Below are 144179 nucleotides of genomic sequence, written 5' to 3'. Positions count from 1 at the left end.
TTCATGGGGGAGATTGAAGGCAGAATATGGGGCAGAGGCTTAAAACCCCACTGACGGTAACAGATGCTGTGTAGTCAGCTATTTCCTCCTCTGCTGCTGAGCAAAGGAGTTCCTGGAGCTTGGCCCAGCTTTTGAGAAATTCGGAGAAACTGGAAACTTAAAAAAAAAAAGTTGGCTCCAGACATCTGTGGAAAAAAGTAGTATGAGACCTGAACGCCTGAGCAAACGCTGCCTTCATCAGTTCCTACCTACCAAAAGTATCGAACTGTAGCCTAGGGAATGGGCCCAAAGGAGACTCTGGGTCCGATTCACTGCCGTGTTACTCCGCTTCTACCCCCGTCACTCCACCGATTTCCGTGGAATCACACTGGAGTCAAATGCACTGCAGGATTTGGCCCTTGGGTTATACGGAAGCAGTGATAGAACTGTGCTCTAAGCTACCTAGATCCAGTTCACATTGATATCCATCCCTGGGACGTACACGTATAATTCTGCCCTAACCGAGCCTTTAAATTATATCACCTCCAGCCCTGCACAATAGTGTGAAAGGGAGGCTATGGGGCAGGTTCTGGACTTATTTACACTGAGACAAATCCAGAGTAACCTCACTGACGTCAGCAGGTTGCACTTGGGTAACTGAAAAACAATATATTGCCCTGGTCATCCAGCTGCTAAAGAAAGGTTTTTTGTATTTCCTTAGAACAAACTCCAAGGGGAATGTATTACGTTTTGAGTTAGCAGGCACCATGCCGGATTCTTCTCTGAGCTACAGTGGCATGAATCCAGAGTAACTCTACTGACTCCAACAGAACCTCTCTGAATTCATGCCTTTGCCAACCAGTAAAGGACTGTCTGTTGTTCATTGTAATAAATATACCCAAAAACTGGGTTTTCATAATCTGGAGTGCACCAAAAAGTTTTCTTGTTTTTTGTATAAACTAGGATAAAAGAAAGAATTAATAGAAAAAGTTATGAGTAAGGATTTATTTTGGGGAGAAAAAGGGGAATTGCTGTAGTGCCAAGCAGCCCCTAAAGTCATAAATGAGACCCTAAAAAATCAAAGAATTATCTTAAAACCAAGGGATTAAAAATAGTGACATTCTTTCTAATTGCCTTCTGATTTTTGAGCGTCTAGGGTTTGCCCTTTCAAGGTTTTCTCCATGATAAGGAGAGCTAGACACCTACTTTAAAGTGATCAAGGAATTGGAGCTTTAAGAAAACCACTAAGTATTACAAGACTTTTGATAACGTTGTGAGAGCTGGCAGTGATAGAAATACGTGTGTATATGTTGGCAAGTTTATAGGTTTTTCATTTGTTGCAGGCCCCTTCCTGAAGCCTAACTGTTAATGATTAAAATGTGATTGTATGGATCTAATCTCTGAAAGGCAATGGATTTAGAAATAACATAGCCATACAGCAAACATAATATTGTCCAACCCAAACACTCTTACTCTCAAACCAATAACCTGTTAAGATCCACATAAAGGGTACGTCTAGACTACCGGGTTTTGTCAACGGAAGTTTTGTCGACAGTATCTGTCGACAAAACTTCCGTCGACAAAGAGCGTCCAGACACATTGAGTTCTGTCGACAAAGCAAGCTGCTTTGTCGACAGAACCCCGTAGTCTGGACGCAACCCTACAGGCAATAACACCTTCTGTCGACAGAACCCTGTCGACAGAAGGCGTTATGCCTCGTAAAATGAGGTTTACCAGCGTCGACAAAACTGCTGAGTTCTGGTATAGTTTTGTCGACAAAAGTCCACTTTTGTCGACAAAACTCGGTAGTCTAGACACACCCAAAAAGTGGAATGCTAAGAGCTGGAAACACATGGATCACAAATGATCAATGCATGAGCTGAAAGATCAATAAATGAACTCTTAAAGGAAACAGTTTAAGACCAGCTTCTCCTTGACAGATCTGGCCAGAGATGAGCCTTCTGTTTCTGCCCTGGTAGTTCAAATATCACAGTTCCTGCAGCCACTTTTTGTGGCTTAGATATCTGGGAATGGGCTAGATCTGAATAAGTCAAAGGCTAAAGGGTGCATCATGGCCTCTCATCCCAGGTTCACCTGCAGCTGACATTAACCAGAGTTGCATGCTCAAAAAGTGGGTGATCTTATCCATGACATCATGGTGGTCCAAGTTACTCAGATCAGATGTGAGTGGGTTAGGAAACTGCCATGCATAGCAAAATAGTGTAATGTGCACCAACAGGAGTGCAATTTACACCAGATCGATATTTGGTGGGGAACTATATTAGGTCTTGGCATAAACCCTGAACTCAGGAGCTGCATATGCTTCAGACAGCAGAGCTCAGTTTGGCTCTGGAAGTAGGTGATAGTGTATGGCAGTGTATATTTAGATCAGGGAGGGACTGCTCTCCTTTGGTGAATAACATGCTCAGCTGTAACAATCTGTTTGTGTTCTGCTTCTGTTTACACAGGTTAACTCCAGAATGACTCCATTGAAGCAAACAGTGCAACACCCCTCAATAAGTGTAATGACTGAGATTAGTTTAGAATCATAGAACTGGAAGAGACCTCAGAAGGTCATCAAGTCCAGCCCCCTGCTCTAGGCAGGACCAAGTTTCAAGCCCCTAGTGTTCAGATTGTTTTTAGAACACTGATCCAGTATACTCATTCCAGTAGTTTCAATGGAGTTACTCTGCATTTACACCACTACCATTGACACGAGAGCCTGCCGCACTGAAATTCACACTGGCACACGTTGGCATTATTCATCAGTTTGTGTGTGGAACCAGTGTGCGCCCATGGCTCTTTGCAAACACAACTGCAGCATGGCTTCCCACCGCACATGGCTGTAACTTTGTTCGAAATCTGCTCCATGGATTTGGTGGCAGAGCCGGCCTTAGGGATAATGGTGCCCTCGGTGAACTTGTATTTTGGCATCTCTTTGGGCAGTCTAGACGTGCCGCGTTTGACAAGGGTGTCGACCGCTCCGGTATGCCTCGTGAAACAAAGTTTACCGGAGCGGTCGACAAAGGCTTCCCTTGTCAAACGCGGCACGTCTAGACTGCCCCACTGTGCCGATCAGCTGATCATCGGCACAGCGCGGTGGCCATTTTGATGTAAATGAAGCGGCAATTATTTAAATCACCGCTTCATTTTGCTATGTCTAGTAAACTCATCTACATGGTGCCGTCGACGAAGCCATGTAGTCTAGACATATCCTTCATGTGCTGCTGCTGCTGAGATGCCACTTGTTGGAACGTTTTGCTGAGGTCTCAGGTTCCTCCAGGGGGAGCAGCTATAAGAGACCCACAAGGTCTCTGTGCTTCTGACACCCAGGTTCTTCTGAGGATGGGTGCTCCTAGGTCTCTTTGTCTGCTTTGGCCCAGAGGCAGAGCTGGATTCCTGGTGGCTGCCTTGGCTGGCAGGCTAGTGAGCCTTCCTCACATGTGAGGGCCTCTTGCTCCCATCTCTTTCCCAGTCAGCCCCCAACTGAGTCCAGCTCTCTCCTTGCCTGGCGTTGGCAGCAGGGATAATGGAGCAAAGGCAGTTGTATGCTGTCAATCATTAGCCTGGCCAGACATGCATATTGTTCGGACCAATTTACCATGCTACAGAGGATGTATTCGAAGGCTGGTGTTTATATAAGAGATACATTCATTACTATTCCATCTTGTGCCGTGTTTTCTGTCAGGCCTGTGAGCTACGCAGAGTCACACTGAGTCATTTCTTACATGGGCGACCTTCATAAAACACCTAGGTGATGTGGTGGCCGTCCTCCCAACACATCCGTTCTGAACTAGTGTGCCAGCATACTGTTCGGAGGCTGAAAGATGCTGCCTTTTGAGTTAAATGTACAACTGGGTAAGAAAGATGGTACTGCAATCTTTAATCAGAGTAAACCCAGTGCCTTGACCTGATTACAATGTGAGTAATTACAGTCTGCAACTGAAGTCCCCCTGGGGGTTCAGTTGGATGCAGCAAGCTTCTTTCCTTCTTGCTCTACCAGTTGTGCTGTGTTATCAGCTGCGGCCCAGAGGTGATTGGATCTCACTGGTAAGAGAAGCAAGTTGCATATAGTTTGGAACGGGTCCCATATGAGGAGAGGCTAAAGAGACTGGGACTTTTCAGTTTAGAAAAGAGGAGACTGAGGGGGGATATGATTGGGTCTATAAAATCATGAGTGGTGTGGAGAGGGCTGATAAAGAAAAGTTATTTATTAGTTCCCATAATAGAAGAACTAGAGGACACCAAATGAAATTAATGGGTAGCAGGTTTAAAACTAATAAAAGGAAGTTCTTCTTCACACAGCGTGTTGTCAACCTGTGGAACTCCTTGCCAGAGGAGGCGGTGAAGGCTAGGACTATAATAGAGTTTAAAGAGAAGCTGGATAAATTTATGGAGGTTAGGTCCATAAAAGGCTATTAGCCAGGGGATAAAATGGTGTCCTTGGCCTCTGTTTGTCAGAGGCTGGAGAGGGATGGCAGGAGACAAATCGCTTGATCATTGTCTTCGGTCAACCCTCTCTGGGGTACCTGTTGCTGGCCACTGTCGGTAGACAGGATACTGGGCTAGATGGACCTTTGGTCTGACCCAGTACGGCCGTTCTTATGTTCTCATGTGTATCCATTTAAGCTTGTAAATTATTTGGGATGAACAATAAGCATTTAATTGTAAGGCTCTTCCATGATGCACTGAACTTTCAAGATGAGCTTTTCTCTCACATCTTGTCTCTGGTAGGAAACTGCAGCCTTATAATGACTTATCTGTGGAAGGGATTAATTCAAGGGTAAAGCCCTTTATATTTTCTACTCAGTTATTTATATATAAATACCACTAGAGAAAGCATTATGTGATTCTAGCACAGAAAATTTTAACAATAGTCAGGGAATACATCTCATATTTGACTGAAAAATAAAGTAAACATTTAAATGATAAACAGTTGAATTGTGCTAGAAAATGCATTCTATAAACTGGGCTTGTTTTTCCCCTTTGATCCACATTGTTCTTGTTTCTAAACTATATGAGACACATTTTGCAGAAGATACTGATCCTCAAAATGGATAGTTGGCAATTGCTACAGAATATGAAGAGCACAGTCTGTTTCCTGTTAAATGTTGAGGGTCACATTGATTTACATTGTTTGTCTCGTGTTTTACTGCTTCCACGTTGATGTTGCATTAAGTTGGCTGGAGTCAAAGCCAGCAATCAAGTACAGACACTGGCAAAGATTCTTTTACGCTAAAAAGGGTTGTTCATATAGTCATTTTTTAATACATCGAAACACAGACACTGCAACTGTCTCTAACTTCTTTAATGAGTGCTGTGTTCATACAATGCTGGAGAATGTACAGGATTGAAAACCCCTGGAGAGTCATGTCTCAGTACAACACAGGCATCAGCAGTGCAAACTTCTCCTACTGTTGGACTTCACTCCCCTCTGGGTTGATTTTTGGCCATCTGCTGTGACTGTTGACAGTGGACCTAGTAAGTGCCAGTTGTGTTGATATTGGGTTTTGTGCCTGTCGTGTGTTTGTTTTGTGCCTGGGCAACTGAACTTTGACCTGAATTTCTCCCACGGCGCTAACAAATAGTGAATGGAACTTACAATTGCTAGCTCCTTTCTGGATTTGAACCGTACAAGGCATGTACATGGTCTCATTAACAGTCCTCTGAGCCTGCTGGTCCCCCATAAACAGTCTGAAGGGAATTATTTCATCAGCCACACACTCCTGTGTAACCACCATTATGTGCTCTCTCCAAATGGAATTGCTCCCTCTGTTTATTTAAAGGGAATTGAGTCTGGGTGGAACCTGCCGGTTTGACAGTCCTGGAGACTAGCAAGAGCAGGTCCGTCTGCTGAGCAGCTGAATGTTCATACTCAACAGTGAACAGATACTATATGCTGCATCAAAAAACGTGTCCGATAAAACACTGCCCCATTTCGAGTGAAACCGACGGGATCAAGTTGCTTTTTCTTCACTGTCTGCTTCTTTAGATTGCAGCACTGCCTCTGACCCTCTCGCTGCAAATCGCTGCATCTCCAGGTTCTTAAGACAAAGGCAAGCTCAATTAACTACATCGGAGCAAATCTTGGTCCCAGTGAAGTCAGTGGGACTTTGCTAGTGACCCCTTTAAAAATGTGTGATCATCATATTTTGAAATATGTCTTTGTGCAAAATCAACCACCCCTTATGTGCCTGCTTGAGCTTGTGTGCAAGACTCCAGATTTGTCTGGGTGACTTGTACACCCCTGCAATCAACTCTGGTGCAAACTCTGTCCACAAATCTACAAGTGACATCATCACAGGACCTAACCACATAAGCCACCACATCAGAAGCTTGTATAACTGCACATCTACCAATGTGATCTAGGCCATCAGGGGCCAGCAGTGCCCCTCACCCATGTACATTGGCCAAACCGGACAGTCTCTGTGCCCAAGGATTGATGGACACAGATCAGATATTCGACATGCTAACACAGAGAAACATGTTGGGGAACATTTCAACTTGCCCAGGTACTCATTAATCGATCTAAACGTGACAAAAACCTGCTGGAGAGTGAAGTTGTAGAACCTGGTTTCATTTACAAGTTTGACACCTTGAATAGGGTTTAAACAAAGACCTGAACTGGATGGGCCCTGCATTCCACACCCTAATGACAGCAAAAGCCGAGCATCGGGTTCAGAGAATACTTAGAGCCCACTCTGTTAGCCTCATTTAGCAGGGACACTCTAACTGACCATTTACCCCCTTCCCTTTCCCTCCCCGTTCCCTCTCTTTCTCTGCTATTTATTTGTACCCTGGACTCCTTAACTCCAGTCATCTGAAGAAGTGGGCTGTGCCCACGAAAGCTCACGATCCCATTGACATTTGTTGTTCGTCTCTAAGGGTGTGTCTAGACTACAGGGTTTTGTCGACAAAAGTGGACTTTTGTCGACAAAACTATACCTGCGTTCACACGGCCTTTGAGTTATGTCGACATAACGTCAACAAAACTCAGCAGTTTTGTCGATGTATGTAAACCTCATTCTACGAGGAATAACGCCTTTTGTTGACAGAGTTCTGTCGATAGAAGGCATTATTGCATCTACACTGTCCTTTGCGTCCACACTGTTATGTCGACAAAGTGGCTTGCTTTGTCGACAGAACTGGATGCAGTCTAGACGCTCTTTGTCGACAGAAGCTTTGTTGACAGTATCTGTCAACAAAACTTCTGTCGACAAAACCCTGTAGTCTAGACTTACCCTAAGGCACTAGCTACAGGACTATTTTCTGGTTTTTAAGTTTTTTCAGTAAATCTACAGGTTAAACGTCTGCAGACACCTCCACGCGTTAATCTTACACCTGCGGGCACCCACGGCACTTCTTTGCCTTCAGAAGAGTGTTGGGGCCTTGGCTGGTGCGGGTGGGGTCTGAGACAGATTATGCAAGCAGGCCCTTGAATGGCCTAATGATGCCCTCCATACGTCCCCCATAGACTACATAACAATCACGGATGCTCTCCTTTGGTCCTCTTCCCTCTGCCTCTTTCCTTGGCTCCCCCCATCTTCCCAGACACTCTTCAGTTACTCCTGGATTCTCTTTTTCCCTTGGCTTTTCATTCGAATTCCTTTCCTGACAATACTCTCTCTTCTCCTATAGCTCCCCTCTTGGTCAATTAGTCTTCTCCTTTGGCTCCACCTCCATCTCCCTTTTCATTCCTTCTGCTTCTCCCACACTCTCCTCTGGATCCCTGTCTTGTGTCTCATTTCCCCTGCTCTCTTTCCTGTCCCGTTCACAGGGGCGGGGAGAGGGGGAGAGCGGGAGCACGTGTGTGTGTGTGTGTGTGTGTGTGTGCGCATGCACTGGCATACTAATGGTTACGTGTAAGGGGAAATGGTTAACAAATGCCAAAGGAAAAAGTAATCACCACTTGTCAAGTCGCAGTGTACTGTGGGCATGGTTCCATATTCTCCCGTGCATTCTTTCCCTTGATGGTTTGACTGACTCACCAGCAGTTAATATAATGGAAGGCACATGGAATATTTAATTTAGTTCACATCCATCTCAAGCCACACGTATGCTGCTGCTGCTAACCACTGCCTGCTTTAGCTACAGAGAACTGAACTTCCACAAAGAATCAATTGCTTTCTACTAGTCTCAGGTTACTTGAAGATTGTCTGCACTCTGCAGCAACACTAGAGAAGGTGGCAAAGCAAAGCAGTGAGTGAGGTTGGCCTAAACTGATCTGAACGGTTTGGAATAAAAAGGCCTGAAATAAGGACAAAAACTTCTCACAAACCATATTAGTAAAAGCTTCAGAGGGGTAGCCGAGTTAGAGAGAGAGCGAGAGAGAGAGTCAGGACTCCTGGGCTCTATCTCAGCTCTGGAAGGAGAGTGGGGTCTAGTGGGTTACAGCAGAAGGCTGGTACATTTGGGCTCTATATATGATCAGAATGGCCATACTGGATCAGACCAATGGTCATCTAGTTCAGTATCCTCTCTGCTGACAGTGGCCAATGTCAGGTGCTTCGGAAAGCATCAACAGAAGAGGCATTCATCATTCAGATCACAGGCCCTGGTTCTCAAGGGGGACTTTAATCACTCTGACATCTGTTGGGAGACCAATACAGCAGTGCACAGACAATACAGCAGTGCACAGACATTCTGGAGAATGTTGGGGACAACTTCCTGGTACAAGCGCTGAAGGAACCGACCAGGGACCATGCGCAGCTTGATCTGCTGCTCACAAACAGGGAGGAACTAGTAGGGGAAGTAGATGTGGGTGGCAACCTGGGAAGCAGTGATCATGAGATGGTAGATTTCAGGATCCTGACCAAATGAAGAAAGGAGAGCAGCAAAATACACACCTTGGACTTCAGAAAAGCAGATTTTGACTCCCTCAGGGTATGTCTACACTACAGCACTATTTCGAATGAACTTAATTTGAAATAGTTAATTCAGATTAAGCTAATTCGAATTAACGCATCTACACACAAAAACTATTTCAAAACAGTGTTTTGCTATTTCGAAATAGCATGTCCACACTGAGTGAACCCTGAACTGAAGTTAAGGCTGACCGGAACCAGTGCCGGCAGGGCATCAGGTTAGGACTTAGTGAGTGGGGCTGCTGCCTGAGGCTAACTGAGCTCTGTGCTTAAAGGGATCCTACCTCCACCCCGGACAGACAGTTCTCAGGGTTCTCCGCTTGCTTGTCTACCTCGATGAGGGACAGCGAAGCAGTCCTGTCTTGGAATGCCCTGAGTGCCCGAACTCGGGACACCACAGCACTCAGCCACATGGAGCCTGAGCTGCCCTTGGGCACACCAGTGTGTCTCATGGGGTCATTGCCATCAGCCTGGCCGCACATGCTGCAGGCTGTCATCCAGGGGGTCCATCAGAGGGCTATCAGGATCCAGGAGTCCCTGCGGGAAAGCGAACACCCCAAGAAGCCCTCATAGACACCCAGGTCCTCCCCACTGGGGGCTCATGCCCCATTGCTCCCTCACATTCTTCTACTAATCCCTCTCTAGCCCCCCTTCCTGATGTCAAATAAAAGACATGTATGCTCAAAAATAGAAACTGGGTTTATTGAACAAAACTGGGGGGGGGCGGGGGTGAACCTCCGGGAAAAGGAGGTGGGAGAGGGGAAGAGAGAGCGTGGGAGAGGGGAGGGGAAAACCTGGGAGGAGGGAGCTGGAAGGGGGAAGCAAGGGGAAGAAGGGGGAGTGGGAGCTCAGGGCTCAGGGTTGGGGGGGTCTCTCCGGACCAACTTGATTTTCATGCAAACCTGCTCCTGGGTTCCCATATGGCCTTTGGTGGCCAGGCTGGCAGCTATCCTGCCATAGACGGCCGCATTCCTCCATCTAGTGCAGAGATTATGGATGTTGGGGTATCCCTCCCCAAACCTGAATAAGGTCCATGATCTCAACCCTGGACCAGGAAGGCGCCCACCTTCTCCGGGCCCTGGCAGGCTCCTGGGAGCTGGCAGACTGTTCCTGGGGAGTGGTGGAGGGCTGGCTGCCAGTGGCTTGCTGGCTCATGTTTTGGGGCCACTGGGGTGGGGGCCTCGGTGGTCACTGCTGGCTCTGGGCTGGCAGGCTTGGAGCTGGCACAGGCACTGTGGCCAGGGTCTACCCCTTTAATGGCTCCGGGGCTGGGGAAGAGGAGAGTAAGTTTTCCTGGTTGTGCCCAGAGTGGCCACTAGGGCTGGAGGCCCCCTATTTCAAATTAAGTGTCTACACAGCACTTCATTCGAAATAGCTATTTCTAATTTGGCGTTACTGCTCGTAGAATGAGGTTTACCAAACTTGAATTAAGCGCTCCACTATTTCGAATTAATTTCGAAATAGCGGTTTGCATGTATAGACGCTATTAAAGTTAATTCGAAATAACAGCTGTTATTTTGAATTAACTTTGCAGTGTAGACATACCCTCAGAGAGCTGATGGGCAGGATCCCCTCGGATGCTAACATGATTGGGAAAAGAGTCCAGGAGAGCTGGCAGTATTTTAAAGAAGCCTTATTGAAGGCACAGGAACAAAACATCCTGATGTGCAGTAAGAAAAGCAAATATGGTAGGCGACCAGATTGGCTAACCAGGGAAATTCTTAGTGAGCTTAAATACAAAAAGGAAGCTTATAAAAAGTGGAAATGTGGACAGATGACCAGGGAGGAGTATAAATATATTGCTCGAGAATGCAGGGGAACTATCAGGAAGGTAAAAGTGCAATTGGAATTGCAGCTGGCAAGGAATGTGAAGGGTAACAAGAAAGGTTTCTCCAGGCATGTTAGCAATAAGAGGATGATCAGAGAGGGTGTGGGACGATTACTAGATGAAGGAGATAACCTAGTGACAGATGATGTGGGGAAAGCTGAAGTACTCAATGCTTTCTTTGCCTCTGTCTTCATAGACAAGGTCAGCTCCCGGACTAGTGCACTAGGCAACACAGTATGGGAAGGAGATGGGAAGCCCTTGGTGGAGAAAGAAGAGGTTAAGAACTATTTAGAAAAGCTAGACATACACAAATCCATGGGTCCGGATTTAATGCTTCCGAGGGTACTGAGGGAATTGGCAAATTTCAGTGCAGAGCCTTTGTCCATTAACTTTGAATACCTGTGGAGATCGGGAGAGATCCCGGATGACTGGAAAAGGGCAAATGTAGGGCCCATCTTTAAAAAAGGGAAGAAGGACAATCCAGGGAAGTACAAACCAGTCAGCTTTACCTCAGTCCCCGGAAAAATCATGGAAGGGATTCTCAAGGAATCCATTTTGAAGTACTTACAAGAGGGGAAAGTGATCAGGAATAGTCAACAAGGATTCACCAAAGGCAAGTCCTGCCTGACCAAACTTATTGCCTTCTATGATGAGGTAACTGGCTCTGTGGACATGGGGAAGTCAGTGGATGTGATATACTTTGACTTTAGCAAAGCTTTTCATATGGTGTCCCACAATATTCTTGCCAGGAAGTTAAGGAAATACTGATTGGATAAATAGACTGTAAGGTGGATAGAAAGCTGGGTAGATTGTTGCACCCAACGGGTAGTGATCAGTGGCTCAATGTCTGGTTGGCAGTCGGTTTCAAGTGGAGTGCCCCAAGGATCGGTTCTAGGGCCGGTTTTGTTCAACATCTTCATTAATGACCTGGATGAGGGGATATATTGCACCCTCAGCAAGTTTGCAGATAACACTAAGCTAGGGGTAGATATGCTGGAGGGCAGGGATAGGGTCCAGAGTGACCTAAACAGATTAAAGGATTGTGCCAAGAGAAATCTGATGAGGTTCAACAAGGACAAGTGCAGAGTCCTGCACTTGGGATGGAAGAATCCCAAGCATTGCTACAGGCTGGGGACCGACTGACTAGGCAGCAGTTCAGCAGAAAAGGACCTGGGGATTACAGTGGATGAGAAGCTGGATATGAGTCAACAGTGTGCCCTTGTAGCCAAGAAGGCAAATGGAATATTGGAATGCATTAGGAGGCACATTGCCAGCAGATCTAGAAAAGTGATTATTCCCCTTTATTCGGCATTAGTGAGGCCACATCTGGAATATTGCGTCCAATTCTGGCCCCCTCCACTACAGAAAGGATGTGGACGCATTGAAGAGGCTCCAGCAGAGGGAAACCAAAATGATTAGGGGGCTGGAGCACTTGACCTACGACGAGAGGCTGAGGGATTACGGCTTATTTAGTCTTCAGAAGAGAAGAGTGACGGGGGATTTGATAGCAGCCTTCAACTTCCTGAAGGGAGGTTCCAAAGAGGATGGAGAGAGGCTGTTCTCAGTAGTGGTGGGTGGCAGAACAAGGAGCAATGGTCTTAAGTTACAGTAGGGAAGGTGTAGGTTGGTGTGACGGGGCACTCCCGCCCCGCACTCAGAGCGCTCGGGGGGACGCCGGGCGGGCACACCGGGGGGTGGGGAGCTCGGTCAGGCCCGACACGTCGGGCTGCGCGGACGCACCGGAAGTCGGCGCGGGGAGCGCCGGGAGGCAAAGGGCGCCGACCGGCAGGGCCCAGGAGGGAGGGGCCTGTGAGGCGCGGACTGATGAGGTCACGGGGAAAGGGGGGCTGGAGGGCGTCGCAGGGGAAGCAACGGAGAGGGGGAGCGGAGCCGGCGGGGGATTTAAACCCGGGGTCGGCACGGTGAAAGGGGACGAGGTGAACGGGGCAGTAGGAAGGAAGAAGGAGGGAGAGGTGAGAGGGGATATCACAGGAGGGGCAGGCCAGGAGGCCTGGTGGAGTAGGAAGCGGCCCAGGGCGGGGTCGTGGAGCCCGTGAGTGGGTGTGTTTTGGGGCATTTCCCCCATCCGCTAGGGAGGGACCGTGGGTCCCTGCCTTTAGGGCCCTGGGCCGGGGTTCAGAGAGGGGGCGGGCCCGAACCCCCCTACTCCGCTGACCGACAGATCCGGCTCGGGTGGAGGCACGAGCGCGCGCAATAAAGGGCCATCAGCCATGGTGGTGGCTCATTATGGTTGACTCTCTGTGACAGACTAGTTTATAATTGACTCTCGGTAACGAACTGGTTTACAGTTGGATATTAGGAAAAGCTATTTCGGGGGGGGGGGGTGAAGTACTGGAATGGGTTATCTAGGGAGGAGGTGAAATCTCCATCTCTAGAGGTTTTTACGTCTCGGCTCGACAAAGCCCTGGCTGGGATTGTTTAGTTGGGGTTGGTCCTGCTTTGGGCAGGGGGCTGGACTCGATGACTCCTGAGGTCTCTTCCAGCCCTGGGATTCTATGATTATATGAAACGCTCCATCCCCTGTCACTCATTCCCAGATTCTGGCAAACAGAAGCTAGGGACATTATTCCTGCCCATTCTGGCTAGTAGCCATATATGGATCTATTCTCCTTGAACTTATTTTGTTCTTATTGGAACCCTGTTACAGTCTGGTCTTCCACCATCTCCTGGCAAAGATTTCTTTAGGTTGACTATGGAGAAATAAATTGGTGTAAATCTGCTGTCTATAAATGTAATTTAATTCTCATGTCATGTTAGTGAAGGAGTAAATAACATTTCCTTATTCTATTTTCTCACACCATTCATGATTTTCTAGACCTCTAACATATCCCCCCATCCTTTAGTAATTTCTTTTCCAATCTAAAAAGCCCCAGTCTTCAAGATGTGGGCATACCATGACTTTATATAGCGGCAATATGATATTTTCTGTCTTATTGTCTATTTCTTTCCTAATTATTCCAAATATTCCGTTAGATTTTTAGTTTTTAGACGACCACTGCACATTGAGAAGATGTTTTCAGGGAACTATCCGTGATGATTCTAAGATCTCTTTCTTAAGTGGTAACAGCTGTTTTAGATCTCATCATTTTTGTATATATAGTTGGGATTATATTTTTTCATGTCCATTACTTTGCATTTATCAACACTGAATTCTGTCTGTCCTAGTGTTGCCCAATCACCCAGTTTTGTGAGATCCTTTCGGAACTCTTTACAGTCAGCTTTGGACTTAACTATTTTGAGTAATTTTGTAGTATCTGCACAGTTTGCCACCTCACTATTTACCCCCCTTTCAAGAACATTTAAAAGTTTAAAGGCTTCAGGGGGTAGCCGAGTTAGTCTGTAACAGGAAAAACTTAAAAAACAAGAAATAGTCTAGTAGCACTTTAAAGACTAACAAAACATGTAGATGGTATCATGAGCTTTCGTGGGCACAACCCACTTCTTCAGATGACTGGAGTGTTGGGTTGTACCCATGAAAGCTCATGATACCAGCTACACATTGTGTTAGTCTTTAAAGTGCTACTAGACCATTTGTTGTTTTTTAAATTTAAAAGTTTAACAGTACTGGTCCAAATTCAAATCCCAGCAGCACAACACCCATTCTGCTCTACCCCCCCCCGCCCCCCATTTTTTAAGTACCTGGGAATATTTTCATGATGCTCTAACGATCCCTTAATTACTTGAATGGTCAGTCTTTTGTTGTTCTTACTAACCCCTCTCAATTTTTTTAATAATAAACTCCCTGCCCCAAAGGCAAAGCTGCAAGCAGCTCAAACTCTGTTGCAGTTAAGAGCTGCCTTTGGAGCCTGGGCAGCAGTTTTACGCAGACCTCGAGTATGAAATCCAGGGGTTCAAACTCAGGAGGGCAGCTACTGCCACTCTAGCCCCCATAGATGGTGCGCATGCTCATGACACCAGCAGGTGTTCTCACCGTGTGCATTAAGCCCTGATTTAAATAAAAAGGCACTAAACACTTCTGGTAACACATGAGAACTAGGGGAGCCAACACAACAGCCAGGCTGGGCCCCTGGGCAAAGAGAAGGGGCCCTGGTCCCAGCTCCTGGAAGGGGCAGGGCCTTGGGTAGGAGGGGTGGGGCCTCAGGCAGCTGGACTGAAACTGCCCCCCAGCACTGCCTGTAGCACTCCACCTCTCTGTGCAGCCCTAAGAGCCACCCCGAGCACACCCCGTAGTGATGTAAAGGGTTTGGGGCTCTGAGCGCTGCAGCAACGACAGCCAGAGCTCCGGGCCCCTTTGAATCACTGGGCCCTGGGCAGTTGCCCCACCCCACCCCATAAGTGGGCCTAGTGAGAACTCAGCTATTCACCCCAATTGCCTGGGCAAATCCCTCCCTCATGAGGGCTGATGCCCACCGCAGTGTCGCGTCTTCCTCGAACCCCTGTATTTTCTGGACCGCACCATGCGGCTATCCTCCCATTTCCCCAGTTACTGAAATGCCTGCACTTGCCGTTAGCTATTCCAGAAGCTGCAGAACAAGAACTGCAACTCTGAAAAGAGACGGAGTTTGCGTCTTTCATTTAACACTTGAGCTCATTTTAAAAAAACCAGTCTCCCCTATAAACACTGACTGTTGCATTATGGGAAGAAAGGAGACTTTGAATGCACTATGCTCTGCTCTTAAAGTGCTAATTATAATCCAGCCAGAAACCAAACCTATGTGTGTGATCACTAGAGTTGCTAAGAAAAACAATGTTGTTCTTTCAGAGCTTTAAAAAAAAAATGGTTCACACTTTTACTGTTCCTCGAAAACTAGCCAGCTAATAAAAAGGAGAGTGATTCACTGGGCATGCATTGTACAGTTGCTGCTTTCAAAGGAACGTCTGTGCCTCGCAAGCGCGTTACATGCCAACATATTTAGATAACAAGACACTTTTGTTTTCAAATCTGCCTGAGTGGCAACTGAAAAGTGATAGTCTCCTATTTTTACGCTGGAGATGCTGGCGCACCAGAGTAATTCATCATACAGCAAGCAACATGTAGCAATAGGAAAAGGTTTGCACAGATGGTTCACTGCCCTACATGTAAACAGAGCTTAGTCTGAATTGCTTTAAATTCATGCAAACAAAATTCCATTTGTTTGGTGCTGAGTTTTTGAAACACCACAGTTTAGCCTGGGCCCCACTGACTGATGCCCCCTCGTACCATTCCAAAGACTGAGATCATATCATTTCTGTATTCCTGGCTTTACAATTAAACTAATGGATACTTGGCTCATTAACTGGCCATTTCATGTCCTACAACTCTCTCTTCATCTTACATACTCAGGGCTTGTCCTGCGAGGCACCAAGAACCCTCAGTTTTTAAAGAACTCAGCACCTGCAAGATGGGGCCTTTAGACAGCATGTAACTCATCTCCAGCTGGGAAGTGCTGGGCTGTTTTCCCTGCGGTTAGCCCTCTGCACTAGTAGATGAAAGACCCACATCAGTCTCTTGCCAGGGGCCAGCTAGTGCTGACAGTTCTGCATAAGCAACCCTAGAAGCTCTGCAGTTTGCCTGCTTATTGATCAGCCCTGAAAGAGTTGCAGGTGGCAGGCTGGAAGGTCTCTGAGAGGTAGAGTTCCTGTTGAGAGAGCAGATAAAAAAAGGGGGAAAACTGGAATCTTCCTAGAAAATACGCTCCCCTAAACAGAATAGCATGCAATCTGTGCGCTTCATCAAGCTTTTGGCAAGTCACAAATAGGGAAAGATGCAAAAGAGGGGCGCATTCACTCATGCTTTGTGACTGGAAACACGGCTATTTATTGAATTGCTAGAGCTGCACAAAGACTGGGAAAAAAGCACAACTTTATCCCTCCTGAGGCACTGTACAGAGGGAAGGGGAGATCTTATGAAATATATTTGATGTTGAGTGTTCCAGGCCAACTAAAGGAGAGATGAAAGTTGCAGGAGGATATTCATAGCATAATTGTTTTCCCAGGTTGAAAATGCTAGCCAGCAAATGAAAAAAAACGATTCTTCGCTGCCGCATGTATAAAATGAGTGACATGAGACTGGGGATAGATGAAGGGATACAAAGCCTTCAATCTGTAGGCTACTGACTGTCTTGGGTGAGCAAGGCTCACTGTCATCTGAAGGGACAAAAAACAGGACTAGGTAGCACTTTAAAGACTAACGAGATGGTTTATTAGATGATGAGCTTTCGTGGGCCAGACCCACTTCCTCAGATCAAATAGTGGAAGAAAATTGGCACGACTGTTTATACCAAAGGATACAATTAAAAAAATGAACACATATGAAAAGGACAAATCAAATTACAGAATAGAGGGAGGACGAAGGGGGGAGTTAAATGATCATTAGCTTATAGACATTTACCGCCCCCCCCATGGCCCTTCAGTTATGTAATTTGATTTGTCCTTTTCATATCTGTTCATTTTTTTGATTGTATCCTTTGGTATATATGATTGTGCCAATTTTCTTCCACAATTTGATCTGAGGAAGTGGGTCTGGCCCACAAAAGCTCATCACCTAATAAACCATCTTGTTAGTCTTTAAAGTGCTACATAGTCCTGTCTTTTGTTCCAGCTAGACCAGACTAACACGGCTACATCTCTATCACTGTCATCTGAAGGGAGTTTGATGATCTATGTGGCATGACTTTGGTGGCCTCAATCCAGTTCCTATTGAGCTGGTATCCACATCAGAAAAACTACCATAACAGCTAGTACCCTTGTTGCCAGTGTGATCAGAGAGGCCCAGGATGGGATGCTGAACTGTCCTCTCCTTTCCAGAGCCGTCCTCAGCCAACAGGGAGTAGGCGCGCAGGTTGATTAGCGTGAGGGTGAGTGCACTACTGCTGCTCAGCGGATCTACGATCGATAAAGCCAACAGGCCTGATTCTCTGAGGCCCCACAGAGATGCCTTTTGTGTCCCCTCTGCCAGCAACAGAGAATTGTGCCCATGCTATGCCCATGCTTTGGGCCCCACCCTCTAACTGGGCCAAAAGAAATCTGATGAGGTTCAATAGAAGAATGCCAAGCACTGCTACAGGCTGGGGACTGACTGGCTACGTGGCAGTTCTGCAGAAAAGGGCCTGGGGATTCCAGTGGATGAGAATCATAGAATAATAGGACTGGAAGGGACCTCAAGAGGTCATCGAGTCCAGCCCCCCGCCCTCAAGGCAGGACCAAGCTTCGTCTACACCATCCCTGACAGATGTCTATCTAACCTGTTCTTAAATATCACCAGAGAGGGAGATTCCACCACCTCCCTGGGCAATTTATTCCAATATTTGACCACCCTGACAGTTAGGAATTTTTTCCTAATGTCCAATCTAAACCTCCCCTGCTGCACGTTAAGCCCATTACTCCTTGTCCTGTCCTCAGAAACCAAGAGGAACAAATTTTCTCCTTCCTCCTTGTGACACCCTTTTAGATATTTGAAAACCGCTATCATGTCCCCCCTTAATCTTCTTTTTTCCAAACTAAACAAGCCCAGTTCATGAATCCTGGCTTCATAGGTCATGTTCTCTAAACCTTTAATCATTCTTGTCGCTCTTCTCTGTACCCTTTCCAATTTCTCCACATCTTTCTTGAAATGTGGCGCCCAGAACTGGACACAGTACTCCAGCTGAGGCCTAACTAGTGCAGAGTAGAGCGGCAGAATGACTTCACGAGTTTTGCTTACAACACACCTGTTGATACAACCTAGAATCATATTTGCTTTTTTTGCAACAGCATCACACTGTTGACTCATATTCAACTTGTGGTCCACTATGACCCCTAGATCCCTTTCCGCCATGTTCCTTCCTAGACAGTCGCTTCCCATCTTGTATGTATGGAACTGATTGTTCCTTCCTAAGTGGAGCACTTTGCATTTCTCTTTATTAAACCTCATCCTGTTTACCTCTGACCATTTCTCTAACTTGCTAAGGTCATTTTGAATTATGTCCCTATCCTCCAAAGAAGTCGCAACCCCACCCAGTTTGGTATCATCTGCAAACTTAATAAGCGTACTCTCTATCCCAATATCTACATCATTCATGAAGATATTGAACAGTACGTGTCCCAAAACAGACCCTTGCGGAACTCCACTTGTTATCCCTTTCCAGCAGGATTTAGAACCATTAACAACAACTCTCTGACTACGGTTATCCAGCCAATTATGCACCCACCTTATCGTGGCCCTATCTAAGTTATATTTGCCTAGTTTATCAATAAGAATATCATGCGAGACCGTATCAAATGCCTTACTAAAGTCTAGGTATATGACATCCACCGCTTCTCCCTTATCCACAAGGCTCGTTATCTTATCAAAGAAAGCTATCAGATTAGTTTGGCATGACTTGTTCTTCACAAACCCATGCTGGCTATTCCCTATCACTTTATTACCTTCCAAGTGTTTGCATATGATTTCCTTAATTACCTGCTCCATTATCTTCCCTGGGACAGATGTTAAACTGACCGGTCTGTAGTTTCCTGGGTTGTTCTTATTCCCCTTTTTATAGATGGGCACAATATTTGCCCTTTTCCAGTCTTCTGGAATCTCCCCTGTGTGCCATGATTTTTCAAAGATCATAGCTAAAGGCTCAGATACCTCCTCTATCAGCTCCTTGAGTATCCTGGGATGCATTTCATCAGGACCTGGTGACTTGCTGACATCTAACTTTCCTAAGTGATTTTTAACTTGTTCTTTGTGTATCCTGTCTTCTAAACTTACCCTCTCTCTGCTTGTATTCACTACGTTAGGCACACCTCCAGACTTCTCGGTGAAGACCGAAACAAAGAAGTCATTGAGCATCTCCGCCATTTCCAAGTTTCCTGTTACTGCTTCTCCCTCCTCACTAAGCAGTGGGCCTACCCTGTCCTTGGTCTTCCTCTTGCTTTTAATGTATTTATAAAAGGTCTTCTTGTTTCCCTTTATGCCTGTAGCTAGTTTGATCTCATTTTGTGCCTTTGCCTTTCTAATCTTGCCCCTGCATTCCCGTGTTGCTTGCCTATATTCATCCTTTGTTAGTTGTCCTAGTTTCCATTTTTTATATGACTCCTTTTTTATTTTGAGATCGTGCAAGATCTCCTTGTTAAGCCAAGCTGGTCTTTTGCCATATTTTCTATCTTTCCTACACAGCGGAATTGTTTGCTTTTGGGCCCTTAACAATGTCCCTTTGAAATACTTCCAACTCTCCTCAGTTGTTTTTCCCTTCAGTCTTGCTTCCCATGGGACCTTACCTACAAGTTCTCTGAGCTTATCAAAATCTGCCTTCCTGAAATCCATTACCTCAATTGTGCTGGTCTCCCTTCTACCTTTCCTTAAGATCATGAACTCTATTATTTCGTGATCACTGTCCCCTATACTGTCTTCCACTTTCAAGTTCTCAACCAGTTCCTCCCTATTTGTTAAAACCAAATCCAGAACAGCTTCTCCTCTGGTAGCTTTTTCAACCTTCTGAAACAGAAAGTTGTCTCCAATGCAGTCCAGAAACTTATTGGATAGCCTGTGTCTCGCTGTGTTAGTTTCCCAACATATGTCTGGATAGTTGAAGTCCCCCATCACCACCAAATCTTGGGGTTTGGATAGTTATGTTAATCGTTTAAAAAAGGCCTCATCCATCTCTTCCACCTGGCTAGGTGGCCTGTAGTAGACTCCTAGCATGATATCACCCTCGTTTTTTACCCCTTTTAGCTTAACCCAGAGACTCTCTACACAGCTATCTCCTACGTTCATCTCCACTTCAGTCCAAGTGTGTACATTTTTAATATACAAGGCAACCCCTCCTCCCTTTTTTCCCTGTCTGTCCTTCCTGAGCAAGCCGTACCCTTCCATACCAACATTCCAATCATGCGTCCCATCCCACCAGGTTTCTGTAATACCAAGCTGGATATGAGTCAGCAGTGTGCCCTTGTAGCCAAGAAGGCTAACAGTATATTGGACTGCCTAAAGAGGAGCATTGTCAGCAGATCTAGGGAAGTGATTATTCCCCTCTGTGTCACTGGTGAGGCCACCTCTGGAGGATTATGTTCAGTTGACCCCCTGGCCCCCACTACAGGATGTGGACAAATTGGAGTCCAGTGGAGGGCAACAACAATTATTGCGGGGCTGGGGGCACATGACTTACAAGGAGAGGCTGAGGGATTTGGGCTCATTTAATTTGCAGAAGAGAAGAGTTGTGGGGCAGGGGGGGCGGATTTGATAGCAGCCTTCAAGTCCCTAAAGGAAGGTTCCAAAGAAGATGGAGCTAGGCTACCCTCTTTGGAGTGGTGGCAGATGACAGAACAAGGAGCAATGGTGGAGGAGGTCTGGGGTAAAGTTGCAGTGGGGGAGGTCTAGGCTGGATATTAGGAAAAACTCTTTCACTAGGAGGGTGGGGAAGCGCTGGGATGGGTTAGCAAGGGAGGTGGAGGAATCTCTATCCACTTGGGCTGGAAGCGTTAAAACAGGCTGGAGGAAGCCTGCACAGGGCCCCAGTCAATGAGGAGCCAATCAGGTGGCAGCTTACCAGGGCAGCCCTTACATAAAGGGCAGTTCCGCACCACAAAGGCCAGTCTCTTCCTGACCAGCAAGGGAAGAAGATTGGATCTTGGGGGAGAAAGCAGCACCCAGGACAGAGCAGTGCTAGACTGTGGCCTTGATAGAAGGCCTGAGTGGGTGTAGGGCTATGGGGAAGTGGGCCAGGGAAAGAAGGCAGTGAGGGGAGTGGAGATGGGCAGAAAGAGGCTGCCACTCGTGGGTTTCCGGGCCAGGGCCTCCTCTTTGCCCAACTAGCTGCTGCAGAGCAGCCAAGCAAGAGACTGCAGCTTGTCCTGGAGGGAGGGGGCTGGACTTAGGACTGCAGCTGGCTGCCGCGATGTGAGGCCAGACTATGCACAGCCAGTGTCGCTGGAAGTGGGGAGACAACGGAGCAGTGGACAACACAGTCCAGGGAGCAAGGCAGAACCAGAGACATATGGTGGAGACAGCAGAGTGGACAATGGGTGGGACACCAGCTGAAGGCAGGGCCCTTCAACTGCACAGAGCTGATCCCCAGACTGACTGGCAGGAGGCGCCGCAGAGGTGAGTCCATCCCATTACGCCATCGTTAGAGGCTTCTAAGGCCAGGCTTGACAAAGCCATGGCTGCGGTGATTTAGGGGTTGGCCCTGTTTGAGCAGGGGTTTGGACTAGACGACCTCCTGAGGTCTCTTCCAGCCCTAGGATTCTATGTTTCTATGACTCTAGCTTTGCAGGTTATGGGATTGCAGACATTTCAGCACTGCTGATACAGAATTAGCTGTCAAGGTGAACACTATTAGTTGTGCTGAAAGCATAATCAATACACGAGACAGACAGGCCAGAGAAATGAAATGGGTGGAAAGTCATAAAAAAAATCAATGTGCCCCTGGGAAACAGAAAAAAAGACATCAGCATTCTTCCAAGTTAAACAGCATTTCTCATGGTTTCAAATGGCTGGCGTGTTTATTTTGTCAGTCAGAGAGACTGCTTTGGGTATAAGGCATGATTTGAGGGCTAAAGATATAGTATTTAACAGACATTAAACTTCTTTAACTCTGTTGTGAATAGCTATGGTGAAATGTCCTCAAATTAACGCCTGTTGCACCAGTTATCCCTGAGTTTAGGAGATTGTAAACACAATTCTCCAACTTTGGATCTGATTTTTGGAACTTTAGTCTTTCCATTGATTTCAATGGACTGTGGACTAGGTTCTATGGGTGCAGCATCCTCTTCTTAAAGATGAATTTACCTATATCTTAAAGATGAACTTAGGAGTCTAATTTCTAAGCTGAGTCCCAGATACTACCACTGCTTGCTTCCCTGTGTTCTCTAAGAAGCAATGAGTCTTGGGGCACCCCAAATATCTGTGCTTTCCTGAGGCCTTGTCTATATTTACCTGCAGACTGATGCTCCGGAGATCAATCTTCTGGGGTTTGATTTAGTGGGTCTAGTAAAGACTCGCTAAATTAACCTCTAATGGGATCCCATTGACCCCACTACACCATGGGGCCATGAAGAATAAGGGAAATCTCCTGTCGACCTCCTGTAATGAGGATGCTGTGGAAATCTGGCTTAACGTATGTAGACTAGGGGTGTCAACATGTAGTTGATTACAAGATTAACCAATAAGCCTGGGCTTGTTAGTTAATTCTGTTGAATACACATACTCCCCTTCCTCCATCCTGGCTGCCTCCCCGAGAGCCAGTGCACATGGGAAGTGACTTTCAAGCCAGATTCCCACGGAGCTGCCTACCTCCTGCACTGCTGCCTCTTTATCAGAGGCAGCTGGGGGTGCGGTAGGTGGGAGCCAGTGCTTATGGGGCCAGCTTAAAAGCCAGACCACCTTGAGCACCGGCATCCAACCAGCCCCCTGCATGTAAACCTGTAACTGCTAAAATTTACAGTGGTTACATGTTTATACAAATACCCGAGAGTTAATGTCCCTAACGTGGACTTCAGCTACACTGTTCTTATAGAATCATAGAAGCATAGCGCTGGAAGAGACCTCAGAAGGTCGTCAAGTCCAGCCCCCTGCCGTAGGCAGGACCAATCCCAACTAAATCAACCCAGCCAGGGCTTTGTCAAGCCAAGACTTAAACACCTCTAGGGATGGAGACTCCACTACTTCCCTAGGTAACCCATTCCAGTGCTTCACCACTCTCCTAGTGAAACAGTTTTTCCTAATATCCAACTGTGACGTACCCGTGGGGGTCTGCACTGCCGAGGGGGCAGCCCTGCCCCCCAACCCCCTGTGGCAGGGAAGGCGAGCCGGCGCTGCGGCTGGTCAGGGCAGTCCTGGCCCCCAGCTCAATGAGACCGCGGCCAGGCGGAGTAACGGCGCGGCTCCGCCTCGGAGGAGGAGGGGCTGAGGCACGCCGACGCTCCCCAGCAGGACACAGGGGGAACATGCCAGCAGGCAGGAGCTGGGAGGCTCTGGGGGCGGGGCTCCCGATGCCCCGCCCAACGTCCCGGAACAGGACAGCGCGGGGGGGGGGGCGGGGCACCGACACCCGGAGTCCACCCCCGGGCCGTTTGAAAAGCGGCCTGGGCAGAGGCAGAGGGGAGAGGCCTGGAGGAGGCGGCCCCATCCAGACCGGAGAAGAGGAGACCTGCCCCTGCACTGGAGCATTGGAGCAGGACCCGCAGGGCCCTGGAGCACCCAGGAGGACTGGAGGTGGAGCAAGCAAGGGTAAGGCCCCATGGCGGTTTCCCAGGCTGGACAGGCTGGGAGGGGGAGGGGAAGCAGCCTGGGGTGGAGCGCTTCTTGCGCCCGTGAACGGATGAGTTGCGGGATTTTCCCCCGTCCATCGCGCAAGGGGAGCATCACCCCCTGCACTTAGGGCCCTGGGCTGGGACCCGGTGGAGAGGGTGGGCCTGGGTTCCCCCTCCCCTCCCCCCTGCTCCCATCCCAAGGGTTTACGGCTACGTCAGTAACCCAACCCAGCTACTACACACTCTTTCGGGACCACGCCCAGGGGATGGGCTGGACTTCAGGGCGGTGGACCCTACTCGACTCTTTCACAGGGGAACTCACGGGTTCGCTGAACCTCCCGTCTGAGTCAGGAGGGGGAGATCGCACCCGAGGACCTGCCCTGAGGGCATGGGACCCAAGAACTAGACCTAAGTCAGGCGGTGGGTCCACTGAACCCCGCTTCTGGGTGGGAGGGGGTGGTTGCACCCTTAAAATCCGTCACACCAACCTCGACCGTTCTCATAGCTGGAGGTGAGTATCTTAAGTCGACTTTCTCCCAAAGAGTAGACCTGGCCTGATCATGTTATTCTGCCACCAGGAGAAACTCAGTCTTACTTAGACAGTAAGGGTATGTCTACACTACAGAGTTAGTTCGAAATAACGGACGTTAGTTCGAACTAACTTTCATAGGCGCTACACTAGTGCTCCGCTAGTTCAAACTTAATTCGAACTAGCGGAGCTCTTAGTTTGAAACTCTATTGCCCCCGTCCCGGCCCCGGACCCCTTAAAGGGGCACGGGCTGGCTACGGTGCCCGTGCCAGGTGCAAGCCTGCCAGCACCCAGCCAGCAGACCCTGCACCTGGCATGGATCGAGCCACCCACCCGATGCCCCCCAGCCCTCCCCCTCTTCCCGGGACCAGGCTGGCGGCTCCCGGGAGCTTGCCCGGGACCGCAAGAGGTGGGCACCCGCCTGGGCTAGTGCGGACATCGTGGACTTCATCCATGATCTCCGCACTAGGCACAGGAAAGTGGCCGTCTAGGGCAGGAGAGCTGCCAGCCTGGCCACCCAGGAGCAGGTGTGCATGAAAATCAAGGGGGTCCACTGAGACCCCCGACCCTGAGCGCTGAGCTTACAATGGCCGTCCTGGGTCAGACCAAAGGTCCATCTAGCCCAGTAGCCTGTCTGCCGACAGCGGCCAACCCTAGGGACCTTGGAGGGGATGGACCGAAGACAGTGACCAAGCCATTTGTCTCGTGCCATCCCTCTCCAGCCTTCCACAAACCTTGGGCAGGGACACCACTCCTACCCCCTGGCTAATAGCACTCCATGGACCCAACCTCCATGACTTGATCTCACGTCCCTTTAAACTCTGTTCTAGTTGTAGCCTTCACAGCCTCCTGCAGCAAGGAGTTCCACAGGTTGACTCTTTGCTTTGTGAAGAACAACTTTCTGTTACTAGTTTGAAGCCTGCTACCCATTCCTTTCCTTTGGTGTCCTCTAGTCCTTCTTTATGGGAACTAATGAAGAACTTTTCTGTATGCACCCTCTCCACCCCACTCCTGCTTTTAGAGACCTCTATCCTGTCCCCCCTCCGTCTCCTCTTTTCTAAGCTGAAAAGTCCCAGTCTCTTTAGCCTCTCTTCATATGGGACCTGTTCCCAACCCCTGATCATTGTAGTTACCCTCCCCTCTCCCACCCTCTCTCTTCCCCTCTCCCACCTCCTTTTCCCAATCTCCCCCAGTTTTGTTCAATAAAGACAGATTCCATTTTTGAACACAATTGTCCTTTATTTTGTACATCAAGAAGAGGGGCTAGGGAAGGGTAAGTGGAAGGAGGTGAGGGAGGAATGGGGTACGAGCCCCCGATGGGGAGGACTGGGGTGGCTCTGCAGGCTTCTGGGGGTGGAAGCTCTCCTGCAGCCCCCCAATTGCCCCCTCTCCCCAGATGGCAGCCTGCGGCAAGTGCAGCCGGGCTGATGGCCGAGTGCTGTGATGTGCCCAGTGTGGGCACTCCGGGCACTCCAAGCCAGGACTGCTTTGCAAGCGGGGCACCCCTGAGAACTGTCTGTCCGGGGTGGGGGTCGGGTCCCTTTAAGCACAGCCCTCGGCTAGCCCGAGACAGCATCTCCACGCTCTAAGTCCTCCTCTGATGCCCTGCAGGCACTGCTTCCGGCCATCCTTAAGCCCGGTTCAGGGTCCACTTAATGTGGACATGCTAGTTCGAATTAGCAAAACGCTAATTCGAACTAGTTTTTTAGTCTGGATCCGTTAGTTCGAATTAGCTTAGTTCGAATTAACGTTGTAGTGTAGACGTACCCTAAGTTCCTTGGACCAGGGATTGTCTTTGGTTCTGTCCGTACAGCACCTAGCACAATGGGGACCTGCTCCATGGCTAAGGCTCCTGGGCATAGCGGTAAGAAAAATAACACCGGTTTCTAACAAAGTTAGTGCATATGCAGCCATGTGGGAAGCGAGCAGTGACAGTTCAGAGATGTCCACTATAGAATAGGAAGCAAAATGAATAATTCAAGCCCCAATTCAGGCAAGCACTTATGTGCATGCTTAATGAAAAAACATGAACTTTAATCTGTCCTGATTGAGAGAGGCAGTTAAATGCCCACTTAATGGGGTTGACGTAAGCATGTGCTTAAAGTTAAGGATGTGTTTAGGCATTGATTCAGCCAAGCTCATAAGACAGAGTTATGATAGAGACTGCCAGGTGATGTGAAGACATCCAGGGATTCAAATCCAAAGAACCAGGATTGGTTCATATGCTGGTGGCTTGGAACTATGACTCTAACTCAACTTGTATCTTGGGCACAGAAGAGTTTTCTATGCTTTTCAAATAAGCCAGGCCCAGTATCAAGGATTCTCAATGCCATATCGAGCCTGCCCATTCTTCACATTTCCTACAGCTAAGAATCTGGCCAATGATCCTTAATTCGTCCCCCCTTGCTGGCCAGATCCCCTGCAGAGGTAAGGGGCGTGGAGCTCTGTCTCAATGGGCTGCTCAGGCTTTGTCCTGTGTGCTGGAACTGGCATCAATTGCAAGACTGTCAGAGCCGTCCTGCGCATAGGATGGTTTGGGGCAACTGCCCTGGGGCCCAGGGCAACCCGGAGGACTAGCAGAGGGCTGGGGGCTGGCAGTGGGGATTAGTGCCACCCCTGCACTTACCAGCAGCAGCAAAAAGTAGAGTGACCTGGCCCCAGCCTGCTCTGCTCCCCTGACTCCCGTGTTGCTTGGGGGAGGAGGCTTCAGGAAAGGGGCAGGCTTACCTCCTCTTGCCAGTGCCAGGCCCCCGCTAATCTCTTGGGCCATATTGCTCAGAGGAGGGAACTTGGGGGAAGAGTGACATGGGGGTGGAGAAGAGGTGGGGCCTTTGGGAAGGGGCAGGGGCTATGTCTACACTGCAGAGGTATCCCGGAAACGCTATCCAAGGAACAATTTCTGAAAAAGTGGATGGGTTCTTTCGCCATCCCTGTAATCCTGTACGAGGAACCCTCTCTGAGGAAGAAGGGATATGCCGAAAGAGGAGGTTTTTCTGAAATTTGGCCCCATGTAGACGGGCCAAATTTTGGAAAAACCTCTACTGAAAGAAAAGTGGGAAAAGATTTTTTTTCCAACTTTTCTTTGCAGTCTAGACATAGCCAGGAAGAGGCAGAGCAGCGGTGGGGCCTGGGGCAGAGAGAGGGTTGTCCTGGGCCCAGTATTCCCCAGGGACGGCCCTGAAAACTGTTCCTGTGCTAGTCACACTTGTCTGTTAGGAACTAAACTGAAGTCACCCAACTCGTTTTATAGAGTCGGCCTCTGAACGGCTCTTAGGTGGCAGCAACTTTCAGGGTCAGTTCTCCCCTGCATCCGATCTTTGCTAACAGAGACACAATCCCATTTCCCTGACTGCTCCGCTTGGCATTGGTTTATCTTACAGCTGCAGGAGGGCTGCCTATGAGGAAAACCTTCCATCAGCAGAGAATTAGGTACCATGGAACCTCATTCTGCCAGCACCCCTCCATTCTCCTCCCATTTTCTCACTGATTGAAATGAAGCAAAGATTTGACTTACGGGATATGGCCAAACCAGGCATAGGCAAACCTAGCTTTCCTGACTTCCCGGCTGTGTCTACACTGGCAAGTTATTCCGGAAAATCAGCCGCTTTTCCGGAAAAACTTGCCAGCTGTCTACACTGGCCGCCTGAATTTCCGCAAAAGCACTGACGATCTAATGTAAAATCATCAGTGCTTTTCCGGAAAAACTATGCTGCTCCCGTTCGGGCAAAAGTCTTTTTCTGGAAAACTGTTCTGGAAAAGGGCCAGTGTAGACAGCACAGTAGTGTTTTCCGCAAAAAAGCCCCGATCGCGAAAATGACGATTGGGGCTTTTTTGCGGAAAAGCGCGTCTACATTGGCACGGACGCTTTTCCGCAAAAAGTGCTTTTCCGGAAAAGCGTCCTGCCAATCTAGACATGCTTTTAGCATTTCCGGAAAATCATGCTAGTCTAGACGTAGCCCCCTAGTCCTTGTGTTGGCCTTGTGATCATTCTTCCTCCTTAGTGCTCATAGGATCTGTGCATAGCATTGGTGCACACTGTAGAATCCATAGGCTAGAGCAGGGATGAACCTAAGGCCCGAGGGCTCTGGCTTGCTTGGATCTGGACCACAAGGCTCAGGGCTCCCCCCCGCCCCAGCACTGGGGAGCCTGCTCTGGTGCTCCACCCTCTTACTATCCCCTCATGGGGCTGGAGCACACAAAATCTCTTCGCCTGGGCCCCTGTAGGCTCTGGTGTGTGAGGGGAATGTGGGGAGGGTCTTTCTCCGTCTCAGTTGGGGGCATGTTAGTGAGGATTTGGGTTTTGTTTGTTTGTTTTGCTTTTCACTTGTGTGTGGCCCCTGAATGATTTTTCTGTTGGCCCCAACCCCAAAAAATTCCTTGCCCCGAGCTCTAGTATTTCACATCTGTCAAGAGGCAGAAATAAATATTCACCACAGATATTAGCTTCTCTGTCTACCAACTAGCAGTTAATGCTATGATTTAACAGTGATTATACGCTGGCTTCAGCAACGTCGTTGAGCATTAGGATCTTGGTTAGCATTTGTCTCTTTGAACAGGGCACCAAGACTTGGCATGTACTTTGTATGATGAAATGTTTAACAGCCTTCCTGAACTGTGGCTCCACTTTGATTATGACAAGTGTTAATTAAGGAAGGGAAACATGGATCAGTGTTAGGCACCAGCCATATGCCATGGCGATTTTATTTTCCTCTTTCTCTGGAAAGATGTTTTATTTCTTTACTTTGGAGGCACTGTTCCCTTACAGCAGACCAGCAGTCTTTACAAGAGACTGTCCATGTACATCACAATGAATGCCATTCTAAAACCCCAACTACAGTAAAACAATAAAGTAAAGTGAAAAGAGCTGTTTAATGAACTGAAGTGAACTGCCTGGCTCGGGGGACTGGTAATAGGATACAGAATGTTTCATCGCTAAAATACCAGTTCAGAGCTAGCCCTGATTGGTAGGAAGCAACATTTATTGCCCTCTGATGGCTGTGTGGGAGCACATGTGAAAGGAATGTATGGACTCTGTCCAGTGTGTAGTGGACTTGTGTCTGTATTACCAACCAAAAACAAGACAAAACCCACAACCCTCCATCTCTGTAGCTGCAGTGTGGAGACTGAATAGCTAAGTCCTCATTACTAGTGCTGAGTTTTGCTTGTCACCAGTGTGGGGCAGATAGAGGAATGGTGTTACCTGTCCTGGTGAAAAAAGAGAGAACACAGGAGTGACAGGCGTGTCCATATGGCCCCATTCACTAGAGTTAATTTTAAAAACAGGGCAGATTTTTTCACAAGAGGTCTACACTCTTTGGCATTGATGTAGGGACCTAAATGCATGGCTAGACTTTCAAAAGCACTCAGCAGCCATTTAGTATCATTCATTTGTGTGTACTCCAGGAGCATCTTGTAGTCAAGTCCTCACTGTATAAACATACAGTAGAGACCATCCCTGTCCAGAAAAGGGCCTTACTGAAGTGTTCAGATGTTCAAAGGTGGTCTGCTTCCAGCAGTCCCCTGGGACCTAACTTTGATAGCTAAGCACTTTTGAAATCCTTCATTGGATGGAACCTATCATAACATAGTGCAACCTTGAAACTCATTATTCTCCAGCACATAAGCTTGCCAGCTGTTGCCACTATCCAGAGTTTCTTTTGTTACAACTGCAAATAAAATGCAGGTGCCACGCTAGCCCAGTTTCAGTAAAGACAAATCACTGGGCCCCTTTGAGGGTTCTGCCTGCTGCTCAGCTTTTTAACACACAAATTTCAGTTGTGTGTGCCTGGTTCTCCTCTCCTTTATAGCCATGGACATCAGGAGTCACTCCATTGACTTCAGTGTAGTTACAGTAGCAAGGTAGAGTCCAGAGTGACCTAGACAGATTAGAGGATTTGGCCAAAAGAAATCTGATGAGGTTCAACAAGGACAAGTGCAGAGAGGACTTGGGATGGAAGAATCCCAAACATTGTTACAGGTTGGGGACCAAATGGCTAAGTAGCAGTTCTGTAGAAAGGACCTGGGGGTTACAGTGGATGAGAAGCTGGATATGAGTCAACAGGGCGCACTTGTAGCCAAGAAGGCTAATGGCATATTGGGGTGCATTAGGAGGAGCATTGACAGCAGATCTAGAGAAGTGATTATTCCCCTTTATTTGGCTTTGGTGAGGCCACATCTAGAATATTGTATCCAGTTCTGGGCCCCCCACTGTAGAAAGGATGTGAACGCATTGGAGAGGGTCCAGCGGAGGGCAACCAAAATGATTAGGGGGCTGGATCACATGACCTCTGAGGAGGGACTGAAGGATTTGGGTTTGTTTAGTCTGCAGAAGAGAAGAGTGAGGGGGGACTTGATAGCAGCCTTCAACTTCCTGAAGGGAGGTTCCAAAGAGGATGGAGAAAAGCTGTTCACAGTAGTGACAGATGGCAGAACAAGGAGCAATGGTCTCAAGTTACAGTGGGGGGGGGGTTGAGTTGGATATTAGGAAAAACTATTTCCCTAGGAAGGTGGTGAAGCACTGGAATGGGTTACCTAGGGCGGTGGTGGAATCTCCATCCCTAGAGGTTTTTAAGTCTCGGCTCGACAAAGCCCTGGCTGGGTGATTTAGTTGGGATTGGTCCTGTCTTGGGCAGAGGGCTGGACTTGATCACCTCCTGAGGTCTCTTCCAGCTCTATGATTCTATGAGTCTAAGTGAGATGAGAATCATGAGCCCCGTCTATTATTACTTACTAACTAGTGGAGAGGGTGTCCCTCAGGAACAGTCACATGTCCTATGAACATCAACACTCATTTTCTCCCCGTTGCAGCAAGAGGAAAATTAGGCATGCTTTCTTATAAATTCAGTGCATGATACTGACAGCAAGAACTAGCTGATTGTTACTGCTGATTGCTATTATTGGAAAGTAGGTCTCTTCAGGCTCATAAAAGTTTAAAGACATGCTGTTTGGAAGATCTATGTTAAATCAGATAATGGTGTGTTGTTATTTTTTTCACGTTATGCTTCTTAATGGCATCAGCCAATTCCGTCATCGGCCTTTTACCATTTCATGAGTATCAGCTGATGGTAAAAGGTATTACATGATTGTCTTTTGGAGTCAGTCACAGGAATCTGTATCATCTCACTGGGAAACTTGGATGTAAATGTAATGCCTGTGAAACTGTTTTAGAGGATTTGAGATTGAAATGGCTGCATTGTATAGAAGATGGGCAACTAAGGATACAAAGGCTCTCTAATGATGACTAATAACCATCTTTCAATAGCTTAACTACCTGCCACAGAGTGCATTTTATAGATCATGTTAACTGGGCATATCTAGTGTTGGACAGGAATCTTTTTAAATACATATAACCAGTATTTCCTTGTGCCAAGAAATATGAACCGGAGTGGGAATTCCCCTGCCCTCGGTCACTGGGCCTAGGTAGCTTACAAACATGTCTCTTCTGAATATGATTCTGGCGTGCCATTTTTGAGATGTGTATCTCTCAAATGTATGGTGGATAACTTCAAGTCACCTGGACTAGGGCCTCTAGGTGTACAGAAGTAGCTAGCAGTATGATAGTGTAACTGAGCTATCTTAAAATCTTCTCCCCCCACAGTGGTGTAAAAGCTGGTTTTATATATAGGGTAGTAATGGCAGAATTGTGTGGAACCTTTTGAGGACGTGTGGTCTCATTCTGAACTACAAGGCAATATATCTGTAAGCACAGCAGCCAGAGAGCACTTGAAAGTTTCTTATGGAATTAAGTTCTCATAGTACTCTGCTTATACCAGACTTCTAAAAGTCCATCTGTGTATCCTTTTAATTTAATTAATCCACTATTGCAGTACACTTAGAGATGGTCTGCTCAAAAGGACTGTTAGTTTTGGGGAAGTTTTTCACATCTGATTTATGTTAGCTATGGAACATTATGAAAGAGAAGCATTCAAATGCTCTTTGCAAACTTTCTCATTTCCAGAAGAACTTCAAATCTATACAATGGAATTCTAAGATTCTGACTTTTTCACTTGCAAGATTGTCTAGCCTAATCCTTTAAGTCAGGAGTGTCCAAACTTTTTTCAAAGAGGGCCAGATTTGATGAAGTGAATATGCGTGAGGGCCGACCATTTTGCCTGACATTCTTTGAACCATTAAAATTAAATGCAAATTAACTATTTTATGCAAAGTTTATTGCAAACGGCATACTTTTCATTTCGTCACATGGATGACAAATCTAAACAGGTGTTAAATCACTCTGCCTTTCATATCTGAAGGCCAGATGAAAAAAAAATCCAGGAAGCTGAAATATATGTCAGGAATATTGTAAAGTACATTACATATTATTGGTAATAAAGGTTGTCTGTCAACTTCTAAGTTCAAAAAATATGAACAGGAACATAACACCAAGTATACATGTTGTGTCCAAATATATTTATAACTGATTTAGACCAACTGACATTAACTGAGATTTTACAATGTATTCATCTCAATACATATGGATTCGTTGGGGGGCCATAAAAGATAGATATTGCCAAATTACCTGTGGGGCCATATTAAACCGGAACACGGGCCGCAATTGGCCCGCGGGCCGGACTTTGGACATGCCTGCTTTAAGTGGTTGTGACTGACAATATCCTAACCAGGCAGTGCATTCTACTAGGAGTTGATAAGTATCTATTCATTTGTGGTTTCTGTGGCTGTAGCTCCTGCACTTTTCTTAAAGATTCTTAGAGGTGTAAATGTTAGTTTGTAATTTAAACACAACTTAAAAAAAGAGTAGTCCCCTGGCACCTTAGAGACTAACATATATAGTGTCATGAGCTTTCTGGGCAAAACACTTTCTTCTTCAGATCTGGCAGCATATATTTGTAAAGTTGGAGGATATATTTAGAGTATGTAAAAATCTTTATCTTACTATGTTATTTTCTTGCAACACTGGGATTCAAACGTTCTACAATAATTGACAATTTGTCTTTCATTTTTTAAAAAGCAAACTGGAACATAGTTTCTCAGGATTAGATCCAAACAGTTCAGGCTTAGTGCTGAGGGGAGGGTGATGCTTGCTCCAACCACTTCTTGCGAAATGAAAAACTTCTTGTGGAAAAATTACAAATGAATGAATAGTTGAGAAGTGAGTTAATTTCAGTGATAGGTTAAGTGGTTGTTGTGCACTTGCAATATGCTCCTTGTTTAAAACATAACATATGGCAAGCTGTACATTTTGGGATCTCTTGGAATGAAAAGTACTGTATAAAATATGCATTATGATTACCACAGGAGGGAGTATTTGACTGGGTATGAAGTAGCTGGCAAAGGTAGGCAATGTTTTGATATCGATTCAGATAACAAACAAGTTCTGCCACTTCAAGGTGAACCCAAACTGTTTATACCTGTTTAAAGGTATACATTGATTCATATGCTCACTTAAATTTAAATATTTCCATCGCATCCTAAATGTTCTTTACCATAGTCATTTGCCTGATGTTGTCTCATAACAATTGCAACAGATGTCCAGGATTCCAGGTGCTCACCAGACCCAGCTGTTTCCCTAGATATTCATCCAGGCAAACCCATAGCCAGCAGTTTATGCAACATCATGGTCAGATGTTGACCTCGCGCTTGCACTAAATCCAAATGTTTTGCCCAAACCAGATGGTCAGACAGAGGTGCAGCGATGTGCCTGCTTCAAAGCCAAATATGTAGGCAGGTGTTACATTCACGTGCAGCTGTTTTCTTAGGCATTCATCCAAACGAAGTTCACTCAGCTGTTAAATCCGGATCCAGCTGTTCACACTGACACAGATGTTCCCGTGCCCCTCCCGGGCTCTAGCGGTTCTTCGCTCAATCGCGAGAGGGAGGATGCAGCCACGCCCACCCCCCGTTGAGCCACGCCCACCCAGCGAGCAAGCCACGGAGGCTGGCCAATCAGCCCCCGCGACACAAACCGACTCCGGTCCGCAGTGTGGCCAATCAGGGCGTATGTGTGATTTCAATGGCAGGCCGGCGGCGGGAGGCGCCGGGCTCGGCGGCGGAGAGTAGCCGCGGGCTGAGGGGCCGGGCGCTCCCCACGACGATGCCGGCCGGGAGCGGCGGGGCGGCGGCGGCCCGGCGAGGTAGGAGGCGGCGGCATCAGCTGGAGCCGTGACCCCTCCGCCTGCCGGTCTCCTTCCCGGCGCAGCGCAGGTGAAGAGCTGACCCGCGGGGGGGCTGTCCCGGTATCCCCCCCCCTCCGTCAGCCCCCCCCCCGCCATCCAGCCCCCCCCCGCCATCCAGCCCCGTCCGCCCCCCCCTCCGTCAGCCCCCCCCGCCATCCAACCCCGTCCGCCCCCCCCGTCAGCCGCCCCCCGCCATCCAGCCCCGTCCGCCCCCCCTCCGTCAGCCTCTCCCCCCCCGCCATCCAACCCCCCCCGCCATCCAGCCCCGTCCGCCCCCCCCCGCCATCCAGCCCCGTCCGCCCCCCCTCCGTCAGCCTCTCCCCCCCCCGCCATCCAACCCCCCCCCGCCATCCAGCCCCGTCCGCCCCCCCCCGTCAGCCCCCCCCGCCATCCAGCCCCGTCCGCCCCCCCTCCGTCAGCCTCTCCCCCCCCGCCATCCAACCCCCCCCGCCATCCAGCCCCGTCCGCCCCCCCCTCCGTCAGCCTCTCCCCCCCCCGCGATCCAGCCCCGTCCGCCCCCCCTCCTCCATCAGCCCCCCCGCGATCCAGCCCCGTCCGCCCCCCCCTCCGTCAGCCTCTCCCCCCCGCGATCCAGCCCCGTTTGTCCCTCTCCCTCCTGTGACCCAGCTTCCCGATTGCCCCCACTGCGATCCAGCTCCCGCCTACTTCTGAACCATCCCTCCATCGCCCCCCCACGACCGAGCCCCCCCAGCTCCTGCCCCTCCCTGCCTGCTCATCTCCTTCCACCCCTTCTCTCCAGATCCCGTTTGAGCCTCCCCGTGGGTCTTTCCGCATGGCCTCTGGCCCACCCATCCCTCCTGCTCTCCCCTGTCCAGCCCCTCTCTTTCCGCCCCGCCGAGCCTGCCCCCGGTTCCCCTCTTGGCCAGATGTGGCTGACAGGACTTCGTGACAGAATAAAGGCCAGCGTCCGTGGCGAGGGATCCTGCCGCTTGCCCGGTTGATCTGTTTGCCTTTAGTCACCTACCTGTGCCTGCCCGCTGTTCGCAAATCTAGATAGTGCGATGAACTCTTTGCACAATGGGTGGTTGCTCTTTTACTGTGGAAGGAATTATTACATAACTGGGTATTATTTACCGAATAAAATGTCTAGCAGGAAAAGTTGAAAGGATGAAAAGATTGTTTCTTCAAAGAAGAGCAGGGCTCCATTACTGAATAACTCTTAAGGACTGACTACCTTGGGCAAATATTCGATCTTAAATGATAAAATAAGGCTTTCTGGAAATTTGATTTGTAGTAGGAGTGTTCTATTGTGGTTTATATGCGCGACATGAACTATGGTGTATGCATTTTTTTCTCTTTACTAGCTGTATGCTAGTAAAGCTTTGCAAATTTCATCTTACAATATTTATGCACATTGTCCTTCTTTTACTGACCTTACTGAAAAAAGTTTGTTTTTCAACTGTTCCGTTCCAGAAAAGGCTGGGATCAACCATTGGAAACTGCGTCCAGTGTTATCGGAACTGTAAAGGGTTTTATAACAGGATTTGGCCTCCCAGTGGCTGTTTTTGGTCCCTGTAGAATAGGGATGTCAATGAAATTGACTACAGGATTAACCAACAAGTATCAGTTAGTCCTACACACACATTCTCCCCCACCTCCGCTGCCTCTGTACCCCGGGGCAACATGGTGGGGAGGCACATGCTGGCTCCCATGGAGCTGCCTGCCCCATAAGCTGCCTCCCACAGAGACAGTGGGAGTGGGGGAGCAGGTGAGAGCCAGCACTAGTGGGAAACAGACTTTTAAGCCGGTCCTCCAGCAAGCCTGCTTCTGCAGAGCTCCCCTGATTGATTTTCCCCGATTGATTTTCTGTGGGTCAGCAGCCGAAAAAGGTTTCCCATCCCTGCTGTATATTGTAAGTTCTCTGCTAGTTCGGTGTTAATACAGGAGGGAATTCTACCATATACTACATAATAATAAAAATGCCCTTAAAAAGCAATTGATTTATTTTAATCAGTGCCTTGTGCGTGTGTTTTTAATCTACAGGACAGATGCGACTTATTCTAAACAGAAAAAAATCCCATTAAAATTGATTAACTTGATCCTAAAATGCAGAGTTGTTTTAGACTGTTTGGCCAAGGTTGTCAATTAAACTGTTTTGTAGGAAGACTGTCATACAGTATTGATCGGTGGATATTACTTCACTATTTGAAGTTGGTAAAAAATATGCATTAGGCATGTAAAAGGCAATTTGTATATAGCTGTTTAATAATCCTTTGCAGTATTATACTTATGTGGGTGTGAGAACTGTAATTCAGTCATTTCTAACATGATACAAATGACATGAATAATTTCTGGAATTACACTAACAGGCACTCTGCAGATGCAGGGAAATATACTACTGTATATAAATACAAACCTTATGAAAGATTAATAAACTTCTTCAGGGGAATGGAACTGTACCGTATTAGAAATAGAGCTGTGCACCTGGGAGGTATGTAACCAACTCATTCTGTTGTTGCTAATGGTTTACTGTTGGGACAGATGTGACTACGGTAGAAAGGAGTGTGTACCGTATACAGGTGTTGGACATAAATGTCTGTACAATATGAAATATATTTCTATGTGTTTTTAAATTGGCAGTGGGCAACAGTTTTAATGTGACAGATGCAATCATCTTATTATCTTATAATTCTTTTTGGAATGTAAGCAAGTATAAATAGTGTGTTCTAGAACACCCAAATCTGTTCCTGAGAATAAGCAATATATATAAATATGAAGTATATGTAACTATAGCAGAGACTATCGTTAACTCCAAATCAGGAGTCAATTATAAGAATTGAATTGCTTCATTTTAATGTACTCATTAAATTGCCTTATCTGATTTCAAATGAGAAGAGCCAACTTCCCCTGGACTCCAGTATAATAATTTTATCCTTTTTTGGTACTTTTGTAGTTGAATGGCGAAATCAGTCAGGGGTTAGATTTTTCACTCCTGATAATTAAGAACAAATTCTATAGGTAACAATGGTTTTCACAGTGTCAGCAGAAGGTAAGGGATGGTGTTGCAGGCTGCTCCCTGGGTATTGGTTAACTCTTACCCAGTAAGCATCACTTATTAAGGGTGATACCTACCGGGTAACTAATGGAAAAACTTAATTCAGGTTTTCCTAGTTGTGGTGAATTTCTCACATTTTCAATAATTGAGGGAAGTTTGTCTTGCCTCTAATATGTATATTCAAAGAGAATTAAGATTTGAAATAAATAAATGGGTGGAAAGAGACCATCACTTTTTGGGTGTGTGGGTGGGGAAATTAGACTGTTTTCCCACTAGGAAACAGTATTAAGGGTTAAAGTGATTATATTATTCCTTTATAGAGCTCTCCAGGTTCCTTGTTTTCATCATATTATCATGAAAATGGAAAGGGAGGGAACACAGTATGATGAAAACAATGAGTTTGGAGAGATTGTCTGGCAGCAACGGGGAACCTAGGTTAGTAAGTGGGCTGCATGAATGGCCCTTCTTCATCTCAGTGGGCTGCAAGATTGTTGTAAAACCAACACGGTTTCTGAGGCTCATATAACTGCACATCCACCAATATGATCTATGCCATCAAGTGCCACCAATGCCCCTCTGCCATTTAGAGACTGTCCAGGTTGGCCAATATACAGGATTAATGGACACAAATCACATATTCGAAAAGGTAATACATAGAAAGCTATTGGGGAACATTTTAACTTGTCCAGATGCTCATTAATGGATCTTGAAGTTACCATATTATTGCAAGCTAATTTAAAAAAAAAAGCTTGAAAGGGAGGCTGCAGAACTTAATTTCATGTACAAGTTTGATACCTGCAACAGAGGGCTAAACAAAGACCTTGCTTGGATGGCCCACTACATTCAACTTTTATGTCAACATCCTAATGACATAAAAAACCAAGCACAGGGTACTTAAGAGCACTCAGTACCCCCTGTATCAGCTTCATTTAGCATGGATACTCTAATTTACAATCCCCATTCCTCCTCTTCTCCTCCTTCTCCCCCCCCCCCTGTTTTCTCCCTCTTTTTTCCTTTTCTTTCTCTCTTTCCCTGATATTTATCTGGAAACTGGACCCCTTCACTCTCATTCATCTGAAGAAGTGGGTTGTGCCAACAAAAGCTCATACCACCATCTACATTTTTTGTTAGTGTCTAAGGTGCTGCAAAATTATTAGTTATATTTTAAGTTTTTTCAGTTACAGGCTAACATGGCTACCCCTCTGAAACAATCTCCCAAGATAGGGTTGTTTTGATAACTGCTTGTATACCTAGAATTTGCAAGGTACTTTACCCTTTAGTAATACTGGTTTAAAAAAACAAAACAAAACCCTACACAGATTGAAACCAGAGGAATTTGGCAACCTTGTGTGTGGGCAATGACAAACAAAACGTCTTGTGGGCCACACACGGGCAACCTGTGGTCCATCTGGCTTCCATCACTACTATATGGTCTGGAAGACTGGGGATAGCATTGGAAGTCAGGACCTCTGTATTTCTAACTCTAGTTCCACTGTTGACTTGTGACCTTGGGCAAATTACTTAATTTCTCTGTTTCTGTTGTTCAGCCTGTAAAATAGGGATAATATATATTTACCTGCAGTGATGTCATGAGGACTGATGTTTGTATAGTGCTTTGTATATGTATAATGCTACTGAAATATTCTTTTTTCAGAGTGAACGGGGAGGGGTAATTTATAATGTCCCTCAGTGGAATGATTTCTTAAATAAGCCTTTCTCGTAAGGAAAGAAATCTGTTTTACACTATATACAATAAATACTTCAGTTGTGTTTTTCAATGTTACAACATTTTGTTTCTGTTAACTTGCCTATACAGTCTTCTTTGTAGTGCACACATGAAAAAACAAAGGCAGGTCAGGTGGTGGTTGAATTACAGGATCTGTGGAATTCATTTAAACCTTTTAAGTATGCCTTTTGGAAGGTTGTTAGCATGAATTTCTATGCGCTCATTCCTTGAATTTAATGATTGTTTAAATTGAGTTAACCTCTATCAGTGGTCATCAGCCAGGAGTATGCAGATGTCTTCCAGGGTTACATCACTAGATATTTGACTAGTTTTACAATAGGCTACTTAAAAAGCACTAGCACAGCCGTTACAAATTAAAATGTCTTACAGACAACTTGTCTATACTACTCTATATTAGGGATGTTAAAATGTGTTTATTTAAGTTAAACGTTTAACCACTGAAAATTTCAGTGGTTACACGCAAGGGGCAGTCCACAAGCACCGGCCTCCCGCCTGCCTACCCGGTGCTGCTGCCTCTGGTACAGAGTAGGAATGTAATAGTGTATCCAGGTAATAATTAACCAGTAAGCGGATGCAACAGCCCTTCCTCTGTGACTCTGCATTTAAAGTATTTTGAGAGCCAGTAGGCAGGCACTTTGGCTCAATCCTGGCTCTTGCCGGGTCCTGGCAACTACTTTAAATGCAGAGCTGCAGAGGGATAACTGTCAGGACCTGGTGCGAGCCAGAATTGAGCCAGCATGCCTGCCTACTGGCTCCCAAAATACTTTAAATGCAGAGCCACAAGGGGGTATCTCCCCAAATTACCCATGCGTAGGAGGCTGCTCCAACCCCTCTGGCCATGTCTCAGGGACTGCTCCCGCCATCCCAGCTGGGCTGGAGCAACTCCCCACCTCCCCTTTAATCAATTAACCAGTTAAACATCACATTTAACTGGTTAAAGCAGGGGTCAGCAACCTTTTCAATCCAAAGAGCCAAACTACATCAAAATTCAGAACAAGTGGTCAACAAAGAGCCCTATAAGAATGCACATTTGCATGACTGAAAATATACAGCTTAATATTACTGATAATTGACATACTGATTAATAAGAGTAGAAATGAAACATTGTACTCAGAGACTTTATTTAATGGGACTTCTACTGTTGCATCTTTTCATGCAGTTCTTTGAAGTTTACATCATAATGGGTCAAATTGAGCTTCATGCACGCATTCAGTCTGTCTTCTGTCAATCTTATAGCAGGGAGCTTGTGCTGTGGGGATGCAGGAGTCTGGGTTGGAGTGCATGAGGGGCTCAGGGCAGAAGATTGTGGTGTATATTAGACCCAAGGCTCAAGGTTGGTGTGTGTGGGGGTGAGGGAGTGATATGGCAGAGGACTGGGGGTGTGGGGATGCAAGAGGCTGGGGATGTGGGGGTGCATGAGTTTGGGGATGTGGGAGTATGAGGGGTTCAGGGCAGGGGGTTCAGGTGTATGACGGACTTAAGGTTGGTGGGGTGTGTGTGCAGGAGTGTTATGATGCTGCGGCTAGACGGGTGCTTGGCCCCAGTTGGGGGCTTGTTGGTCAGGCTTTATTTTTAAATAAAGTAAAATATGTCCAACTCAAAAGGTTTCAACATTGTCTTAATTTATGTCAGGGGTGGGAAGCCTCTTTTGCATCAGGAGCCACTGACCCACAGAAAACACAGTTGGGGACCACGCAAGTGAGAAGCCAAAAAGAAAAAAAAAAAAACCCTCCCAAACCCCTCAACCCTCACCAATGTGACCCCCACCAATGTGAAACACCTCACTCCTCTGGTGCTCTATATCCCTATAGTGTAGAGAAGAGCAGGGTGGACTGAAGGTCAAGGCCTCAGGCCAGATGTACTCTTCTGGTGTTCCAGGGTTAGTGGATTTTGTGGGTCTCCCTTGACTCTGGGTTGGGGCCAAAAATGAGGCATTAAGTGTGTGGGACAGGGCTACCAGTGAATGGGATAGGGATGGGAGTGTAGGATCTGGGCGGGAAGTGGGCTGTAGGAGGATGTGAGGGCTGGCCTGGGGGCAGGCGGGCTGGCTGGGGGCAGAAGGTATCTAGCCAGGGGATGGGGGATTTTGGCCAGGGGGCAGAGGGCAGGGAGGATTTTGGCCAGGGGGCTGTGGGCAGGCTCTCTGGCTGGGGTGGAGGTGAGAGAGGGCGTGTCTGGACACAAGGGGGTGGGGGTCACTTACTTGTTTTCATGCCACATGGTAGGCACCGTATAACACACCTCCTACTGCTCCCATTCGCCGGCAGGAAGCCTCCAGGAAGGGTTGGCAGGGGAGGCTGCAGGAAGTGTGTCCTGAGGGAACAAATTGCAGGGAGCCATCTTTGGTTCCTGTTTTCTCCCACGTTGGGTGGAGTAGAGGAAGGAAAACACTGTCCCACCGAGTCATTTTTAGCTCTGCTTCTTCCCTGCACACCGGATCTGGTGGGAAGCCTTGCGGCTTTCTCCCCACCACTGACATTCCAGTTTTGCAAGGGGCCGTAAGGCTGTATTGCCAATGCTAGCTCCCTGCAGTGGGGAGAGTTAAGAAGAGGACTGAGTTGGAGCTCCAGAAGAACCATATCTGGCTCCTTAGAGAGCCATATTTGGCTCGTGAGCCATAGGTGGCTGACTCCTGGTCTAGTGACTTCTATAATGCCTGATTTCCTGTACCCACAGTGTATTTGTTGGCAGGCTAGAACCTTTGTTCTGCACAGGAAGGTTTAAAAATCCTTTACAATGGGCTTTTTGCTTGGACCTTAAAGGACAAAACTGGACTTGAGAAGCAGTGGAAGAAGGGGGGTAATCCAAGTGGCGGAGGAGCCTGCCAATTCTTCAAGTGATATCCCCGTGGGTGCTCTACTGTTGGCGATGGGTCAATCGGAACATTGCAAAGCAATTCCACACACCCACCCCATCGGGCCATGCATGTGCAGGAGGCATCTTGTGCTGCTGCCTCCTGAGTGCCTGACGTGTAGCCCATCCCCTCCCATTCAGTTCTTCTTCAACTGCCCTTGGCTGTGGGCGGAGCTTCAATATGCGCTCTCACTCTCATTACCTGAGAGAGTTATTTAGTGTTTGGACAGTTCCTTTTATAGAGTTGACTTTAGAAATTCGTGTAAATAGTTTCCCTCCTTTTTTACCTCAGGGGGAAAAAAAATTCCCTTCAGAGGATTTGAACTCGGCGTTAGCCACTCAACCACGGCAAAACAGGTGCCTGTCGGTTTCCCTCTTTTCTCTCTCTCCCAAGAAAAGGAATGGAGTAAACCAAATATTAACTAATACATCTGCCTCCTCAAGCTTGAAGAAATGTATTGACTGCCGAGAGCCCATGCCAGTATCTGCTGGCCATTCCCTTTATATACACTGTTTGGAAGAAGCCCGTGAGCACTGTTCAAGTGTGATGGTGAGAGTGAGAAAAGATAGCTCCGCCAGAGAATGATACTGTGTAATAAAGCAGTACAGCCTGCTGAGGCACAAGATGCTGCCTCTAATCGGGACGGCTTTCCAAAGAAGAGGGCTGCCTCCCCATCTTCCAGGAAAGCAACGAAGAAGAGAGCTTCTCCGGCTCGTGCTCTCTCTCTCTCTCTCTCCTTCCTCCTCCTCAAGAATTAGCAGGGGAGAGACCTGGAACATCTGGGGCTACCGGTACTGCCACAAAATCAGCTGACAGCTTCCATGCTGCAGCACCTACTCTCCCTGTGCTTCTTAAGAGTCAGCACAACAAAAAGCCGCAGTGCCACAGGCAAAAGTGGTGCACTCTCACAAGCCTGCGCCACCTTCAGTGCTGCTGCCCTCTGCACAAGCTGTGCCGATGCTTGATGCAGACCCGCAGCTAACACGAGCAATATCTGGCAGATCTAACTCATTACCTGACAGTCAGGTCAAGCACCCTCAGTCATGCCCTGCTTCTGCAGGTCTATCATCTGCAGTATCTGCTAAGGATGTTAAGGACTAGTTGACTATCCGATAAGCAAATGCTTATTGGATAATTAGTCGACTAGTCGATTCCCACCCCCCCCTTGCTGCTTCTATCAGGGGCAGCAAAGGGGGGGGGGAAGGGGTTATTAAAAGGGATCAGCAGTGCAGCACTGTCCCTTTGAAATGCCAAGATGGCATTTCAAGGCAGGAGTGCCACATGGGGCCCAGGGTCAGCTGCGGACTCCAGCTGATCCCAGGCTCAGTGTGGCATTTCCGCGGAACCCGGGATCAGCCAGGGAGTCACAAGAGCTTGCTAAGGTAGGATGTCAATCGTCTCCTGCTGTTCGGAGCCATAGAAGGGGGTTCTTCTGCAGGTATTTCCTTACAGAGAAAAGAATAGGGGGTTGGAGACCAATCCTCGATCTCCGCAAACTGAACAAATTTCTCAGAAAGCAGTGCTTCAAGATGGTCACGCTAACCACAGTTATTCCAGCATTGGATCAGGGGGACTGGTTCGAAGCCCCCGACCTACAGGGCACATACTTTCACATTACCATTTACCCAACTCATTGTCATTACCTTCATTTCACACTAGGAGCACCACTGCCAATAACAGGTTCTGCCTTTTGGCCTCTCCTCAGCTCCCGAGTGTTTTCAAAGGTCCTAGCCATAGCCTATGACGGTTACATGTAGTCATCTTCCCATACCTAGAGGACTGCTTGATAAAAGGGAGGCCAAGAGACCTCCATGTGAACAAGACCAAAGCCGCCCTCACTTGTTTTGGTCTTCTAATAAACACACAAGTCAAAGCTAGAGGCGACCCAAGACAGAGTTAATCAGTGCTCGTCTTGACTCACTTTCAGCCCACGCTTATTTACCTCAACAGCGATTCACAGCCATCCAAGTTGTCATCACAGTCATATCCATGAGCCTTTCCACCATAATACTTAACTGCTTTCGGTTGATTGGCCATATGGCTGCAACTGCACATGTCGTCTGTGATGCACACTTGCATTTCTGATGCTTTCAACTATGGATAGCACCTGTCTACACTCCTTCATGCCACTTGTTGCACAAGAAGGACGTCTGTTGGTACAGTAACCCCACATCCCTACGCTGGTGAACATCAACAGTCTCCTGGTAGGCATCCCCTTCCACCAACCCAAGCTCACTGCACAAATCACAACAGACGCATCCCTGCTGGATTGGGGAGCCCATTTTCAAGACCAGGGCAAGTGGTCTATGGAGACATCCCCACATGTTAGAACTCAGGGCAGTGAGAAACACCTGTATGCACTTTGCACCCCAACTTGCCAGTCATACATTTCGAGTCCTCATAGACAATATCTCCACAATGTTTTACGTAAATAGACAAGGTGGTGCCTGCTCCCGTTCCTTGTGTGCGGAGCCCATCCTCTTATGGAACTGGTGCATCTGCAACCAAGGTACTCTCCTAGCATCATACCTACCTGGAGCCAACAACACCACTGCAGACTCTCTGAGCTGCAGTTTTTCTGTGGACCACGAATAGGAGCTGTATCCTGAGGTCACAGACCTGATTTCTCAATGGGGTTGGCCAACAATAGGCCTTTTTGCCTCTCCTCACAACATCAGATGCCCCCGATTCTGCTCCAGAGCGGGGCTTGACAAGGCTCACTCGGAGATGCATTCCTGATCCAGTGGAGGGCCCCTCAACATTATGCCTATACCACTAATTCCCAGAGTACTCCACAAGATCCGTGCAGAATGGGATCAAGTCATTCTGATAGCTTCATCCTGGTCATGCCAAACATGGTTTCCATTCCTGCACAGGCTGTTGACTCAACCTCCATACCCATTACCACATCAGCGTGACCTTCTCTCCCAGAATCATGGGATGATGCTGCATCCTCAGCCGTACACCCTACACCTCCATGTGTGGCTTCTATCTGGTGTGGGGTTCTAGACACCTGATGCTCTCAACCGGTGAAGGATGTTCTCCTCCACAGTAGGAGACCTTCCACTCAAAAAACGTACTTGGAAAAATGGACTCATTTCTCTCACTGTTGTCTAAGAGTGATGAGGGACCCTCATGTGTCTCTACTGAACATTATCCTTGACTACATAATAGAACTTAAGACATCTGGACTTTCACTTTCTTCCCTAAGAGTCTGTCTACACAGCAAAGTTATTTCGAAATAATAGCCCTTATTTTGAAATAACTTTAGTGTCTACACAGCGCTTATTTCGAATTTGGTAAACCTCATTCTATGAGGAATAACACCAAATTTAAAATAGCTATTTTGAAATGAGTGCTGTGTACTTATTTCGAAATAGGGGGCCTCCAGCTTTCCCAGGGTGCCCTGGTGGCCATTCCAGCCTCAACCAAGAACACTCCTCTTCTCCCCCCACCCTCCGAGCTCTTAAAGGGGTAGCCCAGAGCCAGCAGTCACTGCCCCTGACCGAGTGGCCCCAAAACATGAGCCAGCAAGCCACTGGCAGCCAGCCCTCCACCACTCCCCAGGAGCAGTCTGCCAGCTGCCAGTAGCCTGCCAGGGCCCGGAGAATGCAGGCACCTTCCTGGTCCAGGGCAGAGATCATGAACCTTATTCAGGTTTGGGGGAGATGCCCCCAACATCCATGATCTCCGCACTAGATGGAGGAACGTGGCCGTCTATGGCAGGATAGCTGCCAGCCACATGCGAACCCAGGAGCAGGTTCACATGAAGGCCACATGTGAACCCAGGAGCAGGTTTGCATGAAAATCAAGTTGGTCCGGCGAGGCCCTGAGCTTCCCCTCCCACTTCTTCCCCTTGCTTCCCCCTTCCAGCTCCCTCCTCCCAGGTTTCCCCCTCCCCTCTTCCACCCCCTCTCCTCCCCTCTCCCGCCTCCTTTCCCCAGTCTCACCAGAGTTTCATCCCCCCCCCCGCAGTTTTGTTAAATAAAGAGAGTTTGTGTTTGTGAAAAAATGTGTATTTTATTTTACATCAGGAAGGAGGATTGGGGGGGGGGGAGTGGAAGGACTTGAGGGAGGAACAAGGCACAAGCCCCCGGTGGAACAGACCAGGGAGTCTGTTAGTGCTCCTCAAGGTGTAAGCTCTCCCGCAGGGCCTCCTGGATCCTGACAGTCCCCCGATGGACCTCCCGGATGGCAGCCTGCAGAAAGTGCAACCAGGCTTTCAGCAACGTGTCCAAGAGATGCACCAGAGTGTCCATGTTGCAGAGTGCTGCGGTGTCCCGAGTGAGGGCAACCAGAGCACTCAGAGACAAAATGCTTTGCTGTCCCTCAGCGAGGTAGGCAAGCAAGTAGGGAAGCTGAGAACCGGCCGTCCGGGGGGGTCCCTTTAAGCACAGGCATCAGCCTCAGGCAGAAGCCACACAAAGTAAATCCTGACCTGATGCCCTGCCGGACCTGGTTCCAGCCGGCCTTAAATGCAATTCAGCGTCCACTCAGTGTGGATGCGCTATTTCGAAATAGCAAAACGCTATTTTGAAATGCATTTTGTGTGTAGATGCGTTATTTCGAAATAAGCTATTTCAAAATAGCTTATTTTGAAATAATGCTGTAGTATAGACATACCCTATGAGTCCACCTGTTGGCTGTAGCAGTTTTCCACACCCTGGTGGACAGCTTCTCCATTTTTGCTCACGCAGTCGCAAAAAGATTCCTTAAGGGTCTCCAGAATATATACCCACCCTGCAGACCTCCACCCCCGGCATGGGACTTAAACCTTGTTTTGGACCATTTGACTAGGCCTCCATTCACTCCCCTGGCCACAGTTGTGCTTCCTTTCCTATACATGAAAGTCTGCTATTACCTCAGTGAGGAGGGTTGGGGAGCTTGGGGCCCTTTTTGCAAAAGACAGGGTTATGTTGAGGCCCATCCAGCATTCATCCTGAAAGTATGTACAGCATTCTACATCAATGAACCCATTGTATTACCTACCTTCTTTCCAAAGCCACACGCTTCACCACATGCCATGATGCGCACCCTGGCTATTCAACAGGTATTGGCCTTCTTTTTAGATAGAACCAGGCCCTTTCCTAAATCTCAGAGCCTTTTTATTTCCGTTGATGAGCAATCGAGGGGCACATCTATTTCATCTCAGAGAATCTCAAAGTGGATATTGACATGCATGCTCAGATGCCATTCTATGGCTAACAGGCCCTTACAGCATCCACCATGGGCACATTCCACTCAAGCTACAGCTACCTCCACAGCCTTCCTGAACAGTGTCCCTCTAAGAGACATTTATAGAGCTGCAACTTGGCTCTCAGATCACACTTTCACAAAACACTATGCAAAACTACCACAATCAGCATCTGACCCACGGTGGCCACTGAAGTCTTGTTCACCACTGCCAAATAATGGCTCCAACTGCCTCCATCCAACTTGAATACTGCTCTATAATCGCCAACAGCAGGGACATCACTTGAAGAAGAAAGGGAGTTATTCACTTTGTGAAGTAACGACTGTTCTTTGAGATGCATGTCCCCGTGGGTGCCCCACGACCCTCCCTTCTTCTCCTCTACTCAGAGTTTTAGTTACTCGGACTTAGAAGAGGAACTGAAGGGGAGGGACTGGGCTGTGCATGTCAAGCACTCAGGAGGCAGTGGCGTGAGATGTCTCCTGTGCATGCATGGCCCGACGGGGGGATGGGACTGCTTTGCAATGCTCCAGTTTGTGGCTGTGGGTGGCCTGTCGCCAACAGTGGAGTAACCATGGGGACACACCTCTCGAAGAACAGTCGTTACTGCACAAAGTGAGTAACTCTCCTTTCTTCTGTTACCTAAGCTAAAGGCAGGTTTGATGCAGGGATTTTACATTTTGATTAATTGGCTAATTGATCAGTCAATAAGGGTGCCTCTACCTTTGAAGTGTAGCAATAGCCCCAGTGCAGTCTCTCACTGGCCCCTGTGCAAAATAAGTAAGGGCTGACCACATACACCATAGCCAGGTAGGGTATGTCTACACTACCCTGCTAGTTCGAACTAGCGAGGTAATGTAGGCATACCGCACTTGCAAATGAAGCCCGGGATTTGAATTTCCCGGGCTTCATTTGCATAAGCGGGGAGCTGCCATTTTTAAAACCCCGCTGGTTCGAACCCCGTGCAGCGTGGCTACACGGGGCTCGAACTAGGTAGTGGAACGAGGTGTACCGGTAGTTCGGAATAGGAATCCTAGTCCGAACTACCTAGTTCGAGCCCCGGGGTTCGAACCAGCGGGGTTTTAAAAATGGCGGCTCCCCGCTTATGCAAATGAAGCCCGGGAAATTCAAATCCCGGGCTTCATTTGCAAGTGCGGTATGCCTACATTACCCTCCTAGTTTGAACTAGAAGGGTAGTGTAGACATACCCGTAGGGATTACTTAAGCCTCCCTCTGAGCCGGAAACAGGCTAGTTCAAAGAACCAAGTGTCAGTCAAGCAGAGGCTTCTGGAGGTTAATATCTCATTTTACCTTCTGCCTCCCAGGGTCCTGACAGAAGTAAGTTGCTGTTAAATTGGATGGGAAGGATGCAGAATTGCTCAGGCATTTATCATCAGCCACTGCTGTGGTCAGTCTTTTCTTCCAACTCCAGGCCATGGAGGAAAGGAGATGAAAGCAGCTTGGACCTGAATTACTGATGAATTGGACCACTTGGTTCACCTCATCCTTTCAGTCCACCCCTTCCTGCTGTATTTTTACCAGGAGACAATTTAGCTCCTTTATGCTGTCACTTTCAGATGAGTTTCCCTTTACAGCTTCTGTTGGCCGGTTTAGGCCCACATCTCTGGGTATCAAAGGCTGACTTCACCAGAATGGTAACTGAACAGCTCCTTGACTTCAGACCTTGCAGGGGTAAGACTCATAACATTTTGAGGGTGTGGATTTGTGGGCAAGTAAGCCTTGTTATTCCTTAGACCACAGGCAAGGAGAAGGAGTGGTGGAGGGAGGGAGAAGAGACCATTTTCTAAGAAGGAAAGCACAACTTGATGGGTAGAAGGTTTTTCAAGACACAAATAGGTTCTCAGAGGAGTTGGAGAGCCCTGTTACTTTGAGTTTGGAGTGGAAATTTAATAGGTGGGGACATAACCCAGAAGAGGGCAAAGCTGTCTTGAATTGCCTCTACTTACCGAGGAAGAAATGTAGCCATCGTTCTCCTTGCTCCATTGCCTTTATCTGAGTCATATCAAGGGAACAGACAGGCTCCAGAGAAAATGTCCAAAGGGTGGGTGGCCTGATAAAACAGTCAGATGCTATATGACAAAATGTCCTCCCACCAATTTTCTTCAGAGCCACTTTGGCCAAAAACTGAGGCATACCACTCAGGAAAAGTAAGACAAAACCCATAACAATCTGAACTACAACTTCAGTTTGTCTTTTGGGGAAGAAGTCCAGTTATCAGAATTTTAGCAGAGGTTCAAGAGAAGGAAGTGGAGGACAAGCTAACTGCCCCAGAATATTTGAAACCTACTTTAGAAGGGCAGTAGCAATGCTGTTGCCCTAACTCAGTGTTTCTTAAACTGTGCTCCGCGGAGCCCCAGGGGCTCTGTGAGACATCTCCACAGCTCCACGAGGTTGACAAACTGGAAGCATCTATAGGTACAACACATACAATCGGCGGAGCGCAGGGGCTCCGCACGTACAATCGGCGGAGCGCAGGGGCTCCGCACGTACAATCGGCGGAGCGCAGGGGCTCTGCATAAATTTTTACGCATGTAAAGGGCTCATAGACTCATAGACTTTAAGGTCAGAAGGGACCATTATGATCATCTAGTCTGACCCCCTGCACAGTGCAGGCCACAGAATCTCGCCCACCCCTCTTAGAATAATCCTCTCACCTATGTCTCAGATATTGAAGCCTTCAAATACTTTGAAGGCCCCAACATGCAGAGAGTCCTTCAGCTGTGATCTGTACCCCATGCTACAGAGGAAGGCGAAAAACCTCCAGGGCCTCTGCCAATCTACCCTGGAGGAAAATTCCTTCCTGACCCCAAATATGGCGATCAGCTAAACCCTGAGCATGTGGGCAAGACTCATCAGCCAGACACCCAAAAAGTTTGAGAACTGCTGCCCTAACTCATCTCTGTAGAAAGTTGTGTCTAGCCAATCAGTAGCTGCAGTAAAGGATTTAACTTGTCTCTTATTCCTTTCTCTTATCTAAGTTTTTAAGTTGAAAATGCACTGGACTGCTTAAATGCTATAGTGAGCAGCTCTACTTTTCTTAATGTACAAGGGAATTTCATTTTAAAATGGTTCTAATGTAATATGATGGAAAAAGGAAATATTGTTATCCTACCAACAGTAACCTGGCATGTGCTGGACTTCACTGGTGTAACTCCACTTTCTGTGACACAGTGCATGACTGCATAGAATTTGGCTGATTTCATACTTTGCACATACTGAATATATCTTAAAAAGGAGAATTTAAATTAGACTATAACCTAACCCTTAAAAAAGCACTAGTTCTTTGAGTGCTTGCTCATGTCCATTCCACTTTGGTGTGTGTGCACCACGTGCATGGATTGCTGGAGAGTTTTCCCTGTTGAGCCAACTGGGGATTCCCCTGGAGTGGTGCCGCTCTTTCGGTGCACATATATCCCCACTGGCCCTCCAGCCCCTTAGTTCCTTCTTACTGCCCAGGAGGGTTGTTGGAACTCCCTTCTTGCTTGTTCACAAATGCGATCCCAGTGGTATCCGCAAGTCTCTTAGAGTAGTTACCACCTACTTGATCCCCTTTGTTTTCTACCAAGTTGCTTCCCCTGTTAAGTACCTGTTTAGATAGCGTTGGATAAGTCGTTGGGTTGGGGCTCGCCAGTTGTGTCCCCTTCCCTCTTGGTTTGCGGGGCATGCCAGCTTTAAGCCCTGTGCTGACAGTTCAAAACCCATGCCCAGTTGTGTTTGAAGTGTCTGAATGAGTCCCAAGTCCCAGCTAACAGCAGGATCTGCCGTAGTTTAAGCCCAGGACTCAGCGAGAGAGAGACTTGCGATTGAAGATACTCCTTATGGAGTCAGTGCTCCGGCAGAGGATGTGGCACCAGAATCCTACAGTGCACCTCACTTGGTGCGGGAGACACTGGGTTTGTCAGGGGCCCCGTCGGCTTCAAGGCACCTGGCGGCGCAGCACTGGTCGCAGTCCCCAGTGCCCCGTAAGAAGAGGAGGGCGGAGAAGGGCAGGTCCTCATCCCAGAATGCGCCTGCAGTGTGCCCCCAGTTGATGCACCCTGTTGCTCCAGCCGTGAGGGCCGCTGCTCCTGGGCTGGAATGCGGCCAGTCGAGCGCATCCAAGGGCAGCAGCACGATGGAGGAGCCTGTACCGGTTGAAAGGCCCTCCACGCTGGATACATTTGAGGTAGCTCAGGAGCTGATTGAGCACCAGACCAAGGCAGGCCGGCACCACCCTCCACACTGGCGCCCCATCTGGTGGTGTGTTCCCCAGCACTCACATCGACGCCAGCACTGTTGGGTCCTTCAGTACCGATGACATCCCTCTAGAGTGAATCTAGAGAGAGTTCAGCGTCCAGCGCCCTGATTCCAGTGGCCCAGTCCATGGCACTGGGGCACTTAATGCTGTCACCGTCGTTGTGGCACAGGGGCAAGCCAGCATCCATGGCACGGCATGCAGAGGGACACCACTCCCCGGGTTCGTCTTTGGCTCCTCCGTGGTCGGAGTCTAACTACTCATTGGAATCCAGCATGGAGTCAGTGCGGTTTAGAGCACTGGTCTCCCACTCCCGGCGCTGCTCCTTCTCCCGGCACTGCTCCAGGTCCCGGCACCACTCTGGATCTCGGCACCGCTTCAGGTCCCAATGCTGCTCCCACTCTCGGTACCGTGATCACCAGGGCAGTGTTTCGGGCATGTCTCAGTCTTGGCCCTCACAGTGGCAGCACTCGGAGCAGTGGCTGTTTTGGACTCTGTGGGCTTACCACCAGTCCCAGGGGTGTGCTCCCTCCATGGCGGGCTCTTTGCACCTGGGCATCCAGGCCACACCCGTGGGCAACGCCATTGCACTGCACCCCGGCACTGCAGACCTCGGCGGTGCGGAGTAACTCCCCACAACCCTCATCAATTGGGGGTGGAGACCAGGGGCCCTCGGGACAGTCCACCCCGTCTTTGGTGTTGGAGCAGCCGCTTGAACAGGAGGACCTGACCATTTGGGGAGGATGAATACCCCCAGATGAGGCACTCGGGTTGGCCTCTTCATTGGCGCCCACTATGGACTCTTGGGCCCACCAAGAGCTTCTCCAGTGGTTGGCCCAGAGCCTAGGGGTCCAGCTTGAACGGGCCTTGGAGGACTCTGACCCTACAGTGAACATCCTCAATGCAGAGGCTGCCTCTGAACAAAACAGTGGGTAAGATAACCAAGGTCCTCTGGAAGATGCCAGTGTCCATTCTGCCCACGGACAAGAGGGCAGAACAGCGGTACTTTGTCCCCCAGGCAGGCCATGAGCACCTGTTCTCGCACCCCCCACCAGGCTCGATAGTGGTACAGGCAGCAAACCACCATGAGCACCAGAATCAGCTGGCTCCATCCCCCAGAAAGAGAGAGGCTAAGCGGTCTGACTTTTTTGTTCAGTTTTGTTCCGAGGCAGGGCCACTCAGGATGGCGCCTTGGGAGGTCTCCTACTCAGGATTGCCAGCCAGCAGGTTCTCCTGAGTAGGTATGCCTTTAACTCCTGGGCAGCTATGGGCAAGTTTGGAGACTCTCTGCTCCAGGTCTTGAGGCAGGAGCTTAAGACCGTCTCCAAGGAGGGCAAGGTAGTGTCCCGAGCAGCACTTCAGGTGGTCCTGAACTCTGCGGATACAGCGGCCCATACCACGGCAATGGGTCTAGTCCTACACAGGGGCGCCTGGCTAGAGGTGTCTGGTATCCCACCTGAGGTCCAGAACACGATCCAGGACCTCTCTTTTCAGGGTGGGGGCCTATTTTCCGACTGAACTGACACCAACCTCCATGGGCTGAAGGATTCTGTGGGAGCCCTTAGGTCCCTAGGTATTCATACCCTTGCCCTGAAGAGTTGCTCCTTCCCAAGAGCCCCATCTCATCCCTTCCAGTAGAGCAGACAGGATTTCTCTAGATGGAGAGGCCGCTGTATAATAATAACAACAGACGTCCCTCCCGTTCATCCTCTGAATGGAGGGCGAGCCCTTCTAGCAAGCCCCAGGGTCCCAGGCAGAATCTTTGAAGGTGCAAGCAAGCACAGCACTCCGGACTGCAGGCCATTTGCTCTTCCCCTTCTACCATGCCTGGTTGCATACTACAACGGACTGTTGGGTTCTGGACACAGTGAGAAGGGGATATTACATCCCCTTCCACTCCCGCACCCCTTCTAATTCCCCCTCCCCATCCCTCTCCAGGGACCCCTCTCACGAGCATCTTCTCAGGTTGGAGGTGCAAAAGCTCCTTGATCTGGGGACAGTAGAGGAGGTACCTTTGGACCTCAGGGGAAGGGGTTTCTACTCCCGCTACTTCCTAGTCCCAAAGGCCAAGGGTGGATTTTGTCCTATTCTGGACCTGAGGGATCTGAACGCTGTCATAGTGAAGTCTAAATTCAAGACGGTTTCCCTGGCGTCCATCATTCCTTGCACAATCAATTTCATACATACAGAATGGGAAGCAACTGTCCAGAAAGGAGTACTGCAGAAAGGGGTCATAGTGGACCACAAGCTAAATATGAGCCAACAGTGTGATGCTGTTGCAAAAAAAGCAAACGTGATTTTGGGATGTATTCACAGAAGTGTTGTGAGTAAGACCCGAGAAGTCATTCTTCCATTCTACTCTGTGCTGAGCAGGCCTCAATTGGAGTATTGTGTCCAGTTCTAGGCACCAGATTTCAAGAAAGATGTGGAAAAACTGGAGAAGCTCCAGAGAAGAGCAACAAGAATGATTAAATGTCTAGAGAACATGAGCTTGAAGGAAGACTAAAAGACTTGGGCTTGTTTAGTTTGGAAAGGAGAAGACTGAAAGGGGCCATGATAGTGGTTTTCAGGCATCTAAAAGGGTCTCACAAGGAGGAGGGAGAAAAATTATCCTCCTTGGCTTCTGAGGATAGAACAAGAAGCAATGAGTTTAAACTGCAGCAGGGGAAGTTTAGATTGGGCTTTAGAACAACTTCCTAACTGTCAGGGTGGTTAAACACTGGAATAAGTTGCCCAGGGAGGTTGTGGAATCTCCATCTCTGGAGATATTTAAGAGCAGGTTGGAGAGACCTCTATCAGGGATGGTCTAGACGATACTGGGTCCTGCCGTGAGGGCAGGGGATTGGGATTGATGACCTCTCAAGGTCCCCTCCGGTTCTAGTGTTCTATGATTCTATGAATTATAACTTTACATGTAAAATTAGTCACGCTCTTTCTGTCATATATATATACACAGAGAGAGAGAGCGCTCATGCAGCTCGCTGCCACCTACAGCAGGTGGGTGAAATCTCTCTCTCTCTGTGTGTGGGTGGGTGGGTGGGGAAGTGGATGGGGAATGGGGCTGGCTGCAGGAGCTGGTTGAGAGGGGGAGCCATAGTGGCCCAGGGATGCTCAGAATCTCCACCTACCTCCTTATCTCTAATTAAACCTACCTTTCCTCAAGCAAAAGTATTCAAGGTTAAATAAAACACTATTTTAATTGTGTGTTTGTTACATTATGGGTTAAATAGGCTTTTGTGAGCTAACTGCCATTTATAACATTGCTTTTGTGTGTTCCGAGTTCCAAACAACTGACTTACAAACGAACTTTTGGAACACAACCCATTGGTAAGTTGGACACTCCCTATATATGTAACTCTGTATACATACAGTGCATGAGTGTTACAGTGTGTACAATACATTCATCATCGTATTTACTGGGTAATATGTGACTTCCAATGTACTTTTGGATTTAGAATCTTTAGACTATAAGACGGGGTGGGGAAATCTCAGGCCAGGGGGCTGGATGTGGCCCCTGGCTTGCCTGGATCCAGCCCCTGAGGCTCAGGGCTTCCCTCCTAGCATTGGGGAGCCTGCGCCTACTGAGGAAGTGGAGCACACAAAACCTACTAGCTTAGGCTCCACTAGGCTCTGGTGTGTGAGGGGAATGTGGGGAGGGTCTTTCTCTTTCTTAGGGGCCTCGTTAGTGAGGGTTTGGGATTTTTTTTTTTTTTTTTTTTTTGGTTTCTTACTTGTGTGCAGCCCCCAGCTGATTTTTCCGTGGGTCAGTGGCCCTGTACTCAAAAAAGTTTCCCTGCCCTTGCATAAGATATCCCATAGGAAGGAGAGAAGAAGGTAGAACTGAAGCCATCAGGGATCTGAATGAACCTGCACTGGCTCGTCTGAAGTCTGTTAATTGTTTTCATCGTCTTTTACAAATATATTTTGGGAGATGCATGATATTTAACCATAGAGCTTTTTATATATCTGACACTCTGAGAGGCTCAATTGATGGTATCACTCAATTCAAAACAAACCAGTATCTAATAGATGGAAATAAGAGTCTTACTTACTTGGATGATGCTTACCAGTAGCTGGGCTGGAGCAGTTGTGGGCCAGGGTCTACTTTGGCCCAACTGGGCCAGTGGTATGCTGCGGGCAGCTAACCAGTTAAACATATCATTTAACCGGTTAACATTTTAAACAGGATTTCGCATCCCTAATGGGTAAATGTAACCTTATCCTGAGGATACATGTGTCTTTTTAAAAACTTTGTTGTGAATTTTCTTACAATGTGCTCTTGGAATCTCTAATCCACTTCTCAAAAGAATTAAAATCCCGAGACACCTCAAATCGAAAAAATACTATGCAGGTTTGTTGCAGGAGTAGATGCTGATAGCTGTAAAGTATCTTTCCATGCATTCTAAGAGCAGAGGCACATCCATCTTTAGTTTGTAAAAGAAAAACTTCCTCATGTGTGCAATCTTTGTCTGGTCCCAAATAGGGATATAATCGTGTAGCCGATTAACCAATAAGAAAAAGCTTATCAGTTAACACTAGAGACTACATGCATTTCCCTCCCCTCCCCCACCAGCAAACTTTTTAGCAGGCTGGCCAGCAGCTCGGCTCAGTCCTGGCTTGCGATGGGTCCAGGACTTCCCCCTGCTGCAGTTCTGCATTTGAAGTGTATTAGGAGCAAGGTGGGCAGGAGGTCCAGCTCAGTTCTGGCTCGTACCGGGTCTGGGAGCTCAGACACCCAGTCCCCCAAGACAGGGGCTGCTGCCACCCTGTGTTGTTGCCTTTTTACCAGAGGCATCAGCACAGGGCGACAGGCAGCTGGTCTGCGAGGGGAGCTGGTTTTTCAACTGTCTCCCCTCATGTACCAGCTCCCGCCTGGCACCTCATGCTGCTGTATCTGATACAGAGGCAGCATCACCGAGTTGCAGGGAGTTCCTCAGGAGAGGGGCCCAAGAGCACTGGCTGCTGGCTCCACCCCCAGGGACTATAGAATAGTCGACTAACCGATAAGAATTCATGAGGTTACTCGACTAGTTAATTAATCAATATTTAATATCCCTAATGCTGAACAATGACGCATTCTACTTTGAGTGCTTGTTCACGTTGATTCCAATCAGGTGTATGTACACCCCATACACAAGCATCTGAAACTTTTCCCTAACAGCTCCCGTACAGTCGGCTGTGGAGACCCCTAGAGTGACGCTGCTATATCAGCGCATATATACCACTGCCAACCTTGCCCTCCCCCAGTTCCTTCTTACTGTCCATAGTGGCATTGGAATGTTCTAGCTCTTGCCTTGGCAAGTGTCTAGTCCCTAGCTATAGCTCTTCATTGTCATCTCTGCTCATGTAGCAGAGTCTTCAGCATCAGCAGATAGCGGACTAGTGCCCAAGAACTGTAGCCCCAGGCTTTAAATCATGCACAGTTTGTAAGCTCCCCAGTCCCAACAGTGATCTGCATGCCTTTGCTGTTTGGGTGAAGAACACTGCACTGAGAAGTGCGAAATCGATAGAAGTTTTAAGTCCCGCACCAGAAAGGACTGGGAGTACAGGCTCCAGCAGCTCCTTATGGAAGTGGCACTAAAACCCCATCAGGCAGAGAAGTCAGCACTTGGAGCCAGCTCTGTGTACAGAGTGCTCCGGCTTCTGTGTGCGATAACGTGCCAAAACTGAGCGCAGCCAAGGACACCCGACGCTGGGGACCGTGGCACTGAGACACTGGTCCACCTCACCAGTACTGCGAGGCAGGAGGGAAGATAGGAGTACATCCCCTCTTAAATCTTGGCTGAGGCAGGACCAAATGCGTTGGTGGTCTCTAGCGTGAGAAGTCCAGGACGTGCGGTCAACTCCAGCACTGTCGAGTCTGGCACATGTCCTGTCACAGAGGGTTATAAGTCCGGTGCAGGTGCTGAACTCTCCCTTGATGCCCGATACCTATGAGGCAGCCTGAGACCTCATGGACTCGGAGGCGGAGGCATGCAGGGTTCCCGATAAGCCATTGGCACTGCCGAAACCGCAACACGCAAGGGGGAAGATGGCGATGCTGCATAGACCACTGTCCACAGAATAACACCAGAACAGGACATCCTCGTCGGAGGGATTACCTCCACTGGTGCAGCGTACGCCTCCACTGGCACTGACTCCCAGGATGGTGCTGGGCGACGGGTGTTTCGTGCCAAGGTTGAGGTCCAGAAGCGGTTGGCACCATTCAGGATCCAGACTTTCCCAGTACTGCTCGAGTTCCCTAGGGAGATTTCAACATGTGGCGCTGATGCTGGCACCGATTTAATCGGCACCACCATAGTCCTAGAACTATAGAATCCTAGGGCTGGAAGAGACCTCAGGAGTCATTGAGTCCAGCTTCCTGCCCAAAGCAGGACCAATCCCAACTAAATCATCTCAGCCAGGGCTTTGTCCAGCTGAGACTTAAAAACCTCTAGGGATGGAGATTCCACCACCGCCTTAGGTAACCCATCCCAGTGCTTCACCATCCTCCTAGGGAAATAGTTTTTCCTACTATCCAACCTAGACCTCCCCTACTGTAACTTGAGCACCACCATGAGCTGAGGGGAAACCAGCCAATGGGAGCTGGGCAAGTAGCATGCAAAGTAGCCCTGCCCTCTGCCCCCCAGAGCTCATGGCCTGCAGCTGACTGCTCTAAGCTGCTTGCAAGGGTTTAACTGATTAAATGGGATTTTACATCCCTACTATGAGCCCTTTCCCGTAAGTCTTCTGTGGGTGGAGCTCCCATTTCCGTGTGAGCTCTCATTTTTGAGTGTTTGTAGTATCAGGCTTTTTATTTGAATTACTGAAACAGAAAACTTGTTTCATTCCACACGATTGTTACTCTTCTCAAAAAGAGCAAATCAAGCTTTCCCGTTATTTCTACTGGAAAGACTTTTGGTTAACGTGGTGCCGGTTTTAAATCTTTGGCTGATAATTGGTGGTGGTGATGCCCTGGCAGCACTCAGGCTTGAGGCTAGTGTGGGCTCTGTTCCTGTGTCTTGCTCCCAAATCCCCTGTTGATTGCCTTTATGTACAGCACTGCGTGAGAGTTACAAACACCTCGAGAATGGCCCTCATCATCATCACTTTGCCTTCATGCCCACTAGCCTATAGGGCAGCAACAAAGGTTCTCCTCTTCTGTCTGTCTCTGGCCAGCCTCTCAATAGTGCCCCAAGTGGTCCGGCACCATGTTGTCTTGAGTCGTCCTCATTTCCGCTTCCCTTCAGGGGTCCAGTACACAGCAGTCTTTGTGATGAAGCTTCCATCTTTCCTGAGCGTGTGCCCAATCCATCTCCAGCGTCTTTTCATAATGATGGTAGCCATGTCATCTTGTTTGCACCGTGCAAGCAGGTAATCCAGTTCTGGTCTTAATCGTGGTGCTCAGGACTCCCATCTTCATGTCAATAGCTTCATTTCTGCTTTCCCCACTGGCAGTCATACAAATCATTGTAAGTGACTCTGGAAGGCCATCACACACAGTTGAGAAGGAATTTCTTTGTTGCTGTTTCCATAACAAAAGCTTTTTCTAGGTCAGGGTTGCTAGCCCTGAGCCAAACCCCCAATCCTGAAGGACCAGTGTAAATGCTTAGCCTGGCTCCTCCCCCCTTGACCTTTCCGGCTTGGTTGAACTTACCAGAAGCACTAAGTTCCCACTGGCATAGCTCCTGGGATCATAAGAACGCGCAAGCTGCCCCGCCCCGACAAGGCGCATGCACAAGGGGCAGCTTGAGACTCATGGTTGTTTGTAACTCTGACATGTCTGTAATGCTGAACAAAACTTTATGGTGGTTCTTTCAAAAGTTTACAACTGAACATTAACTTAATACCGCTTTGAAATTTTACAGAAGAAAAATGCTGTTTTAATCAACTTACTTTAAATGAAATAATCATAAAAACACTTTCCTTAACTTGTTAAATCTTTTTTGAAAACTTTCCCTTTATATTTTTGGTAGTTTGTTAAACGTAAAGTATTGTAATTGCTTTTTTGTGGGTCTCTGTTGCTGCCTGATTGGGTAGTTCTGGTGCCAAATGAGATGTGTGGTTGACCAGTCAGTCTGGTGATTGTAACTTTGAGGTTCTACTGTACCTCAGACCCCCTTAACCTATTTTCAGAGAAGCAGTCAGCCCTGTCCCCTAAGATCACCAACTGAATACAAAATGTAGCTGTATTTTAACAAGTCTCTTATTAGTCTTAACTAACATAGTGGACATAATTGTACTGTGTTGTGTAGCAGTCAGGATTCACTGTGGTGATCTCCTGACAGGTCTGCTCGATCAGTGATAATAAGCATTTGCCTGCATGTGTGTGTGCTCCCCCTGTTTATTGTGTTGACCTTACACCGAGAGGCCCCCAAAGTGTACAAAATCAGATAAGGATCGAAGGTGCATGGCCAGGTTTATTGTCAAATGAAGTAAGTAATAGTTTTCAGTAGACTCTAGTGAATCACTACACATATGTACCCCCTGACAATGGACTAGCTCAGAGTGGGAAGTCCCACTGCCTCCTAGGCCAGACAAAGACAGCCCCTCCAAGGCATACTTTTATATATCCATACAAACAACTTACACACGATTCCTAACACGTCAGGCTGCCATCCTCTGATGTTTCTTAGCCACCACCCATCTCCCTCGACTCAAAATAGTCCCATTATGCTGTCATTTTAGACCCTTTCCTGAACCTGCTGTCTGTGGGGAGTGTGGGTACCAGGGTCCTTTTTAATGAGGTGGTGTTACCATCCCTTTGGAATGTGCTTTCAACCTATGCCCAGGACCAATTACTATTTTACACCTGTGCCTAGTACCAACTAACATTTTACACAATCAGCCTATTCGTGCCAAGTTCTGTGAGCAGGGGCCTGCTTCTTGTTCACAGCTTGGCTTTGCTTTATATTAGTAAAGTCTTGAACATTGTTAGCTAGGCCTCACACCAGTCCTGTGCAACATGGGCTTTTATTTCAGGCCTTCGTCTTACAGTGTACAACATGTAGTATCTTCACTGGCTTCAGTGGTATTGCACCATTGTATCTGAGAGCAGAAATTATATATTTCATTCGCTTTTCAACATGTATGCAATGCTCCAGAGATACATTAGGAGACTTCGCTCCTATTTTTACTAGGTATAGTGTCTGAGTGAGTCATATACTGTGTCCCAGATGGTCATAAATATTGTCTATGCAGAAGTCTTCTAACCCCCTGCATTGAGATATGTAGGAAGATTAGAAAAAATCTTTGTAGGATTCCATAGTGAACTTTTTAACTTGGCAAATGTAAGTACAGGCAGTCCCCGGGTTACGTACAAGATAGGGACTGTAGGTTTGTTCTTAAGTTGAATTTGTATGTAAGTCGGAACTGGTACATATTGTAGGGGAAACTCTAGCCAAACATTTCTCCAGAGCTCAGTTTTATTCTCCCACACCTCACTTCCCTCGGTCCTTTATTCTCAAGCTGAGGTGTCTGCTGAGAAAAGCCGCTCCGCGTCTCCCTGGTCTGCTGGGGGGAAGCAGCTAGTGCGGGGTTGCCTCACCCCGTTTGTAAGTAGGGATCCGATGTAAGTCGGATCCATGTAACCCGGGGACTGCCTGTACATGATTTGTCAGCCCGCTAAACTCAATATGGAATCTGAAAGTTCCATCTTTACAAGTAATAAAGATGCTGCCACTGATTTTCAGGCAGTCCCCGGGTTACATGGATCCGACTTACATCAGATCCCTACTTACAAACGGGGTGAGGTAACCCCGCACTAGTTGCTTCCCCCCCAGCAGACCAGGGAGACGGGAAGCTAGCGCCCCCCCTCCAGCAGACCAGGGAGACAAGGAGCGGCTTTTCTCAGCAGACACCTCAGCTTGAGAATAAAGGACTGAGGGAAGTGAGGTGTGGGAGAATAAAACTGAGCTCTGGAGAAATGTTTGGCTAGAGTTTCCCCTATAATATGTACCAGTTCCGACTTACATACAAATTCAACTTAAGAACAAACCTACAGTCCCTATCTTGTACGTAACCCGGAGACTGCCTGTATATCTGTTCAAGTCTACTGAAGGCATTGGGGTTTCACAGATATGATAGAAGACAAAATGTATGTGTGGAAACGAGACACAACATTTATCCTATATCTATGTATCTCATTCTTGTGACCACATCATCTACCATTTATCCATCATGGAAATTATTCTAATATTCCAAATTTTTTAGCAGTTTCCAACAGCCAACTTACATGTCAATTCAGATTTTATTTAAATTGTATCACAATTTTTATCTGACTTTATTGTTTATCTAAACAGTTCTTGCCTGAAGGAGCTCAGGTTTTTTTTTTCCTTTTGTGAAATGCTAAGAGCACAGTTAAGATCAATGAATAATAACAAAGTACATATCTTTAATATTTTTTCCTTTCAATTTGCTGACACGTATATAAGTGACATCTTTGCTTAGCCATAGCATTTAGTAGTGGATGTCCAGTGGGTCAATTTATTCTGAATATTTTCTTGATTAATATAACTGACTATCTTACTAAACAGTAACAATAGAGTCATCTGGCTGTCTGGAGACAGCTTTGGCGCTATCACAGAGAAACAAAGGAACTGAACAAGCCCTCATGGAATATATGTGTTGGAGGAGGTAATAGGTGGCCTTACTGATATAAGGGAAGTACATTTGTATAACATGGAATACATATTTTGTTACAACAGTTTGTGTTATATGTATTATGTTCAGTGGTATTAACATTGCACCAGGGATCCTGTAACTTATCTCCAGCTGAAATATCTGGCATAGTGATGGATGTATGTTAATCTGTAATAGTTTTTAGTGCAGTTGTAATTTTTTCTTTTATTCCCACCAGATCCGGAACATCTTGGACTATAATCTCCATGGCGCGAAAATCTGAAGATAATCCGGAGTAAAAGATTGGTTTATTTAAAGTGACTATTGTATCAAAATGGTTGGAAAACTCAAACAGAATTTGTTGCTAGCATGTCTTGTGATCAGTTCAGTTACAGTGTTTTATTTGGGGCAACATGCTATGGAGTGTCACCACAGAATAGAAGAACGCAGCCAGCCAGTGAGGATGGAAAGTGAGAGAAGCACAATAAGAACAGTCTTTAACTTAAAAGCAAATAAAACCTTTGCTTACAATAAAGACATGCCTTTAATATTTATTGGAGGAGTGCCTCGAAGTGGCACTACTCTAATGCGTGCCATGCTAGATGCTCACCCTGATATCCGCTGTGGAGAAGAGACTAGGGTAATTCCTCGAATCCTGGCAGTTAAACAGATGTGGGCCCGATCAAGTAAAGAGAAAATCAGACTGGATGAAGCAGGGGTGACAGATGAAGTTCTGGACTCAGCCATGCAAGCCTTTTTATTGGAAATCATTGTTAAACATGGGGAACCTGCTCCCTATTTATGTAATAAAGATCCTTTTGCTCTGAAGTCCTTAACTTATCTTGCCAGAATTTTTCCCAATGCCAAATTTCTTCTAATGGTACGGGATGGTCGTGCATCGGTGCATTCCATGATATCTAGAAAAGTCACCATAGCTGGGTTTGACCTTAACAGCTACAGGGACTGTCTGACCAAGTGGAATCGTGCTATAGAGACTATGTATAACCAGTGCATGGAGGTTGGTTTTGAAAGATGCATGCTGGTACACTATGAACAGCTTGTATTACATCCCGAAAGGTGGATGAGAACTCTATTAAAGTTTCTCCACATTCCATGGAATCAAGCAGTGCTGCACCATGAGGAAATGATTGGGAAAGCAGGTGGTGTGTCTCTTTCAAAGTGAGTACATTTCTTGGTGTCTTCTATCAATCTAAACTTGACCAGTTAGACATGGTTTGCATTTTGATGCCAAGTATAATTACAGGTTATGGTAGAAATACAAGTACTGAAAAATCTCTACAGTGGTATCTTTTTTTTTAATGGCTTTTTCACTATGACCATTTTAATGTTCCTGTAGTGTAGATAAAAACCAGAATACTCTGCAGGAAGTTGGACCTAAATTCTGCAGCAAAGCTCTGTGTCACTGGAGCAGCTTCATTTGAATTGAAGGGTTTTATTGGATTAGGTAGGAAATGAAATAACAGTTATTGTCGCCCTTGTAGTCTTTTAGTTTTGACAGTAAATTTAATTTTTTTCATTGTCCTCACACTGCATGTGCCACAGATTTTTATATTGAAAATGCATGCTTACCTGTAGATGATAATATTAAGGAAAGCTCTAGGTTTCTGCATCTGGGTAAGGGGCAGGTTGGGCTTTTAATACCTAATAAAGTGTTGGAAGTAGTTTGGGACCATGAGATGAGCATGCTGGCTGTTTCTTCCAAAGGTCCCATCCCCATGACCAGTACAAACATGTTTTTTGTAACCACTGCAGCTTCAGTATGTCATAGCTGTAGCTAACTGTTTTTTATGTTTGCACTTGCCACATTACCTAACTATGTCTGTATTCTGGGAAAATGTAAGCAGCTACCCTGTTACGTTATATCCAGTGGGGCTGATAGCCTCTCCAGGCCCCCAGGCCCAAGGGGGAGGCCATCCTCTGTGCCCCCAGGGCTGGAGATAGGCAGCTGGAGGTAGGCAGCCCTCAGCACCACCCAGAGAGCAGTGTGCCTTCTCCAGGCAGTTGTAAGTACTGTCCAGAGTAGGGATGTAAACGTGTAGCCATTTACATGAATAACCAATGAGCCTGGGCTTATCGGGTAATCCTAATGGTTACATGTGGCTGCCCCTCCCTCCTGCTGCTTCTGTATCAGCGGCTCGGAGGGCCAGGCAGGAGCCGGTATGCGTGGAGTTGGCTTCCCCTGAGCACCAAATGTCGCCGAGCCAGCCTAGCCCCCCCACCACTTCTGCCTCTGTCAGGTCCTGTGGAGCTGCCTGACCTCTCCTGCCTCTGATACAGAGACAAGGGTGGGGGGAGGGAAGTGGGAGCTAGTATGTCCTCGCAGGAGCAGATGAGAGTGCCGCGGGGCCCAGGGCAGCAAAATTTCACGGGGCCCCCCCTTTGATACAGCGCATGCGCCGTGGTACCAAGGCGCATGTGCGGGGCCTCGGGAAGCGCGGGGCCCGGGGCAGCCACCCCGCTCGCCCTGCCCTAAATCTGCCGCTGTGTCCCCGCATGCGCTGCCTTCCCTGGAGCAGCCTGCCCCTTCCCCCCGTGCTTCTGCTTCCCACAGAGACAACAGAATGGGAGGTGTGGGGAGCAGGTGGGAACTGGTGTGCGTGGGGAGCCTTCTTAACAGCCGATTCCCTAAGGCACAGCTCCTACCTCTTTCCCATGTGTAAACAATTATGGGGTCCCAGCTACATTATAAAATATAGTGGCTTGTTCACCAGAAGCAGTGGTGGCAGTGTAGGTCACTGGCAGTGGCAAAACACACTACAAGCGGCTACATATACTAATAAAGTATTTATCCTAGTTAATGGAAACATAAATCATGCATAGAGCAAAGAAGCTATTAACTGGTTACAAACTCAGTTAGGAATTAAGAGTACCTAAAATGATCAAGCAAGGAAATAGTTAACAGTGGAGTGGATTAGATCTAAATTATTTAGATTTCAAAATTCACCTCTTGGAATGACTGAAGCAGTAGACATCTCGGAGCTATTATTGAGGCTGTATGCAGTTTCAGAAGATTATGCATCCATTTATATTTCATTTTCCTAATTTTAAATATTTGGATAAAAGCTGATGATGAGCTATGATTACCCAAGTATGAAATCCATTTTTGCATAGGATTAAAGGTAATACCTCTTATTTTGACAGAATATACATTTTTGTAGAGTTTGTGTCCTAGATTAGTTATAGCTTAAATGTGTTAGTAATTTTTTAGGAAGCTGAGTCCTAATGTACAAGAGTTTGTCTACACTGGAAGATTTTTTACCTCTAATTAATGGATTAGAAATCAATTTGAGTTTGCTGCCACAAACTAATGTGGACACATCACTGATGTGCGTGAAGTGTCCATATTAATTTTTACAGATAGAATAGATACCGCACATTAATTAGTAATAAATCGACCCCTAGTATAGACAAATCCAAAGGGAAAGCTGACCCTCTCTGGTTTGGCATTATTTTTGTAAAAATGTTTGCTAGAGGTACTTAGTGGAACGCTGTCAGTGCAAGAAGAGTCCTGAAGATGTATCTGCCAAGAATGTAATCTTTCGGGAATTTTGAGGAACTGTTGTTCCAGTGGAGTGGGAACCAGAATTGACATACGTTTTGTTTTGGCCTTCTGAGCGGATTAGTATTTTGAATAAAAACCTCCCTGTTGTAGACAAACTTCACTAATAGTCTTTCATGCACACTGTACATCCTGAGTAGAGCTGGGTGAAGTATCCAGGTTTTAATATTCCTGAGGGATCTTAAATGATTTAGTCTTTCCTGTGGTGCCTAACCTATTCTTCACTGACCAGCTCTTTTTGTTGTGCCTACCCAGTATGTGTGGTCGCAGTATGAGAGAAGTGGAAACTCATATTCATAACAGAGAAAAGTCTCTTCTCCAATATTTTTATATTGGTTATAAAGTGATGTCCTAGCTCAGTTAAATTTCTTGGCCACAATGTTTGAGTACCTGTCTGTGCTCAGGTACTCTTGCAGTGGAAGGAAGGGAGGGAGGGAGGGAGGGAGGGAGGTCCTCTCCTAGTAAGCAGGAATACTACTTTTTTTAGTTGAGTTGATTTAAATAAACTAGTAAGATACACTGGAGAGGATAAATGCTATACCAATTGGCAGGCCAGCAGGCAAAATCCTTTCTTTTACATTGATTAATCTTTCAAAGTCCTAAAGCCAACTGATTTTGTGTTTAAAAATTGGAAACCAGCTCTGAATGTATACTTATTAGATCCCCGAGTCAGTATTTGGTATAGAGCTGTTTTTAAAGAATTCATAATGATTTCTAGCATCCTCAGAAAAACATCATGGTAATGATGCTGCTGCAGTGGAAATTGTTGCCTTCGTGGCAAGGGAAGATAATGCAAAGAAACTCACTCATTCATGCCACTGTACATATGTTTGTCAATAATAAGCACTTTATTTTGTGGTAGTGTATTATGCTGTACAAACATAATCAACGACAACCTCTGCCCCAAAGAGCTTACAGTCTAGAAGGTTGGATAACACTTAGGGCTTTTCCAAACTATTTCCAGTTAGTCTGAGGAATAAGCTAGTTCTTCCAGGAGTGTCCCTGTGGAGACTTGTGAGATCAGTGCCCCATGGCTGGCTGCATGCGTGCAATCTGGGGCGGCTACTGTGCCCATGCAGCCGGCTGTGTCCTCAGTTCCTTCTCATCTGCCGTCGGCTTTGGTTGCAGCTCAGCAGTTGCCTCTACTAGAGATAGTTTTAGCGTGGTTTTCATAGCGATTTAGATACTTATTACCGCAGAATTAGTTACTAAATAGTTACACTTTAAATTTCCTTTTTCTTCAATTTTTTTTTTCTGGTTCTGTTAGTTATTAGGGTTAGTTGTTTAGATTAGTCTCTTTCTCCGGACACTGCAGTTCCACTAAAAACCTCTCCTGCTCCTTGTGATATGCCTGGCTTGCCCGGTTTCAAGTGTACGGGCTGCTACACGACCAGGGCATCTGCTGCCTTGGGGAAGAGCACCCCACAGAGCACTGTCTTCATTGTAAAAAATTAATAGCTTGTACCAGAAAGGCCAGGGAGCTACAAATAAAAATGATTCCGCTTGAGAAAAAAGCTCAGTTGGGCTGTGACCCCAAGCAGAATACCCCTCCCAGTCAGAAATCACCTGGGACGAGGTCGGAGAGAGCGGCTCCACCTGAACAAGCCCAAGGGACCAGGGCAATAGCCACCCCAAGAAGGGGGTCCTACTCCTCCTCTGAGACTGACTCCCATGAGGAAACGTCCTCTCTGGAAGAATGCTGCACCCCCCACTCCAGCACAAAGGGGTCGGACAAGCAGCTTGTATGTGGGGCCAGCAGTGCTAAGAGCTGTGACCTCAATTAAAAAGAGAAAGAACGTGCCTCCACTAAGGAGCCCTTGGAGGCGACGAACAAAGCCTCCCTGCTGGCACCAGCAAAAACAGTTCTGGGAATCAGCTGGCCGGGCTCACACTGGGTCCCCTGCTGTGCGCCAGCCTTTTAAATGTATTATGAGCCGGCAAGCCTCCCTCCTCTTAATACATTGAAAAGGCAGAACTGTAGCAGGGTTGCTCCTAGGCCAGGAGCTAATCATAGAGTCATAGGGCTGGAAGAGATCTGAGGAGTCAAGTCCAGCCCCCTATCCAAGGCAGGACCAACCCCAACTAAATCAACCCAGCCAGGGCTTTGTCCAACCGAGACGTACAAACCTCTAGGGATAGAGATTCTACCACCTTCCTAGAGAACCCATTCCAGTGCTTCACCACCCTCCTAGTGAAATAGTTTTTCCTAATGTCCAACCTAGACCTCCCCCACTGTAACTTGAGACAATTGCTCCTTGTTCTGCCATCCCTCACTACTGTGGACAGCCTCTCTCCATCCTCTTTGGAACCTCCCTTAAGGAAGATGAAGGCTGCTATCAAATCCCCCCTCACTCTTCTCTTCTGCAGACTAAATAAACCTAAAACCATCAGCCTCTCCTCAGAAGTCATGTGCTCCAGCCCCCTGATCATTTTGGCTGGACCCTTTCCAATGCGTCCACATCCTTTCTATAGTGGGAGACTCAGAACTGGACACAATACTCCAGATGTGGCCTCACCAGAGCCGAATAAAAGGGAATAATTGCTTCTCTAGATCTGCTTTCAGTGCTCCTCCTAATGCACCCTAATATGCCATTAGCCTTCTTGGCTACAAGGACATACTGTTGACTCCTATCCAGCTTCTCATCCACTGTAACCCCCAGGTCCTTTTCTGCCGAACAGCTACTTAGCCATTTGGTCTCCAGCCTGTAACAATGCTTGGGATTCTTCCGTCCCAAGAGCAGGACTCTACACTTGTTTTTGTTGAACCTCATCAGATTTCTTTTGGCCCAATCATCTAATCTGTCTAGATCACTCTGGACTCTACCTCTGCCCTCCAGTGTATCTACCTCTCCCCCTAGCCTAGTGTCATCTGCGAACTTGCTGAGGCTGCAATCCATCCCCTCATCTAGGTCATTCATAAAAATGTTGAACAAAATCAGTACTGGAACAGATCCTTGGGGTAATCCACTAGAAACCGACCGCCAACCTAACATTGAGCCGTTGATCACTACCCATCAGGCCTGGCAGTCTAGCCAGCTTTCTATCCATCTTACAGTCCATGTATCCAATCCATACTCCCTTAATATGCTGGCAAAAATATTGTGGGAAAGTGTATCAAAAGCTTTGCTAAAGTCAAGGTACATCACATCCACTGACTTTCCCCTATCCACAGAGCCAGTTACTTCATCACAGAAGCTAATCCGATTGGTCAGGCATGACTTGCCCTTCATGAATCCATGTTGACTATTCCTGATCACTTTCCCATCTTCCAAGTGACTCAAAATGGATTCCTTGAGGATCCCCTCCATGATTTTTCCAGGGACTGAGGTAAGGCTGACTGGTCTGTAGTTCCCTGGATTGTCCTTCTTCCCTTTTTAAAAGATGGGCACTACATTTGCCCTTCTCCAATCATCCGGGATCTCTCCCGATGTCCACGAGTTTTCAAAGATAATGGCCAAAGGCTCTGCACTGACATTTGCCAACTCCCTCAGTATCCTCGGATGCATTAAATCTGGACTTTGGTGTGGCTCCCCTGCTTATCGACTTTTTCTGGCAATGGCAAAGGCAGAATCTATTCTCCTTGTATCTAAAGAATTATTGATTAGCTAACTTCCCTCTCTACTAGACCACCAGTTCAAAATAAAATCTTTAAATTTTAATGTATAAAATACAGTTTAAAATCCTCAGTCTCTGACTAAGCTGTCTATAATATCAGACTTCAAACAATTTATTGGTCAGTGTTTTCCCCTGAAACTAAATTATCAATCCAGTCCCCTTATTGATTCTGTTGTCTCAGTAAATATGTTTGTGCTTTTTCGCCTTTGCCTTATCTTCCTGCTGTTACTCAACATCTCCATTATCTTATTCATAAAACACTATATTCAGTAACGACTAACCATCTGTTCCTAAAAAGTGAACGATTGGTTTGTTCATTGTTAACATAATCCATTGAACTTCCATATCTTTTGCTCATTGAGTGTTCTTTTACTGGAATATTTCTTTGGCCAGAAGAACACAGATTGAACTGCTGACATGTGGCTTTGATTATTTTAAAGGCTTTCATATGGCCTCTTAACAGTTGTTTCCTTATTAAGTGAAAGCTAGTATGTCATGGTTTGATATACTTTTTTATTACAACATCGTATTATGTACAGTTAAACCTTTATTGCTTATCAGGACATTTGACAATATGTACCCCTGCACCAAAATTAAGTGCATAGTGCTGTTTTAAATCAGCAGTTTAAAAGGCAATTAACCTTTGTTAAGAGCCCAAAAGCAAGCTATTCCGATGTGTTGGAAAGATAGAAAATATGGCAAAAGACCGCCTTGGCTTAACCACGAGAACTTGCATGATCTAAAAATAAAAAAGGAGTCATATAAAAAATGGAAAGTAGGACAAATTACAAAGGATGAATATAGGCAAACAGCACAGGAATGCAGGGGCAAGATTAGAAAGGCAAAGGTACAGAATGAGCTCAAACTAGCTACAGGAATAAAAGGAAACAAGAAGACGTTTTATAAATACATTAAAGCAAGAGGAAGACCAAGGACAGGGTAGGCCCACGGCTCAGTGAAGACTGAGAAACAGTAACAGGAAACTTGGAAATGGCAGAGATGCTCAATGACTCCTTTGTTTCAGTCTTCACCAAGAAGTCTGTAGGAATGCCTAACATAGTGAATGCTAGTGGAAAGGGGGTAATTTTAGAAGGTAAAATAAAAAAAGAACAAGTTAAAAATCACCTAAAAAAGTTAGATGCCTGCAAGTCACCAGGGCCTGATGAAATGCATCCTGGAATACTCAAGGAGCTGATAGAGGAGGTATCTGAGCCTCTAGCTATCATCTTTGGAAAATCATGGAAGATAGGAGAGATTCCAGAGAACTGGAAAAGAGCAAATCTAGTGCCCATCTATAAAAAGGGAATAAGAACAACCCAGGAAACTACTGACCAGTTAGTTTAACTTCTGTGCCAGGGAAGATCATGAAGCAAGTAATTAAGGAAATCATCTGTAAACACTTGGAAAGTGGCAAGGTGATAGGGAACAGCCAGCATGGATTTGTAAAGAACAAATCATGTCAAATCAATCTGATAGCTTTCTTTAATAGGATAACGAGTCTTATGGATAAGGGAGAAGCGGTAGATGTGGTATACCTAGACTTTAGTAAGGCATTTGATACGGTCTTGCATGATATTCTGATCAATAAACTAGGTAAATACAACTTAGATGGGGCTACTATAAGGTGGGTGCATAATTGGCTGGATAACCATACTCAGAGAATAGTTATTATTGGTTCACAATCCTTCTGGAAAGGCATAACAAGTGGGGTTCCGCAGGGGTCTGTTTTGGGACCGGCTCTCTTCAATATCTTCATCAACCATTTAGATATTGGTATAGAAAATACGCTTATTAAGTTTGCAGATGATACCAAGCTGGGAGGGGTTGCGACTAATCTGGAGGATAGGGTCATAATTCAAAATGACCTGGAGAAATGGTCTGAGGTAAACAGGATGAAGTTTAATAAAGACAAATGCAAAGTGCTCTACTTAGGAAGGAACAATCAGTTTCACACATACAGAATGGGAAGTCAAGTATCAGAGGGGTAGCCGTGTTAGTCTGAATCTGCAGAAGCGATGAGGAGTCCTGTGGCACCTTATAGACTAACTGAAGTGTAGGAGCATAAGCTTTCGTGGGCAAAGACCCACTTCGTCTGACGAAGTGGGTCTTTGCCCACGAAAGCTTATGCTCCTACACTTCAGTTAGTCTATAAGGTGCCACAGGACTCCTCATCGCTTCTGCAGAATGGGAAGTGACTGTCTAGGAAGGAGTACGGCAGAAAGGGATCTAGGGGTTATAGTGGACCACAAGTTGAATATGAGTCAGCAGTGTGATGCTGTTGCAAAAAAAGCCAACATGATTCTGAGATGCATTAACAGGTGTGTTAAGAGCAAGACAAGAGAAGTCATTCTTCCGCTCTACTCTGCACTGGTTAGGCCTCAATTGGAGTATTGTGTTCAGTTCTGGGCACCACATTTCAAGAAAGATGTGGAGAAATTAGAGAGGGACCAGAGAAGAGCAACACGAATGATTAAAGGTCCAGAGAACATGACCGATGAGGGAAGGCTGAAGGAATTGGGTTTGTTTAGTTTAGAAAAGAGAAGACTGAGAGGGGACATGATAACAGTTTTCAGGTATCTAAAAGGGTCTCATAAAGAGGAGGGAGAAAACGCGTTCATCTTGGCCTCTGGGGATAGAACAAGAAGCAATGGGCTTAAACTGCAGCAAGGGAGGTTTAGGTTGGACATTAGGAAAAAGTTCCCAACTGTCAGGGTAGTCAAACACTGGAGTAAATTGCCCAGGGAGGTTGTGGAATCTCCATCTCTGGAGATATTTAAGAGCAGGTTAGATAAATGTCTATCAGGGATGGTCTAGACAGTATTTGGTCCTGCCATGAGGGCAGGGGACTGGACTCGGTGACCTCTCGAAGTCCCTTCCAGTCCTAGGATTCTATGATTTGTTTCATTGGAGAAGTTAGCTCAAAACCAAAAGTTAGTATTAGACCCTTGTTTGGAAATTACAACTGAATTGCAAAATCTTATATATCTCCTTATCCAAAACCTTCTGAATCAGCTGTAGTGATTTAGTGTATCTCTGTCTAAGTGGTGAGGAGTCTGTCTGTCTGTATCTCTGTGTATATCAGTAATTGTTTGCTATTGTGGTCTTTGGCTTTTAGGTTTCCATTTCATTTTGTTATTAAACTAATATCGCTTATTAATTGTGGATTCAAAGAGCTTCCTTTTATAAGCACATGGGACTTAAAACAAGCTTTGAATTGGAGAGAGGCTTCCATTTTGCATATGGAACTACGAGGAGGTACAGAGCACTCAGGCATCTTTGATGCCATTAACCAATCTCTGTTAGTTAGTTGGGATTGGCCTGCCTTGGGCAGGAGCCTGGACTTGATGACCTCCTGTGCTCTCTTTCAGCTCTATGATTCTATGATTCTCTGTTCTCTCATGCAAGAGTTATATGCCTATCTGCGGTGCGATGTACACCAACAACATCTTACTTAGCCATTTACTGAAGGGTAAGTTATAGTTCTGTGCGGACACTGTCTACGTGGTGCAGGATTACACACCAACGGAGCTCTTCCTGTCAGAGAAGGCTTTCTTCAGGCATGCTGAGGCCATGTCTATACTACAAGATAAGGTTTAATTTATTAAGGTCAGCGTTTTAGCACCTGATTTTGTAAAACTGAAGGTGCATGTCCCCATTGTGCTCAGGAATTTGATGCAGTTCAAAGTAGCAAGTTCCCTCTAGGGTGGCTACCATGGACTTTTAGAGCAATTTATTATGGGTAGCTATCCCACAGTGTCTGTGCCCCTTTGCATTCTGGGTTATGTTCCCAGTGCATGCTAGGACCAATACTGTGCAGTGGGTGGTTCTGGGTACCTGTTGTCTGTGTACCATGATGTACTTGTTTCTTCCCTCCCTCTGGCTTAAGACCATGACAAATGGTCTTTTTGCTTGGTTATCCACGCAGATGCCATAGCAATGTAATGGGATTCCTTTAAGCATCAAAGCATTATAATAATGGTTTTAACCCTGGTGTGTCTAATGCAGGAGTATGTCTAGAGCAGACCCAGGGTCTGCTGGAACAAGGAGGTTCTGGGGAAGCCATGAACATACTCTTAAGCAAAGTGCTTGAGTGACTGGCAAATGCCTCTGGCATCTGATCCTCTGGACACAGTTCTGGTGCCGTCACACTAGCACAGACTATTGGGGCCGCATTGTAATGCAGGAATGGGACGATCAGCCGTGGCTGTATTCCAATTTCATGGAAGTTTGCGAATTGCTCTCCCCATGCCCTGAAGCGCAAAAATACCAGAATGAGACCCTCTCTGACAGTGCAGAAGCAAGTGACAATTGCCCTGTGAAGCTTGCAATGCCAGACAGCTACTGGTCAGTTGGGAATCAATTTGGAATGGGAAAATCTAGGGTGGAGGCTGGTGTGATCCAGGTAGCCAAGGCAATCGATACCCTTCTGCTGTGGAGGGTGGTGAATTTGGCGAATGAGGAGAACGTAGTGGAGGACTTTGCTGTGCTGGGATTCCCTAACTGTGATGGGCAATAGGTGGAACACACATCTCCTGCTATGTGCCATAATTGCGGGAAAGGTATCTGACAGGGTGGGAAGACAAGGCAGATTGCCTAGCCAGGGATTTTGAGTAGCCAGACACCAGGGCGATAAGGAGAGCACAGTGAGACAGTCTTAGAGATGGCCAGTTTGGAGTGTCATGCATGTTGCTCTCAACAAGGTGCCCCTGCATTCAGTATACTTACCCGTCACCCCTACCCCTGGGTATGTCTACACTACAGCAATAATTCGAACTAACTTAATTCGAATTAGTTAATTCGAACTAAGCTAATTTGAACTAGTGCATCTAGACCTTAAAACTAGTTTGAATTAGCATTTTGCTAATTCGAACTAGCATGTCCACATTGAATGGACCCTGAACCAGGTTTAAGGATGGCCGGAAGCAGTGGCGGCAGGGCATCAGGTTGGGACTCAGGAATGTCTCAGGCTAGCCGAGGGCTGTGCTTAAAGGGACCCAACCCCCACCCCAGACAGACAGTTCTCAGGGGTTCCCTGCTTGCTTGTCTAACTCGATGAGGGACAGCAAAGCAGTCCTGTCTTGGAGTGCCCTGAGTGCCCACACTCGGCACATCACAGCACTCGGCCATCAGCCCAGCTGCACTTGCCGCAGGCTGCCATCCAGGGAGGAGGGTCAATCGGAGGGCTGCAGGAGAGCTTCCATCCCGAGGAGCCCGCAGAGCCACCTCAGTCCTCCCCATCGGGGGCTTGTACCCCATTCCTCCCTCACCTTCTTCCACTTACCCCTTCCTAGCCCCCCTTCCTGATGTACATGACACAAGTGGCTTGATCATTGATTCGGTCCATCCCCTCCAGAGTACCCAGTGTTGGCCGCTGTCGGCAGACAGGCTATTGGGCTAGATGGACCTTTGGTCTCACCCAGTACGGCCATTCTAAGCTCAGGGCTCAGGGTTGGGGGTCTCACTGGACCACCTTGATTTTCATGAAAACCTGCTCCTGGGTGGCCAGGCTGGCAGCTATCCTGCCCTAGACGGCCACTTTCCTGTGCCTACTGCAGACGTCGTGGATGAGGTCCACAATCTCCGCACTAGACCAGGTGGGCGCCCGCCTCTTGCGGACCCGGGCAGGCTCCCGGGAGCTGCCAGCCTGGTCCCGGGAAGAGGTGGAGGGCTGGATGGCAGTGGGTGGCTGGCTCGTGCCGTGCCAGGTGCAGGGTCTGCTGTCTGGGTGCTGGCAGGCTTGCATCTGGCATGGGCACCGTAGGCAGACCGTGCCCCTTTAAGGGCTCCGGGGCCGGGAGGGGGGCAGACGAGTTTCTCTGGTGGTGCCCAGAGTGGCCACCAGGGAAAGCTGGGGAGGGCTAGCTTCCCACTAGTTCGAATTAAGTGGCTACACAGCCCTTAATTCGAACTGCTTAATTCGAACTAGGCGTTAGTCCTCGTAGAATGAAGTTTACCTAGTTCGAATTAAGCGCTCCGCTAGTTCGCATTAAGTTCGAACTAGCGGTTTGTATGTGTAGCGCCTATTAAAGTTAATTCGAACTAACGTCTGTTAGTTCGAATTAACTTTGTAGTGTAGACATACCCCCTTTCAACAGAAGAAATAAAGAGATTGTGATTCAGAAATCATGCATTTATTTAAGGAGCACAGCAGAGATAGAAAATGGGAGCTTTGGGGAGGGAACATAATTGCAAGAAGAACAGCCTTTTGCTTTGCAACGCACCCCTGGGGAGTGAGTTTGAGGCTGTCCTTGACTTCCTCTCCCCCATTTGTATTTTAGCGCCCCGGGAGAGGAGGGAACTGTGTGAGAAGGGGACATTGGTCCACAAGGATTGGAGGAGATGCCTCTTCATGTAGGCATTCTGGAAAGCCATCATGTGGTCCATCACAGCTGCCATGTACAATGAGACTCTGTTGTGGCGCTTCATTTCTTCTTCCCTGAATGCTTTCCTTTCCTCAGACTCCACTTGCATCTCCTCCAGCCGTGTATTCCTCCACTCGCGTATGACAGATTGCATCTCTTCCCTAGTCTATTTTTGCCCGTGAATTTGTGCCGCTGGTGAGGCTGAAGGAGTGTGCAGTAGGTTCGCTGCTGTTCCCACTGTAACTATAAAACCTACTCCAGCCGTGGCCAATGCGCGGCTCACGAGCCGCGTGCAGCTCTTCTACCCCCAAAAGTGTGGCTTGCGAAGCCGCCCCCCATGGCTCGTGAAGCTGCCCCTGCGCTCCTAAAATGTCCCCCGCCTCCTGGCTCTCTGTGCTCCCTAAGGCAGGGGAACCATCCTGCGCGGCGTTTGCAAGATGGTAGTGGCCTGCAGGAGCCTCATGTGGCCAAAAAGCCTTTAACTGCGAACTGTGTTTCTTAAAGGGGCAGTACTTTTTGTTGTTGTTGTTTTTGCTTGACAACTTTCCGCCCCCTGGCTCTTTGCACTATATGCACAACTATTTTGGCTCTTTGCCTGTAACAGGTTGCCCATCCCTTACCTAATCTGTTTGTTTGACTAAAATGAATCTCTGTCTAAAGACAATAGGGATGTGCTATGTACAAGGCCACAGTTCTGCTTTTAAGTGGCTTCTATGCAGCAAGTACACCAGTGCACCTCAGTTCTTAGGGGAGCAACTGGGCTTGGTTTGGTGACAGACATAAGGGACAGGTTGGGTCATGAGTCTGAAGCGGGAGATGACAGGGGGTCCGGGTGTGGGCTGAGCAGGGCAGTGATTCATGTGGTGCCTGTGTGTTCGGCACCCCCCCTTGTTTGCTGGGAGCATGCGACTTCCCTTCCTGCAGGAGCCAGGTGGGAGGAGGTCTGGGCATGATAGCAAGGCAGGGCAGGAGCTCAAACCATGCTTCATTGAGGATGAGCAAACAGAGGTTTACTGCAGAGACATCAGCTTATAGCTTTCCCTGCTTCCTCCAGGTTGCCATGCGAGATATCAGTGTTCTCTGAATCACAGTGTGATACAGAGCAGATGCTGACTGAACCAGAAACCTGGACCTTGTTCTGCAGTGCTTTGTGCTGCAATGACACCAGACCACACACTGCTGGCTTGGCGTGGGAAGGTGTCCTACTGTGGAGGATGGAGTAAGGCAGCCTCCCCAGAAACCTTGCGAGAAGGATTCAAGAGTTCCTGTATAAGAGCTTCATGGAGACGTGCAAGGAAGATTCCCGTTCTGTCTCCAGACATGTTAACCAGCTGTTCCAAGGACTCCCCCGCTATGTAGGCAGTGGCTGTCACAGATCACTCCAGATCGCCTTAACTCACTGTTAGCAAGATTAAAAAGTGTGAACTCACCAGAACAGCCCTCCCCGGGATCAGTGCCTGCCTAAGAGACAGCCTTGGAGGAGGTGGTTTTCTCCAAGGTTATAAAAAGTTCTTGGTGACATTTGTTGCCCCACTCACCTGCTGACCACCTCCTCCACCATGCTGTCTATGCTGCTGCCCAAGGCTGCCCGCGTGTCTTGGGGGGAATCCACGCACTGGGTAGAGAAGCTGGTGTGGTGTCCCCCTCCCACCCACAAGGATGCAGCATACAGCTGCTAATAGAAACAGTATGTTTGCAATGATACTTCAGACCGTCCATTTGCCTCCTTTGGCTTTTGGTACGACTGCATCAGCTCCTTTATTTTCACTTGCTACTGCTGGGCATCCCTGTTACATCCTTTCTCCTTCACGCCCTCTGCATGTCTGCGTTTCTTTTGCTGGTTCATAATTCTGGGAAAACAGAGTCCTCTCTCCAGGCTGCAATGAGGTCCAGGATCTCCTGCACACTTCAGGGTTCTTCTTGTGTACAACCCTGGTAACTCATGGAGCTCAAGGAACTTGGTCAGGTGTGTTAGTCAGGTGTGCTGCCTGCTCTGAGGTCTACTTACCATGCTGGCCACATGGGAAAACTTTAATCTCATTTCCTAAAGCTTTTCCTGTTCACTTGGAGAGCAGTAGGGTTGAAAGTCGTGGCCAGAGCGATCACCATGGGGCACTGTGGGACACCTCCCAGTGGCTAAGAACATTTGCTTTCAAAGCACTGCATCTGCACTACTGAAAAGTCGATCATGCAAGGTCAAATGTAGTGGTTACTCCTCGTGAAAAGAGTATGGAAATCGACTTTAACGGCCCTTAAAATCGATGGAACAGGCTTGGTGGTGTGGACTCATTGTTTAAAAAATCAACCTAATGCAGCTAAGTTCCACCTAAACTCCCAGTGTAGACTAGGCACAAGAGTTTCACTCCATGGAAGATTGATGTTGCTGCGATCAATCTCCTAAAGTTTGATTTAGCAAGTCTAGTCTAAGACTTGCTAAATGAAACTCAGACAGTGCCTCACCTCCTGCTCTTGCAAGCTTGACTTAAGATAAGCTGACTCCACTTATGTGTTCTGCGTAGCTGGAATTGCATACCTTACGGTGAGCTGCCAGATGTAGCGTAGACCTGGCCTGAGAGTGCTCAGAAGCTGCCCGTTCATTGATGCTGTGACTTCCTCTTTCTCAGGTGATAAGTCTGGTAGTTCTGGGATTTGTCTTCCCTTCTCAGGCAGTTTGTCAGCCTGAAAGGCAAACCTTCTCATCCATATCCTTGATCTTTGTGAACTTTGCTTACAGAGCCTTGCAGAATCTCCATCCAAGATCTTTGGACTAGTCAGGTGCAAGGCCTACCAAGGGCCCTGTGACAGGATGCTTCCTGGAGTGCTGACAAAGCCACAGACACTCACCTTCTTGTTCTCTGGGGCTTCTCACCACCCTGTCCTGCTAGTGCAGTTCATCTGGTCTGCTTCCAGCCAAGGCACAGAGCTGAGATTCCTGCACACCTCCCTCCTCCCTCTCTGCCCCCTTCCCCCCAGAAGCAGTACAGACACTGAAACACTTCAGGTCCAAAGGAAAATGCAGTTTCTAGCCTAGCTTCCAGGGATGCCACTTCCTAAATGGGATGAGAATCCCAAATGAATTATTTGGGTAAGCCCCCTTTAACAATGAAAGGAGGCGGTACACACTGATTGCTCCCCCAGGTAACAATTATTTACACTGGGCTTGATAGTAAATAAAAGTGAATTTATTAAGTATGAGCTATAGGATTTAAGAGGCTGTAAGTGAAAACAGGCAGAACAAAGTAGATTACAAATTTAAAATAACAAATGCTAGAAAACTCTTAGTTAATTGGAACACTAAAACCTCAGTACGAACTTATTACAAACTAAAATTCTTCTTATTCCAGCTAAGCCTTCAAACCTGGGAAAGCCCCTTTTTCCTGGGGTCTTTAGTTGTCCTCTTGGGTGTGACATGCCAGCTAAAGACAAACTGCTAGCTTCCCATTGTTTTATAGATTGCACGTTGGGCGGGAATTCTGTTTCTACATTCCACCCTTATGTAGGAAGTTACCTGGCCAGCCCCTGCCAGTTAGGGATGTCATATGACTCCTTAGGACCAATCACTGCTAAGCCTTAAAGGACAAAAGGGGCTGTTGACAGGTGACCAGACCTTGAGGGAAACACCCTTGATGGCTTGCATTTGCACTTTTAAAACCATAAAGCATTCCATACTCCATATATCTAACTTTACACATACGAATGATACATATACCAAAATAAGACACACAGATCCAGTAGATTATGACATGAAGATTGATAGGTTAGGTGAGATATTTTGTCCAAAGCATTTTCAAGTTATGTGTATTTGTGTCCATAAGTCCATTTCATAAAGCATGGGGGTGTCTGTCACAGACCCATATAACCATGTCCAATCAGGTTAGAATTAAGTCCTTTTTAGCTCAAGTCAATTCCAGGAAAATCAGGTTTTGTATATCACAGACTGAAAGTCCATGACATCCTCATTCTATGCCTCTTTTCTCCCCCCCTCCCAAAAAAAATTAGATATAAAAACACTTTGAGAAGAGGGTGTAATTTTGTCTGGGTGAAAGATCTGGTGTGAGATGACACATTACACCACAGAAAATTGAATGAATAATTGCTCACTCAGGAACATAAAAGAAAATAATTGGAATGTATGACTAATTTATAGTTATAGGAGTAGGCTACAGTAACATAGGTTACCTGAAACTTTCACCATGATAGAGGGAGCTTATCTAAAACTTCTGAAGCTGAAACTCTTTTAAGATTTTCAGTTTTATATAGCACCTGTATTCTCATGAAGGCTGTGTTTCTCTCACACAGATACTACACATGATCTTAGCCAATTGTTTGCAGAATTCTGAGGCAAGGACTTTTTGCCTTCATATTCTCTTTCTCTCTCCTAATTTTTGGCTGAGTGTTCTCCTGCATACTTCACTCGGTTAGTAGTAATGTGGGATAGGAATCACAACCTGATCCAATATTCTGACATTTTGTTTTGGATCCACTGCTGCCATGAGTGGGCAGTGTCTTAATTTTTTGTCTGCATTTGCTTACTAATCCTCATCTCCATTTTCCAGTTTCTGATGCTGCTGGAACTTCATTATTAACAGAACTGGAATAACAATTTTATTTCAGCTTGGCTTCTATCTAACTAGTGATAATATAGATGAAAAGGCCTCTAAAGATGTATATTGCAGGATTTGTAGTAGCACAAAGCCTTCAGTGGTTTAAAGTAATTGCCAGCAGGCCGGTTAAAGGAATGTGCTGTTGTATGCAATAGTCTAGCCATAAGGACTGTTAATATATCCTTGGCAATTGGCACCTAACTGAAAGCAGCTGTGGTGACCACAAATGCAAAGAAATGTCATTCCTTTTTCAATGAGGATTTGGCCAGGTTTTTATTTATTTTATTTTTTTTAGAGTTAGTGTGAAAAAAGCTGTGTAGGCAGAAATAGTACTGAAATATCTTTTTTCATTTTTTTTTCTTTCCGATATTGCCAGGCAGAGACAGAAATGCTTGTGATTAACGCTGGATTCTATGTTGTCAGCTGTTTCACTGTCTTAAATATTACTGCTTTTTCATGTAAGGCCTGGAACTGCGTGTGTGTATGTGTGTGTGCGCGTGCGCACACATGCGCATACACTTTGCCGAGTATTATTCTCATCTGCAGATGCCCTAGACTAAGGGTGGAGAACCTCAGGGCCCTCCCCAGCATTGGGGGGCCTGCTTGTGCTCCAGCCCCCCTGCTGTCCTCTGGGGGCTGTATTGCACAAAATCTACTACGCTGCTCCCTCTCCTCCAGGCTCTGGTGTGCAAGGGGAACGTGGGGAGTGTCTTTCTCCTTCTCAGTTGGGAGGCCATAGTGAGGGGCTTTTCTCACTTGTGGCTTTGCCCAACTGATTTTTCTGCAGGTCAGTGGCCCCCGACCCATAAAAGGTTCCCCACCCCTGCCCTAGACTCTGAGGTTCCTTTCTTGGTTTTGTGCTTTTTTCCCCTCTGTGTTAAATACTTTCCTGCAGAGACATGATGTAATTAAAACACAAATAAATTTGGTGCAGAATATTTTCTGAGAATTAGTGACTGTCTGGGAGGAGCTTCTAGCATTAACCCCAGGCAGTTAATTTCCAGGAAATGTTCTGTGCTGAAGTTATTGCTGTCAGAGATGTAAGTGTAAGGAGCAGGACATGGATTGTTTTCTTTAAAGTTAGCAGTGCTGTTTGTTGTGCACGGGGCGTTCATTAAGTGCTCTGTATGTTACTTAAATTACAGTAGTCCTCAGAGGGACCTGATCTTTGATTAGGGTCCCTTCTTGTAGGTGCTGTACAAACAATTACTAAGCAATCCAGTTAATACTGGATTGTAGTGTTTCTTTTTTAGAATCAGAGACAAAGATAAGTCCATCTTTGCTAATTTTGAGAATGTCTGAGAACCTTCAAAAGAGTAACCCTAGAATGAATTGACTTCAGAGGTTGTGTTCATCTTTTGGGTACTGCCAAACTCTTCACAGTTGTTTTTATATCATGATGATTTTTGGTGTATTTGCTTTGCCATCTGAGTCCTCCTAAAATCAGTTCTAATGATTCTCTACATAGGAAACTGGTGTATCGTTTAAAATTGCAGCAAGGTAGAAAAGGACCAAAACCAACCTGTTTCTTGCTAGCATCCTTGATGGCTTATTTCAAAACTAGATGGGATTCTCACAAGGTGTGTCTATACTGCACCCTTATCTTGAAACAAACTATTCAATTTGAGCTATGCAAATTGCATTGCTTATTTTGAGTTAATTTTGAAATAAACTGCTATTCCGAAATGTCCCTTATTCCTTGCGGAATGAGGTTTACAGGGATGTCGGAATAGCACCTCCATTATTTCAAAAGATATTTCAAAACAGCTTTGTTCAAAAGATGTGGAATACTGGAAGTATCCCAAAATTGTGCTGCTGTCGAGACGTACTGAAATCAGTGGCTGCTCACTAGCTTTCACTGTAATCAGTGGAAGTGCTGGATGTTGCATTTGATTTTCAATGATGCTGCTCATTTGGGTGCTTAAGCATGAATTTAGTTGCATCATTTTTTAGGCATGTGCTCTTAAACATTGACCATGGACCTCAAGAACACTTCCTAAAACAGACATCTTCCAAGCCATATTGCTACTTATGAATCAGTAATTATAATTACCACCTATGAGGCAAAAACTATTCTCACTCTCTTCTTGGAAGTATCAGATTAATTAGTAAACCCATTCTTGTTGTAAAGTGATTTAAAATTATGGCAGTTTGACACCCCCCCCTCCCCCCAGCTCAGGGCTACTCAGCATGTGGCCTGTTTGTTTGAGGCCCATGGTGCAGTTTGGATTTATGCTGGGCTCAACATGTATCCCGTGGGTGGGAGCCAAAACAAAAAAGTCATCAATATAATGGCCTTCTGTTGATATGAGTTTTAATAGTTAAATTCCTGGACTGTCATTGCTCATTAAAAGTGCTGTCATATGGGTAGAAATCGGGTAAACCTTGCATTTTATTAATATCAGCAGAAATGACTTAAATGGGGCCTATATGTTGTATAGACTTGCCTTTGTATTCATACCCGTCAGAGTGAAAGAAGCTATTTGCATAGATTTGTATATATATTTGCCTGTATATGCAACCACCCTTAAGTTGTGGCCCTTGGCATGTGCTGAGAGTACCATTGTGGCCCCCGGAGCTTCCAAAGTTGAGTAGCCCTGTCCTAACGTGAAACTACAAGGGTTATTCCTCCAAATTTCCCTATATTTTTTCAGGAGATAGCTATCGTCTTAATTCTGAGTCAGTTACCAATTGATGTGTCTTCACTGGAATCTCCATGTCTTCATTATTATGCATTGTTTCCTGTTTGTTCCGATCTTTTTAATAAATCAAGAATTTGGCTACTGTTCTCATGTGGTTTTTTTTTTAAGTAGACTAGAACTTAGTTTTATGGCCTATATGGTGACCATGGGGAAATCACTTTGGGTTTCATTGCCTCGGTTTCCCTACCTATGAATGGGGATCCATACTGTCTTTGTAAAAGCCATTGAGATCTACTGAAGAAAACTTCTGTTTGAGAGTTAGGTATTACAGACAAGGTAGAGCCTTTTATGCTCTAAATACATTAAATCAGTAAACAAGGAATGAATAATGCGATGGATATAGACAGATATGACAGCTATGTACTTAGGTTCCCATATATGTTTATCTATTTCTTTGGAATCACTGGGTATGTCTACACTACCCTCCTAGTTCGAACTAGGAGGGTAATGTAGGCATACCGCACTTGCAAATGAAGCCCAGGATTTGAATTTCCCGGGCTTCATTTGCATAAACTGGGCGCCGCCATTTTTAAATCCCTGCTCGTTCGAACTCCGTGCTGCGCGGCTACACGCGGCATGAACTAGGTAGTTCGGACTAGGCTTCCTAGTCCGAACTACCTAGTTCATGCCGCGTGTAGCCGCGCGGCACGGGGTTCGACCGAGCAGGGATTTAAAAATGGCGGCGCCCAGTTTATGCAAATGAAGCCCGGGAAATTCAAATCCCGGGCTTCGTTTGCAAGTGCGGTATGCCTACATTACCCCGCTAGTTCGAACTAGCGGGGTAGTGTAGACATACCCAGTAACTGAGATATGATGGCACACCATGTGTATTACTTACTGCACAAGAGTAAAATATTCACCCAGGGACTTTTTGTACCATGTGTTTTTTTAAAATTATTTTAACTTATTTTGACAGGGGAAAAATGAATACTAATATCTTAAGGAGCTGTGTACTTCTCTAATTAATTGATTGATTTTTCCAAACTTTCTTTCCAAAGTATTTTACTTCAGGGAAGAGTCTAGAACGATTGTCTATACTGCAGACAGTATATTAAATACCTGAGAGTCAACATTTTATTAGTACATAGCATGTCAGTTTTTCAAACTCCCAGGCTGTGTCTTTTGCTTTTGCGGAAAAACTTGCCAGCTGTCTACACTGGCCACTTGAATTTCTGCAAGAACACTGACTTCCTGCTGTGTGAAATCAGTGCTTCTTGTGGAAATACTACGCTGCTCCCGTTCGGGCAAAAGTCCTTTTGCGCAAAGCTTTTCCGCAAAAGGGCCAGTGTAGACAGCTCAGATTTGTTTCGCGCAAAAAAGCCTCAATCACGAAAATGGCGATCGGGGCTTTTTTGTAGAAAAGTGCGTCTAGATTGGCACAGACACTTTTCCGCAAAAAGTGTTTTTGCGGAAAAGCGTCCATGCCAATCTAGAGGCTCTTTTCTGAAAACGCTTTTAACGGAAAACTTTTCCGTTAAAAGCATTTGCGGAAAATCATGCCAGTCTAGATGTAGCCCCAGTGAAAAAGCTGAGTTCCACATGTTCTTGTATGAGAAAGAAGTGACCAAAGAAAAGAGGCTAATCCCAGATGTTAAAAAAACCAAAATATCCTGCAGGGCATGTCTACACTAGGATGTAAGAGAGCAGTCACTTAGTCAGTAGTTGATTAGTAGTTGAGTCGACCACTTGCTTTCTGCTCCCCCCCCCCTTCTGCCTCTGATATAGAGGCAACAAGGGGAGGGGGACGAGCTTGTGTGTGGGGGGGAGCCGGCTTAAAAGGCCAGGGTGCCATGAACAGGGGCTGCTTCGCAGGCAGCAGCCTCTGTTTGTAGGGGTCCTGGCAAGGAGCTGGGACCCCCTGCGGACAGGGGCTGCTACTTGATGGGCAGGCAGCCCCGCTCCGTTCCGGCTCGCACTGGGACCAAACCGTGCTGCGGCTCTGCCCCCTGGCTCCTACTGCCTTTTAAATTGCAGAGCCACAGCAGGGCTTGGTCCCAGCGTGAGCTGGACCTAAGCAGAGCTGCCTTCCCAATCGAGTAATCAAGCAGTTGATAAAAATTCTATCAACTATTCGATTACTAAAATAACCTCGATTGAACATCCCTAGTCTACATTAGGAAATTATTTGGAAATAACTTTTCAAAACAATAACTACCAAAATAACTATTTTGAAATCTTCTTTCCTGGGGGAATAAGCTTGAGTAAAAATTTCGAAATAACCAGCCTGTTGTTTGAAAATAACAAGCTGATAGTGTGGATGCTCTGCTTGTTATTTCAAAATAAGTCTCTAGTGTAGAATCATAGAGCTGGAAGAGATCTCAGGAGGTCATCAAATCCAGCCCCCTGCCCAAGTCAGGAGCTTATAGTCCTACATATGGTCCAGGGTTAAAAAACAAACCCTTGTGACAGACTGCTGGCTAAGCCAGAGCTCTGCCTCTACAGCCTGGCTGAGCAGGCCAATTGCAAACAGCTGAGCAAGCCCAGGCCTGAAGAGCTAATGGAAGCAGCTGTGGGCCTCATTAGCCAGAGGGCTAGATAAGGCAGCCAGTGGAGCAAAGGGGCTGTGCCCCTGCCCCAGGCAGAAGGCGAGGCTGGCTGAGATTGCTGTTATCTAAAACTCTGTAAATAGAAGGTGGTGGGAAGCTGCCAATAAAAGGCCAGGTGTCCCAGGGCAAGAGGCCTGAGTGAGGACCTTGCCACACCCTGATTTTTTGTTTTTATTGTTTTCTTGCTGACCCTATCTATATATGGAGCAATGCCCTATCTGTAGCTGAAGCAAAATACAGGACAATGTAGCACTTTAAAGACTAACAAGATGGTTTATTAGATGATGAGCTTTCGTGGGCCAGACCCACTTCCTCAGATCAAATAGTGGAAAAAATAGTCACAACCATATATACCAAAAGATACAATTAAAAAAAAAAACATATGAAAAGGACAAATCAAATTTCAGAACAGAAGGGGAATTGGGGGGGAGGAGGTAAATGTCTGTGAGCTAATGATATTAGAGGTGATAATTGGTTCAGTCCTTTGGGTACGATGTCCATTTTCTTGCACTTGGATAGAAAGATGATGTCTGTCTGTATCTGTGCAAGTTTCTTCATATGGTTGATGGATTTCCATTCTAAACGGCCAGTATCACTATCTCTAGCAGCTTTATGAAGTATGCAATTATAAAAAAAAGCCTGAAGAGCTCAATGCTAGTTACAAAGTAACAATGAAAAATAGTAAATACTTCCTTTTTCTATCTGCAGAGTTGAACGATCTACAGATCAAGTAATCAAACCAGTGAATGTGGAAGCTTTGTCCAAATGGGTTGGGAAAATACCTTCTGATGTTCTACAAGACATGCCAGTGATTGCACCAATGTTAGCAAAACTTGGCTATGATCCATATGCCAATCCACCAAATTACGGAAAACCAGATCAAAAGGTTCTTGAAAACACACGAAGGGTAAGGTATTTTAAAATGTGAAATCTAGTTGACTAAACGTGCATCTTCCATTCTAGAAGATGTGAAAGCCATTTTTTGTTTTAATGTGGACTATAAAATAGTAATTTAGTCTTTCCTAAATGCAACTTTATGTAAAGAGCTTTTGGAGGAGGTTTTCAAAGGCACCATGAGCAGATAGGCACCCAAGTCACACTGAAAATCAATAGGCTTTGGAGGCCTAACAGCCAGTTATTCCTTTGAAAATGATCCCCTTCATTGCTACTTCCGACATGCTGGCATGCTAGGAATAGTTAAGAGTAGGGCTGTGACAGGTTAACCAGCAAGCACGACCTTAACCAGGTAATGCCTACCGATTGTGGTTAACTATAGGGATTGAGCAACATCCTGCCCGCCTGGAGCAGCTCCTGTCTGTGGTGGGCCTGGTCCCGTCCTTTTGTTACAGGTTAATACGCTGGCTCTGCCGGCCCCACTCCTGGAGAGGCAGCTTCTCTGCCACAGGGAAGCGTCGTCCTTAGGAGAGGAGCTGGCAGCTCCTGCTGGCCAGGCTATGTGGGAGGCTTCACTGGGGGCTCTGTTGTATAAGGCTTATTTAAGAGCCCATGGTACGTGTAACCACTAAGATTTTCAGTGGTTACACAGTTACCTTTTTAACTGACTTTTCACATCCCTAGTTAAGAGTTTCAATGGTGAGAACTATAGGAAGAAAGTGTATCAGTATCACACTGACCATTGCAGATCAGACCATTACTTCGCCCTCCGAAAGGTTTTAGAGAAGGTAAAACTCTCTCCCCCTTCTCTTAAGTATCATTTAGTTAGGTGCATTATGGGATATGGAAAAGTCCTTCCTGAGCTTTTCAAAAGCAGGAAAGTGAAATAGCCTTGCTGTCCCTAAAGGTTGCTTAGATACAAATATTCATGGATATTTCTAGTACCTCTTTAAACTCAAATTAAAGTGATTATTTTTAAACACTTCATATATTTCTGTACCATGGGAATTTGTTGCTCTGTCAAGATTGGAGTTGCCTGGTATCTTGTTTTCTTTTGTTTCCTAAGTCTTAAAAGCAGGAGATAATGTTTTTCTCCTCTTGCCTGTTAGCTTGCTGTTTGATGAAATTCAATAAAGATGCTTCAGAGACTCTCCAACTGGCAAAGGGTTCCTTAGCGCTCGCCTCTCTCTCGTGCTCTCCCCTCTCTGTCTTTGAGAGTTATTTTTTCTCAGGATTATTAGCAATGTTTCCCTCTCAGTTCAGCTTCATCTGACTGGCAAGAAGTGGGGAAAACACTTAGGTTACGTCTACACTACGAGTTTTCTCTGCAAAAAATATGCTAATGAGGGACTCATTTGCAGGAGTCGTGATTTCATTTGCATATTTTCTGCTGATCCGGATTTTGGCGCAAAAACAAGCAGTGTGGATGTTTTTGTTGGCGCAAAACCCCCCTTTCCCGGGAAAACGTCCACACTGCTTGTTTTTGTGCAAAAACTCTAGTGAAAAACTGGATCAGCAGAAAATATGCAAATGAGATCGTGACTCCTGCAAATGAGTCCCTCATTAGCATAGTTTTTGCCGAGAAAATTTGTCGTGTAGACGTAGTCCTAGAGAGAGGCTTTGGAATCCCCTAATGTAACAGTAGATTCCCAGTTGATTCACTGGTTGAGCAGGGCCCCGCTTCCAACATTAAGGGGCTTACAGAATCATAGAAATGTAGGGCTGCAGAGGACCTCAAGAGGCCATAAATTCCAGGCCTTAGAACTAAGGCAGGACCAAGGAAAGTAGGCCAGTCACGACAAGTAATCATCCATCCTGTTCTTAAACCTCCAATGACACCTCCCTTGGAAGCCTTTTCCAGAGCTTAACTATGCTTATAGATAGAAAAGATTTTTCCCAATAGCTATCCTAAATCTCCCTAGTTGTCCTGCTTTTTGCTTTGAAGCCCCAATCAAACAATTCTTCACCATTCCTCCAGGCATCAGTACTCCAGTGACTTGAGTTGGCTAGCATACTGGTGATTTCTTCCCTGGGGTATGGTCTGCCTCCATCTTCGTAGGACCTTCCTGATCAGGCATGGGGGGCGGGGGTACTAGATTCAGGAGTATGGAACACTTTTTGTTAACCTTTTCCAATAGTTCATGGTCCCTTCGATGGTGGGTTTCATCCTATCATCTCCAAGGGCAAACCTTGGCTATGCTTATCCTCAGCAAACCAGAGGGCCAATGCCAGCTGGCTGGCAATAGGGATGTTGATGGGTAGTTGAATAAACAGTTGCCCAGGAAAAACCATCCTTAACTGTTACCAGTAAGCGGTAAGCATCACCCTTAACTGGTAACCAGACGCAGTGCCTCCACCAGTGGCCCAGCCCCTATGTGCGGGGCAGCTGGCTGCCACCTGGGGGGGGCGGGTGTGTGCAGCAGCCAGGCTGAAACAGCCCCTACCTGTCGCGGGAGCCACTATAGCCTGACCCCAGCCGATGGGGGCAGCCCCATCCCACAAACCCCTTTAACAGGTCAAATGCAACGCCAGCACTGCATTTATCCATTTAGAGAGAAGACAGTCTTCCCCCTCTGCTTCTCAAGATTTTCCACAAAAGACTTTCTGAACATCCACCTAGGTTATGTTTCTTACAAGAGTCATAGCTCTTACTTTCTTGAAAATGTCTGTCTCTCCTAGGTGACATTTCAGTTCTTACCCACTGCTTTATCCATAGACTTCCCATTTACTGGAAGATACACCACTTCAACAACTTCTTTACACTCTGTGCCCAGTGAAACAATGTAGTTTTACGTGGTAATACTAAAATTGTATTTTTTGACTCTGAAGTTTGCCCATTTTTATCCATCTTGTTGACTGAGCATTAATAACTCTTGTGCCCATTTCCAATAAAGTAGTGCTCAATGTGAACTTCCCCAGTAAGGTGGCTCTGTGCAATGGACACTCTTGGGAGAAAATGCCTTCTCTTGTTCGGATCCCTGGTTTCAAAATGAAAATAGGGATCAGAACAAGAAGAGAAGGCATTTTCTCCCAAGAGTGTATGTTGCACAGAACCATTATACACACTAGATATAGTCAGACTAAATATTCTACTTGCTTAGAACTAAACTGTGGAAGACATCTGAAGCTAGTAAAAGGACACTTAGAGGATTTGGATGCTTACATACTGTTTTCTGCTTTCAGGCTTATCAGGCAACAAATGAAGAACTTGCCACGAATATATTTTTCACTAGGCGTATAGACTGCAGAGCTGAGACATTGTAGTGGTTTTAGTTGCATATTAAATGTAAATCTACACAGCACCCTAAGCTCGAAATAAGATATGCAATTTGCGCTATACAAATTGCGTATCTAATTTTGAGTGAATTTCAAAATAGCATATTTCAAAATTCGGTGCATCTACACAGTGCCAAATTTTGCAATAACACACTAAGGAACCCTTTGCCAGTTGGAGAGTCTCTGAAGCATCTTTTGAGACCTCCCTTAACTCTCATGGAACGAGGGTTACAGGGATGCTGAGAGAGGTTTTGAAATAGCATGTGCGCTATCTCAAAATAGCAAGCATGCTCAAAAGACTCAGGGATAGCTATTTTGGGATACTTCCGATTATCCTGAAATAGCCCTGCTGTGTAAACGTACCCTAAATGTCAAACTTATCTCCCCTAAACTGAAGCCTAATAAGGCATTAAATAAATTCAATTCCAAGAGCAGACTTAGAATGAACTGTTCATATTAGGGAGGCATTAGTATAATTGGTTAACTGATAAGCCTGGGCCCACTGGCCAGCCTTTACTGTCACACGCAACATATCCCTCCCCCCATGCTGAGACAGCAGTGTGGGGAGGGCAGGTAGGTGGGAGCTGGTGCTTGCAAGGAGCCAACTTTTTAAGCTGGTTTCTCACATGCACCAGCTCCCACGGAACTGCCTATCTCCCTGTGTGAAAACATGAAAATTTCAGTGGTTACACGTTTACCAAAGTAAACACATTTTAATATCCCTAGGTCATAATACTAGAACACTGCAATGAAATGACCATCTCTTTAATTTATGTACATTGAAGCAGAAAATTATAATTTAAAAAATTAATCCCTCATGGCCAGTTCTGTCAACAAAACAAACAGCAGTATCTACACTGGCTCTTTGTCAATAATAAAGGGAAGGGAAAAGAAAAAAGCCCCGTAGGCATGAAAGTTTTTTGTTGTTGAAACTTTTGTTTTTCCCAACAAATGTTGCATCACAATGTGTACATCTCATTGTTTTATTGGCAAAAGGCAGTTTTTGTTGACACAATGTAGTAATGTAGATGTGGCCTAAGACTTGGCTACGTTAGTTATGGTTTTAATTAACTGTGGTTCTTGCTCAAATTAGGGATGTCAGTGAGTAGTTGACTAGATGATTAATCGCTAAACCATCAGTTAATCTAGTCAACTACTCCCATTCCCCTCCCCCCCCCCCACTTCTGATACAGAGGTAGCAAAATGGGGAAGCAGGAGCCAATGCCTCTATCAGAGGCAGCGGGGGGGGGGGGGGGGGAAGGAAGGCCAGCAAGGCTGTTGTGGAGGCTTTGTAGCAGCTTCTCTCCCTGCCCCCAGTGGCTATTATAGGATAGTCAGCTAACTGCTAAGAATTCATGAGGTTAGTTGACTATTCTGTTACCCATTATCTAACATCCCTAGCTCCAGTGGTACTGAGCCAATTGGCTTCTTTAGAGACAGGCTTAATATGTGAAAGGCACAGCCCTTCAGTAAATAGAAATGCTTTGGAAGACTGTATCCAGTTTTAAATAAATAGACTTTAGTCATCTGATCACTTAAAAACATCTCAATTACTGATGGGTTGTGATATTATGTTTGATTAACCCAAACACTGCGATTTTAAATGTGCCTGATTTTGCTTCTGTTGGAATCTACATAGTTTAGTGTGCTTATCTCTGCAGGTTCCTGCTGAAAGAGAATTACAGATGCTTGTAACAAATAACTATAATAATTATTAACTTTGCGCTTGTGATAACCGATTTCTTTAGAAGAGGGTGACGTTGCTGCCACAGTTACTACTTCTGTTTGATTAAATTTTTGCATTGGTGACTCAAAGGGCTTTTGTTGTCATGAATGGTGCAGTCCACTCGCCTTTCATAGAATCATAGAAACATAGAGCTGGAAGAGACCTCAGAAGGTCATCAAGTCCAGCCCCCTGCCCTAGGCAGGACCAATCTCAACTAAATCAACCCACCCAGGGCTTTGTCAAGCCGAGACTTAAACACCTCTAGGGATGGAGACTCCATTACTTCCCTAGGTAAACCCATCCCAGTGCTTCACCACTCTCCTAGTGAAATAGTTTTTCCTAATCTCCAACCTGGACCTCTCCCACCATAACTTGAGACCATTGTTCCTTGTTCTGCCCTCCGTCACTACTGAGAACATCCTTTCTCCAGCCTCTTTGGAACTTCCCTTCAGGAAGTTGAAGGCTGCTAGCAAATCTCCCCTCACTCTTCACTTCTGCAGACTAAACAGACCCAACTCCCTCAGCCTCTCCTCGTAGGTCATATGCTCCAGCCCCCTAATCATTTTGGTTGCCCTCCGCTGGACCCTCTCCAATGCATCCACATCCTTTTTGTAGTGGGGGGCCCAGAACTGGACACAATACTCCAGATGTGGCCTCTCAAGTGCTGAATAAAGGGGAATAATCATATCTCTGGATCTGCTGGTAATGCTCCTCCTAATACACCCTAATATGCCATTAGCCGCCTTGGCTACAAGGGCACACTGTTGACTCATCCAACTTTTCATCCACTGTAATCCTCAGGTTCCTTTCTGCAGAACTACTACTTAGCTGGTTGGTCCCCAGCCTGTACCAATGCTTGGGATTCTTCCGTCCCAAGTGCAGGACGCTACACTTGTCCTTGTTGAACCGCATCAGATTTCTTGTGGCCCAATCCTCCAATTTGTCTAAGTCATTCTGGACCCTATCTCTGCCCTTAAGCGTATCTACCTCTCCCCCCAGCTTAGTGTCATCTGCAGACTTGCTGAGGGTGCAATCCATCCCCTCATCCAGGTCATTAATAAAGATATTGAACAAAACCGGTCCTAGAACCAAACCTTGGGGTACTCCGCTAGAAACCAACCGCCATCCTGACATCGAGCCGTTGATCACTACCCGCTGGGCCCGGCCTTCTAGCCAGCTTTCTATCCATCTTACCGTCCATTTATCCAATCCACATTCCCTTAACTTGCTGGCAAGAATATTGTGGGAGACCGTATCAAAAGCCTTGCTAAAGTCAAGGTATAGAACATCCACTGACTTTCCCATGTCCACCGAGCCAGTTACCTCATCATAGAAGCTAATCAGACTGGTCAGGCACAACTTGCCCTTTGTGATTCCATGCTGACTATTCCTAATCACTTTCCTCTCATCCAAGTGCCTCAAAATGGATTCCTTAAGGATCCCTTCCATGATTTTTCCAGGAACCGAGGTAAGACTGACCGGCCTATAGTTCCCTGGATCGTCCTTCTTCCCTTTTTTGAAGATGGGCACTACATTTGCCTTTTTCCAATCATCTGGGATCTCTCTCAATCTCCACGAGTTTTCAAAGATAATGGCCAAAGGCTCTGCACTGACATTTGCCAACTCCCTCAGTACCTTTGGATGTATTAAGTCCGGACCCATGGATTTGTGTACGTTTAGCTTTTCTAAATAGATCCTAACCTGTTCTTTACCCACCAAGGGCTGTCCATCTTCATCCCATCCTGCGTAACTTAGCGCATTAGTCTGGGAGCTGACCTTGTCTGTGAAGTCAGAGGTAAAGAAAGCATTGAGTACTTCATCTTTCCCCCCATCTGTCACTAGCTTAACTCCTTCATCCAGTAGGGCCCCACACTCTCTCTGATCACCCTCTGATTGCTAACATTCCTGTAGAAACCTTTCTTGTCATCCTTCACATCCTTTGCCAGTCACAATTCCAATTGCGCTTTCGCCTTCCTGATAACCCCCCAGAATTCTTGAGCTATATGTGTGTAGCTCTCCCTAATCATTTGTCCAAGTTTCCACTTTTTGCAAGCTCCCTTTTTGTGCTTAAGTTCACCAAGGATTTCCCCTGTAAGCCAATCCGGTCTCTTACCATGTTCGCTTCTCTTGCTACGCATCAGGATGGTTTCTTTCTGTGTCTTCAATAAGGCTTCTTTAAAATACTGCCAGCTCTCCTGGACTCCTGTCCCCTTCATGTTAGCATCCCAGGGGATTCTGCCCATCAGGTCTGTGAGGGAGTCAAAGTCTGCTTTTCTAAAGTCCAAGGTGTGTATTTTACTACTCTCTTTTCTTCCTTTGGTCAGGATTCTGAAATCTACCCTCTCATGATCACTTCTTCCGAGGTTGTCACCCACCTTTACTTCCCCTATTAGTTCCTCCCTGTTTATGAGCAGAAGGTCAAGCTGCGCACGGCCCCTGGTCGGTTCCTTCAGCACTTGTACCAAGACGTTATCCCCAACGTTCTCCAAAAACTTTCTGGATTGCCTGTGTACTGCCGTATTGGTCTCCAATAAATGTCAGGGTGATTAAAGTCCCCCACAGGAACAGGGCCTGTGATCTGGAAGCTTCTCTCAGTTGTCCGAAGAAAGCCTCCTCTATCTCATCCACCTGATTTGGTGGCCTGTAGTAGACACCAACCACAAAATCACTATTGTTGTTTGCATCTCTAAACTTAACCCATAGACTCTCAACAGGCTTTTCTCCCTCTATATACTGCAGTTTTGAGCAATCATAGTGCTCTCTTACATATAGTGCAACTCCTCCTTTTCTCCCCTGCCTGTTCTTCCTGAACAGTTTATACACTTCCATGACAGCACTCCAGTCATGCGAGTCATCCTACCAAGTCTCCGTTATCCCAATTAAATCATATTTCTTGGACTAGGCCAGGGCCTTCAATTCTTCCTGTTTGTTTCCCAGGCTTTTTGCATTGGTGTACAAACACCTCAGTTAACCAGTTGATCACCCTACGTTCTCCATTCGAATCAGGGGTCCTCCTTTGTTGCTCGTTCCTCTTTGCATTTCTTCCTGCTATCTGACTTTCACACTCCCTTCAGGGTTTTGGTCACTGTCCCCCAATGAACGTAGCTTAAAGCCCGCCTCACTAGGTTTGCAAGCCTGCCCGCGAAAATGCTCCTTCCTCTCTCTGTTAGGTGGAACAGAGTCCTATGGTCGAATAAACCAAAGCCCTCTCTCTGACATCACCTGTGCAACCACACATTTACTTCCTCAATTCGACGACCCCAGCTCAGTCCTTTCCCTTCAACAGGGAGGATGGTCGAGAACACCACTTTTGCGCCAAATTCTTTGATCCTTCTTCCTAGTTCTACATACTCTTCAGTAATCCGCTCAAGGTCATTCTTGGCTGTATTGTTAGTTCCCACATGGAGAAGCAGGAAGGGGTAGCGATCCGAAGGTTTCATCAGTTTTGTAAGACTCTGTCACATCCTGAATTTGAGCTCCCAGTAAGCAGCACACCTCTCGAGATTCCAGGTCTGGATGGCAGATGGATGGTTTAGTCCCTTTTAGGAGGGAGTCCCCAACCACCACCACCCATTGTCTTCTTTGGAGGGTGGTGGTTGTGGAACCCCCATGCCTTCTAGTAGATGGTGTTCCCTTCTGGTTTCTTCCTTGTGAGGTACCTTCCAAAGCATTCACCACCGCAGAGCCTGTGGAGAGAGCCTGAAAGTGATTTAGCTTTATAGCATTGGGGGATTCCTGTGCTGGCCTTTTTCCCCTTCTATAATTTACATGCTGCCAGTTCTCTTCCTGGTCCCGTACTGTCCTCTGGCTCTTCTGCCTACTGTGCTTTCAGGATTAAACGCTGCCTTCTATTGAAGTTTTCATCCTCTCTGATCAAGTGTAGGGTCGACACTTGGGCCTCCAATCCTCTAATTATTTTCTTCCAAAATGGCGACCAGCTTGCACTTAGTGCAGATGAAATCTGTTCGTTCTTCTGGGAGGAAGACAAACATGGCATATTCTGTGCAAATAACAAGAGCAGACCTATCACCATCCATCCCTGCTGTCCTGGAAAAAGGATTTAAAAGAAAGGCAAGAAAACCTCGCCCCCTTCTCTCTCCCCTTCCAAACTCCCTCTAAACTCCCTGTTAGCACTCACCTGTTCACAAGCTCTTTGGTCGCTTGCTCACTGCTTTATAAATCTCTGAACTGCCTGAAAGTCCCTCCCCCTATCAAGGCTCAGCCAATCAGCAGAGACTTCTAGAATTCGAATTTCAATTAGAAGTCAACAGTTTCCAGCTGCCAGTCATAGCACACACTCCATTAAGGGCAGGAGCAGGGGGAGGGGGAAAGGGAAGAGGAGGGGAAAAAAAAATCCAACCTCAGTCACAAACACAAGATCAGCCCGTAGCAAGAAAGTCCCAAACACAACACATACTGCAGACAGCCACTTCCCTCGAGTCCTGTATCTGCTTCTCCTTTACCTGCTGAACTCCCTCTCTCAACTCCCTGTTAGCACTCACCTGATCACCTTTCGGTAGCTAAAACCTATTTGTCCATATTACTGAATAGAAATAGGTACAGGAATGGAACATTTATTTTCCTGTAAGCTGTCTCTGTAAAGATTACTTCCCATGCATGGCCTTTCCAGACTACAGATGTTGCCAGGCCATAGAATCCTAGGGCTGGAAGAGACCTCAGGGATCATCGAGTCCAGTCCTCTGCCCAAAGCAGGACCAACCCCAACTCAATCATCCCAGCCAGGGATTTGTCAAGCAGGGACTTAAAAACCTCTAGGGATGGAAATTCCAGCCCCTCCCTAGGTAACCCATTCCAGTGCTTCCCCACCCCTCCTAATGAAATAGTTTTTCCTAATATGCAACTTAGACCTCCCTCATTGCAACTTGAGACCACTGCTCTGTGTTCTGCCGTCCGTCATTACTGAGAACAGCCTCTCGCCATCCTCTTTGGAACCACCCTTCAGTTAGTTAAAGGCTGCTGTGATGAACAGGAGGACTGCTGACCAGTACCCAGTGACTAAGGGTATGTCTACACTACAGCGCTAATTCGAACTAACTTAGTTCGAATTAGTTAATTCGAACTAACGCATCCAGACTAAAAAACTAGTTCGAATTAGCGTTTTGCTAATTTGAACTAGCAAGTCCACATTAAGTGGACCCTGAACCGGGCTTAAGGATGGCCGGAAGCAGTGCCGGCAGGGCATCAGAGGAGGACTTAGAGCGTGGAGATGCTGTCTCGGGCTAGCCGAGGGCTGTGCTTAAAGGGTCCCGACCCCCACCCCGGACAGACAGTTCTCAGGGTGCCCCGCTTGCAAAGCAGTCTTGGCTTGGAGTGCCCGGAGTACCCACACTGGGCACATCACAGCACTCGGCCATCCGCCCGGCTGCACTTGCCGCAGGCTGCCATATAGGGAGAGGGGGCAATTCAGGGGCTGCAGGAGAGTTTCCACCCCCAGAAGCCCGCAGAGCCAGCCCAGTCCTCCCCATCGGGGGCTCGTACCCCATTCCTCCCTCACCTCCTTCCACTTACCCTTCCCTAGCCCCTTTTCTTGATGTACAAAATAAAGGACAATTGTGATCAATGGAATCTGTCTTTATTGAACAAAACTGGGGGAGACTGGGAAAAGGAGGTGAGAGAGGGGAAGAGATTGGCTGGGAGAGGGGAGGGCAACTAAAATGATCAGGGGTTGGGAACAGGTCCCATATGAAGAGAGGCTAAAGAGACTGGGACTTCTCAGCTTAGAAAAGAGGAGACGGAGGGGGGACAGGATAGAGGTCTCTAAAAACAGGAGTTGGGTGGAGAGGGTGCATACAGAAAAGTTCTTCATTAGTTCCCATAAAGAAGGACTAGAGGACACCAAATGAAATGAATGGGTAGCAGGCTTCAAACTAGTAACAGAAAGTTGTTCTTCACAAAGCAGAGTCAACCTGTGGAACTCCTTGCTGCAGGAGGCTGTGAAGGCTACAACTAGAACAGAGTTGAAAGGGAAGTGAGATCAAGTCATGGAGGTTGGGTCCATGGAGTAGTCTTAGCCAGGGGGTAGGAGTGGTGTCCCTGCCCAAAGTTTGTGGAAGACTGGAGAGGGATGGCACGAGACAAATGGCTTGGTCACTATCTTCGGTCCATCCCCTTCAGGGTCCCTAGGGTTGGCCGCTGTCGGCAGACAGGCTACTGGGCTAGATGGACCTTTGGTCTGACCCAGTACGGCCATTGTAAGCTCAGCGCTCAGGGTCGGGGGTCTCAGTGGACCCCCTTGATTTTCATGCACACCTGCTCCTGGGTGGCCAGGCTGGCAGCTCTCCTGCCCTAGCTGGCCACTTTCCTGTGCCTAGTGCGGAGATCATGGACGAAGTCCACGATGTCCGCACTAGCCCAGGCGGGTGCCCGCCTCTTGCGATCTCGGGTAAGCTCCCGGGAGCCGCCAGCCTGGTCCCGGGAAGAGGGGGCGGGCTGGGGGGCATCGGGTGGGTGGCTTGATCCGTGCCAGGTGCAGGGTCTGCTGTCTGGGTGCTGGCAGGCTTGCACCTGGCACAGGCACCGTAGCCAGCCCGTGCCCCTTTAAGGGGTCCGGGGCCGGGAGGGGGGCAGTAGAGTTTCCCTGGTGTTGGCCAGAGTGGCCACCAGGGAAACCGGGGGAGGGCTAGCCTCCCACTAGTTCGAATTAAGGGTCTACACAGCCCTTAATTCGAACTAGTAAATTCGAACTAGGCTTAATCCTCGTGGAATGAGGATTACCTAGTTCGAACTAAGCGCTCCGTTAGTTCGAATTAAGTTCGAACTAACGGAGCGCTAGTGTAGCGCCTGTGAAAGTTAGTTCGAACTAACGTCTTTTAGTTTGAACTAACTTTGTAGTGTAGACATACCCTAAGGGGTTAACTCAGGTACCTAGCAAAGGTGTTGGCCAGGGGGCCGGGAGAGTCAATCAAGATAGAGGCTTGGAATTTGAATTGGATATAGATTCCTTGCCTGCTTTCTTTGGGTGGGAGAGTAATACCAGGGTTGAGCCACAGAATGATTTAACCTGGGCAAGACTACTATGCCCCCCTCCCCTTGAAATTCAGAGTATGGGATTAGAATGAACAAAAAGAAAATGAGAAGGGAGTACTTCTAATTAGTACGAGTCCAGTCATGGTCAGGGTAATTTCTGGGGTTGCCAGATGGTTTCAACAAAAACCGGACACACTTAACATTACATCACAATCTACATTACATCTTAATTTAGAAAATTCCAGACATTTATATTTTCTCATTTCTATGTTCTCCATTTGTTTCGCGAACAGAAAGCTCAAATACTGGACTGTCCAGTTCAAAACCGGACACCTGGCATCACTAGTAATTTCTCTTGATTTTTGTGATTGGTTTGATCGGCTTGGTGTGAGTCTATGCTCCTCCCTCCCTCCCCCCACATCTAAGCATCATGCTGACACTTTGTTCTCTGTTTTAATTTGTTTTCCTCAGTTGCTTGGTACATCTAGCAACCAAGTCTGCTTTATTGAGTTTATCTTTTGTTTGGCAATAAAAATCACTTCTGTTAAGGTGATTATTTGATTCTTGTGTCCTGGAAGGTCTGCCTGTGTATCTGCAGGCCTCGGAGTAAGGGGGTTAGCTACAAGAGACTGCAGCTTGTGTTTTCTCTCTTTTAGGATAAAAGAGCTTGCGGGTCTCTGGGGGTGACTCCAAGTATTTTTAATTCCTTTTTTTTTTTTTTTTTAAAGGAGATCAAAGCACTTGATGGTGGCAGCAAAATTCCCAAAATCTGGGTATTAGGGTTCTGGGGAGGAGTTTTTGTAACCAGTGCCTGTAGACATGAGGTTTTGCAGCTCTCTGGAGGGCCCCCACCTTCTGTGCTGGAGTGCCAGAGTGGGGAACAGCCTTGACAGCTGCTATCAGCTCCCCTCCTCGCTTTTCTCTTCTGCAGCCTAAACAAGCACAAATCCCTCAGCCCAGGGGTCGGCAACCTATGGCTCGTGAGTCAAATAGGGCTCTCTAGGGAGCCCGATAAGGCTTTTCTGGAGCCCCAGCTTAGATCGTATGTGTGTGGGGGGAGGGGGGTTTGGAGACTACCTGGTAACCCTAGCTCAGCCCCCTCTTCCTCTCCCCACAGCAGGGAGCCTGTGCTGGTGCTGCAGTCTTAGCCTCTTTCCCTGCCCCCTCATGACTGGAGCATCAGTGCAACTTCCTGCAGGGAGGGGCGGGAGGAGAAAGCCCTGAGGCAGGATCTGACATGCAGGGAACAAACAGGCTAGACCTGCCTCTACATTTGGCTTCCCCTACTTTGGGGAAACCAGGAACTAAAGATGGCTCCTTGCACACTGCTAATTTGTACCCTCAGGACACACTTCTGCAGCCTCCCCTGCCGCCGCTTCATGGAGTCTGCCTGCTGGCGAATAGAAGCAGCAGGAGGCGTGTTACACATTGCCTGCCATGTGGTGCGGAAATAAGTGCCTCCACACCCCTTCATGCCCAGACTCCCAACCTCTTCAGTCACTCCCCCCCACTCCCATGTCAGACAGCCTGCCCCAGCCCTCTGGCCAAAATCCTTACCTACCCCCAGCCAGACGCTCTCTGTCCCCTGCCAGATATCCTCAGCCCCCTGACAAAAATCCCCTCTGTCCCCTGGCCAGATAACCCCTGCCTCCTGGCCAGGCAGCTTGCCCCCTGGCCAGACCTTGCACCCTTACCCCCTCCTACAGCCCACCTCCTGCTCAGATCCTGCACTCCTATCCCTGTCCCACACACTTAATGCCTCATTTTTGGCCCCAACCCAGAGCCTCAAGGGGCCCACAAAACCCACTCACCCTGGAACCCCAGAAGAGTACATCTGGCCTGAGGCCTTGAACCTCAGTCCTCCTTGCCCTTCTCCCCACTGTGGGACTGGAGCACCAGGGAGTGAGGTGTTTCAGTTGGGGGCCACATCAGTGAGGGTTGGGGTTTTTTTTGCTTCTGCTTCTCACGTGTGCGATCCTTGGCTGATTTTTTTTCTGTTGCTCATTGGCCCCCAACCCTGCTATAAATTAAGACAATGTTGAAATCTTTTGTGTGGGACATAATATTTTACTGTATTTAAAAATGAAGCCTGTCCAACTAGCCCCCAATTTGGTCCCAGCCCGTCTGGCTGCAGTGTCATAATACTCCTGCATTCCCCCCACACACCAACCCTGAGCCCATTAGACATCCAAAGCCCTGTGCCCTGAGCCCCTCATATCCCCATATCCCCAGACTCCTGCACCCCCAGTTTCCTGCCATAGCACTCCTGCACCCCTCTCCCACACCGCAACCTTGTGCCCTGAGTCCCTCATTGCCCCATACGCCCTGCCCTGAGCCCCTTGTGCACGCCAACCCAGACTCCGGCACCCCCACATCCCCAGCCCCCTGCCATAAGATTGACAGAAGGCAGACTGAATGCATGCACAAAGCTGGATTTGACCCATTATGATGTAAACTTCAAAGAACTGTGCAAAAAGATGCAGCAGCAGAAGTCCCATTAAATAAAGTCTGTGAATACACTGTTTCATTTGTGCTATCATTAATCATTGTCAGTCATCAATAATATTAAGTTGTATATTTTCAGTCATGCAAATGGGCATTCTTGCACAGCTCTTTGCTGACCATTTGTCCTGAATTTTGACATAGTTTGGCTGGCTCTTCATTTGAAAAGGTTGCCGACCCCTGCCTAAGCCCTCTTCAATGCATCCACATCCTGTGTGTAATGCGGGGACCCAGAATTGGACACAATACTCCAGATGTGGCCTCACCAATGCTGAATAAAGGAGAATAATCACTTCTCTAGATCTGCTTAAAATGCTCCTCCTAATGCACCCCAATATGCCATTAGCTTTCTTGGCTGCAAGAACAACAAGGAGTCCTGTAGCACCTTATAGACTAATGGATTTATTGGAGCATAAGCTTTTGTGGGCAAAGATCCACTTCGTCTTTGCCCATGAAAGCTTATACTTCAATAAATCTGTTAGTCTATAAGGTGCCACAGGACTTCTCATAGTCTGAATCTGCATAAACAAACACGGCTACCCCTCTGATACTTAGCTACAAGGGCACACTGTTGAGTCATCTCCAGCTTCTCATCCACTGTAATCCCCAGGTCCATTTCTGCCAAGTTGCTGCTTAGCCAGTTGGTCCCCAGCCTGTAACAATACTTGGGATTCTTCCATCCCAAGCGCAGGACTCTGCACTTGTCCTTTTTGAACCTCATCAGATTTCTTTTGGCCCAATCCTCTAATCTTTCTAGACCAGAGAGTCCCAGATTTGGCAGGTTCAACCTGTGTTTACTTTCCAAGGGCCCAATTCTTCAACATGCTGAGCATCTTAAAAGTTTTTCAAAGCCCCTGGAAAGTTGTTGTTGGGTGCTCAGCAGTTCCTAAGCTTGAGCCTGAAGTAACGTTCCTTTCCTTCTCTTCCCCCCCCCCTTCTCTCCCCCATCCGCACACCCTTGCATACTTTTAAAATTAGAGCCAGGTCTCTGACAAATTCACTCCTCTTACTTTGTTTTGTGATAAAGGACTAGAAAAGCATAAGCAAAAAACTAGAAGCTTTCTCATGCCAGGTGCACTAGAATGCCATCCACTTTGTGAAGAAGCCACATACAGTCCTTCCATTTGCATGATGACAGAATGAAAATAGGTATTCAGATGAATTGTATGTTGCCAGGAATGGCAAATTACGAACCACTGAAAAGTTGCTGTGCATATATTGTGCTTCTCCAAAGGAAACTTTATAAATATAAGTCCACCTTGCTTTTAGGATTTATAAAAGTTAATTACTCTTATTTCTTCCCTACAGATGTAATGTGTTTGTAGTCTTGTCCATCATACTACTTCCCCCTTTCTAGAATTTTTTTCCTTGTGCTGTTAATAACAATCTATTTCTTTCAACTGATGTAAGTTTGAGAAAAGGGTCCCAAATTATTGAAGAGCTGATAGACATCTTCAATTTTTTGATCTTCATTTCCAAACTCCTTATACAAATATGAAGCCTTCACTAAGGATGTTAAATATCTGTTAATTGACTAGTTGAGTAGTCGATGGAATTTCGATAGGCACTTCTGCATTCCTCCTTTAAAATGTACAACTCCGCATGCAGCCTGGGACCAGCGGGAAGTCCTGCTGACTCAGGGCTGCATGAGGGCGTGCCAGCTTTGAAATGTACAAGAGTCCAAAGTGGGTGCTCTTGTGCATTACAAATCCTCAGCGCAGCATGGAGCCCGGAGTCAATGGGGTTCATGCTGCACTGTGGATTTGAAAAGCTCTGTGGAACTGGGGTCAGCTGGGCTCTCCCCAGATGATCCTGGGTTCCGCAGAAATGCTGCAGAGCCTAGGATCAGCTGGGAACTCCCTAGCTGACCCGGGCTCCACAGCGCCACTTTGAAATCCCTCTTTGGCCTTTCAAAGGGGCAGTGCCACACAGCTGAGCCACCAGGGATCAGCTGTGTGGCGCTGCCCTTTGAACGCCGTCTCCGCATTTCAAAGGGGCAGTCCTGCACAGCTGATAGAGGCATCTGGGGGAGGGGGAGGCGAATCGACTAGTCCTTAACGTCCTTAGCCTTCACATCCAGTTTAGCAGTAACTACCTCTGAATCCCCTGTGTTTACCATATCCTCTTCACTTGCAGGGAGTGTTAACATCCAGTTTCCTATGATACTCTTTGGATACTTTCCAAAAACCGAACAGATTGCCAGATACTATAAGATATAAAAGTTCTTGCTGTTGAATTGAAACTTTACTCAAGTTTCTTTTAACCTGAACTTGTGAATGTAACTTGTGAAATATTATGTGTCTCCTTCAGAACGGCTTTATCTTAAAATATTTCTGCTAATAAATCTTGCAAGCAACTGCTTTTCATTGTGGACTAATTGCTTCATTAATTTTATGGTTGGACTTTCAGGCTTGTCCTGTGCTGTGTGCATGCTTGTAACACATTCTTATGCATAGCATTGGGCATAGATGTGGAAGATGTATGCCACTAGAATCTGAAATGTTTTGGATATAGATCAGTAAGTACAGAGGAGAAATAAATAATTTCTGTCCCTTAATGTTTACATGGCACCTATTGACTTCAACGCTAGCTCTCTCTGCATTTATGCAGATTTGTGTGTGTAGTTGTTTTTCCTATATAAGCAAATCTTTTGGTCACTTAGCAATGACTTAAATTTAGTATGTTTATAATTAAACTTACAGTGGCTTTTTCTAGAAATAGAAGAGGTAAACAGATTCCATATTCTCTCACAAAGGAAAGGGATCTTTCGTAATTGAAAATACAAATTCAATGTACATATCAGAGATTAATAATTTGTATTTTCTGAAATGCTACAAACTAATAGCCCATTTACCAAGTGAAGACTATAAAGTATTAGAATCACTTAATTATATTTTAAGAATATCTGATGTTGCCTGTAGTTCAACCAAAATAGTGAACTCAGAGAGGCATCTGTTAAGTTTCATAAAGACAGCAACAACTACAGGATTCCTCGTGACTATTAGATTTTGACTTATGCCCAGTTAAAATTGGCTTATCCTTGTATTATGACTGGCAGTGCAGCTCCTTCTCACATCTGTAACATATTATTCCAGTTTTTCTTTGGCACACACTCCACATTGAATGGATTTGTGGACACGGTATTATATATTCCAGTCATTTCTTTTGTCTTCTCCAGGCATGAATGGGCAATTTTTGATTGGGGGGCGGGGCACTCTAAGATTCTAGGGGGGAGGGTCTGGGATGGAGGTTGGGTGCGGAATGGAGATTGGAGTAAGGGTTTGGGTGCAGGAGAGGGTGAGGAGCTTGAGTGAAAGAGGGAGTTGTAACTTAGGGGCAGAGGATTGGGGTGCAGGAGACGATTCTGGCCTGGGAGGGGATGTAAGAAGGGTGCAGAGTCTGGAAGGGATTTGTGATCTGGGAAAGGAGGTGCAGGGGATTTGGGCGGTGACCTGAAGCAAGGAGCCAAAGTGCAGGAGGGGTTGCCAGAAGCAGACTTTGGCCAGGAGGCACTTAGGTAGGTGGCTCCCCACCAGTAGCCCAGTAGGACCATCAGGCAGACTTCTTGCTTGCCATAGCCTCAGAATGCTCAAAGTGCCCAGCTATTGAGGCCCCATGCCTCTCTGCGCCATGTGCCCCGTGGGCCATCGTATAATAACTTCTGCGAGGTATATTTTTCACTGGTATGTCACAAACAATTCTGTTGACTAATCACAATAGTTGGAGAAGAAACCTGAGTCTTCAACCCTTTGATTTCAGAAACCAAGCTTAACCTCTGCTTGGATCTTGATATTTCCCCAATATTCTATTCATGTTATCCTCTGAGATAAGAATATGATCACTAATATTGTGTATACCCTATTTTTAAGCCCGGGTTCACAATAATGATTCAAAACATTGGAAATAATGCATCTGACACCAATGTGATTGATTGAACAACTTGTTAAAGATGATTGAACAGATTGTTAAAGATGGAGTGTATACTGAATTTGTATAAGGTAGCAAAAATATCATATAGCTGTGAAACAGATCAGAATCGAAGCCAAGCTTGAGCTGCAGGTAAGCTGTGAGTGGATGATGTTGGAAGCATTTCACGATGTGTGTATTGTCTTATATTCTGTATGGCTAGGTTTGCACTAGGGGATAAGTTTGAATTAAGATATTCAACTCCAGCTGCATAAATTGCATAGCTTGAGTCGAAGTATCTTAAATCGAATTTTGGCACCATCCACAGGGCTCCCTTTGACTTCCCTAACTTCTCGTAGGAGCAGAAGTCGACGGGAGTGCCCTCTCAGTTCGAATTATCGTGTCTTCACTAGACCCACTAATTCGAACCCTGGAAGATCGACTGCTGCTGCTTTGATCTTTTCTGTAGTGTAGACATGGCCTATACACTCTAACTTTTAAACTGAAAAAGGAAAAACAATAACATTTCATCTTTGGTGGTTCTTTTCTAAATGTCCACCCATTAGAGTTGGATTTCCTTGGTGGGAATCCACAAATCTCCTGTGGTGCAGTATTTATAGTCTTTTTATTAATTTTCTTCTTTGATCTTTTTGAATGTATATACTCCACTGCTTCCATTCTCTCCACAGGAATGTCTGCACAGTTTGGAAAAAAAAAAAATCCTATTGTTAATCAGTTTTGAGCTGTTCACTACTAAAGAATAAGTTGTTAATGTCTGTAAGTTGCCATTTGTTCAGTGACCTATATAAAATGATCCGGAGGGGTAGCCAAGTTAGCCTGTAACTAGAAAAATTTGAAAAACAACGAATAATCTAGTAGCAACGTAAAGACTGACCCACAACATGTAGATGGTGTCATGAGCTTCCCTGGGCATAACCCACTTCTTCGGATGACTGCAGTATTAAAAGTCCAGATCCAAGAAATAAATAAGGGAAGGGTGGGGAAAAGGAGGGGGGGGGGGAGAAAAAAGACAGTGAATAGATTGCTCAAGTAGTTACAAGAGGCTGAAAAGAACAATTAGCATTGTTTGGTTAAGTCATTAGGATGTGGAAGGCAGTGTGCGAGCCAGCTGATATCTGGACACTTATTATGATATCACTCCAAGTCACCCTGTTGTTTCAGGCCAATTCCACAAGCCAAATACACTGGGAAGGGTTGGAACTTAACTTTGTTTACAAGTTTAATTCTTATCAGAATGGAATGAAGAGAAATATCTGCTGGCTGGCACACTACCTTTCATATCCTAGTGACTTAACCAACCAAACAAACAAGGGAGGTGCTAATAGTTCTTTTGTAATTACTTGAACAATCTATTCACTGTCTTTTTTCTTTTTTTTTCCCCCTCCTCTTCCTTCCCCACTCACCTACTTCCCTTATTTATTCTTGGATCTGGACTTTTAATACTCCAGTCATCTGAAGAAGTGGGTTATGCCCACGAAAGCTCATGATACCATCTACATGTTTTGTTAGTCTTTAAGGTGCTACTAGATTATTCACTGTTTTTCAATGTAAAATGAGTTTGCTGTCTCCTAAGTTCCTACTTGGGAAGCTGGCACTGTGAATATATTTCTTATCTAAAATAGTTTATTTAAATATTTGTAAACACCCTATTTTAAAAAAAGATTAAAAAGCTTTGTTAAAGGTATGTTTTACAAGACGGACTCTTCAATAGAATTTATAATAGCTCATAAAATGAAAGTCTATTTTCTTTTATATGTAAATCACTGCCATACTATTTTGTATTAGAACAATTGTTTTCTCAAAATGCTGCAGATACTATCCCAGCCTGTGGTTTTCATTATGGATATTTGTATCCAGAAAACAATCCATCTCAAAGTAGAAAACTCAGTATATTTCTGAAACTGCCACTTCTCTTAAGATTCCACTCAACATCAGTTACTTGGAAATCTTAACAGTGACAGTGATCACAAGTTAAAATTTACAGTAAAACATGACACCCTTCTCTGACACCACATAACTGAAAAGGTGGTTTTGATAGGCATTTGAGGGTGTGGTTTCCAGACCTCCTTCCTAATAGATTGCCATGATGCAAGGTCTTGATCGGGGGGACAGGATGGATTTAGGTGGGAGATTGAAGCTTACTTAGCTCAGTGCGTGCCCATAGCCCACTCTCACATACCAGACACTTGGGATACACCTGCCTATACTACGGATGTGAACAGGAATCACTTGCTGGGTGATGCCTACTGGGTACTGGTTAATTGGTACCTGGGAGCAGCCATGACCCACTACAGGCAGAAGGCTGCTCCAGCCCTGGGGGTGGGAGTGGGAGCTGGCTGCCCCATGTGGGGAAAGGGGATGGGAGCAGGATCCTAAAGTTTAACTTGTTAAGCCCAACCTCTATATTCGAGTTAGTTTGTCTGCTTTCCCTTTTGTAAAGGGAAGTGTGTGGGTAGAGATTGGTGGAGGCAGGGCGGCGACTCAGCCTGCAAAGACTCCAGTAAATCCCAGGCCTCAGTTACTGGACAATAAAACAGATTTATGACAAATTGAGCAGCCTTACCTTTCCTAATATTAAACTTTAAAGTCTTAATGCTTACAACCCAGCTGTGCCTCCATGAATCTGAAGAAAAGGTGGGGAAAAAATCCTCACCGGATCGATGCCAGATGTGTCCAACAGGAAAAATTCCTTATAGATTCCAAAATGTCTGAGGGTACGTCTAGACTACCGCGTTTTGTCGACGGAAGTTTTGTCGACAGATACTGTCGACAAAACTTCCGTCGACAATTTGCGTCCAGACACATGGAGTTCTGTCGACAAAGCAAGCCGCTTTGTCGACAGAACTCCGTAGTCTGGACGCAGTGTTACAGGCAATAACACCTTCTGTCGACAGAGTTCTGTCGACAGAAAGTGTTATGCCTCGTAACATGAGGTATACCAGCGTCGACAAAACCGCGGAGTTCTGTCGACGTTATGTCGACAGAACTCCGCGGTAGTGTAGACGCTGGTATTGTTTTGTCGACAAAAGTCCACTTTTGTCGACAAAACTAGGTAGTCTAGACACCCCCTCTAGATCAGATCCACAGTGTCCTAAAAACATAGTTCCAATAGTTCAACTAAGATGAGAGAGAGTGGTGCAGCTAACAGAAGGAAGAGGCTTTTGAAAAGTCCCCTGTTCACTTCATAGTTAATTGGTTGTTCCCAATCACCCATCCCAGACAATAGGAAGGTGGCAAATGTGGGAGGCAGGTTCTTGGAGGTGAACTGGGTGGTTATGATGCTCTTAAAGTCTATTATATACATTAGTGTTAAGTACATTGTTTTTGTTATCTCCCTGAAAATCCATAAACTGAAGAGGACTGAAATCTAATGTAATTTAGACTCTGTTGACAGCATAAAATAAATGCTCTGCTTTCTCATCACAGCTGTAGAACATAATTACCACAGTTTAATATTGACAAAGTAATAGTATATTTTACTTCAGAATATACTTCCTTCCCCCAAAGCCAGAGAAACCAGTCCTATGATAGAGAGTGAAATTAGTTTCTTACTATGATTTTTGAAAGAAGGCTCTACTACTTAGGCCAGATTTTTTCTTTTTCTGGTTTTGTGTTGATAGCTGTATAGCTGTCTTAAAATTAAATGGCAAGGGCCGACCGAGCTGCTGGCACTGAAACCGATCCAGCAGTGCCCAGTCCTGCTGGTCATGGGGTCCCCCAAGCAGCAGCTAGCCCCAGAACCTCAAGATCTACCACATTGACTGCTGCAGAAGTCATGGGTCATAGAAAGTTCAGAAATCTGATTTCTGAGACAAGCACAGAGCCCTAATCATAAGCATTATAAATGAGATTACTGTTCATTGAAGCAAGTGTTCTCTTCAACTGTAATTCAAGTTTGTGCAGGAGTAGCTGTTCCTAATTCTCGTTTATCTTACAAAAAGCCAAAGGCATTCTGGTATGTGCTATTGATAAAATATAGCCAGCTTTTTATAGTATTGGTTAAATTTCTCTCTTTCACTGCAAAAGAAGCACACACCCAAATACGTGGATTTTTTTTTTAATTGACATAATGGTAAAAATTACGTTGCAATAAACAAAGATGTCAGTCTTGCCATGAGTCATGTGTTTCAGTAAGTGACTAGCTCTTTGCTTGCTAGCCTTCATGTATGCTTAACATGCTTTTCCCCATCTGCCTAACTTATCGATAGACATGGATGAAGAATAGGGGAAATAATTAATGCTTTTTCTAAAAAGTATGCAAATTATTGAATAAATCATTCCACTATAACTACTGCTCTTTTAATACAGTCTAGCTTTCTTAAAAGCTCCTGATGGTGCAGTATGCTGACATATAAGAAGCAGAGAAATTACAAAGAAGAAAGGTGGCCCAAACGAAGATGCTGTATGTTACACGTTCTGGCCGAGACTCTAATTGAACCGTCTGGAGGAGCAGTACACAAGGTGCCGCTGGGGGATGAGAGGCAACAATTGTTCAAAGCCCTCCAATTTTCTGGGTTTGTCTGGGAGCCAAAATGGCATTTGGTGTAGCTTAGCATGTTAGCAGCTATTCTAAGTTATGGCATCTTCCTTGAGTCTACACAAACCAGAACGGCCCCACATAGGGGCTTGCAGGAGCCAGAGCAGAGCTAAATATGACTACACAATACTGCTAGCTGTCTCTTTTAGGAGCTACAAAGCTGAAATGGAGAATCCTTAGCCATCTTTTTTTTTTACATTTAATAAAAACTGGTACATAATTTTGATGTTTCTAGGAAAGCCGTCTCTGTCTCCTAACCTTGATGAGCAGTCAGTCAACAGGTCAGCTACCTCAGAAAGGAATATCTTCTTTTTACTTTATTCAGTAAATCTTTTTGAAAACTTACAAGGGAACCTTTAATGTTAGAACTCTGTGCTGCTTCCCACTATGTAGTCCACTTCTGGCTATTTGAAAAAAAATTGCCAAGTTGTATATGAGATTCAGATACACTTTTACAAAACCCCACCCAGTCACCAGTATGCACTTCTATATTTTGCTCACTGTTCGAGCAGAATACTATTCAGGCAACTTTCCAGCTCTGTGAGGATTGCATGTTTTTTGCCATCTTCGGAGGACAGGTTAGAGGAGGGAAGAGGTGATTTGTATAAGAAAATCAAACACATTTATAATAATGGCCCCTACTTTAAGGTCTTTAACAAACCTAGGAAGAGGAGAGAAAATAACTGAATACCTTCTTAAATCAGGAAGCCTGGTTTTGTTTAGTGTAATATGTTCTGTATAAACTAACGTTTTTTTAAATTAATACTTAAAAGTGTTATTTAGATCTTGAACTGGTAGCTCCCAAATGGAATTAGAGCTGCAAGTGTTGAAATACAGGATATATGCTGTTTCATTGCCTGCCTGGCTTGTAGAATGTATGTATGTAAGAGCTGAATATGTAAATATCCTCCAAAATTCCTAATCAGATTTTTCTCTTGCATTGTATTTTGGAAAATGTTGCAGTACTGGTGCTTTTTATGTAACATCACATGGGATCTTTGGTTTAGATTATCTGTTTTGTGAATAAGAATTCACATGATAGGAAACTGACTGTTCATAACTGATGGAAGCAAAGAATCCCTTCAGTTATAAATATTTAAAATGTCTGAATCAAATTTAGTTTTTCTTCAGTATCTACATTACAAAAATGAAACACGTAGCAAATTACAATATCACTCTTTTTTGCATTAGTCTGATCTGCTGTGCCCAGTGTGCTTATGGAAAATTAATAATGCTGTATCTCTAGAGGGCTTCATTGTGTGTTTGGCTCTGCCATGATATTAAAATACTAGCTGAGGAGGATTTGTCTTTGGTAGTGTGTGAATAACTGTACAGCTGTTTTCTAGGTGCTTGTTCCTGTATCTCTTGCATGAGAATTTTATTTTGTAAAATTGTGACCATTGTTCTCTGAACTGATCAAATAAAACATTGCAAAATGTAACAGGAGAGAACTAGATCTGTATTTAAATCCTGACCCAGCACTATTATTAATCTTGTTTAGATGGGTCGCTTTTTGTTGAACAAATATTGAGCAACATAGTGTGCTTGGGCTATATTGACTTTTTAATCTGCGTGTTGAAATATTTACTACCACACTGAAGTAATTAGTGTTTTGGACATTTTTTAAATAACCGAGCTAATGATTTTCACTTTTGTCGCAATTATATTTTCCTCTCTTCCTAATTTTGATTTGATGTAACAGATCTTATTGTTTTCATGAGCTATGTTTTCTTCCACTACAAATTCACATTAATATGGAATTGATAGCTGAATGTTTCCGAGGCATTCCATTTCTTGTGTGATGCAGAATGGTTTCATTTTGTGGATAGGTGACTAGATTGTTCCGTACTATTAATGTGACAAGACTGTTGATGCATCACTTTCTTAGCTGCTGTCCAGAGAGATGAGCTTCATTGTAATGGCTTAACTAAAAAATAAAAATCTGTCATAGTCTGCTGAACTCAAATGTTTACAAGACGTTATAGGATCTCATTGACCAGACACTGAATTTTTGACCAGTGAAGCTTTCATTAACATGATTGTGGGAAGCTATGGTTATTGTGGGAAGAGCTTCAAGAATGTGAATGAGAACTGTGCCTATTATTATGGATCACTATTCTGTCTTTGTCCATGCCTTTTGAGATAGCAAGTGTCAAGGTTTTGCAACATATATAAATGGTTCCCTGCTTCCCTGGTTATAGTTTTAGTAAAACCTGGGTCTTTGGATGTGTTTAACCAATCTAGCTATAGAAATAGCGTAGTGAAAGTTCCCAACTCGCTTAGTCCATTCAACATGAGTCATATTGTTTAAAGTTGGACTCATATTGGGGTGAATTATTTTGCAGACAGGAAACGGAGCTGACTCAGCTTCCGAGCCAAGGCCACTGCAGTATACCGACTGAGTTATCATTTCAGGGACAGCGCTGCAGCTAATCTGAGATTATAATCAATGTAACATATTGCACAGACTGTATGTAGCCTAGACTCCCATTCAAACGAGACAAACTGTCAATTCTGTAGAAGCAGGGTTCTTTCATTTGATATTAATTGTATCATGATAACCTACTACAAATTGTATTTAATTCCTCTTTTTAATGCAGTAATTAGTTGTAATTTTGCAGAGATTTCTGCATGACACCATATAGTAAGGAAAGACTGACTTTAAAAAGCAGTGTTTGTATAAGTGGTACTTTTTATGTGTGATAAAGCTTAATTATCATACTCAATATGCTTGTCTGCTCCTGGCATTTCTGGATATATAATCACACACACACAACTTCTACAAACTTTTTAGGACCTAAACATCTACAGTTGATAATTGCATGAATGCACTTTTTTGAAAAAGGCATTGTGGCTCATGGAAAGCATTGCTTCCTGTTAAAGCTGTTGTGAAGGTTCACCAGAGGCAGTAAAAACCACTCTTAAATCTAAACTGTAATTAAGCCCCAAGAGAACTGGAACTATTCCCTACAAATTATGTTAATACACTGATTTTTTTTTGCAAAGTTTGGCGAATAGAATGCTTTGTGAGGAGTTGATCTATACATATTTAACTTTAGAAGACCAAATGAGGGGGCTGGAGCACGTGACCTATAAGGAGAGACTGAGGGAGTTGGGTTTGTTTAGTCTGCAGAAGAGAAGAGTGAGTGGGCATTTGATAGCAGCCTTCAATTTCCTGAAGGGAGGTTCCAAAGAGGATGGAGAAAGCTGTTTACAGTAGTAAGGAATGGAAGAACAAGGAGCAATGGGCTCAAGTTACAGTGGGGGAAGTCTGGGTTAGATATTAGGAAGAACTATTTCCCTAGGAGGGTGGTGAAGCACTGGAATGGGTTCCCTAGGGAGATGGTGGAATCTCCATCACTAGAGGTTTTTAAGTCTTGGCTTGACAAAGCCCTGACTTGGTTAATTTAGTTGGGATTGGTCCTGCATTGTGCAGGGGGCTGGACTTGATGACCTGCTGAGGTCTCTTCCAGCTCTATGATTCTATTTGTTACACTGAACTATTCCATTAATAATTCTAATGGTCATGACATTTAAACATAGTGTAGAAATTTGACTTCCAAAATGAAAACGGGGAACCTGAAGTGAATTTAATCACCTCAGATATAGTCAGTAAGGTGTATAGGTAGGGCCCTACCAAATTCAAGGCCATGAAAAGCACATCATAGAATCATAGAATAATAGGACTGGAAGGGACCTCGAGAGGTCATCGAGTCCAGCCCCCCACCCTCAAGGCAGGACCAAGCTCCGTCTACACCATTCCTGACAGATGTCTATCTAACCTGTTCTTAAATATCTCCAGAGAGGGAGATTCCACCACCTCCCTTGGCAATTTATTCCAATATTTGACCACCCTGACAGTTAGGAATTTTTTCCTAATGTCCAATCTAAACCTCCCCTGCTGCACTTTAAGCCCATTACTCCTTGTCCTGTCCTCAGAAACCAAGAGGAACAAATTTTCTCCTTCCTCCTTGTGACACCCTTTTAGATATTTGAAAACCGCTATCATGTCCCCCCTTAATCTTCTTTTTTCCAAACTAAACAAGCCCAGTTCATGAAGCCTGGCTTCATAGGTCATGTTCTCTAAACCTTTAATCATTCTTGTCGCTCTTCTCTGTACCCTTTCCAATTTCTCCACATCTTTCTTGAAATGTGGCTCCCAGAACTGCACACAGTACTCCAGCTGAGGCCTAACTAGTGCAGAGTAGAGCGGCAGAATGACTTCACGAGTTTTGCTTACAACACACCTGTTGATACAACCTAGACTCATATTTGCTTTTTTTGCAACAGCATCACACTGTTGACTCATATTCAACTTGTGGTCCACTATGACCTCTAGATCCCTTTCTGCCATGCTCCTTCCTAGACAGTCGCTTCCCATCTTGTATGTATGGAACTGATTGTTCCTTCCTAAGTGGAGCACTTTGCATTTCTCTTTATTAAACCTCATCCTGTTTACCTCTGACCATTTCTCTAACTTGCTACGGTCATTTTGAATTAAGTCCCTATCCTCCAAAGAAGTTGCAACCCCACCCAGTTTGGTATCATCTGCAAACTTAATAAGCGTACTCTCTATCCCAATATCTACATCATTGATGAAGATATTGAACAGTACGGGTCCCAAAACAGACCCTTGAGGAACTCCACTTGTTATCCCTTTCCAGCAGGATTTAGAACCGTTAACAACAACTCTCTGACTACGGTTATCCAGCCAATTATGCACCCACCTTATCGTGGCCCTATCTAAGTTATATTTGCCTAGTTTATCAATAAGAATATCATGCGAGACCATATCAAATGCCTTACTAAAGTCTAGGTATATGACATCCACCGCTTCTCCCTTATCCACAAGGCTTGTTATCCTATCAAAGAAAGCTATCAGATTAGTTTGGCATGACTTGTTCTTCACAAACCCATGCTGGCTATTCCCTATCACTTTATTACCTTCCAAGTGTTTGCATATGATTTCCTTAATTACCTGCTCCATTATCTTCCCTGGGACAGACGTTAAACTGACCGGTCTGTAGTTTCCTGGGTTGTTCCAGGAACCATGATACCTGGTCTTTCCCTGTAAAATGGGGGGAAGGAGGTGTGCTTTTACTCTATAATAGGGGTGGGGCCATGATTAGTTTTTGCCAGACTGTGGCAAGTCTCAGCACCACAGGCCAGAAGCCCTGAGCATTAGTGCTGGCACATACACATCTCCAGGCAGGCTAAAGCTGCAGCTGTGAGCACCACTGCTATGTCATGGCAACCAGGGAAGCTTGGCACTCTGTTTGTAGGACTTGTGGTGGCAGTGCCTGCAGGCAAGACCAGTGCATGGAGCCACCTTCCCCACCTCCCCCAAGGGTCGCAGGGATATGCTGGCTCCAGCCACTTCCAAGCATGGCAGTAGTGGAGGGCCGGGGGGGGGGGGGGGGGGTGAGCCTGCCTTAGCCCTGCCACACCACCAAACATAAGCTTATCGGGTAGTCAAGTCACTACTTGACTGGTCCCCTGCCCCCCTTGCTGCCTCTGTATCAGAGGCAGCAAGTGAGGATGCAGGAGCCGGCTGGGGGGAGCAGGCAGCACAGGTTCCGTGGGTTGGGAGTCAAAGGTGCAGCGGGGAATCCGGGGTAGTGGAGACTGTAGCAGTCCACACTTGCCCCAGGTTCTCCTCCGTGCTTCTGCCTTTAAAATGTAGTAAGAGCCGCGGGACTACCTGATTAGTTGATTCATTGAAATTTAACTTCCCTGCTGCCTGAGGTAAGTCCCCCACATCTCCTCCTGCATCCTAACCCTCTGCCCTGAGCCCTCTCCTGCACCCAGAGCCTGCATCCTGACACCCTGATCCAGCTCACCAACTCCCACCCAGATCCCACATCCCCACCCTAACCTCCTGCACCCCAAGTCCTCCTCTCCCGCCCTACCCCAGAGCCTGCACCCCAGTTGGAGCCCTCACATCCTCCTGCATCTCAATCCTCTGCCCTAGATGGAGCCTCCTCCTTCAATCTGAACCCCTCATTTTTGGCCTGGGCCTCTGCTCCCCTTCGCCCACTCCATCGAGTTGCATGTAGCCCATGACTGATTTCTTTTTTTCTTGAGGTCAGTGGTTCCTGATAGGAAAAAGGCTCCCCGCTCCTGCCCTGTGCTATGCAGATTTCACAGGGAAGACGAGCATTTCTCAAAAAGGGATTGGCAAGGGGATGGTGAGGTTATTTTAGGGGCATTACAGTATTGCCACTCTGACTTCTGCACTGCCTTCGGAACTGGAAGGCCAGAGAGTGGCAGCTACTGACAGAGCCCAGCTCTGCAGGGATCAGCGCAGAAGTAAGGGTAGCCATATCCTCCCATGATATCCTCCTGTGGGCACAGCCACCATTCTCCAGCAGCCTGACTCTGAAGGCAGCACTGCCGCCAGCAGCACTGCAACCTGCTCTACAATAACTTTGTGTCTCCTCCCCTCCACCTCCTAGCCATTTCCTCCCTCCCTTCTCTTCATCCTCCTCTCCCCAAACTCCCTTACCCTATAACAGTGGTCCCCAACCTTTAGAGGCTCCCGGGCGCCCGGGAGGTGGGGCCACTCATGCGCCGGGCACCCGGGAGGTGGGGGCCACTCACAAGCTGGGCGCCCGGGGGCGGGGCCATGCGTCCAGGGGCACACCAGGGGACTGGGATGCCCTTGCACCCGGCGCCGGCGTGTGCCCTAGGGCCGGGGCTGGGGCCGCCCGAGCGCCTTGTGCTGTGGGCCGGCGCTGCCTGGGGCCGGCACCGGCGCACCCGAGCACCCGCATGTGCCCCGGGGCTGAGGCCACCCGAGCGCCACGCACCCAGAGCCGGTGCGTGTCGTGCGCCTAGAGCCGGCGCCTCCTGTTAGCCGGGGGCGAGGCCGGCCCAGGTTGTCGACGGGCACCCATGAATGCCCCGGTGGGCACCATGGTGCCCACGGGCACCACATTGGGGACCACTGCCCTATAACTATCCCCCCAGCCACTGATTCCCTCCTTCTCTCCCTTCCCTACCCGTTCTCTGAGCGCCTCCATCTGAACAAGCTGTGCAGGTGGCCCTTCCCCGAGCTGGTCAGCTGAGCTCCCTGCATGTGTGAGAGCTCTGAGCAGAGCTCAATAAACAGCCGCAATCATGCAGCTTACAAGGGACTTAGATCACAACCCAAACCCCTGCACCCAGTCATCTATCCCAAGCTCCCTTCTGCGCCCAATCTCCATCCCAAACGCCACACCTCCTCCATTAATATCATGGAAGAGTGCAGTTCTTGACTGCTTATCAAATTCTTGCCCTCCCCTGTCTTAAAAGAAGCCTAAATATTGTGCGAAGACTATATTTAGTTAAAAATCAACATACATTAGTAGCTACCAACCAATGGGACTCAACTTTTTTTAGGCAAATAGCAAAAAAGTACGAATGCAAAAGGCGACAACAAGAAATCATTTAAATCAAGATTTTCTGTTTGCTGACTTAAATGTTGATTAAAATCATTGGTTTAAATCAATGCTCCATGCTCCAGGCATGTCTGATTAGCAGGACTAGTTCCAGATGACCCAGACTAACCTATCTTTTATTGAATAGGATTCCTGTTAGCAGTTTGAACATCATATAATGATAGCATCTGTTCAAAGTTTTACTATGTTTTTCCCCCCAGGTCTATAAAGGTGAATTTCAGCTTCCTGATTTTCTTAAAGAAATGCCACAGGTACAGTATTGATTTGTTTTCTTTCTCTCTGGCAAAGTGATAGGGAGCAAATGTGTGTATGAGAGAGATGTGATAGGCAACTTCATTAATAACTGCTTCGGAGAGAACCGATGTTTGCCTTTCAGTGCCATCATAGATAGTTGTGTCACAGGCAATATGTCCTCCTATGATAGGAAAGCCTTACATGACAGAAGTTGATGGTAATAATGGTCAGATTTGTGAAGACTTGTAGGCTTCGTCTCTGCTGCCAGGTTTTTTTGGCAGAAAAGATGCTAACAAGGGACTCATTAGCATAAGTCATGATCTCATTAGCATATTTTCTGCCGTTTCTTTTTGCGCAAGGGCTTTTTGCCAGAAGAACTCGCAGTGAAGACATAGCCATAGTGTTTCAGCTTCCCTCTAAAGGAATGGGTAAACGATCTGAGTGTGGAGTTTACGTTTTGTTTCCCTTTGGAGAATTTCCTCATCTGAATTAATGAAGTATGTACCATAAACTGGGTATTGCATCTATTTTGCCCTATTATCTACAGTAATTTGATTTCCTCCCTTCCTGTACATGCTGGCGTCACCTTATATCCTGTTTTTAATAATTAGTTCCATGCCTACTTTTTCTACTTGAGGTCTTGTTTGCTAGTGGGTGATAAGAAAGCAGTGTGCCTAGCCAACTTTTCCCATGGGACTTGAGATCTTCATTGCTCTTCTCATGCACACTCCTGGGAAATCCTAGCAACCCCACACTGTTCCTGATCTTGTTGTGTGTCTGGTATGGAATATAGTACACCACGTCCAACAAGAGAGGAGTCCAAGACAAGGTGCCAGACAAAAACATTCCTGGAATCCTGGGAAACTGCAGATCTGACCTTTGCTGTTCAGGCCAAATGTCATTTGGAATACCCAAAATTTCATTTGGAGGTATTATTATTGGTAGTAAGGACACTTAATCTGCTAACTGTTGCCTTGTTCTAAATCAGGTATAGAGCAGATAGTGTTTTGGCACACTTCAGTAAAGCAATTCAGTCATGGGCAGTAAAGATAGGTTATCTTATCAATTACTAAGAACTGTGAACTAGTAAATATATTTCACAACTTTAATTGTAATTCAAAATGGGACACAGTATTAAGATGATTTATTCTCATAATCTATTGAATTCAGGGCATTTCGTTGACCTTGTAGTGCAATAAAAAATGGTTTTTTGGGGGGAGGGGGGAATTATCTGCCCCAAGTATTCAGGTATGTAGTAGTAATATATACTATATATAATATAGTTAGTTATTAAACTCTTATAATAATAATGAGGTGCTTATACATGGCATGGTCCTTCCCCAAAGGATATTGAAGAATAGTTAGAACAGCAGCCATGTCAGCAGTAATAACTAGAGAAGGTGTTTCCTTGTAGTTTCACTACAGATTTGAGATTCTTCAGACCTAAACTACCAAGAAAATCCCTGGTCGAGAGTTGGTATCAGTAGAACTCTAACAAAAGTTTTCCACCTGTATGTGCAGCATCTCAAACTCTGGGTGCTGTTGATATGTATCATTACTGGCCTTCTGCTAACAATTCAGTGACCTTCACTTTAATCAAAGAGAAAGCAGGACTTAATTCTTAGAATTCAATTAGATTAATACATAGATGTCTTGTAACTACAAACAAGTTTTAAAGAACTAAGAAATATAAATAGACCATCACATAGATATATTTTTCAAATTCTATATTGAAGAATTACTGTAGAATAAATTTGTGTGCTATAAAACTATCAACCACATTTTTAATTGCTTTTAATATGGTGACTCTAATGACAAAAAAAGAAAAAATGCATTTCATTGTGCCTTGTTCTAGTCTGTTCATCTGCATAAAACATCATGCAGATTGCCTTGCCCAGGAGCAAAAACATGGTCACTCACCCATACCATGAAGATAGTAAAATACATTCTTCTTCGAGTGATTGCCCATGTCCATTCCATGTAGGTGTGTGCGCATAATGTGCACACCTTGTTGAAAATATTACCCTGAGCAGTACCCATTGGGCCAGCAAGGGAGCCCCCTGGAGTGGTGCCAGTATACTGGCCAATATATGCTCCTGTTGGCTCTCCACCCCCTTCGGTTCCTTCTTACCACCTGTGATGGTTGTTGGAACATGCTCTTGCTCTCGCCTAGCAAGAGCCCTGTAGCAGTAACTCGTTTCTAAAGTTCTTTGTTCTAGGTTTCAACAGTTACAGTTCTTATCAGTTCTCTAAGTAGTTGCTAAGTGATGTGTTCTAGTACTAAGGACCCACCCTGGTCCTTGCTCCGTGTGCCCGGTGGGTGCGGCGGGGCATGCACGGCTCGGCCCGGCCCTCAGGTCTTCAAATCCTGTGAAAAGTGCCAGAGGCCTGTGCCCTATAGTGACCCATGCTCTGCTTGCCTTAAGTGCTTGGGAGAGGCTCACTTGTCCGAGGCCTGTAAAATGTGTAAGGTGTTTCAACCACAAACAAAGCGGGAAAGAGTTGCGCCTGAAAATCATTCTAATGGAGGTGGCTTTACATCCAGCACCATCATCGTACCCAGCACAGGCCTTGGTGCGGGAGGCCATCAGGCCACTTGCGCACCTCCCTGGCACCGTGTAGACCTCGGCACTGTTCCCAGTCCCTGGTACCTCAGAAGAAAAGGAGGTCTTGCAGGGGTAGGTTGCCTCCACAGCATGTACCCTCCATGCGCCCTCAAGTGGGGCACGCGGCACCATCAGGCACTGAGCCTTCTTGGTTGGGCAAGCAACCAAGTCAACACAGGGATGCCAGCCCTAGGACTTCCCAGAGCTCTCGACTCTGGAGGCTTTTGAGGCAGCCATGGATCTGATTGAGCTGTCCCCCTTTCCGATCCTGGCACTGACCTTGGGAAAGGATCGGGACCCCGGGCAGCACTGAGCAGAGCCTAGGTACCTAAGCACCGGATCCTAAGAAGCACTGCTCCGCTACAGTCACCTCTCATGCTGCTCCGGGCCCGACTGCAGCACCGCCGACAGGGCCGGCACTGACAGCGATTTCCAGGGCTCGCCGAACTGCAGCGAGCCCCGCTCGCCAGCCGCGCTATCCGGTGATCTGTGCATGCACAGATCACCTGAACCCGGCTCTTCCGGGTTGCAATCTACTCGCCACGGGCAAGTAGATTGTATTATTTGTCGAGCCCTGGCGATTTCAGCCCCAGCCTGTGCCTCGGCACCAGACTGGACACCAAGGCAGGGGTCTCAACTGGCGCCGAGCGCAGCACCAGCCGCCATGAACCGTCAGCCCCATTCAGGGCTTCCCGGGCCTGGCCATGCTCCCGCCTCCTCCCTGCTGGCACTGGGGTAAACCGGAATCGATGGTTCGGCACGCCCCATCAGCCAGATCACCAGCTGCATCTCCCTCCGCCCCACCATGATCAGCATCGGCGTAGTCAACCGACACGGAGGTGGAGTCCACGTGATCGTCCAGGGGATCAGGTCCCAGTACCGGTCCCACTTCCACTGATCATGGCACTGGAGTTCCTCCTCTCAGCAGCAGCCGCATCAATAGACGCAGCCAGTCCCGGTATTGGTGATACAGCAGTCCTAGCTCCCCTCCAGGCCCATCTCAATGGCCATTTTGGACCCCATGGGCCTACCACCAGAGCCAGGGCATTGGCCCCTCTAGGCTGGAGTCGGTCCTCGCTGGGTCCGGGGCTCCCCCTTCGATGACCCCCGCTGACCCAGTCACCCACATCAGGGCAGTCACTTCCCCCAGGACAAACCTCCCTATGGCCCTAGGAGACTGAGGGCCAGGAGCTTCAGCCACCCACAGGGCCCTCACCAGCGGCCTCTCAGGCCCTCTCACCAGCTGAGGCCCCTGCGGAGTTCTTCCTCTCCTGACGAGGCCATGGGTGACACTCTCCCTTCCATGGACTTGAGGGCACACCAGAACCTTCTTTGATGCCTGGCCCAGAGCCTGGGGATCCAGGCTGTGAGGGTGTTGGAGGACTCCAACCCGACTCTCGACATGTTACAATCTGATAATCCCACCAGAGTGGCCTCCCCATTAATAAAAGGGTGGCCAAAATATCTAAGTTCCTTTGGCCTCTATCCCACCGATGGAGAAGAGGGCCGAGTGTCAGTACTTCGTGTCCCAGGAGGGGAACGAATATCTCTTCTCCCATCCGCTTCCAGGGTCCCTAGTGGTCCAGGCGGTGAATCAAAGGGAGAGGCATGGACAACCAGGAGCTACCCCCCAAAATAGGGATGCCAAAAAAATGGACTTGCTAGGCAGGAAGGCCTATGCATCAGGAGGCCTATCAGCAGGTTCTGCTGTCTCGCTATGCCCTATAGCACCTGGGCCTCCATGGATAAGTTCACCAAGCTACTCCCCAGGAACTCTTGGCCTGAGTGTAGAGCCCTCTTGGAGGAAGGCAGGGCAATCTTTAGGGCCGCGCTCCAGGATGCCCTCGATGCAGCTGACACGGCTGCGTGTTCCATGGCTATGGGCTGGTTATGCACTGCAGTTCCTGGTTGCAGGGATGCGGGGTGTCCTTTGAACTACAGAACACCATACAGGACCTCCCCTTTTAGGGCCCCTCCTTATTCTCTGAGCAGACGGACCAACATCTGCAAACGGCTTCAAAGATACCCAGGCCACCTTAAAGCCCTGGGGTATTCACACCTCAGCAACCCAGAGGCGCTTCTTCTCCGGCAGGAATGTCCCTACATCTTCCCAGCAGGGCGCACGCCCTGACTTCTGTAGCTGTAACAGGAACAGCAATGGGAGGAATGGCAGACACCATTCCTGGCCTACCAGCCTACTAGCCTCGTCCCTCCCCTTCCAGAACCGTCTAGTCCCTTTCCATCGCACCTGGGAATCCATCACTTCGGCCCGTTGGATCCTAGAAATGGTGGAAAGGGAGTATGACCTTCTGTTCTCCCCCTCCCTCCCATTCCCCTGCGTTGTCCCTCTTCAGGGATCCCTCTTATGAGCTTCTCCTGCGGGCGGAGATGCTTCATCCTCTTACCCTTGGGGCTGCAGAGATGGTTCCCCTGGGATGTTGGGCAGGAGCTTCTATTCCCGATATTTCCTGGTCCCCAATGCCAAGGGTGGGCTCCATCCCATCCTGGACCTCGGAGATTTCAATGCCTCCGTTGTCAAGAAGAAATTCAAGATGGTGACTCTGCATCCATCATTCCTTCCCTTGCTCCCAGAGACTGGTACATTGCCCTCGATCTAAAAGAAGTGTATTTTCACATTTCTATTGTGCCCCGCCACTGTGGATTCCTCTGTTTTATGGCGGGCAGGGACCACTATCAGTTTACAGTCCTCCCCTCTGGGCTTTCCATGGCCCCCTGGGTCTTCACTAAGTGCATGGCCGTCGTCGTCGCCGCTCTCAGAAAATGAGTCATCCAAGTGTTTCCATACCTGCGGGGATGCTCTGCCAACCAGCCCACATCACTCTGGTTCAAGAACTTTCAGGAGTTGGTCTGCTTCTGAATGTGCCCAAATTGACTCTGGTGCCTACTCCAGTAATAGTTTGTGGGTGTCAATCTGGTCTTCTCGACAGCCAAGGCCTCCTTCCACAGATCCTGCTTCCTGGTAATCAAGTCAGCTGTCCGGGACATTCAGACGTTCCCAATAACCATGGCCAGGGCCTGCATGTGCCTTCTGGGCCTAATGGCCATGTGCACCTACGTTTTACAGCACACCAGGCTCCGCATGCGCCCACTGCAGATGTGGCTGCTGAAGACTCACAACCTGTCCTTTCGTGCCTGGGACAGAGTGGTGACAGTTCTTCCCCCCCCCCCCCCCCCCCGTCCTTTGCTCCCTGGACTAGTGGACCCGGGAGGAGAAGGTTTGTGCCAGAATACCGTTCTCCAGGCTATTACCGATCCTCTGGCTCGTGACGGACGTGTCAGACACCGGTTGGGGGGGGGCCATCTTGGAGACATGCAGACGCAAGTTATGTGGTCAAGGGATGATCTCTCCCTGCAAATCAATGTCAGGGAGCTGTGAGTGGTCCGCCTCGCCTGTGTGGCCTTCCTCCCCTGGCTCGGGGCAAATCCGTCCTCCTCCTGTCCGACAACACGCCGGCGGTTTCGTACATCAGCAGGCAGGGTGGGGCCCGCTCTCCTCACGTGTATCAGGAGGCCCTTCACCTGTGGGACCTCTGCACTGGGGGCAGGTATCCACCCGATTCCCTCCTATCTCCCAGGCCCCCAGAACACTCTGGCCAACCAGCTGAGCAGGTCCTTCTCTGGCCACAGGTGGGCCCTCGGGGGATGTAGCCCTGGACATCTTCCGCAGGTAGAGGTTTCCCCGTCTGGACCTGTTCACCATATGCCAGAACAGGAAGTACTCAGGGTTCTGTTCGCTCATGGGTCTGGGAAGGGGCTCTCTGGGACATGGGTTTCTAATTCCCTGGCCCGAGGGGCTGTTGTTGTTCGAGATGTGCTGCTCGTGTCCATTCCAAATCCCACCCTCCACCCCTTCCTCCAAGTAGTCCGGTAAGAAGGAACCGAGGGGGTGGAGGGTCAGCAGTGGTATATATTGGCCAGCATAGCAGCGTCACTCCAAGGGGGTCTCTGCTGGCCTAACAGGTACTGCTAAGGAAAGAATTTCTGACGCTGCATGGAATAGATACGAGCAACATACCTCATCACTGTTGTTCTTGGAGATAAGAAACCGTTCTGTACTGATATTTACTTGCCTGTAACAAAACCACCCCCCAAAGAATCCTCCCTGGGGAGGGGGATTTTTACCAGGTTAAATTAAAAGCAAAAAGAAGTGATCGTGTGTGTAGGAATGCACACAACTTTTAGGCTCAGTCCTGCAGTCCTTAGCTAAAGAAATTCCCAATAATAGTTACATGAGTAAAGGCTAAATGGTAGGACCTCTGTAACTGGCAGCACTTCTGGTGGTGTATAAATACTGTGTATGAAGTGCTTGAAATGCCAAAGACTATCCATGTTTGTCGTTGTGGGTTTTTTAAAGGATTGTTTGTGAAAAGTTAATTAGGCCAATCCAAAGTTTAAATTGCAAATGATCTAATGTTAATGTGAGTCTGCTCTATGGAACCAGGGAGAGAGCCCTGGATGGAGAGGAGATGAATTGATGGAGTAGAAGGGCTGAACTGAATGGAGTAGAAGTTGATGAGGCGGGCACCTGAACTGAATGAAGAGAGCTGAACTGATAGAATGGGTGCTAGGAGAAGCAACCTTATAGTAGGGCTGGGAACAGGGTTAATTGCTGCAGTTGGGGCTAGCATGTTTGAGGCCAAAAACTCCTGCAGCAGGGGCCAGTACATTTGGCAGAATGGGGCAACATTACTTGTCATGCCCCCCACGAAATAGTTCAACAATCAAAAGACAGGACTATGTAGCACTTTAAAGACTAACAAGATGGTTTATTAGATGATGAGCTTTCGAGGGACAGACCCACTTCCTCAGATCAAATAGTGGAAGAAAATTGGCACAACCATATATGCCAAAGGGATACAATAAAAAAAAAGTGAACACATATAAAATTGACAAATCAGATTTTAGAACAGAGGGGAGTGAGGGGGGGAGGTTAGTGTCTATGAGATGATATTAAGGGTGATAATTGGGGAAGCTATCTTTGTAATGGGTAAGGTAGTTAGCATCTTTGTTAAGGCCCATTCGTAAAGTGTCAAATTCATGCTTAAATGAATTTCAAGACAGACTTTCAAGACAGACTGAAAAAGCAATATCATCTCTCTCTCTTTCTCTCTCTCTCTCTATATATATATATTAAAAAAAAATTCCTGCAGAATGAGAGATTGACATCATGCTTCACTCGGTGACCTGCAGCCCCTCCCTCTGCCCTCAGCGGTGTGGCCTCCACCGAACTCTGGGGAGCCGCAAACCACGTGGCCTGCCCTTCCCCCGTGCTTGGGGGGAGCCGGAGGAGCCACAAGCCATGAGGCGTCCCCATTCCCTTCCCCTGTGCTCTGGAGCTGAGGGTGGCCAGGAGCTGCGCAGTCTCCAGCTGGGCCTGCCATGCCAGGGCTTCGGCCCAGCCCAACCCCCTGGTGGCTGGGGGAGAGAGCCGGGTGTGCTGGGGCCAGGCCTCAACTCAGCCTGGCCCAGCCCCCTGGCAGTTGGGGGTAGAGAGCTGAGGCTGCTAAGGCTGGTAGGGAGAGAGGGGGAGAGCCAGGGCTGGCATGGTCTTGGCCCTGCCCGACGGCGAGCAGGGAGAGCTGGGGTTGGCCTAACCCAACGGCTGGGGGGAGGACCAGGGCTGCCACGCCTGTGGCCAGGGGAAGAGCTGAGGCTGCCTAACCCTAGAGAGTGGGGGGTTGGTGAGAATAGTTAGCGCAGCCCCCTACTCTTTTTCTTAAAAAAACCTTGCATCATGAGTCTTTTTATTTCTTGGGGTTAGCAGTACTACAAAACTGGTGGTTCCAAGAACCTGCCAGCCATGCTGAATTGCATGTGAGGGGAAGACCAGGTCATTAGGTGACTCACTAAAACACTTCCTCTTTCCCCCCTTCTCACTCTGATGCCGTAAGATGTGTATTAAAGTCTGTCAGATAAGTGGCAATTTAAGCAAGTTTGAGTAAACACTGGACACTGGTTCAGCCCACCGTGCTTATGAAATTTCATTTCTCCAGAACAACACTTCCTCTGTGATGAGTTGTGAGCCATGGGCAGGTTCTAGATGGGTCACAGTGAGCTGGCCATCCACTCCCCCAGCTGCGTTGGCTCTTATCCCATATGCTGGGCCCTGCTCTGGGCATTGCAAGCTGGCACACTGGGTTTCAGTGCCACTCGGGTGGCCCAGTGCCATTCCCATTTGGCCCAGTCATGGCAGAGGGGTTGCTGAGTCAGACCTGAGTGGTGCCAGATTGCAATGTAGATGGGGAGCTGGTCTCATCCTCATGTGGCAGGAGCTGCCACTGTGTGGTGAGTGTGGAACAGGTTTGCTCTCCAATGTCTCCCCCACCCAAGTCTCGTTTCTGCCCTGGGCCAGGATTAAGGTTGTGGTGCCAGGGTGTTGGGAGCTGCTGCAGGCTGTCAGTGGCCTCTCTGCAGGCAAAAAGACAAAATGCAGTTGGTGGGTGACTTTAGTAAAAGCTTTGGGAGCCAGTGCTCTAGAGATATTGCCACTCTGTGGAGTAGCAGGGCACTGGTAGTTAGGATGTACAGTGGCTACTTTGCTCTCAGTTTCCATCTTTAATAACATACTTGCTTCCTTCCTTAGGTCATTGGGAAGGTTAATGTGATGTTTGTAACCAGTTTGTGAGAAACTTTATTCATATTTTCAGTTTTGTCATGATCTCAGGATAAAAGCATAGTCACAGACTGTAATTCAGTATAAAAAGTAGAGGAACAAACTCTTTTTTTCCTTAATGATAACTTAACTATGTATGTTAAAACTAGAGATCCAGAAAAGTACACGGAAGAATTGATCACATGTGAAATTAAACGTTTTGACTTGCCACATCAGTTCAAATTTGAAAACATTGTTAATATAAAATCCAAAATTGGTTTCTTTTGTTCCAGCCAAAGAAGACAGTAGAAAGGAAGTCCCGTGCAAGATAAAATGAACATGGACCAGTAAAGTAGAATAGTTGTCTATTTCATGTTTTCAGATCATTAAACTCTTAGCTTTGGGCATCTGGAATCTTTCTGATAAACCTTCTTTGTGTGTGATCTCTAACATGGGCTTTGCTCTCTTACTGGGTGTTTGCCTGTTTTTACAGCTTGAACAGTTAGTGCTCATGCTTTGCAAGCTGTGCTTAGCTAATATACAGCCATTAAGAATCTGACACCACTCAGCTAAATATGCTGTTGCTTCATAGTTTTGTTCAGCTCTCGACTGCTGGCTAAAGTGTCTATGCAGCTAAAGGCGAAAAATTATTTATAAATGCCTGACTTTTTAGCAGTAGTAATATAGCAAACTGAGTTGAAGAAGTATGCAGTGGTTATTTCATAGAACTAAATGATGGCAAAGGCTAATTAAGCTACAGTGCTGCATGTGTAGTTGCAATATGTGTACAACGTGCACAATTGTGTCGAAAGTAGTAAACATCTGTGTGTTTGAATTTCTGAATAGTAGAAGTTAAGCTATTTTAAAATACTTCATAGAGCACAGTAAATAGAGCCTAAATTGGCATGTTTCCTAAAGCCTATAATATCAGTTATTTAAATATAAATAATTCCTCTTTTTAAAAAATTGACCTGTGCAAAGTCAGCAGAATTTGGTTTTCAACCTGGCCCAACTGTCTAAGTTCCAAATGAGATGGTTAAGTAGTATTCAAAATGGAATTCTTCTAATTCATACAGTAACACTTACATCTGCTTAATTAAAAGGTAATAGTTCTTTTCTCCAAAAAGAAAAAAACCTATCAACTGAAGTCATAAAAAAAATTGAGAGATGAGGTGGATGAGGTAATATCTGAAACTTCTAGCATTTACGGCTAGAAGGGACCATCATGGTCACCTCCTGCACATAACAGTACGATGACCATATATTCGGAACCAAAAATCGGGACACATTAGCCACACCATCTAAGCTTAGGCCACACCCGCCTACCAGGGGAAGTCCAGCCCCGAGGGTAGTACTTCTGGGGGTCAAGATGGACACATGACTGGAAGTAAATGGCTGTCACATGACCCCTCTAATAAGTTCTACCACAATCCTCTACCAATAGGGATGGGTTTGGGCCCCAAAGAATCCCCCCTTGTGCAACTGTACTGCAATTGCATTAACCCAGGCCCCAGACCTATGGTCCCATGACACTGCAGCACCAGGGGTCCAACCTCGATTGAAGATGAGATCCAGGATCTGAGACTTATTACTCTGCAGTGTAGATACAGCCCCATTTGATTCAGGGCCTGGGAGTCATCCAAAATAATGTGTACCAGTTGCAATTAATTGGTAATTGGAGGGGGTTGGAGCAGCTCCCCACCTGCTGTGGGCAGAGGGCTGCCCCAACCCTCTGGAGGGCCCGTTGTAGACGGGTTACTCTGATCTGGAGCAGCCCCTGTCTGTGGGGGACCTCAGCGTCCTGCAGGCAAGGATTATGCCAGTGTGCAGAACACTGCACTAACCCTCACCACCACTGCTTGCAAGGTACATTGCCCATGGAGATCCATGGGGCTGGGCTATTTTATATGTAAAGCGACTGAGAAGTGTATATGCCAATACCATGATTGCAATGCCTATATGATGTAAATAATGCCAAATAATAATTGCCAAATAAGACTACTTCCGAACCTGCTTACAAAGGACCTGATCGAATTTAAACTTTAAGCTAGGATTGGACCAAAAGCAATCTGTGGACATTACCTCAGAAGATCCAATTACCATTTAGTTACTCTTTAAAAATATAAGGGACTAGTCAGTCAAAACTGCACTGCCTGGTAGAGGCAATCTTTGAAGAAAATTGGAGAGACTTCGTCTAACAAAAGCGCTTTCTCTCATTGGACATGGGGGCTTTAGCACAGGTTTCACTGTGTGTCAGAATAACCCAGAAATACTTTGTCACAGCTAACTCCGTTCAGGTCTAGACAACGTGCAGCCCAAAGACAGAAGAACGAATCCCTTGAAAGTGGAAGTCAAAACATCTCTTCTCTTCACAGATCAAACAAAGGGCTTGTTTATCCGCCCCCCCCACCCCCTTCCCCCTCCCACACACACGTGTCATGACAACCCTCCCTGGAGAGCAGTGGTCTCCAACCATTTTACACCCAAGATCACTTTTTAAATGTCAGGACAAGCCAAGATCTACCCCATCTCTTCCCCAAGACCCCACCCCTTCCTTGAGGCCCCACCTTCTCTATTCCCCTCCTCTCCATCACTTGCTGTCCCCAGCCCTTTCTTACTCTCACTGGCTACGTCTAGACTGGCATGATTTTGTGTGAATGCATTTAACGGAAAAGTTTTTCCGTTAAAAGCATTTGCGGAAAAGAGCGTCTAGATTGGCACAGACACTTTTCCGCAAAAGCACTTTTTGCGGAAAAGCGTCCGTGCCAATTTAGACGTGGTTTTGCGCAAGAAAGCCCCGATTGCCATTTTCACGATTGGGGCTTTTTTGCGCAAAACAATACCGCGTTGTCTACACTGGCCCTCTTGTGCAAAAGAATTTGCACAAGAGGGCTTTTGCCCGAACGGGAGCGGCACAGTATTTCCGCAAGAACACTGACAATCTTACATGAGACAGACAGTGTTTTTGTGCAAATTCAAGCGGCCAGCGTAGACAGCTGGCAAGTTTTTCCACAAAAGCATTCGCTTTTCCGTTAAAAGCATTTGCGGAAAAGAGCATTTAGATTGGCATGGACGCTTTTCCGCAAAAGCACTTTTTGCGGAAAAGTATCCGTGCCAATCTAGATGCACTTTTGCGCAAAAAAGCCCCGATCGCCATTTTCGCTATCGGGGCTTTTTTGCGCAAAACAGTTTTTAGCTGTCTACGCTGGCCCTTTTGCACAAAAGCTTTTGCGCAAAAGGACTTTTGCCTCAATGGGAGCAGCACAGGACTTCCGCAAGAAGCACTGATTTCTTACATGAGCTCTTCAGTGTTCTTGCGGAAATTCAAGCAGCCAGTGTAGACAGCTGGCAAGTTTTTCCGCAAAAGCAGCTGCTTTTGTGGAAAAACTTGCCAGTCTAGACACAGCCAACATGTTTCTGTGTTGTCTTTATTTATGAGGGGCAGGGAACCTGTTTTGAGTCAGAGGGTCACTGGCCCACAGAAAAGTCAGTCGGGGCCACATAAGGGAGATGCAAAAAACCAACCTCACCCCCCTGGCGCACTAGCCACAGGCGAGATTAACTCTTCTGGGTTCCAGGGTTAGTGGAATTTGTGGGCCCCTCTACAGTCTGAGGTGGGGCCAAAAATGAGGGATCCAATGTGTGGAACAGGGCTGCCAGTGAGTGGGATAGGGATGGGGTGCAGAATCTTGGTGGAAAATAGGGTACAGGAGCAAGCTGGGGGTAGGTGTCTGGCCAGGAGGAAGGGGGTAGTAGCAGGGTTCTAGTGAGGGCTGGGGCAGGGTACTTGTGGGGGGGGGTCTGGCCAGGGGGAGGGGACAGGGACAGTTCGGGCCAGTACTTGGGGATCCTACAGCTGCCTGCCAGGTCCAGGTTTCAGGAAGAAACACGGGCTGTTCCCCCAGACAGCCAGCGCACTTTCTGAAACGCCAGGCCTGTCGCGTGCCTGCGATTTCCTTCCCCCGCTGCCTTTCTGTAGGGGGGCGGGGGCGAGAGGAGGAGTCCTGGGACTGCGCACCAGCTCCAGTTGCTCAGGAAGTGCGCATTCTGCTATTCTGCTCTCCTGGCGCAGTCCTGGGACTTCTATTTCCCATTCCCAGAGTGACATGGTGATTTCACCGCTGTGGCAACAGATCCAATCTCTGCGGGCTCTTGTGGAGCAGCAGGAAACTGTGGGCAATCTCTTGGGGCGATTCTCAAACTTTTTGGCCCATGGACCACATGGTTTAATGTAAACCTTTCTATTAGCAACGGGTGGGCCACAGAAACTCACTGATAATTACATCCAAGCCATTTTGCTAGTGCTGCAGCTAGGAAGAACAGTTTAATTTAAATTATTAAATGGATTAAGCATTTGATCTCTCATGTTAGTTTATCAAACTTAATTTTAAATAAAGTAAAATATTAATTTATTTCCAACACAAAATGTTTCAATGTCGTCTTTCTTTATGGCAGGATCAGGGGCTACTGGCCCACACAAAAAAATCAGTTGGGGACCACACAAATGAGATGCAAACAAACCTTCTCCAAAACCCCCCAACCCTCACTGATGTGGCCCCCAACTGAGACACCTCGCTCCTCTGTGCTCTAGTGCCATGGGGCGAGGGAAAGGGACAGGGAGGACTGAGGTCAGGGTTTCCCATAGGCCAGATTTACTTTTCCAGGTTTCTGGAGTTAGTGGATTTTATGGACCCCCTTAGGCTCTGGGATAGGGGTTCAGGGAGGGCTGCCAGTGAGTGGGATAGGGATTGGGTACAGGCTCTGGGAGGGAGGTCAGGTGCAGAAGGAGGAGAGATTGCCAGGTCTGGGTGGGAGGTAGGATGCAGAAGCAGGCTGGGAGCATGATGTCTGGCCAGGTGGAGGGAGCAGGAATAAGGGAGAGGGCAGGAGCAATGGTGGATGCAGAAGCAGGGTGGGGTAGGTGTCTGGGTAGAGGGTAGGGTGCCCAGACAAGGGAAGGTTCAGGAGCAGGCTGGGGATAGGGTGTCTGGTTAGGAGGGAGGGTGCAAGAGCTAGCTGGGGGTGCAGGGTCGGCAGGGGGAGGGGAGTGAGTGAGGAGGATTGGGGTTCAAGGGTCTGGGCATGAGGGGGGCACTTACCTGGCTTTGCAACCTTTGCAGCGGGGAAAGCTTCTGGACAATGCACTGCTATTCCCTCACGGGGGTGGGGAGGGAGCTCAGCCCCCCATGCACCAAGGACACCACACTGCCACGGGGCTGCAGCATCACCTCCAGCTTCCTGCGTGGAGGGTGCGCGGAGGGGGAAAGAGCCCTGACCCCACCAGACCTGGCTCACTGCAGACAGTGGCAGCCCGAGTGCTTCTGTGCGCTGCTGTTTCCTGGGAGTGGGGAGAGAGAGCAACAGTGCACGGAGCACACCTGCCGAGCCCGACCCGCAGCGCCCCAGCCGGGCTCTGTGCGGCCGCTGCTGGGGCTCACATGGTAGCGGTGGTCACTGGAACAACGAATAAGCAGCTGCCTGCACATGGGAGGAGGCAGTGGGGCTGGACCAGGACCCCACATGGCAGAGGCAGTCCCACAGGGGAGGGAGGGGGCCATGTGGCGTGCAGTGATGGGGTAGGAGGGGGCGGGAGCTCACCAGACAGCATGCTGGAATGCGGAGAATGCTCCAGACCGCACATCACCAGAAGCCACCCCAGCTGCCCGCCGGCAAAGCGCAAAGGCAGGAAGCCACCTACATGCTCTGTGGGGGGGAGGGGGGGGGCCGGACTGTTGCTGCTGCGCCACACAAAGGGGTGAGTTTCTGCGATCTCTGCCGGCCAAGGGAAGGGAAATGGCGATTCACCGAGTCATTTCTAGCTTGCTGCTTCTCTGCAAGTCACGTGCGGCCGGCCTTTTCTGGACACGGTAGTACTTGATGGGGACACCAGGACACAGTATTTAAATTTGGGACAGACTGAAAAATCTGGGACTCATGGTCAGCGTACATAACAGGCCCCAGAACGTGAATCATCTATTCCTGCAACAGGCCCATGACCTCTGGCTAAGTTACTGAAGTCCCCAAATCATGATTTCAAGATTTCAGTTTCAGAGAATCCACCATTTACTCCAGATCAAACCAGTCAGTGACCGTGCCCCATGCTGCAAAAGGAAGCCAAACAAAAACAAAACAGATGGGGTGTCTGCTACATACTTGGCCTTTATATGGATTGCTTCAGAGAGAAAAAAATCAGCTGCGACCTCCTTAAAATTCTCCCTGATCTCTCCACTGTGGAGAGGACATCTGTACAATCTCTAAAATCCAACTGCTAAATAAGGATCAAACTAGCAGACAAAGGGGATGCCACTGTAGTTCTCAGCAGTGATGATTACATCAGTTATGGCTACCCTTGGACTATCCCAAGAAATAACTGCCCTCATGCATGTTGCAAGTCATATGCTTGACCTGGTCTTTTGGACTAAGGATACTAGAGTTCTTGGGATAAGGGATGTAGTTCTACTCCCTTTGTCATGTACTGATCACTACCTGGTCAAGTTTAGACTATCTGCTGACCTTCTCCGCAGAGGCGTGGGACTGATTAAGATGGTCCGCCCTTGGAGGCTCATGGATCAGAAGGGTTTCCTGAGGTCCCTGAGGGATTATTCAGCAGTTATGGCAAATGGTCCTGTCAATGCCCTAGTCAATATATGGAATGTCAAGGTAGCCTGGGTGGTTGACATGATTGCTCTTAAGCACCCTCTTCGGGCTAGTTGAGCCAAGTTTGCTCCCTGGTTTTCTGGGGAGTTGATGGCAGCAAAATGTCCTATGCAATAACTAGAACTGGGCGGTGAGTGGCTGGCCAATTCCTGCCCTCCACCCCCCACACCATAAACATACCCCCGGCACAACCTCTCAAAAAGCCCGCACCCAAATATACCCCGCGATTTTTTCTTTTTGAGTTAAAAAAAATCTTGTATACCCTGCACACGAGTATAACCCACGGGGTATACAAGGCTGTGCTGGGGGTATGTTTATAGTGTGGGGGGCGGGGGGTGGAGGGCGGGAATTGGCCAGCCACTCACCACCCGGTTCTAGTTATTGCATAGAACATTTTGCTGCCATCAACTCCCCAGAAAACCAGGGAGCAAACTTGGCTCAACTGGCCCGAAGAGGGTGAATGTTGTCTGCCTATTCACCAATATCCCCCACCATGGGTGCCTCAAATATCTACTATTTCAATGTTGCCCATTGTCTGTCTACCTTAAACACATTGCTAACCTCATCCTTTTCATCTTCACTCTTAACAACTTTACATACAACAACCAACTACTTGCCCAAACCCTTGGAACAGCCATGGATACAAAGGTAGTGTGCCAGTATGCCAGCCTCTTCTTGGGCTAACTTAAGGAAGAATTTCTAGAATGATGTGAAACGAAACCAGTGATATATGAGATACATCAATGATATTTTCATCCTCCGGAGAGGCAACCTAAATGCCCTCATAGATTTCCACCACAATTTCCAGCAACACCCAACCATCAGACTCTCTCTAGAACTCACCCACACCAGCATCAACTTCCTGGACACCACCACCAGCTTCAACAGTATATCCCTAAAGATAATTACATACAAGAAACCTCCACAGATCAAGCAACCACCCACCAAAAGTATCTGTTACCTATTGCAAGGTGCTCAAGTGCTCCATGCTCCAAGGAGAAAGTCCTAGAGACACAACTTAACACACTTTAAAACTGCGTTCACCAAACAAGGACACTCCACCAAAGAAGCATCTTCCGACAGGCCCCCTTCATTCCCCGAGAGCAATTGCTTCAATAAAGAAAAAAACTCTTTACTCAGCATCACAAATTGTCACCTACTACCCAAACTGGAATGCATATGGCAGGGGTGGGGAACCTTTTTTGGGTTGGGGGCCACTAACCCATAAAAAAATCAGTTGGGGGCCACACACAAGTGAGAAGCAAAAATAAATAAATACATTTTAAAAACCCCACCCTCACTGATGTGGCTGTAGGAGAAAGAAAGCTTGAAGCATGGGCCGTGTGCCTGAACCGAAGTCTCTGAGTAACAGACAGGCAGTGAGAAAAGCAGATGTTTGCCTGCCAGTGTCTTGTAGCACTAGAACTGTTAGCACTAATAAAAGCACATGAAATATGTAAATACCTTCCATCAGGACACCGAGCTGAGTACATCATCAAATAGTTTGAAACAAGTGAAAGCAGAACAATGGGGAGTGAATGCTTTGGAGGAAAGTACAAGGGGAGGTAGCAAATGTGTCATTAATGTGTAAGATGATACATATAGTGGGTATCATAAATAGTTTCTCTGTCAGTAAATGTTGGGGGACCTCAACTTGCCCCCTAGGCCAGCCAAAGAGTTAATAGTGAAATCCATACAAATGATTGAGCCGTGTCCATTGTCATGGGTACAAATGCATAGGGGCTCGGCGGCCATCTGGCTACCGATGACTATTACTGTACTTTGTTCGACAATAAACCTGCCTCAGGTGCCTTTGTATATTATCTGAATCCGTGGTCTTCAGAGGCTCTCGTGAAGTCCATAATGCTCGCTACCTGCAGAGCTGGCGTAATGTACTGAGGGAGCTCACAAAAACACACGCAGCCAAACGTTTATCATTGTCAGGATGCCACACCAATGAATCGTGAATTTACTACATTGGTGACCTGAACCACTACAGTGGCCCCCAACTAAGGAGGACACTCCCTACATTCCCCTCACACACCAGAGCCTCGGAGGGCCCAGCCTAGTAGATTTTGTGTGCTCCAGTCCCATGGTAGGGTGACTGGAGTGCCAGCACAGGCTCCCCAAAGCTGGGAGGGGGGGCCCTACGCCTCAGGGGCTGGATCCAGGCAAGCTGGGGGCCACATCCAGCCCTTGGGCCTGAGGTTCCCCACCCTGGCATATAGGACAGCAGCAAAGAATTAAAACCCATACTTGGTGGTGACCACATCCTGAAAAAAAATACTGAACCACTCTTCTGGCCTTCAAGCAACCCCCAGCCTCACCAAGCTCCTCATCAGAAGCAGCATCCCCACAAATCAAGACATGTCAGCTTATACTGGCTGGCACCAGACACTGCCATAACAACGGTAAAACCTGCAGCCATATATCTGCCCCTACAATGATCAATACAGCCACAGTATACCTTTCAAGATCCATGGGTCATACATGTGCCTATCAAAACGTATTGCACCTCATTCATTGCCTCAAATGAATTAACTCTGATTATTATTGCCTTTTATCATTTTTTCTGTCATCCATGGCAAACACTTTTCACAAAATGATCACTCTATATCTGACTTCTCAGTCCTCATCTTTACAGGAAACTTGCATAGTACTTTCAAAAGTCAAGTCAGAGAGTTTAAATTCATCACTCAGGTAGACATAAAAAAGCATAAATCACTAGAAACTTTGATTTTATGTCTTGATACAACACTCCGTAACCCAGTATCTCTCCTCTGATTTCAGAGGTGTTAATTGCCATTTTAATTGGAATAATTTTTTGCAAAGTGTTGTCTCCTTGTGTTAACAATCTGTTTCACCTCGTGTTTAGCTGTGACATTGAGTACTATTCCCAGACCTGAAGAAGAGTTCTGTGCAGCTCAAAAGCTTATCTCTTTCACCAAGAGAAATTGGACCAATAGGTGATATTACCTGTCCACCTTGTCTCTCTCATATGATGTGACCAACACAGCTACAACTAAGATGTAAACCACTGTTTAATCAGTTAACTGGTTAAATCTTAAGTTTAACCAATTAAGTGGGATGCGGGGAGCACTCCAGCCTGGCTCAAGCAGCCTCCCTCTCCCATCCGCAGGGCTGCCACCGCCTCCCCCAACCCCATGTGGGGCTCCCAGCCCCAGTGGGGCTGGAGCAGTCCTCCCTTCATGGAGGGCTGCAGGTGGGGGGCTGCCCCTGGATGTTAGTTAACCATTACCCTATCACATCTCTAGCTATGGAAACACTAAATAAAAAAAAATTGTCATATACCAGTGGAATCAGTGTGCTTCAAAAGTGTTACGAAATAGGATTGCTGAAGTTGAAATTGCTTCTGTTAAATTCATCTTTCTACTTGATACTTTGTTCTGATGACTGAGACTGGAGTATATATAAAGAATCAAACAAGAAACTGGCACTATTAGTGATATTTTTATTTTGTAATAGAAAATAACTAATTTTGTTTTAATAGGTGGTAGCAGTTTATATTAACATATGTATGTATTTGCTTTAACAGACAGAACCAGTGGAGTAGAATATCCGATGGACTTATCTTGCACACAAGGTAGTAAAATAGAGTATCACAAAGTTATTTATCTGCTGAAATTATTTCAATTAAGCTTGTTAATAGCAATTTAAAAAAAAAATCTCACTTCATCGATTTTCAGTGGAAAATTGTATACTGCGTTTACATATTTGGGGTTTTGGTTGGGAAAAAGATGAAGGTATTCAGTCCAGATTCAAAAGTAATATATATGAGTTAGTCTGGTGTAATTCAGTATGCATAGGAGCTGAAAAAGTATAATCATTTCAGGCTTGCTATATAACCTTATATCCTCTCTGAATTTAAACCATTTCCTCTAATCTTGGAATTCTCTGCACTGTGGTATGTCCAGAAGTAGAAAAGAAGACATAAAGTTTTAAAATACAGCGGGCACTTCAGTAGATCCTCATTTTTAATTTTTGTTAAAATTAATATGCAGGTGACATTTGTACTTCCAATTAAAATGCATTTTAACAAAGTATTTTAGAATAAGCTTTTTATATTTTTAAAGACAGTTTTTTAGCTAAAGAAGGAGATGAGAAATGACAAAAAATGAAGGAAACATATGGTTTTTGCCTTTGGTGGCCCATATATCCTGAATCAGCTTCAGGAATTTAGTATTTCTTTGTCAGTGGACCAAAAATGGCTGAGCTATGGAATGCTTATTTTAGTACACATTATACACGGCTGCTGCGGGGCACTGACTCCACAAGAGCACACCCTGCCCACACACTGCTAAGACTCACACTGCTGTGTATAACATTGTTGCTAATGCTATAATAAATAATGATATTATTTTTAGGACACTCGTTTGCTTAAAATATTCCAATTGCCCATGAAAATGTAATGTCCATCCTAAATGAAATTAAGGCACCATAGTGCTATAAATAAACAAATAACATATGCTTGACCTGGTCATAGAAGGATTAAGTTGCATTATAAAGAAAGGAATTCTGTTTGGAAACATTCTTAATTTAGAAATCTATGTGGAAAACATTCATTTTAGTGTTACATTTTAAATGTTTTTATTATGTATGTCTCAGATAATTTTTTTCACAAATAATTGGCAGGGGAGCTTTAGTGCTGATTTTTTTATGTTTCAAAGCAGCAAAATCTCCTTGAAACCATCTCCAGAAGCAATTTTGCTGTCACTTTGAGATGGACTAGAAAGTTAATAATAAAATTTGCACTGTGTAGCTAAAGTGTTTATTGAAAGTATATAGAAATAAACCGCTTTCCGCTCTTTGCCTTACATATGACTTGTGATAAGATTTCATGCTTTTAAAATATCCATATTGGGTTGAAGGAAAGGTTTGAGTGGCTTGGTAATTCTAGACCAGTTGAAATGATTGCCATTCCAACTGTGAATTATTTGTATTTGTGAATATGTATAGAGTTGCAAAATGAATTTTAACAAATGAAATGAGTGCACAAATTCTAACTTTCTAAATTATTATTTTCTCTTTAACATGCCATTATAAGGACTGTCTTACCGAGATCAGTGAGGTATACCGTTCATGGCCGCCTTTTCCAGAATCTTCTCCCATTTGCCTTCTGACTGTGGTTTTTGTTTTCTTTGGGCTTATTTTGTTTTTGTTTTTGTGAGCACACTTAACCCAGTAACAATAAAAGCACTTTTCTGATATGGTCAGCACTTCACTGATGGTGATGTAGTACTATGTTACATTTAGACAACTGTTTCTACAGTTGCAAAATGAAATTAAAGCAAAATCCGGCCTCTGGTGAAACTGCTGTTTTGTCTATATCTCTGTTTACTTCCAGATCTTAATTTTAAAGGCTTTGTAAAAAATAGCTTGAAATTTAAATGTATGAAATTTTGTAAAAGTGGCTTGTGCTTGTCCTAAATGATGTTTTGGTAGAACAGTTGTGCCTGTTTCAATTTTATGGACATGTGAAAAATGGTTAAATATCTTGAATTATTTAAAAATCACTTCTGGGATGTTAATAAATTTCATGTACATTTACAGTGCAGTGATCTTTTGTATTTTATTTTTCAAAATAAATGCTTTAAATGTGATTTTTATGTTGATGAGTAATTATTTTAGCTTTTAACTTGAAGATAAGTATGCAGAAGTAAGGCATTATTGTACCATTTATGTGCATAACTGTAAAAATGAAACTTAAAGATGGAGACCCTGAAACTTGAGACATTCATGTATGTGCTTGGTATTAATATGTGACCAGTAGGAGTAGCAGATTTGCAAGATTTGATTCTGTTTTTTTGTTTGTTTTTGTGTGTGTGTGTGTGCGCGTGCGTGCACGTGTGTGTCTCTGAACTAGCTTGTTTATTGATTTAGCACACGGAATTTAAGCTAATAAGATACTAGTAGATAATTTATAAAGTAGGTTAAATAAGTTTTTTTGATCAAGATTCTTTTAATAAGCAGTATAAAACTGTGCTATAAAAATATTTGTGGAGAAATGGTCTTAGGTAAATAGGAAGAACTTGAGTAGAGACAAGTGCAAAGTACTGCATTTAGAGAGGACCAGTCAGTTTCACACATACAAAATGGGAAGTGACTGTCTAGAAAGGAATACTGCAGGAAGGGATCTGGATCATAGTGGACCATAAGGTAAATGGGTCAACAGTGTGACACTATTAAAAACAAAAGGTACGTCTACACTACAGCGCTAATTCGAACTAAGTTCGAATTAGTTAATTCGAACTAAGCTAATTCGAACTAACGCGTCTAGAACTAAAAACTAGTTCGAATTAGCGTTTTGCTAATTCGAACTAGCATGTCCACATTGAGTGGACCCTGAACAGGGCTTAAGGATGGCCGGAAGCAGTGCCAGCAGGGCATCAGAGGAGGACTTAGAGCGTGGAGCTGCTGTCTCAGGCTAGCCGAGGGCTGCGCTTAAAGGGACCCGACCCCCACCCCGGACAGACAGTTCTCAGGGGTGCCCTGCTTGAAAACCAGTCCTGGCTTGGAGTGCCCGGAGTGCCCACACTGGGCACATCACACCACTCGGCCATCAGACCGGCTGCACTTGCCACAGGCTGCCATCTGGGGAGAGGGGGCAATTGGGGGGCTGCAGGAGAGCTTCCACCCCCAGAAGCCTGCAGAGCCAGCCCAGTCCTCCCCATCGGGGGCTCGTACCCCATTCCTCCCTCACCTCCTTCCACTTACCCCTCCCTAGCCCCCCTTCCTGATGTACAAAATAAAGATAACGTTTCTTCCAACATTGACTCTGTCTTTATTGAACAAAACTGGGGGAGACTGGGAAAAGGAGGTGGGAGAGGGGAAGAGAAAGGCTGGGAGAGGGGAGGGCAACTAACATGATCAGGGGTTGGGAACAGGTCCCAGATGAAGAGAGGCTACAGAGACTGGGACTGTTCAGCTTAGAAAAGAGGAGATGGAGCGGGGACAGGATAGAGGTCTCTAAAAGCAGGGGTTGGGTGGAGAGGGTGCATTCAGAAAAGTTCTTCCTGAGTTCCCATAAAGAAGGACTAGAGGACACCAAAGGAAAGGAATGGGTAGCAGGCTTCAAACTAGTAACAGAAAGTTGTTGTTCACAAAGCAAATAGTTAACCTGTGGAACTCCTTGCTGCAGAAGGCTGTGAAGTCTACAACTAGAACAGAGTTTAAAGGGAAGTGAGATCAAGTCATGGAGGTTGGGTCCATGGAGTAGTCTTAGCCAGGGGGTAGGAGTGGTGTCCCTGCCCAAAGTTTGTGGAAGACTGGAGAGGGATGGCACGAGACAAATGGCTTGGTCACTGTCTTCGGTCCATCCCCTCCAGAGTCCCTAGGGTTGGCCGCTGTCGGCAGACAGGCTACTGGGCTAGATGGACCTTTGGTCTGACCCAGTACGGCCATTGTAAGCTCAGGGCTCAAGGTCGGGGGTCTCAGTGGACCCCCTTGATTATCATGCACACCTGCTCCTGGGTGGCCAGGCTGGCAGCACTCCTGCCCTAGCCGGCCACTTTCCTGTGCCTAGTGTGGAGATCGTGGACGAGGTCCTGTCTCAGACACTGAATCTCTGCTTTTTAAATGTATTAAGAGCCTACCAGCTCTTGATACATTTAAAAAGCCGAAGTGCAGCAGTGGGGACCCAGCGTGAGCCAGGAATCAGCTGACCTGGCTTGCACCAGGTCCCCAGAGCTGCACTTTAGTCTTTTAAATGTATTAAGAGCCAACAGGCTCTTGTACATTTAAAAGGCTGGCGTGCAGCGGGGAAGACCTGGCACAAGCCAGGAATCAGCTGTCCTGGGACAGCTGTTTCCTGGCTTACGCCTGGTCCCCCCCCACTGCAAAACAGTCTTTTAAATGTATTAAGGCTCTTAATACATTTAAAAGGCAGAGCTGCAGAGGGGGGTTGGCTCCTGGGGCGGGAGCAAATCCCGCTGCGGCTCCTCCGCTTTAATTATCATCCAGTTAGTTGATGGAAATTCCATCAACTAGTCGATTAGTTGACTAAACTAAATTTAACATCCCTATTGAGGATAGGACAAGAAGCAATGGGTTTACATTGTAGCAACAGAGGTTTAGGATGGACATTAGGAAAAACTTCCTAACTGTCAAGATGGGTAAGCACAGAAATAAATTGCCTAAGGATTTTGTGGAATCTCCATCAGTGAAGATTTTTAAGAGCAGGTCAGACAAACCCCTCTCAGGGATGGTTTAAATGGTGTTTGGTCCTGCTGTGAGTGCAGGGGACTGGATTTGATGATCTCTAGAGGTTCCTTCCAGGTTTAGTGTTCTAGGATTCTGTTATCATTTACACTTTTTTTTCTCCCCACCTAGAGGAAGTCGCCTTGGTGGTTGTGTGACTACTGAGTGGAAGGATCTTTGTACTACAGTTGTCACTGCTTATTATAAATGTCTCACTTGAATATTTGAAGGAACTCTGTCAATGCATTGGTCATCATTTTGAAAATATTTTCTTTATTTAAAGTTACCCCCTATTTCCTCACTGAGAATATTTTTCTCTACATTTCACATGCATTTGCACCCTGGGTTTTCAATAGAGGCTTGCTGGGGACCACTTCGCTTGGGTTTTTCTTTGTGGAAAAGGACCATTGATGCAGCTTTTTTTGAGAAGGAAAGCAATGACAGACTAATATGGGATAAACTTAAAAAACAACAAATGGTCTGGTAGCTCTTTATAGACTAACAAAACATGCAGGTGGTATCATGAGCTTTCATGGGCACAGCCCACTTCTTCAGACTAATATGGGGTTTGCAAACAAATTTACAACAGAGCTTGAGTTTTGAGCCTGCCAGATATGACACCGTCCCTTTATCATTACTAGTCTGTCTTGAGAAAGGGGGATCTGAAAACATGTTTGCTTTAGAACATTTTGTTCATGAAGTATTGAAATGTAAATTATACTGCTAAAAATAAAGAGAGAGGATTTGTCATCACATCTTGTCTGGCAAAGTATTTTAAGACTGGTTGTTTAAAGGAGTTCTGTATGTGCACTAATTTATTTCCTCATCAATTGACTTAAACTTTAAAGTTTGACAATATCTTCACTCTTTCCTTCTAATATTTATTTTGGGCTCACCACAGAATTTTTCTCTGTTCAGCCTAACTCTATCCCTTTATCGTGGATGAGAGGAACAAATTGAAGTATTTTTGTATATATATATGTATTGGCCATTTAGGGCATGTAGCTCAATTTGAATTAGGGATGTGAAAGTGTAACCATGTACAAGGTTAACTGATGAGCCTGGGTTAATCAGTTAAACTCCAGAGTTAGAAGCAGGTACCCAGGTCCCAGTGAGCTTCCTCCTCCTCCCTCACCCCCACGCTGCTGTCTGTGTATCAGAGGCAGCAGGGCAGGGGGCAGATGGGAACCAGTGTGGGTGAGGAGTTCCATACACGCACCAGCTCCACTGCCCCTCATGTGTAACCGCTGAAATTGTCAGCAGTTAAATGTCTACTTTATTAAATACATTTTAACATCTCTCATTTCAATTGGTCAAATGGAATCTAATCTTATTTTTTTTAAAATCTGTATTGAAAGATACATTTATAGATGCATATCAAGGAGGCAAATTTCTTTCACAATTGTTAATTTGCTGTATTAAATATGGAAGTAAAATTAATCATTTCTGATAGCTTATTAGGGCCAGAGAAAACACATAGCACCCCCTACTGAGAGAATAGAGAAGTGCTGCTTTGTAATTCCTGGGTCTTAACAGTCTGTTATTAAAGTAGACAATAAAACCAGCTTTGTCTTGAAAATGGTCTTTTTTATTTTCAGATACCAAACTATTTATCTTTTATGGAACGAAATCTTCTTATATTAGCCGCAACCTTCTTTTCATGAGTAACAATAGTTTTTTGCAATATTCTGGCGATATATATAGATATATATAGATATATATAGATATATAATAGTAGCCCAATATCTGAGGCTCTGTAACACTGAAATGCTAGCTGTTCCCTCTGGGTGGCACTGTTGCCTTCTGCTGTGGCGCTCGGCTGACTTCTGCGCCGTTCAGCCAGGCTGCCACACAGGAGCAAGCAACGCAAGTGGCTGTTTGGGGTCCGCGCTCCCCATGTAGTACCCTCGTGCTGCATGGGGAGCGCGGGGCCCAAATGGCCACTTGTGTTGCTTGATCCTGCGTGGCAGCCCGGCTGAGCGGCCCAGAAGTCAGCCGAGCGCCACGGCGGGATGCGAAGGGGGGCGGGACGGTGACATGCAGCGTGACAGCGGCTCCAGGCCCCGCCCCCTGGCCATGAACGTGACCGCCCCGCCCCCCTTCACCTTCCACCGTGGCACTCAGCTCACTTCTGCGCCGCTCAGCCGGGCCATGGCGGGGGAGCCCAAACATCCGCTTGCTCCGCTTGCACCCCGCGGCAGCCTGGCTGAGCGGTGCAGAAGTCAGCTGAGCACCATGGCGGGAGGCAAAGGGGGGCGGGGCAGTGATGTGTGGCGTAACAGCGGTTCCAGGCCCCACCACCTGGCTGTGAACAGACTCTGGCCTAGGGGAGGGCATGGGAACGAGGGGAAGGGGGAGGTGGAGGACAACTGGGAGGCTGCAGGATCAGTGCTGGGATGAAGGGAAACAATGCAGGGTGGCAGCTGGAGCTCATAGGCAGCCACTGAGCTAGGCTGCCGTGTGGGAGCAAGTGGCACAAACAGCCATTTGGGCTCCGCACTCCCCATGCAGGAGGAGGAGGAGAAAAGAAAGAGAGAGTTAGAGGCAGGAGGGGGAGGAGAAGAGAAAGAGAGTAAGGCTACGTCTAGACTATATGCCTCTGGAGACAGAGGCATGTAGATGAGGCTACCAGGCATAGGAAAATGAAGCGGCGATTTAAATAATCGCCGCTTCATTTAAATGTACATGGCCGCCGTGCTGAGCTGATCAGCTGTTTGTCGGCTCAGCACGGTAGTCTGGACGCGCGGGTGTCGACATCAAAGGCATTTGTCGACCACCCAGGTATGCCTCCTGGGATGAGGTTTACCTGGGTGGTCGACAAATGCCTTTGATGTCGACACCCGCCTGTCCAGACTACCACGCTGAGCCAACAAACAGCTGATCAGCTCAGTGCGGCAGCCATGTAAATTTAAATGAAGCGGTGATTATTTAAATCGCCGCTTCATTTTCGTATGCCTGGTAGCCTCATCTACATGCCTCTGTCG

General features: G+C 46.5%; 1 protein-coding gene across 7 annotated transcripts; it reads left to right on the top strand.

The window, feature by feature from the left end:
- Nucleotides 1-34328: 34328 nt before the first annotated feature.
- TPST1 (tyrosylprotein sulfotransferase 1) lies at nucleotides 34329-138599 on the top strand. 7 transcript variants are annotated; one of them, XR_012897145.1, is made up of 7 exons: nucleotides 34329-34467; nucleotides 62410-63350; nucleotides 86289-86487; nucleotides 117069-117119; nucleotides 126615-126668; nucleotides 136535-136582; nucleotides 138044-138599. XR_012897145.1 is itself a non-coding variant. In XM_075905090.1 (6 exons), exons 2-5 carry the CDS (start codon nucleotides 62506-62508, stop codon nucleotides 136550-136552), a joined length of 1113 nt encoding a protein of 370 aa, XP_075761205.1. In that variant the 5' UTR covers nucleotides 34342-34537; nucleotides 62410-62505; the 3' UTR covers nucleotides 136553-136582; nucleotides 138044-138599. The 7 variants fall into 7 exon arrangements, 4 of the variants coding, with proteins under 4 accessions (XP_075761205.1, XP_075761208.1, XP_075761206.1 ...); XR_012897143.1 differs by having other exon boundaries at nucleotides 34342-34537; XR_012897144.1 differs by having other exon boundaries at nucleotides 34342-34537; nucleotides 126615-126673.
- The last annotated feature ends 5580 nt before the right edge of the window (nucleotides 138600-144179 follow it).

Source organism: Pelodiscus sinensis, chromosome 21, assembly GCF_049634645.1.
Source record: "Pelodiscus sinensis isolate JC-2024 chromosome 21, ASM4963464v1, whole genome shotgun sequence".
NCBI classification, from domain to species: Eukaryota; Metazoa; Chordata; order Testudines; family Trionychidae; genus Pelodiscus; species Pelodiscus sinensis.
The sequence above is the reverse complement of the archived record's forward strand: the minus strand, read 5'-3'. Positions and strand labels throughout refer to the sequence as shown.

Excerpts from the sequence above, each read along its gene's own strand:
- TPST1 (XM_075905090.1), top strand. The coding sequence starts at position 62,506 with ATGGTTGGAAAACTCAAACAGAATTTGTTGCTAGCATGTCTTGTGATC. Across the intron at positions 63,351-86,288 it reads GGTGGTGTGTCTCTTTCAAA|AGTTGAACGATCTACAGATC; the intron begins GTGAGTACATTT and ends TTCTATCTGCAG. Across the intron at positions 86,488-117,068 it reads TTCTTGAAAACACACGAAGG|GTCTATAAAGGTGAATTTCA; the intron begins GTAAGGTATTTT and ends TTTTCCCCCCAG.